The 144,179-nt window shown below is 43.6% G+C and overlaps 2 protein-coding genes across 3 annotated transcripts; both read left to right on the forward strand.

Annotated features, from left to right (window-relative positions):
* Positions 1-39,924: 39,924 nt before the first annotated feature.
* LOC147614720 (calmodulin-binding receptor-like cytoplasmic kinase 2) lies at positions 39,925-109,137 on the forward strand. 2 transcript variants are annotated; one of them, XM_086780059.1, is made up of 7 exons: positions 39,925-40,883; positions 41,468-41,764; positions 87,706-87,950; positions 88,067-88,235; positions 88,336-88,425; positions 102,712-103,010; positions 108,085-109,137. In XM_086780059.1, the coding sequence occupies exons 1-7, from the start codon at positions 40,661-40,663 to the stop codon at positions 108,379-108,381; spliced, it is 1,620 nt and encodes a 539-aa protein (XP_086636185.1). In that variant the 5' UTR covers positions 39,925-40,660; the 3' UTR covers positions 108,382-109,137. The 2 variants fall into 2 exon arrangements, with proteins under 2 accessions (XP_086636185.1, XP_086636183.1); XM_086780057.1 differs by having other exon boundaries at positions 39,926-40,883; positions 87,733-87,950.
* On the forward strand, positions 53,910-54,930 carry LOC147614721 (uncharacterized). Its single transcript, XM_086779754.1, has one exon. It carries the CDS (start codon positions 53,951-53,953, stop codon positions 54,725-54,727), a length of 777 nt encoding a protein of 258 aa, XP_086635880.1. The 5' UTR covers positions 53,910-53,950; the 3' UTR covers positions 54,728-54,930.
* Positions 109,138-144,179: the final 35,042 nt, after the last annotated feature.

The raw sequence follows: 144,179 nt of genomic DNA on the forward strand, positions 1-144,179 counted from the left end.
CTCTATAGCCCTTCCACCTCGCAAACTTGGAATACACACACGAACGGGGGCACCACCAGCCACCGACTGGAACACTCTCTCACACTTCACCACCCAACCCACGCCAGAATGAAGAGCATAAAACAGGGGCACCATAGACCAAAGCAAACACCCAACAATATATTTCCAGATCAACACTTCATACAAGCTTCTCCCGACACAGAAGCCTTACTCACTGTACCAATCACACCAGAATGAACCCGGCCACTCTCACTCCAGAAGGCGCCCACACCAGCTAACCCTCGAGTCCTTTGCGACCCATCACTTCTGCATGTGTCATCAGCAGCAGCAGCTACACCATCATCTCTCTCTCTCTCTGTGTGCTGATCCTCTGCCAGCCTCGCACAAACCCAAGCAGCTTATCTGCAATGCTACCGGCCCACCACCAAGCAGCAACACTTGTCCCCTTTGCTTCACTCGGCACCCTGCTCTGCCTCGCTGTCGGCTTCACCTACGTGGCCCACACCAGCCCTCGTAGATCACCTGTCCACAGCCACAAACCCGCTTCTCTTCTTCTCTCACCACGCCTCTGCAAGGCGGCCCACTCTTTCCTTGCACCTTGACGCCAGCAGCTTGTCCACTGGCTTCCACACGGCCCACCACACTTGTCAGCACCTCTCTTCCACGAGGCGGCCACACCACATCACCTTGTTTTTAACGCAGCCACTCCAGTAGCTTCTTCACCAGGGAGGCTCCCTGTCGGCCTCTACACCAACAGCACACCAACAAACCCAAGCCCGTCAGCTCTTCCATGTAGCTCTTGTCTCCTGCACAGCTGCCGCACTGCGCTCCTCAGTTGCGTTAGAGAGCCCCCATCATACAAGGCGACCGTTTTTTCTTTTTCTGCAGCCATCTCCGACTCGCCAGCTTCTCTGCCTTTCCAGAACGTCGCGTTGGCAGCCACGCGAATAGCCATGTGGCCTCTAATGGGATTACTCTTTTAACATAAAAATAAATTACTAGAATTTCTCTTTTTGCTAATTTATTAATCATAAACATAAAAATCAATTTCTCCATGATTTCAATGAGAATCATTCAGTTAATCTAGGATGATAATTCCTAGAATATGGTAGGAAGTCCTCTTTTCATATTATGAATGAAAATGTTTTATGTGTTTATTTTATAGAAATTTTACCATAGCTCCGTTGCTATTATTGATAATTCTCAATTTAATTGAAAGAATGAAGTTTAATATTATTGATATGATTAGAATGACCACTAATTGGATCATTATCCAATCATGGATTGATTCATAATTTCTCTATGAAATAAATATCATAAAAGCATTAAAAATCTATTATTTTGGCCTCCAATTAGATAAGCATAGAAATTACTTTTGGATTAGAGAAATGCTTCATGATTAGAGAAGCTTAATTTGGATTGAGAATAGGTCATAGGAATGATCTTTCGTTGGGGGGAGTCTAGAGAGAAACACTTAAAAACCATTAAAATTAAGTATAAATAAAAATTTATGTGTTTCTTTATTACAATTCATAAAAGGACTTCAATAGTAATCAAAAGCCATTCAAATTAAAGCTTCTCAAGCTTGAGAGGGGTTGAGAAGAGAAGCATTTGGAGTTTTAATAAGAAAAGGACAATAATCTACACTTTACCTTCTAATTTACTTGATTCTTTGATCACAGTAGAGGCCCCCAACCAATCAATTGGTTTGGTATGTTGTAGGAGTCACCAAGGAAGATTGAAGAGAGAGAGAAACTCCAATCTCTTCAATTTTGTAGAGGTTTTTAGAGGATAATAGAAAATATCATGATTTCAGCATAATATTGGCATAGTATAGTTCTCATATATTTTTACAAAGGGCTAAGAATCTATTTATAGGTGAGGGAGGCCTCTAACCAAGTCCAACTAATCTATTTATAGGTGAGGGAGGCCTCTAACCAAGTCCAACTAATTTCTAGAATTTTTCAAGTTTAGTTTGGTTGAATTTGGACAAGATTTGGACCTAGTTTGATTCCCTTTTGATTTGGTTGGATCCAAGAGAGAGGAGAGATAAAAATATCACAATATTTTTGAGTTTTAAACTCATCCAAGCATGTGAAGTAGGCACCTCCTTGAAGGTCTCCCTTTTCCTTACACATGTGTCAAAAATGAATGATTACTCCAAAATATCTCATTTTTTATTAATACTTCATAATTTTAACTAATAAACCTAGTACTTGGTTAACTCTTCAGCTTATGTGGGCATTTACTCATTTTTGGGTATTTTCTTTTATTCTTTGGATTTATCTTTTCCCAACACTTGGATTACTCTTATTGGTCCATAAGAACCTTAATTAGACCATAATCATTTTTTTTTTGAAAATCCAGACCCTTAGGCTAAGGTCTTCAAAATCAATTTTAATTGATTCCGATTGCACCTTGGAAAATCTATTTTGATTTTTTGTTTCAGGGGAACCCATTTTAGACACTAGGAGGATTTTTACATCAAAAAATATCTCAAATTTGGACTATCTCTCTCTAGAAACTTTCTCTCTCTAGGTCAAACCAGGATAAAACAGAATCTTTCTTTTATTTCAGAGGAGGGAATAATTATAATATCAGAAGGGGAGGTTCTTACACCTATACACCTCAAAAGCTGGGGAGGAATCTTACAATGTGAAACTCAAACTCTTTACATTTTGCTACCATCATACATTTGTGGTAATGGATTTCTTGTGCCAACCAAACTCATATGACATAATATTGGGAAGACCCTTCATGAGGGAATCCAAATTGATGCACGATTGGGCATTGGATCATGTGTATGTGCATAGGGATTCACAAATTTTAAAGATAGATCCGAGAACGTGGAGAGCACACTCCATGGAAGGGAAGCTATTCGGTAATGATTCGGTCACAACTGAGCGGACCACATCCGTACAAATATACCAACCTTCAATGGAAAATTCCAAAGAGGAAGAGGAAACGAAAATGTATGCATCACTTTCTCCTCCAGATTTAAGTGAAAACTAGATGCATGTGCTAGCTACCATAGATGTGATGCAGCCTAGTGAGACCCAATATGTGGAATCTAGAACTGTTCCCATGACCTCTATTTGTATGGTTAATTGGCAAACCATTGATAAAGAATCAGAAGAGGAGGCCTCTAGCATAGAAGGGACTGTAACACAAGGCCATACCAATGCTCAATGCCTTAGAAGATGGCGAAAATAGAAATGATATATTACCCAATGAAATGCCCTATTTTACGAAGAAAACCCACGGATGCCCAGTGGCTGAGATACCTCGAAGCCACTAAGGTACACGATGAGTTTTATAAGGATTGGGGTGAGGAATTGAGTAAGATATCACTGGAGGGGAAATATAAGGAGAAAGTCATCCTTCAAGAGCCAGAAAAACACCTAAGCTTACGAAAGTCAGGCATCAAAAACGGAACAAAGCTCCGGCAGAGGTTGAGCGAGAGGCCAAAAAAGTGAGAATGAGTTAAACTAGACTTGCTCTCAGGATACCAGACCACTTCAAAACCTACATTGTTGACGAACGGAAAGTGGTCCGATTGATAGCAAAAAGGGTTAAGGAAGATGGGTTGTCCACATCATATGATGGCCTGGCACTGAAGTCAAGGAAGTTGATATTGCGAGACTAGGGGAGGAAGCCAGACCCATATATATTGCTAAGGACTTGACTGTCCAGACGGTTGGTGTCACAATGGTTACTCCATGCTACCCTGGATGTTTCCACTATTTTTAGCCTGGCAAGAGCTATTTTGCTTCGCTTTTGTGACATCAAAATATTCTTCCATAGCTTCCACCCATTTCTCCACAGCCTCTCCCAGGTTCTCCCCTTCTCCTTTGAAGGGTCCTGGCTGAGTTCTATGAAGAGCCTTGCGAAGGTCGGCGTCAAGCTCATCATCTTCAGAGAGAGGGTTTGCTGATGACAGCCGATTTCCTCGTCTCATGATTCTGTCAAAAATGATATATTATTAAATTTTTATTTTGATATCATCCACGAGATCCTAAGACTTAAGGGATTCGGAAAACAATTTCTTAAACAAGATAAATGATCTTATTGGAGATCTATGACATATGTCTGGTAACAGATTTTTCTTTATCAGTTCGTCCATAAACAATCACTTATACAATAGAGAAATTTTCTCTAGAAAACATTTCTTTATTTATATAAAAGTTGCAATATGTGCGTAGAGTAGCTCAGCTCTAGAAATCAAAATCTCCTTGGGAGACGCATAAAACGGCGGTACTGGGCCATAGCCATGCCCTGATACAAACGTTCTCTTACTGCCAAGGAATCTATTATCTTCTCCTTAGGAATAAAGCGACTAAGGAGGAGTCTGTAGATTTGGCCGCATGAAAGTTTGAAATTTCGAGGCATTGAATGATATAGAATGACACCATGTACCACTTTCAACTTCATCAGAATCATGGCCAATGGGAGGTTCTACCTCAGCATTGCACGCTGGTCGCAAGAGGCGTGGACATACTACCCTGCAAACCACTTATGCTGTCATCTCTCCGCTGGGTCAGGAAAATATAAATCCTCAAAATGGCGTGCGAGTCTGACTCGGCTTGTTCGAGTTGCAGCAGAAGAGATGAGATGCTCGAAAGGCGAACGCAATCATGTCTTGTGACTTAGGTCAGGAACACTAGATAAGTATGGAACTTCCATCTAAAAAAACAATTTCTTTGATTAAAAATTCTTTATTAATGAGACTTGCATAATGAAAATATATTATAAAAAATGCTTTTTCTGAGTTTTTATTATTATTATAAATTTTTGATAAGAATTCGTATTTCCTTATTAGCTTTCAACAAAGCTTTGATACCAGCCGACATCGACCTCCCGTGCGGGGTAGGGATCCACACTCGGGGCCTCGCCCATGGATGTCCGGGGATGAGAGGCTAGCCCGGGCGGTCCCTCTGAGACCGAGCCCGGAAGACTCCCCTCGCCTAGAAGGCACGGGCGATTCCGCCATGGGAAAAATCTTCTAACGAGGGAATTACTCTAACGAGTCAAAGTCTTAACTAGTTAAACTGATCTGACCGAACTTGAAGTCACATAGTTAGATCAAGAAGAGACTTGCACTTGGTCCATGGAATCAATGCTTTTTTCTCATTTACGAGGCATAGCCGCTAATCCCCTCCCACAGAACAAGGTCTTCTCAGGATTTAAACTAATTAATGTAACTAATCATATCTAGTTGTTTCTCAGGATTCCTCCGAGATCCAGCCTACCCCATCCAGCCCATCCGGCCCATGGGGTAGCCAACCACCCGACCACTGTATTTGTGGGATTTAAACTAATTAACGTAACTAATCGTATCTAATTGTTTCTCAGGAATCCTCCGAGATCCAGCCTACCCCATCCGGCCCATGGGTTAGCCAACCACTGACCACTGTATTTGTGGGATTCCTTTATAAAGATTTGGTTGTGTTTTTGCCCGGGTACCGAGGAAAAGAGTTCCCAGGCCCCCTAGACAGCACACCATTTTAACCGCACCGAGGCTGGTCAAGACCTCGATAGGCTCTGTCGCCGTGAGCGACGTCCCTTGATGACTCCCCACCAGCTATTCCAATGAACCTCCTCTTAGAAAAACATAAGCCAAATGCTTCCTCCAGCATTCTAGCGTAAAACAGTCCTTTGAATTAAAAAAAACAGAGGTTCCAATGCAAGTAAAATTCCAATTTGAGATTGGTTCCAAAAACCCTTTTTCCATAATTTCCAATTTCATAGATCATTGATCTCTCATCAGGGTAATCTACCCATCATTCAGTCTGACTGTCCAACTAGATTCTTGGTGAGTTCGGTCAGGAAAAACTAGTTTAGTTCCGGTAGTCTATTCTTTGTGATTAGAAACAGGAATTGGTCCACGAAGTTTTTACTTGATTCAGATCGAGAGATGGATAAATAGGTTTACTGTCCGTCCCTCTCGTAGTCTAACCGAATTCATTCAGTTTAGTTCTACAAGGATTCCCTTCACATAAACATCTAGTTTTGGGTAAATATCCATTTAGTGATTTTACCAATTAAAATATTCAAAGATATTCTTTATGCCACATAATTTCTCGACCTTAATTCATGTAGGTAGAATTATGGTGGAAATTCACCTTTTGACACTAAAATTTAATTCAAATCCATCTTTTCTTAATTATCATAAAATTCTTCTTTTTAACTAAATATTATACCTTTTTTTTGAATAAACTTGAAATCCCTCTTTTTCTCATTTTAATGAGTGCAATTCAATTATCATGGGAATTCCTCTTTTACCATAAATTAAATCTATTTAAAATTCTTCTTAAAAATTACATAAAAATATCCATTAAGCTAAAAATTTCACTTTTCTCATTTAAATATTTGAATTGCAATATGGTGGAAATTTCTCTTTCATCATTTAAACTTATCTATGGAAAAAGATAAATTTAACTAAATTTTCTCTTAAAATTTAAATAAAAATCTCCATTAATTTCTTTACACTAGGAATTACACTTCCCTCATTTAAATATCTGAAATAAAAAATATGGTGAAAATTTCTCTTTCATCATTTAAATTTATCTATGCAAAAAGATAAATTTAACTAAAATTCTTGTTTAATTTTTAAATAAAATATACATTATTTTAGCATCCCAATTTTTCTCTTACTTCATTGGAATACATGGATTTCCATTGTCAGGATTACTCTTTTAACATAAAAATGAATTACTAAAAATTTCTCTTTTTCCTAATTAACTATTTATGCATAAACATAAAAATTAAATTTTTCATGATTATAATGAGAATAATTCAATTAATCTAGAATTAATCATCCTAAAATATGGTAGGAAATCCTCTTTTCATATAATGAATAAAAATGATTTATGTGTTAATTTTTTTTAAAAATTTACCATAGCTCCGCTATTACTAATAATTTTCAATAATTTTAAAAACATAAAGTTTAGTAATATCATATGATAGAATAACCATTAATTAGATCAATATCCAATTATGGACTTGTTTCCTAATTTTTCCATGAATTTTATAGCATAAAAGCATTAAAAAGCCACTTATTTGGCCTCAATTTGACAAGCATAGAAATTACTTTTAGATTAGAGAATTGCTTCATGAGAAGCTTCATTTCAATATAGAATAGGTCATAGGAATGACCATTCTCTGGGGGAGAGAGAGAAATGATTTAAAAAAACATTATAATTTAAGCATAAATGAAAATTTATGTATTTTATCACTACAATTCATTAAAGAACTTCAATTGTATTAAAAAGCCATTCAATTGAATGCTTCTCAAGCTTGAGAGGGGTTGAGAAGAGAGAAACATTTGGAGATTTTTTTAAAAAAAGACCATAAACCACACTTTACCACCTAGATTGCTTGATTCTTTAATCAAAGTAGAGGCCCCCAACCAATCAATTGGTTTGGTATGTTGATGAAGACTCCAAGGAAGATTGAAGAGAGAGAGAGAAGCTCCAATATCTTCAATTTGTAGAGGACTTTTTGAGGATAATAGAAAATAAGCTTATCTTAGAGTAATACTGGCATAGTTTAGTTCACAGATGAGAATACAAAAGAATGAGAGTCTATTTATAGGTGAGGAAGGCCACTAACTGAGTCCAATTGAGTTCTAGAATTTTCCAGATTCAGCTTGGCTGAATTTGGACAAGATTTGGACCAGTTTGGCTCCCTTTTTTATTTGGTTTGATCTATGAGAGAGGAGAGATAGAAATATCCTATTATTTTTGAGTTTAAAACTCATCCACACATGTGAAATTGGCACCTCCTTGAAGGCCCCGCTTCTCCTTACCAATGTGTCAAAAATGAATGATTACTCTAAAATATCTCTTTTTTTATTAATACTTCATAAGTTTTAACTAATAAATCTAGTACTCAGTCAACTCTTTATCTTATGTGGGCATTTACTCATTTTTGGGTATTTTCTTTTATTCTTTGGATTTATCTTATCCCAACACTTGGATTAATCTTATTGGTCCATAGAACCTTAATCCACAGGGAAACATTTTTTTTGATATTTGTAGAATTTATTTATCCAAAAATATCCCAATATTGATTTACCACTCTCTAGAAGTTTTTATGTCACTAGGCCAAACAAGGGAAAATAATATTTTCTTGTATTCGAAAACATAGAATGATTACAAGGGATTGAAGTAGAGGCTTATTAGTTTCTCAAGCTGAGGAGGAATCTTACAGCTTATTGGCCCAGCAGGTATCGAGTGACAATGCACATGCAAATTCCACAACCACCATTGTTCCAAGAGGACATGTATCAGGTCCAAATGATTTACAAGGTGTCAATGTGATTTCAGCTTTTCACAGATTGTCAGAGAACTTGCTTTTGCAACTAGATAATTGTGCAGGTGAAAACAAGAATCGATATTTGTTTGCATATCTGTCTCTTCTAAAAAAGAGAGTCGGACAAACCTTCATTTACCACATTTGATGGACACCTTAAGGACCTACTCAAGCTCTTCACCAGTGCCTTTTTTGCTTAGGTGGAGACCCAAAAATCTAGGGCCTTATACAAGAATCAAGATACCAGTCAAGGAAGCCAAAAAAGCACAAGAAGGAATGTGCCTAGGTGGAGCAGATCAACCTCATGAGGAAGACTTTGGCAGTGCAGCCTGCCTCGAAGAGTTATGACTTTTGTGCTTTAAATTTGCATAATAGTAAAAATGCAACAATCTCACTTATTTGAAATTTTCTATTCCTCACAACCTAATTTGCAAACGAGATTTTTTTCCACCATCATAATCTACCATCATACTTGCTCAAGACTTGGTATTTAAATTTAAATATTGTTTCATTTAAGTGTTGCCATTGAAGGTAGAGTTTCATTTATTAGTTTGATCCACAATCATGAAGTCTGTGGGTATTTATGTACAAGACATATGCAGCTTCCTTATTATGGTGTTTATCAACACCACCTTCTTACATGATCACCTTCTTATATGATCTATCTATCTCCTTGCAAGTATGGAATGGCCCAACGGCCATTCTTTACATGCGTACAAATTCCCACAATAAGTGGAAAATTACCAATTTATGCAAAACATACCAATTTCAAAATTCCCAAAATGCAAGATTTTTCCCATTTTATCTAATATGGTCTTCCCTGATTGTAGCCTGAAAATCCATCCAAGAAGCTATAAGCTTCTTCACCAGCCACTCTCTCCAAAACATGTTCCGTAGGGCAATGGATAATGGTCTTTCCTAGTAGCTACATTGACCTTTTTAAGATCGACACATACCCTAAGTTTCCCATTCTTTTTCGGCACTATTATGATTGGTGACAACAACCAATTCGTATGTTCTATCTCATAGATGAAATCCACAGCAACAATGAGTTTATCTATTTCCTCCTTTACAATTGTCGCATACTTAGGATTCATTTGGTATGGTTGGTCTTGATCTTTCCATGATTGGGATCGTATGCTGCACTACCTCAAGTGGTACACCCTTCATCGCCTTGTAATTCCAAAAGAAACAAATTCCGTAAGGAGGTTAACGACTTGGAGTTACTCTTAGTACTGTATGCTCTAAAGTTGTGGAGACATTATCTTTTGGGACAAAGGTTCACTTTGATGATAGATCATCAAAGTCTGAAGTGAATCTTCACCCAAAGGGATCTCAACATGCGTCAAAGGAGATGGATGCAAACCCTACAGGAATTTGATTTTGAAATAAAGTATCGGTCGAGGAAAGAAAATGTAGTTGCAAATGCGCTCAACAGAAAAGCCTCCTTGCTTGCAATAACAGTGGTGTCAAATCCATTGATCAATGAAGCAAAGGAGAAAATCTTGTAGGACAATTTCTTTGCCCCTATTGCTACACTTTTGATACAGGAAAGCAAGACTCCTCAAGAAATGAGTCGGGTTCTTGGATACAAACTGGATGAAGGATGCATGTATTATAATAATCGGCTATGTATCCCCAATGATGAGGGAATAAAGGGAAGAATTCTGAGAGAAGCCCATGATAGCCTGATAGCTGGATATCTAGGGTTTATCAAAACCTATATGTCTGTGAAGAAAAGCTTCTTCTAGCCAGGACTCAAAAAGGATGTACTTGATCATGTGCGGAAATGCTTGTTGTGCCAAAGAGTCAAGGCAAAGAGAGTCAAGATGCCAGGGAAACTGTAGCCTCTAGACATTCCATAGATGAAGTGGGAATGCATCAGTATGGACTTTGTCACTAGATTACCTTCAGTGCAATCAGGTTACAACTCCATTTTTGTGGTAGTTGACAGGCTAACCAAAGTTGCCCATCTGATTCCAGTGAAAGAAATATACTCTGCAGTAGTGGATGTTGCCAGAGTTTTCCTTAAGGAGATCTTCAGATTACATGGTTTACCCAAGAGGATAGTAAGTGACAGAGATCCCAAATTCACATCAAAATTCTGGGCTGCGTTCTTTGAAGCAGTAAGAACTTTCTTGGATCTCAGCACAGCCTATCACCTCGAAACAGATGGCCAAACGAAAAGGATGAATCAGGTAATAGAAGATATCCTTCGGTCATGCTACAGTAGTGTCTAAAATGGTTTCCCCTGAAACAGAAATAATTAAGAAAAGTTTACATTTATGCTTAATTAGGATGCCTTTTATGTTTATCTCTCTCTCCCCAAAAGAATGATCATTCTTATGACGACCAATTCTCTATTCAAATGATGCTTCTCATTGATAAATTCTCAATTCACAAATCAAACTCTAGGCTTGTGAAGCTAGAGGTTAAAAAAGGGCTTTTTATACTTTTATGCTTCTAAAATTATGATAATCTTATGATTTAAATCCATAAATTGGATTTAGGTTTAGAAGATAGTTGTACTATCATAATTGTATTACTAAGTTTATTCTTTTTAAAAATATTAAAAATTATTAGTAATAGTAGTGGAGCTACGGTAAAATTTTTAAGAAATTGATACATAATTCATTGTTATACATAACATGAAAAGAGGACTTCCTACCATATTCTAGGATTTGTCATCCTATGCTAAAAGAATGATTTTCATCACATTCAATGGAAAACTAATTTTTAAGGTTTATGCATAATTAAATAATTGAGAAAAGAGAAAATTATGGTAATTTTATTTAAATGATAAAAGAGGAATTCCCATGACATTTGGAATTCAATCATTTAAATGGAAAAAGTGGAATTCTTAGCATATTGAATTAATGGATATTTTTATTAAAATTCAAAGAAAAATTTTAGATAAACTTATTTTATGCATGAGAAATATTTAAATGATAAAAGAGGAATTCTCATGACATTTGGAATTCAATTATTTAAATAGTAAAAGTGGAATTCTTAGCATATTGAATTAATAGATATTTTTATTGAAATTCAAAGAGAAATTTTAGATAACTTTATTTTATGCATGAGAAATATTTAAATGATAAAAGAGGAATTCTCATGACATTTGGAATTCAATCATTAAAATAGTAAAAGTGGAATTCTTAGCATATTGAATTAATGGATATTTTTATTAAAGAAAAAAGAAATTTTAGATAATTTATTTGATGATAAAAGAGAAATTCCCATGACATTTAGAATTCAATGTAAAAAGAGGAATTCCCATGATATTTTAGATCCAAGAAATTAAATGGAAAAAAGAGGAATTTTTAGCATAATTCAAATTATGAGTATTTATCAAAAGTAGAATTTTGAGCATTATTGGAAAATATGGGTAGAATTGATTTTTGTAAATCCCATGAATTCTTTTATTCAAAAGAAGAATATTGAATACAATTCATTTGAGAAATTGAGAAAGAATATGAAAATAGCCGTCGAAAAAAAAGAACCTTTATCTAGGCCAAGCAATTGGCAAAAATTTAGAAAAAGTCCCATTGTCAGTATCGAAGTAGAAAAAGCTACTAAATGGTGATAAGATGTAAATGGGATGCGATAGGATGTGGATGTGTATGTGAAAGAATGTGGATGTGAATGATGAGATGTAAAGTAAATGGATGTGGATGTGTATGTGAAAGAATGCGATGTAAATGAATGTGGATGTGAATGATGAAATGAGAATGAGATGTGAGGTTATGTGAAAGGATGAGATGTAAAGTAAATGGATGTGGATGTGTATGTGAAAGAATGTGATGTAAATGAATGTGGATGTGAATGATGAAATGAGAATGAGATGTGAGGTTATGTGAAAGGATGAGATGTAAAGTAAATGTATGTGGATGTGTATATGAAAGAATGTGATGTAAATGAATGTGGATGTGAATGATGAGATGAGAATGAGATGTGAAGTTATGTGAAAGGATGTGATGTGATGTAAATGGATGTGATGAGAATGAGATGTGATGCGATGAGAATGAGATGTGATGTCACGTAAATGGATGTGGATGTGGATGTGGATGTGATAGGATGTGATGTGATGTAAATGGATGTGGATGTGGATGTGATAAAATGTGATGTGATGTAAATGGATGTGGATGTGATAGAATGTAATGTGATGTAAATAGATGTGGACGTGGATGTGATAAGATGTGATGTGATGTAAATAGATGTGGATGTGAATGGATGTGATGTGATGTAAAGGGATGTGGATGTGAATGTGATGAGATGTGAAGTAATAGGTGTGAATGTGAATGAATGGATGGATGTGAATAGTCATGTATGTGAATGACTGGATGGATGCAGATGAATGAGATAAGATGTGTATGAATGAGATATGATGAGGATAGATGTGGATGTGGATGTGGATGTGGATGTGATATAATGTGGATAGAATGTATGTGATGAGATGGTGATGAGAATGAATATGATGGATATGAATGGATGTGATATAAATGAATGTAATGAATGTGAATGGATGTGATGTGATGGATGTGAATGGATGTGATGTGATGTGATGTGAATCGGGATAGATATGAATGGATGAGATGTGATGTGAAATGGATGTGATGTGATGTGGATCGGGGTAGATATGAATGGATGAGATGTGAATGAATGTAATGTGATGAGATGTGGACATGGGTGGATGCGAATGGATGAGATGTGATAAGGATAAATGTGCATAGATGTGATGAGATGGAATATGATGTGCTTGGATGAGAATGGAATATGATGTGCTTGGATGAGAATGGATGAAGGACGATGGGAATACATATGATTGGATGTGGATTAAGAAATGTAGATTGAGGTGAAACAATGTGGAAAGACGAGAGTTCATTATAGAAACTGTATTTATGACCTATTTTTAAATGTCTGTTTTATGTCAAGAATGCTGGGGAAGCATTTTAACGATCTTGTGAATGAGGTCGTGGTGGAGACCTAAGTGATAAAGTTGTAACATCTGACAGAGAGTCAATGGAGGACGTCTCGTGTAGCAAGGTCTCGGCCAAGGTCTTGACCAACCTCGGTTTGATTTAAATGGTGAGCTTTCGGTATGGTGGATAAGGAACCAAGGAAGCGGCCTATGAGTGAAGCACTAGGTGACCTGCGAAGGATCCTAGAGTGTGCTGACCATATGGTGCTCGGGCTCTGGGGGGTCACCGAAGATACCCACGCGTGCGTCGAGGAAGAAAATGAAATAAGGTGTTCGAGTTGTTTTCTGAAGTCGGGCATGGATCTGGTTGATTGACCTTGCTGGTCCTCAATGGATGAGTCCATGGCTCTTTTATATGGATCTGTTGGTTGATCTTGCTGATCTTCAATGGAGAGTCCATCTGGATTTTCTTATGTGATTATATTATCGAGTACTATGAGCTAGGAACTATTGAAAAGGCCCCTGCTGAGGAGTGGACAGGTGGTGAGCGTTCTGGTTGCCAATGGTACACCGATAAAGAAATGATTGGAAATTAGAATTCAACCGGATATTTTGGAGGATTATGATCAGTGATACTACGGTTTCATTAAAAGATTGCTTTTCACAACTGAATCTGTGAAAAAGGCAATTTCATATTGGGTGTGTAAGTGGTGTGACTATCTTGAAGTTTGCATGAAGCACCGGCTAGGGGGCTTGGGAACTCTTTTCCCCGGTACCCCACGACAAAACATAACCAATTTCTTAAATGGATCTTATCACTACAGTGGTTGGGTGGTTGGCTAACCCCTGGGACTAGATGGGGTAAGGCTGGATTGATGGATCCCTAAAATGAGACTCAATTTTGTTATGGTATGATAGATGAAGCAAATCTCGGATACTTCTTGTTCTATAGAAAAGAATCAACGGCTTTGCCTCTCGATGAGGAAAAATGCGTTGGTCTCTATGATCCAAGTGCAAGTCTTTTCCTTAATCTGACCGTGTGACTTACAGGTTCGGTCGGATCAGTTCGGTTAGTTTGACTACGTTAGAATAAAAATATCTTGGAGGAATCACCTGTACTTTTTGAGCAAGGGAAGTTTTTTCGGGTTCGGTTTTGGAAAAACCGAGGGATTAGTCTCTTGTTCGGATATCCATGGGCGAGGCCCTTAGTGAAAAGCTCTTCCCTGCATAAGAAGTACTACTTTCGCTGCTAGCACCCCAGAATTTGTTGCGCGGAAGGGGCAGGGATCTTTCAGCCATAGGGCCATTCTTTTCTTATACAACAGGTGCAAAAATGGCCATGGGGCATCCTAGAATGGCCCTAGGGCCAGACTTGATTCTCTTGTGCAGGAAACATTGGCCCTAGGGCCATTCTAACATAGCCTTGGTGCCACCCAACCTTCTTGCATGCTCTTGGGCAAACAAGAATGGCCATAGGGCCATTCTTTTCATGCACAATATGGGTACAAGAATGGCCTAAGGGCCATTCTTTCATGGCAAATAAGGTCATTGTTTTGCCTTAAAGGCCTCAAAGAGTATGCAAGATTGGCCTAGGGCATCAAAGCATGGCCCCAGGGCCATTCTTGCATGACCCCAAGACACATAGATCATGTTAGAAATGGCCATGGGGCATCCAAGAATGGCCCTAGGGCCATTCCTAGGGCCATTCTTGATGCTCTTCTACATGCAAGAATGGGTATGGGGCCATTCCAGCATGGCCTTGGTGGCACCCAACTTTCTTGCATGCTCTTGTGTATCCAAGAATGGCCATAGGGCCATTCTTTTCTTATACAACAGGTGCAAGAATGGCCATGGGACATCCTAGAATGCCCTAGGGCCAGACTTGATGCTCTTGTGCATGCAAAAATGGCCCTAGGGCCATTCTAGCAGAACCTTGGTGCCACCCAACCTTCTTGCATGCTCTTGGGCAAACAAGAATGGCCATAGGGCCATTCTTTTCATGCACAACAAGTGCAAGAATGGGCCATTTTTTTCATGCACAACTGGTGCAAGAATGGCCCAAGGGCCATTCTTTAATGGCAAATAAGGTCATTGTTTTGCCTTAAAGGCCTCATAGAGCATGCAAGATTGGCCCTAGAGCATTAAATCATGGCCCTAGGGCCATTCTTGCATGACCCCAAGGCACATAGATCATATTGGAAATGGCCATGGGGCATACAAGAATGGCCCTGGGGCCGCTCTTGATGCTCTTCTACATATGCAATAATGGATATGGGGCCATTCTAGCATAGCCTTGGTGGCACCCAACTTTCTTGCATGCTCTTGAGCATCTAAGAATGTCCCTAGGGCTATTCTTTTTATGCATGCTCTTGGGCATCCTAGAATGGCCCTAGGGCCACTCTTGATGCTCTTCTACATGCAATAATGGATAAAGGGCCATTCAAGTGTGGCTTTGGTGGCACCTAACTTTCTTGCATGCTCTTGGGCATCCAAGAATGGCCATAGGGCCATTCTTTTCTTCCATGCTCTTGGGCATCCTAGAGTGGCCCTAGGGCCAATCTTGATACTCTTGTGCATGAAACACTGGCCCTAGGGCCATTCTAGCATAGCCTTGGTGCCACCCAACCTTCTTGCATTCTCTTGGGCAAACAAGAATGGCCATAGGGCCATTCTTTTCATGTACAACCGCCGGTGCAAGAATGGCGCAAGGGCCATTCTTTCATGCACAACTGATGCAAGAAGTAAGAATATGGCCTCAAGGTCATTTTGGGATAGCCATGGGGCATCTAAGAATGGCCCTAGGGCTATTCTTTTCATGCACAACAGGTGTAAGGACCAATCCTACATGACCCCAAGGCTTGAAATATCCACCATTTTACGTTAAAATGCATCACAATGCATGGAATAGTGGCTATGGGGGCATCTAAGAATGGCCCAAAGGGCCATTCTTACAGGCCCAAAGGGCCATTCTTACATACCCCCATGGGTGCATCCAAGAATGGTCCTAGGGCCATTCTTTTTCATGCACAACATGAGCAAGAATGGCTGTGGGGCCATTCTTGCATGACACCAAGGCCTCAAGGTCATTTTTGGGATGGCCATGGGGCATCTTAGAATGGCCCTAAAACCATTCTTGCATGACCCCAAGGCCTCAAGATCATTTTTGGGATAGCCATGGGGCATCCAAGAATGGCCATAGGGCCATTCTTTTCATGCACAATAGGTGGAAGAGTGACCCCAAAGGCCATTCTTTTCATGCACAATAGGTGGAAGAGTGACCCCAAAGGCCATTCTTGCATGACCCCAAGGCCTCAAGGTCATTTTGGAATGGCCATGGAGCATCCCAAGGGTGGCCTCCTTTTATGCACAACAGGTGGAAGAATGGCCCTAGGGCCATTCTTGCATGACCCAAAGGCCTCAAGGTCATTTTGGGATGGATATGGGGGCATCCAAGAATGGCCATAGGGCCATTCGTTTCATGCACAACAGGTGTAAGGACCATTCCTACATGACCCCAAGGCCTCAAATATCCACCGTTTTACTTTAAAATGCATGAAAAGAATAACCCCTTGGCGCCATTCGTGCATGCCCACAAGGGGCCATGGGTGCATCCAAGAATAGTCATAGGGCCATTCTTTTTCATGAACAACATGAGGAAGAATGGCCGTGGGGCCATTCTTGCATGATCCCAAGGCCTCAAGGTCATTTTTGGGATGGCCATGGAACATCCAAGAATGGCCCTAGGGCCATTCTTTTCATGCACAACATGAGGAAGAATGGCTCCCCTAGGGCCATTCTCGCACGATCCCAAGGCCTCAAGATCATTTTTGGGATGGCCATGGGCCATCCCGCCATCCAAGAATGGCCATAGGGCCATTCTTTTCATGCACAATAGGTGGAATAGTGACCCCAAAGGCCATTCTTGCATGACCCCAAGGCCTCAAGGTCATTTTGGAATGGCCATGGAGCATCCAAGGATGGCCTCTTCTTATGCACAACAGGTGGAAGAATGGCCATAGGGCCATTCTTGCATGACCCCAAGGCCTTAAGGTCATTTTGGGATGGATATGGGGGCATCCAATAATGGCCATAGGGCCATTATTTTGATGCACAACATATGTAAGGACCATTCCTACATGGCCACAAGGCCTCAAATATCCACCGTTTTACTTTAAAATGCATCACACTGCATGGAATAGTGGCCATGGGGGCATCCAAGAATGGTCCTAGGGCCATTCTTTTTCATGCACAATATGAGGAAGAATGGCCATGGGGCCATTCTTGCATGACCCCAAGGCCTCAAGGTCATTTTTGGGATGGCCATGGTGCATCCAACAATAGCCCTAGGGCCATTCTTTTCATGCACAACAGGTGTAAGGACTATTCCTACATGAGCCCAAGGCCTCATATATCCACCGTTTTACTTTAAAATGCATCACTATTTGTGAATGCATCACAAGGATGGCGTCTTTTCATGCACAACAGTTGGAAGAATGGCCTAGGGCCTTTCTTACATGACCCCAAGGCATCAAAGTCATTTTGGGATGGATATGGGGATATCGAAGAATGGCCATATGGCCATTCTTTTCATGCACAACAGGTGTAAGGACCATTCCTACTTGAGCTTAAGGCCTCAAATATCCACCATTTTACTTTAAAATGCATCACAATGCATGGAGTAGTGCCCATGGGGGAATCCAAGAATGGACTAAGGGCCATTCTTGCATGCCCCTAAGGGGCTGGTGGGTGCATCCAAGAATAGTCCTAGGGCCATTCTTTTTCATGCACAACATGAGGAAGAATGGCCGTGGGACCATTCTTGCATGACCCCAAGGCCTCAAGGTCATTTTGGGATGGCCATGAGGCATCCAAGAATAGCCCTAGGGCCATTCTTTTCATGCACAATAGGTGTAAGGACCATTCCAACATGACCCCAAGGCCTCATATATCCACCGTTTTACTTTAAAATACATCACAGTGAATAAAATAGTGGCCATGGGGGTATCCAAGAATGGCCCAAGGGCCATTCTTGCTACTTAACCCCAAGGGGCCATGGGTGCATTCAAGAATGGTCCTAGAGCCAAACCTTTTCATGCATAACATGAGGAAGAATGGCCCTACGGCCCTTCTTACATGACCCCAAGGCCTTAAGGTCATTTTTGGGATGACCATGGGGCATCCAAGAATGGCCCTAGGGCCATTCATTTCATGCACAATAGGTGGAAGAGTGACCCCAAAGGCCATTCTTACATGACCCCAAGGCGTTAAGGTCATTTTGGAATGGCCATGGAGCATCCAAGGATGGCCTCTTTTCATGCATAACATGTGGAGGAAGAATGTCCCTAGGGCCATTCTTGCATGACCCCAAGGCGTCAAGGTCATTTTGGGATAGGTATGGGGGCATCCAAGAATGGCCATAGGGCCATTCTTTTCATGCACAACAGGTGGAAGAATGGCCCAAGAGCCATTCTCACATGACTACAAGGCCTGAAGGTCATTTTGGGATGGCCATGGGCAACATGAGCAAGAATGGCCATGGGGCCATTCTTGTATGACCCCAAGGCCTCAAGGTCATTTTTGGGATGGGGCATCCAAGAATGGCCCTAGGTCTATTCTTTTCATGCACAACATGAGGAAGAATGGCCCTAGGTCCATTCTTGCATGACCCCAAGGCCTGAAGATCATTTTTGGGATGGCCATGGGGCATCCACCAAGAATGGCCATAGGGCCATTCTTTTCATGCACAATAGGTGGAAGAGTGACCCCAAAGGTCATTCTTGCATGACCCCAAGGCTATTTTGGAATGGCCATGGAGCATCCAAGGATGGCCTCTTTTCATACACAACAGGTGGAAGAATGGCCTCTTTTCATACACAACAGGTGGAAGAATGGCCCTAGGGCCATTCTGGAATGACCCCAAGGCCTCAAGATCATTTTGGGATGGATATGGGGGCATCCAAGAATGGCCATAGGGCCATTATTTTCATGCACAAGAATGCATCACAGTGCATGGTATAGTTTCCATGGGGGCATCCAAGAATGGCCCAAGAGCCATTCTTGCATGCCCCAAAGGGGCCATGGGTGCATTCAAGAATGGTCCTAGGGCCATTCTTTTTCATGCACAACATGAGGAAGAATGGCCGTGGAGCCATTCTTGCATGACCCCAAGGCCTCAAGGTCATTTTTGGGATGGCCATGGGGCATCCAAGAATGGCCCTAGGGCCATTCTTCTTATGCACAATAGGTGTAAGGACCATTCCTACATGACCCCAAGGCCTCATATATCCACCGTTTTACTTTAAAATGCATCATAGTGAATGGAATAGTGGCCATGGGTAAAAGAGTGTGCACAAGGGGAAGCAAATAAACATGAGAGAGAGAAAGATTGCAAGCAAGAACAAGAGCTTCATTAGCTTGAGGTTACAGAGTACAAGAGCCAGCAAATAGGGCATTGTTGGATGATTGAATGAATAAAAGAGAGCAACTCTTATATACCTGTGCATGAACCAGGTCGGTTGTAGAAACAAGCCAACATGACCTCCATGACAGCATATGAAGATGCATTATTTTAATACCCCTTCTACGTCTTGAAGTGTGCAAAAAAGTCAGAAGAAAACTGATGATGAAGGTGCGATCATGGACACCTCAGCATGGCCAGTATTGAGTACACCTCAAAAAATGCACATGTCAGCTTGTTGTCTTCAGAAAACATAATGCCACTGTAAAAAGCAAAAGAAAATCTGCTTAGCTCCAAACTCAAAGTAGAACTGTGAACACCACATTTAATAACCTCGAACAAATAAACATGGAACACATCCTGTCCATAGCCTCTGCAAACCAATAGTTCTAGAACTCATCCGAACCACGAAGGAAATTTTGTTGATCTTGGAACTCATCCGGACCATCAAGTGAACTTGCATGTCTCTATACTTGGAACTCTGACACATGGGTCCCATACTCCAGATTTAATATAAGAGAGCTTTTGAAAGCCCCCTCTCCCGCCCACAAGCCATTTCTGGAAGACAGCACGCGAGGGGATGCCCTTAGGATCAGAGCAGGACACCACTCATGTTCTCTCCAGTCTACTGCAAGGCCTTGGGAGAGCTGAGGTTATCACTAGACAAGTCTGTGTCAGTGTCCTATGACTTGTCTTTGCCCTTCTTTGAAGACTTTCCCTTGTCCTTGGCTTTGCCTTTGTCCTTTGACTGACAATCCTTTGACAGATGGCCTTTCTTACCACACTTGTAACACCAACTCCTCCAAACTTTCTTCTGCACCGTCTCATGAGTGCCTGATCAGGTCCAATAGATGGTGAAACTTTCAACTTCCCTTGTGAAACTAGGATGGATTCCTCTTCCAAGAGGAGAGTACACATAGATCATCAAACTCAAGGGAACATCTTGTGATCTGAACCTGCAAAGCTCGGGAAACCATGTCATAATCTGTAGGAAGCCTGATGAGGAGGAGAGCAGCTAACTGAGAAGAGGTCAAGGCAGTACCCATTGCCAATAATTGGTCATGGATTACCTTAACCTTCATCACAAATGATTGCATGGAAATCCCCCTATTGTAAACTCCAGAGAAAAGAGCTGACCCAATAGGTTGACAAACCGCATTGTAGAGTCTCGTGCATATAGATCTATTAGCTTTCTCCAAATAGAAGCAGCACAATCCAATGTTTGCATGGTGGGGGAGACCTCTAGTGAGATGGCTCATACAAGTGAGACCTCTAGTGAGATGGCTCATACAAGTGCAGAGTGATCTTGTGAGTCTTGATTCTCCTAAGCTGAAAGTTCTGCAAGAAAGGCATCCTCCTGGTCTTGAGTCCACTTCCTAGAGTTGGTAGGGCGTTCGGGCTTTCATTCGTGGCCCTGAACAATCTCCCAGAGTCCCTTGTGTGTGAACCAAACCTTCATCTGTAGCTTCCAGTGATCATAGTTTGAACCACTGAGCTTGTCCTCCTTGTTCGTACAGGGGGACCCATATCTTATGAACAAGAAGTGCAAGAATGGCTCGTGGGCCATTCATTTCTTGTACCATAAGTCGAAGAATTATCCCAGAGCCATTCTTGCATAACCCAAGGGCCATTCTTGCATCCTCTTTCAATCTTAAGGTTGTGTTGGAATGGCCATGGGGCAACAAGAATGGCCCTAGGGCCATTCTTTTCATGCACAACAAGTGTAAGAATGGCCCTAGGGCCATTCTTTTCATGCACAACAAGTGTAAGAATGGCCCATTCTTGATGCTCTTGGGCATGCGTGAATGGCCCAGGGGACATTCTAGAATGGGCTTAATGGATCACCCAACTTTCTTGCATGCTCCTACACATAATAGGTCAATTCTCATCTCTTCACGTATAGATGAGCATAGAGTGGCCTCAGTGAAAATTTATGCTCCCTATATTGATGAGAAGAGAGATATTCTCTTCTTTAATGGCATAGATCTAATTTATACCTTTTTACCATTTTATATTGGCTTCAAGAAATGTTTTTTTGCTTTTTTGTGTTCTATGAAGATTGGCATCTACTCCCCTTGTACCTTGTTAGATATTAGAATGTACAACACGTGCCTATCTAGTCTCCCTTGTGTCTACTAATGGTGCAAAGTAAACTCATATCTACATACAACCATGTACAATGCACAAGCTAGTATACAATAGTTATAGCATGGGTTTCTAATTTCACTTATATTGCTTGTGCTTGGTACATACCCTTGGTACATACCCTGAAAGATCCCTGTCCCCTCCACGCAACGAATTTGGGGGTGCTAGCAGCGGAAGTAGCACTTCTTGCACAGGGCAAAGCCTCTCACTCGGGGCCTTGCCCACGGATGTCTGGACAAGAGACTAATCCCTTGGTTCTTCCGAACCCAGAAAAATTTCCCTTGCCCGAAAAGCACGGCCGATTCCTCCATGATATTTTTATTCTAACAACGTAGTCAAGGTCATCACTAACCAAACTGATTCGACCGAGCTCGTAAGTCATGTGGTCAGATCAAAGAAAGGACTTGCACTTGGATCATAGAGACCAACGCTTTTTTCCTCATCGAGAGGCACAGCCGTTGATTCTTTTCCATAGAACAAGGACTGTCCGGGATTTACTTCATCTATCATACCATAACAGAATTGAGTCTTATTTTAGGGATTTATATCATCTATCACACCACTTATACACCCAATATGAAATTGCATGTTTCATAGATTCAGCTAACTTTTTACAATCTTTTAATGAAATCATAGTATCACTGATCATAATCCTCCAAAATATCCAGTTGAATTCTAGTTTCTAATCATTCCTTCATCGGTGTACCTATGGCATCATTGGAATCCAGAACGCTCACCACCTGTCCACTCAGGGGCCTTTTCAATAGTTCCTAGCTCATAGTACTCGAAATTATATTCACTTATAAAAATCCAGATAGACTCTCAGTAAGATCAACCAACAGATCCATATAAAAGAGCCATGGACTCATCCGTTGTCAACTAGATCCATGCCCGAATTCAGAAAACAACTCTTACTCCTTGTTTCAATATCTTCCTCGACACACACGTGGGTATCTTCGGTGACAGAGAGCCCGAACACCGTATGGTCAGCACCCTCTAGGATCATTCGCAGGTCACCTAGCGCTTCACTCATAGGCCGCTTCCTTGGTCCCTCATCCACCGTACCGGAAGCTCACCATTTAAATCGAACCAAGGCTGGTCAAAGACCTCGGCCGATTGTGCTACACGAGACGTCCTTCGTTGACTCTCCGTCAGTTGTTGCAACTTTATCACTTAGGTCTCCACAACCTCATTCTCACAAGACGGTCAAAATGCTTCCCCAGCATTCTTGACATAAAACAGTCATTTAAAAACAGGTCATAAAAATACAGTTTCTATAACAAACTCTCGTCTTTCCACATTGTTCCACATTACTTAATCCAAGTCCAATCATATGTATTCCCATCATCCTTCATCCATTCTCATCCAATCACTTCATCCATTCTCATCCAATCACTTCATTTTCCATTCTCATCCAATTACTTCATCCATTCTCATCCAATCACTTCATTTTCCATCTCATTGCATCTTTCCACATTTATACTCATCACATCGCATCCGCTCACATCTACCCATATCCACATCACATTCATTCACATCTCATCCATTCATATCTACCCCGACCCACATCACATCACATCCATTTCACCTCACATCTCATTCATTCACATCTATCCCGATTCACATCCCATCACACCTCATCCATTCACATCACATTTCATTCATTCACATCTATCCAGATTCACATCACATATCATCCATTCACATCTATCCCAATTTACATCATATCACATCACATCTCACCCATTCACACTTATCCCAACTCACATCACATCACATCCATTCACATTCATCACATTCATTGTATCCCTATTCCATCACATACATTCTATTTACATTACATCACGTCTACATCTATCCACATCATATCTCATTCATTCCATCCACTTTACATCACATCCACATCATATCTCATTCATACACATCCCATCTCATTCATCCACATCCATCCAATCATTCATATGCACAACTATCCACATCTATCCATACATTCACATCTATCACTTCACATCCACATATATTCACATCACATCACATTTCATCCACATCACTTTACATCACATCACATCTCATCCACATCCACATCACATTCACATCCATATCTCTTTACATTACATCATCTACATCACATTCACATCCACATCCCCTTACATCACATCACATCTCATTCATATATCCACATCACATTCACATCCACATCTCTTTTCAGCACATCACATCTCATCCACATCCACATCACTTTCACATCCACATCCCTTTACATTACATTCTTTTACATACACATCCACATCCATTTCACATTCTTTCACATACACATCCACATCCATTTACATCACATTCTTTCACATACACATCCACATTTATTTACTTCCCATCTCACCCTTTCACATATCCTCTCATCTCATCATTCATATCCATATCCATTTACTTCACATCTCATCCACATTCATTTTCATCACACCACATCCTATCACATCCCATTCACATCTTATCACATCCCATTTATATCTTATCATATCTATTCACATCCTATCACATCCCATTTACATATCTTATCATATCTATTCACATCCTATCACATTTTATATCTTATCACATCCATTCACATCCTATCGTATCCCATTCACATCTTATTCCCATTTAGTAGCTTTTCCTACTTCGATACCGATAATGGGAATTTTCCTAAATTTCTGTCAATTGTTTGGCTTAGATAAAGGTTCTTTTTCTCGACGACTATTTCCATATTCTTTCTCAATTTCTTAAATGAATTATATTCAATATTCCTCTTTTGAATAAAAGAATTCATGGATCTACAAAAATCAATTCTACCCATATTTCCTTTTTTGATAAATATTCATAAATTGAATTATACTAAAAATTTCTCTTTTTTCCATTTAATTTCTTGGATCTGAAATATCATGGGAATTCCTCTTTTTGCATTTAACTAATTACATTCCAAATTTCATGGGAATTCCTCTTTTAAATTTAGCCAAATTTTCTCTTTTAAATCTAGATAAAATATCCAATATACCAAGAATTTCACTTTTTCCATTTAAATGATTGAATTCCAATGTCATGGGAATTCCTTTTTTATCATTTGAATAGTTCTCATACATAAAATAAATTTATCTAAAATTCATCTTTGTATTTAAATAAAATATCCATTAATTCCAATATGCTAAGAGTTCCACTTTTCCTATTTAAATGATTGAATTCTAAATGTCATGGAAATTCCTCTTTTATCATTTAAATATTTCTCATGCATAAAATAAATTTATCTAGAATTTATCTTTGAATTTAAATAAAATATCCATTAATTCCAATATGCTAGGAATTTCACTCGTCCTATTTAAATGATTGAATTCTAAATGTCATGGGAATTCCTCTTTTATCATTTAAAAAAATTACCATAATTTTCTCTTTTCTTAATTATTTGATTATACATAAGCCTTAAAAATTAATTTTTCCTTGAATGTGATGAAAATCATTCTTTTAGCCTAGCATATTCAATCCTAGAATATGGTAGGAAGTCCTCTTTTCATGTTATGCAATAAGAATGAGTTATGTATCAATTTCTTAAAAATTTTACCAAAGTTCCACTGCTATTACTGACAAATTTTAATATTTTTGAAAAGAATAAGCTTAGTAATATAATTATGATAGTATAACTATCTTTTAACCCTAAATCTAATTTATGTATTTATCTCATAATATTACCATAATTTACAAGCATATAAGTATAAAAAACCATTTTCTTAACCTCTAGCTTCACAAGCCTAGAGTTTGATTTGTGAGTTAAGAATTTCTCCATGAGAAGCATCAATTGAATAGAGAATTGGTAATCACAGGAATGACCATTCTTTGGAGGAGAGAGAGATAAACATAAAAAGCATCTTAAATTAAGCATAAATGTAACTTTTTCTTAATTATTCATTACAACTCTTAAGAAAAGCTTGATTTGCATTATAACCACTTAATTAAAAACTTTTCAAGCTTGAGAGGGGTTGAGAAGTGAGAAACATTGAGAATAGTAGAGAAAAACCATAAAATTACACTTTACCTCTTGTTTTTGCTTGCTTCTCTATCATAGAAGAAGCCCCCAACCAATCAATTGGTTTGTGTGTTGAAAGGAAAGCTCCAAGGATGGTTGAAGAGAGAGAGAGAGAGAGGCTCCACTCCCTCCAAAAGTAGAGGATTTTTAAGGGATAATAAAAAATATCATTATTTTAGTATAATACTGGCATGGTATAGTTCACAGATTTTTTTACAAAAGACTAAGGATCTATTTATAGGTGAGAGAGGCCTCTAACCAAGTCCAACTAGGTTCTAGAATTTTCCAGGTTCAGTTTGGCTGAATTTGGACAAGATTTGGACCTAGTTTGGCTCCCTTTTGATTTGGTTTGATCCAAGAGAGAGGAGAGATTTGGACCTAGTTTAGCTCCCTTTTGATTTGGTTTGATCCAGGAGAGAGGAGAGATAAAAATATCACAGTTTTATTGAATTAAAAACTCCACCACGTGTGAAATAGGCGCCTCCTTGAAGTCTCCCCTTGAAGTCCCCCCCTCTCCTTACCAAGGTGTCAAAAATGTATCATTATACCAAAATATCTCATTTTTTTAGTAATATCTCATAGTTTTTTAACTAATAAACCTTGTATTCAGTCAACTCTTCATCTTATGTGGGCATTTACTCATTTTTGGGTATTTTCTTTTATTCATTGGATTTATCTCCTCCCCACACTTGAATTGATTCTATTGGCCCATAGGAACCTTAATTGGACCATAATCAAAAAAATTTGAAAATCTAGACCCTTAGGCTAAGGTCCTTTATACACATTTTCAATTAATTCTAATTGCACATTGGAAAGTTCTTTTTTAATTTATATTTCAGGGGAAACCATTTTAGACACTAGGAGGATTTTTATATCCAAAAATACCTCAATTTTGGATTACCTCTCTCTAGACATTTTCTCTCTCCAAGCCAAAATAGGGTAAAATAGGATCTTTCTTTTATTTCAGAGAGGGGAATAATTATAAGATCAAAAGGGGAGGTTCTTACACCTATACACCTCAAAAGCTGGAGGGAGGAATCCTACAGACCCAGTAAATCAAGCATACCTCTCTATACCATGTGTTGCACGATATGTGAGAGAGCATGATCCTCTTGGAACATCCATTTTTCCTATTCCAATTGATGAAATGTTTAAAATTAATAATGTAACCTTTATGGTCCATTCTTCAACCATACGAGAAGTAGGTCTTGGACCTTTTTTATCCTCTTCTCTTCCAAGAGGTGTGACTATTCTTCATTATGGTGGAGACAAGTACTATCTCCATGATTGGAAGGAGTTGTGTAAGCTGAATCCAAGAGCTTTGAAGTACTCATTTGAAGAGGATCCCAAGGTAGATAGTCCATAGGATAGGGTGTACATCGTTGGTAATGTAGAGTATGGAAATGTAGCAGGATACATAAATAGCTGTCAAGGCATAAACATGAGACCAAATGTATGTTTTACTTTTCACCCAGAATTACCCCCTTGGTGTATATTAGATAAGAATGTCAATTCAATAGAGTATAGCTACATATGTGTGGAAATCTTATGCAATATTCATGATGCTGGTGAGGAGTTGTAGCTGATTATAGCTTCATTTGATTCTATGTACATTCTTGATGATTGATGACAGAAATATTAATCGTTTACATTGTCACGTTTAATTATTTTTCCAATTTAATCTCTTTCATAGTTTGTGTAAACGTCGTGATTGTTGTACATTGTCTGTTCATGTAATTGTCGTGCATGGAAAGAATGGCCCTAGGCCATTCTTGAATGCTCCAAGCCACTCTAACATGGCCTTAAGGCTAACTAAGAATGGTTAAGGACCATTATTTGATGCCTCATGATGACAACTCCAGCGTGGCCTTGGAGTGAAGCAAGAATGGCCTAGGGACATCATTTCAATTGTTGTGCATGAGAAGAAAGAACCTAGGGCCATTCTTAGATGCCCAAGGTCACTCCAACATGGGCTTGCATTAGAGCATGCAAGAATCTCCTAGGGCCATTCTTAGATGCCCATTAACACTTTAACATGGGCTTGCATTAGAGCATGCAAGAATCTCCCTAGTGCCTTTCCTATTCCTATTTGTGCATTAGAAGAATGGCCCTAGAGGTCTTGTTGGAATGGCCTTGGGGCATCATAGAATAGCCTCTATGCATGAGAATAATGGTCTATTCTTGGAATGGTTGTGCATGGAAAGAATGGCCCTAGGACCATTCTTTCTCTTCTTGTTTATGTGAGCACCACTCTATGGGCTGTTTCTTAGATGACCTAGGGCCATTCCAACATGACCTTGAGGCCATTAGAGCATGTAAGAATGGCCCTAGGACCATTCTTGCAATTGTTGTGTATGAGAAGAATGGCCCTAGGGCCATTTTTTAATGCCCAAGGCCACTCTAACATGGCAATCAGGCCATAAGAGCATGCAAGGATGGCCTTGGGGTAATGCAAGAATGGCCCTAGGGCCATTCCTAATAATATTGTACATGGAAAGAATGCCCCTAGAGAAAGGTTATCATAGTTTAAATTTTGTGCAAGTTAGAGAATTAAATTGGCTACCACGTCTTTTTGCTTGAGAACTATTTACTTGTAAAGTTTTGTGCATCCTTTTAGTTTGTTGATGTTTGCATGATGAACTGGATGCTACCAAGTTGTTGCAAAGTTCTAATGCAGTAGAATTGAAGCCATTCTGCTACGGCAGCAAATATATCAAAAGTTCTATCTAGGAGCTTTATTACTTTTAAGTAGATATATATTTTCTTGAGAAAATATTTGCTTAAAAAAGAACATATTTGTTTACTATTTATATGGGTGCACCATTGTCTTGGCCATATCATGCTTAAAAATGTTATCATTAGAGTTATTTTGCACATGAGCCTCTTATGATCCGTATGAAATAACTATAACATCAAAAATCGTGGATACTAGCATGAATGAAATTGCCATTGAAGTTGTGGAGGAGTCAATTCCACTTGAGAAGGAGATTTGTTCAATACAAAACACATCTAAGAGAGCAATGATGACTGTGGTATTGGATTTAAATGAATTACTTTTTACAGAATGTTTAGAAAAAGTCAATGTTGGTATCTGGTCAAGTGCAACACAGGAGAATGTTCTCCAGAGATGGTGAGAGCTTTGCAAGAGAAAGCTAGGAGAATACTTCCTTTCTTTACTATTTGGAGTCAGAATGCATGTTATAGTTTCGAGAAGAGAAAAATATTCACGCCAGATAACCCAGGTGTTGAGGCAATGTTTAAACCACTTGCAAGAATGTCAAAAGCCTTTCAATGTGATCCATGGAGGAAAGTTCTTATTGATGACTCTCCATATAAAGCTTGTGTTGCTCGCTCTAATAACTGCATCTTTCCAAACAAGTTTGATTTAGATAAGAAAGATAATGTTCTCATGGGAGAGCTACTACCATACTTAATGCTTCTTAATGATGTAGAAGATATACGTATTGTTGTTGAAAATAATCGATATGGTCAGCTTCCAGTATCAAATGGCCATGATTTATATAACCTTGTGGTGATGTTATTGACAAATGGCAAGAGTATAATGTGATTTGGTCACAAACAAGGTTCAACACTGGTAAACTTCCTCTTGCAAGTCAATTACAAGACTCTTCTAAGGTGAAGGACACAAGTGGGAAGAGAGGTGATAAAGGAGAATTGATTGGTGTGCAAGAAGCATGCAAAGTCTTAGTGGTAGCTCGTCTCACATCATGGGAGATGAGATAAAGGATATTCTAATCAAAGAAGGTCCTCAAATTTCAAGCATGAAGCCATCAAAATTGATTTCTCTAGCTAAAAGATTGGGTTGCAAAGGAGGGAGTAACTTGAGGTCTCAGTCGACAAAGGCATTTATCAATAAATTACTAAACAATCATGGTCTTCTAAATATCAGTAAAAGTAGAGAAAAGGTATTATCCTATCTAGAATTTCTCACTATATTACACATATAAGAGACGCTACACACAGAACAATGTCTTTCAGACTAAGATTAATCTTGAAACAAAGATTGTACTAGAGGAATATTTACAGAGGCGACATCATTAAAGGAAAGGTGCTTTGGACACAAAAGCATTAAATATTTCAAGACAAAAGACCCATCTTGACATACAAAAGACCCATTTTGACATACAAAATCTCAATGAGTATCCCTTCACTTGTATAACAAAAATGTAGTTCTGTTAAAGACCATTGGCATTACCTGCACGACAAGTGCATTCCCATAGTCCACTGCTGCAGGCAGGGGGAGGTAAAACCCTTTACCACCTCCAGTCTTGCCACCACAACCAGTCCCTCCTGGGGTGAACCCAATGCATCAAATGGTGGCAAAGCCCGAAAGTGGCATGGAGAACATTACCATGGAACTCAACTATGATTCTCCTATTGAAATTTCAAAAAATAAGGAATACCTAGTCACGCCTCCAGGCTATACCATGGTTAACTCTGAGGAGTATACCATAAACTCCTTGACTGGGAGAGCCCCACTCGCTTGCCATGCTTACGGAGGTCCACATTTAAAAGCCGAATGCCCTAACAGAGGATATAAGGATGCTCTTACGGTTGTTACTCCTACTCCTTTGGAGAGGTAAAAGATTGTCCCTATAAAACACAACAATCTATTGGTACTAGTAATCCTTTGGGGCAAACCAAGATTGAATATGATGTGCGTAATCCAAAATCGAGACGTTGAATAATTTATTCTAAGTCATGTCCACACCGTAACTACAAGGGATCAAGCCCAAAAGGCTAAAACTGGGGAGATGGAAGCTTCAGCCTCCAAGAGTACCAAGAGAAGAATGGCAAAGAAAAAGAAATCTATGACGATTGGCAATGGAAAGGACAAAGCAAAAATTACGAATGCAACAAGTTCATTATCGAGTGAGTCTCTTCCTTTGATTTTGGAGGATGAGTACTTGTGGTTTGTGAAAAAATCAGTAGAGAATAGCTTTGAGGCTCACCCCCCTCAAAAGCTTTCTAAGAAGATTCAGTAGTTCTCGAATCCTGTTAAGAAAAAGGAACAAATTGTTGAAGCTATTGAGTTGGTTCAAAAGACTCAACAAGAGCTGGAAAGCATTTATGGACCGATTAAAGCTCCAAAATCGATTTTGCCACCTCCACTATCGGTCATTCCTAAGTCAGGAAGTGAAATCCTGCACAAGGAGGAGGAGGACTATGCTGATAGTTCTTGACTATGAGGAGTTAAACGTCTTTGAATTGCCCGATGAAGACAAGGCCGAGGAAATGCCATTGAAAAAGACACAAGGACAAGTTGAAAACTTGATAAAACCTATTCAAGATCATCAAGATCAACAAAGTCTCATGATTTTTAGTTGAATCTTAGAAATAGATCTCCTCCAAGATTTAGGGTTCCCTCTATCATATATGCCATTAAACCTCTTGAAGGGACAGTAAAAGGATCCATTCCCATGCTTCCTAATTACCTAGAGAGTGATTTAAACTCTGAGTGATGAGTGTGGAAAAGAAAGAGGATTCCCTCCTGTAATAGCGAGATCTATGAGATTCCCAAGGTTTGCTAGAAAAGTGAGAAATGCAAGCAGCCTAGGACATCGAATATGTTGCAATCCCTCTTATCTACACCTATCACGATGACATTGGGGGAATTTTTACAGGACAATCCTACCTTGTGAGAATCTATAAAAACTAAATGCCCAATTGAGTCCTTGGACATGGAGTCTGAGAGAGAATTTGATATCAATAGGGATGATAATTCCGATAACCAAAGTATTCCTGAGGTACCGATCAACAAACTCGGGCAGCATCAATACTATAAAGGAGAGGGTACTAATGCAACCATTCCCATTTCCTATAAAGAAATTCAAGTATCTGGCATCCTGGATGGTGGAGCTGGTGTTAGTATCGCGACTAAAGCCTATTGCATGTGATGAAGTGAACCTCCTTTAGAACCTACGTGTGTATTAGTCAATATGGTTGATGGCTCTATTGACTGTCCCCTTGGTAAGATTAGTCACATGAATATGGATACCTACAGTATGCGCTTTTTTCATACATTCGTAATCGTGGATTTCTATCATCCTACTAATTACAACAAAATATTGGGAAGGCCATTTATGAGGCAATTACAAATGATACATGACTGGCGTACGAACCATATTTACCTTCGAAAGAATGAACAAATCATTAGGGTAGATTTGGTGAGTCATAAAGCCCATCCAGTGAGTTAAACTCCTTTGGAGCTCGATTTAGATACCACATCTCATACAGAAAAGTCTACCGAAAGAAGCGTCTGTATACTGTACATGAATAAGGCTGCAACCTTAGAAAGCAGGGTCTTTGCTGTGTGAGAAGAAAAAGCTCCTTGATGCGGGAATAGACATTAGTCTAAGAAAAGTTGAAGCGGAAGTTTTCGAACAACAGAAAGAGATTCTGTCTATTCTAGACCCCACTTAATGTGAGAACTAGATGCAATTGTTGGCTATGATAGACGTAGTTCCAAACTCGATAGGAACAAAATTCATGAATGCCAATAATGAGGAGATATCTCTTTACATGTTGAATGGCTTCTTTGCAAAGTGGCAACCCTACTACTTTCTACCCTGTTGGGACAAGTTCCGATGAAGAAATTTCTAAATGTATTTGCAAAGCCAAGAAGAAACCTAGAAAAATCTGAAAAAGGCCATTCACTATAAACCCTATATCCCATTCTAAGCTAGAAAATGAAAAACATTTCCTTCAATATGTTGGGGCAATGGCATCATTGGATAAGCTGACTAAAACCTTGGGTGATGACCTTAACCGGGTCATTTCAATTCATAAAATGGAGGTAGAACATCTAAGTCTGAAAGATAGCTTTGAGTCTGAGCACCAAACTTCACAAAAATTGTCAAGGTCTACTAGAAAGAAAAGGACTAAGCTTCTCAAGGAAGCCAAAAAAGAAACAAAATGAAAGGCTCGAGAAGACGAACAATTGGAAGAAGATGCTTCTGAAATTCTTGATTATTTTAGGAATTACAAATGTCGCAGGCCTTGGTGAGGATTTCAAACCAGTCTACATCGCACACTGACTTGACTGAACAAGAAGAGAAGGATCTGATTGATCTTCTAAAGGAATTCAAGGATGCTTTTGCTTGGAAATACTCAGACATGAAAGGGAAGTCTGCAAGCATACTATTCCAAGCATGGAAGACGCACGACTAGTGCGACAAAGATCCCATCCTATGAATCCTAATTATGCCAAATTGGTTACAGAGGAGATTGAAAAATTGATCAATGCAGGTTTTATTTATGAGATAGAACACATTGAGTGGGTTTCTCCTATTGTGGCTGTACCTAAAAAGAATGGAAAACTCTGAGTGTGTGTTGACATGAAAAAGGCCAATGCTACAATGGTTAAGGATCATTATCCTTTACCATTTACTCAACAAGTCTTAGAACGAGTGGTGGGAAAAGAATTCTATAGCTTTCTCGAGCTATAATCAGGTGCAAATAGATCCTGCTGATCAGCATAAGACATCATTTATCACCCAATGGGAAACTTGTGCCTATAAAGTCATGCCTTTTGGTTTGACCAATGCTCCGACAACTTTCCAAAGACTTATGTGTATGGATTTTAAGGACTACCTAGAGGAATTTCTCGAAATCTTCATGGATGACCTTGGGGTGCACTTATCTTGGAAGAAGCATTTGAATTGTTTACGTAAAGTTTTTCTCAGGTGTAGACTTTATAGAAACTCTCTCAACCCTAAAAAGTGTCAATTTATGGTCAAACATGGAGTAATCCTAAGACATATTGTGTCCAAGAGAGGGATCTCCACTGACCTCAGCAAACCAAGGTCAAAGTAATTCTAGAATTACCTCCTCCTACAAATGTTAAGGAAGTACAAAGGTTTATGGGTCATGTTGGCTATTAACGACGACTTATATACATGTATATGGATATAGCCCGACCATTGTACAAACTATTGATAATTTTTGTATGGACCGAAGAATGCCAAGAATCCTACGAGAAATTGAGAAAGGCGCTAGCTTCAGCCCCAATTCTTTGCACTCCTTGTTGGGATGTGATTTTTCATGTCCACATTGATGCCTCTGCCTATGCAATAGGATGTATAGTTGCCCAACTAGGTGAACACAACGAGTCTGAACATAACTATACGATCATAGAAAGGGAAGGCTTATGCATGGTTTATGCTATCAAGAAGTTTAGACCCTATTAGTTGGCAAACAAATTTGTGTTCTTTGTAGACCATCAAGCCCTTCCTTCTCTATTTGGTTATAACAAAACTTGTAGCACAGGAAGAATCACTAGTTAGGTGGCTATTGATCCTCATGGAATTTGACTTCTCTATCACTGTGAGGAAAGGATCATCACATGTGCTTCTAGATCATCTGTCTAGAGTAACCAATGGTGAACCTTCGATATGCATTGACAACAATGACTTGCCTGATGCTTGTCTATTTCAAATAGATATAGTTCTTGAATAGAGCTTTGATACTGTGCACTTTTTAATGAATGGACTACCTATGAACCATGTATTGTCTAAAGAGCAAGCACGATTGGGATGATAGTGGAAAAGCTCAAGCGTAAACGATGGTTTGACCAAAACCTGAAGTCGAAGGAGCTACATGAAGGAGACCTAGTGCTTATGTATGGAGTCAGTTCTTCCAAGAGGAAAAAGTTGAAATATCGAGGGTTAGGGCCATTTAGGGTTGCAGAACTCACCTCCTAGGGTGCGGCATCAAGACCATTAAGATGTAGGGCTACATAAATGGTAGAAAAATCAAAAAATATTATGGACCCTTAATCTAAGACATGTTAAAATAGTCACACAAAAAGAAACAAGAAAGACTCAAGAAGGAAGCACAAGAAGAGGCTAAGGTGAGGGTAGCCAAAGCTAAAGAAAAACAAACTTGGCTCACACTTCAAATAAACATGGCTACCTTAGGACGAGCTTTTTGCTTGTTGGACCCTATTTGTGATACAGTTTGGAAGGGTTGTGGTTGTTTTGATAAGGCTTAGAGTTTGTGAATGATCGAATTTACTAGCTTGATAGGATCCACTTGTAATAGAGTGAGCAATTTTTGGATCTTCGAGCAAACTTGTTTGGGTTCTACTTCTGTAAGAAGGATACTCATGGTTCTTTGCTTGAATTTAATGGTTGTGGTCCAACCATAAGCATTTTTGGGTATATCCAGAGAGGGAAGGTAGAGGATTTCCTCTTAGTGATAAACAATAGGGTTGGGAACATTTATCATTAAGATATAATCAAAGTATATAAAGTAAGGTTGAAAATGTCCAAGGAGGAAGTTGAACTTGGAGGTGTAGAAATTCTAACAAAGATTTGATACTCAAAGTAGTGTAGGTTACACCATGCTAGAAAGCATGAGAGCCCATTGGAATTTCATTCGATTATATGAATACTTGGTTACACCATGCTAGAGAGGCCCATTGAAATTTCATTTGATTCTATGAATACTGGGTTACACTGTGCTAGAGAGCATGAGAGGCCCATTGGAATCCCATTGGAATTGGAATTGGATTGTATGAATACTTGGTTACACCATATTGAAGAGCATGAGAGGCCCATTGAAATTCCATTAGATTGTGGTTGGTCAAAATTTTATAAATGGACATATCAATGAGCTAGATGTTAATTAGAGTCACTTAATGTTATCTTGAGAGAACACTAAAAAGTCATGCTTTCACACTTTGCAAGATTGACAGTGACATCGTATAGTGAGTCTAGCACTTGTTGATGTTGTCTACTACAGAGAATACTATGAGAAAAGGCATACTTTCATGCTTTGGAAGGTTAATAGTGACATCATATAGTGAACCCACAATCCAAAAACATTGTATCTTAAGACCAATAGTGAGAACAATATTATGATCGAGTTTTTAGATTGTGTTGTCACTGTCAAAAACAAAACAATGACTCTCTGACCACCTATGTAGCCAAATGTCTTGAGTAGTTCATTGTGCTCATACATGGTCTTGGGGCACCCTTCTACTTATCTTCAAACTCCAAGAACGATTGCACCAACCGAAGAACTAGGGATGACCACTAGAGCTTGTGCGGGAGCGGGCTCACCACCACGGAAGCCGTGGAGGTTGGGGTGGTAGGTTGTGGAGTGGTAGTCTTCTTTGGACAATCCTTAGAAGTGCATCCTTTTGTGTGACAAAAGAAACACCTACCCTCCTCCTCTTACTGAGTGATCTTTTCTATACTCAATTTCCCAATGCAAGTTTTAAGTATACAAGCAAGAAGTAGAGACATATTTTTTAACACACAATCATAACCATTGGTAAGCCATTTGAATTCTTGTTTGTGTGCTTTTGTAAATTGCCATGAGAAAAGGTAGTGGAGAGTTAGTATAACAAAGGGAAGGATGAAACAAAGAAAGGTCATCCATACCTACTTGAAGGTATGCTTGCCACAAAAGTGAAGTCTTGCCATACCTGCTTGAAGATATGCTTGCCTTCTTGCACAAAAGTGAAGCCGTTCTCTTTCAATCTATCAAGAGCAAGTTGCAATTGCCTAACACAAAAGAAGGACGCTTAATCTATTCCAAAATGAGAAAATGCTTCTTAAAGTATTTGAAATAATTAAATAACTTTTCCTCAAAGTGAGGTTGATCATGCATAATCTTTAAGGGGGCAATTTCCAAGGAAATAAATTTAAGAAAACTAATCTTAGCAAAACAAAGAGTTAGTAAAGCTTACATGAATGCATGTGTCAATGGAAGCTGCTAGATGTTATACTTTCCCGTAGAATCCAAGAATTAGTAAAGCTTATAGGAATGCAAGTGTCAATCTAAGAGAAGGGGAACACGTTCTTTTGCCTAGGTATGCTTGAAGTAGTAGAGCTTGGGAGTGAGATGCAATAGTGGGTGTAGAGACTTTCTTGCTTGACTTTTTGAAGAGACATGGCAGTACGTTCAATACATATGTGAGCCTTGAGTGGGTCTTGCATAGAGCACTTCTTACCATAACCGAATCAAGGCAGCAACAGGTGGGTGCATGCAGAGCCTTCAATTGTTTGGGCTAGAATATGTAAGCTCCATGCAACAAATAAAGGATCGCTAAAAATAACGATTTTTTGTTGGTTAATGCTCAACATAGGGTATTATTTAGAAAGAAATCATAAAGGAAAACACCATTGTTTAGGCTAATGTTATAAGAGAGCTTTCACATGTAGCTAAAAAGCCCATATACAATCGAAAATATAATATGGAAAGACAAGATTATATATGCATGCATGCATGGATGTGTGTGTGTGTGTGTGTGTGTGTGTGAGAGAGAGAGAGAGAGAGAGAGAGAGAGAGAGAGAGAGAGAGAGAGATTTAATTTCAACTTTTTGTGGAAGTGGGAGGAGAGCTCCATGGACCACACAAAGAGGATAATGTAGAAGCTTTCATGGAATCCATGTTGTCAACATATTGCTACCATTCTGATTCATTATTTTTATACAGAGGAATTCAAGACGAAGAGGATCATAATAGTATACATTCTCTTAGTACTAGTGGCATGACATGTCTCAGACAGGCAAGAGATATAAACATACTCGTCCTCAAGACAAGAGAGGAGAGATAGGACTTATATTTAAAGCCCATTTTGGGTCTCACGGTCCTCAACTTGGCTACCTATATATGAACACACAATGTTGCCATATATATCCACCTAGGAGCTCCTAAAGCACTTACTTTTCTTTGAAGAAAGCACCAAACTTGGCATACATATACATCTGGCATTCCAACCCAATGTAGTGGTGACAATCTTAACATACGTGGTATTGAGAAAACTAATCCACAACATGAACAAAAAAATGAAGGTTACAATATATTGCCATATTGGGTGCCTTCTCACTTTCATTATGACTACATGATAGGAAAACATAGAAGGTAGAGTCTAGCCCAGAAACCAATACAAAGCCAATACATCTTGTACCATCCACACACAAAAATGACAGGTCAGAAAGAGTGACACAAAAAAGTAGATCAATACCCCATGCAAAACCATCATCATTGATCTGCACATAAACTGGCTCATAAGTTAATAGGAACCACACAATTTACTTCTCTTTACACCACTAACTAAATTAATGTGGCAAACCACTAATACTATACATTCTCTTAGTAAATAGAAGATACATAAGTCAATGGCTTGCTACCATGCTGATTCATTATTTTTAGAAAAAAGAAATGGCTCTACAATTTGTAATATTAGTTTTCATATAGTCTTGTCTTTAAGACTCATTACCACATAATTATTTGGAAAACACGGGTTGTCAATCATGACATAGAATCGAAAACGTTGCTTAGAAAAGTAGGCATGCATTTGCTAATATAGAAAAGTAGACATGCATTTGCTTATATAGAAAAGTAGGCATGTTTTGTTTATCAGCATGTCATAGTACCATGAACAATGTCTAAGTGACCAGATGAAGGGTGTAACTCTTTGGATAATTTAAAACAAAAAACAATGAAGGAAAATATAGCACTTATTGTACAAATGCTATGTCCTCTTTCAAAGAGTAGCTACATAAAAATCTAACCTTAATGTTTTCAAAATGACAAGAGGACAGGATGGCACATTCACATTTATTTCTTATGCCCCAAGGTTTATGTTTGTAAAAAAAATGATGCATTCTTGTTTTACCTACATAACATCTTAGTCTTAACATTTTGGCTTTAACTCAAGCATGGAGTTTACAACACAACATGATAAAAAATGTGAAAAGTTGATTTGGCACTCCCACGATGCAAAAGCTATAAATATAAATATATATATATATCAAGGCATAGCAACTTGTTGACGAAAATGGAAGAAGCCACACATATATGACGTTTACTTGCATGATTGGATTGGATTGTGAATTTGTTAATCAATCTATAGATCATTGGGGTCTATCCACATGTATAGAATAAGATTTCAAAAGTATGGACATATTACATAAACCTTTTGTTGCAATTGTGCAATCATTAGAACTCATTGCCCGAGGTAATACCAACATGCTAGCTTTTGATAGATGTATTGCTCATTTGTAGTATTACGTCAAGGAATGCTCAATCACACTCTATAAATGCAAGGCAAATATAGCCACTTGGTTGTCCCCCTCTTTCCTAGGAAGGGAGGATGGGGTACTAATACCAAAGTGTGTGTGGTGCAAACAATGAAAGATTACATTGCTAGTGCACACCATGGGGGTAATGTTTAAGAAATTATTTTTCTAGAATGTTGCATCGATCCTCATTCTCACTATGGGGTGAAGAGGAGATGATCATTTTTGAATCCCAAACATGGCTTTATCTTCTTTTTTTAAATTTTTTTTTTTGGGGGGTTGAAAAATCGAGCAAGCTTTGGGCTAAAGCAAGTCCTTCTTTTTAATAAATCATGGGGTAGGGCCAATCTGTGGAATGGATCAATGCTTGTAAATAACAACATTATAATATACTTTAATTGACTCAAATTATAAAATTTACCATGTTTTTTGCTATTGCTTATTTTCACGAATGAGTTTTATATATTTTAATTATAAAATTAGCATTTAGCATTTTCATTATAAAGTTAGCATTTAGCATACATTCTTGTAATAAAAACCAGTTGATTCAATAAGTTATCCTTAGATTGGTTGGAAAAGGGTTTTTATGTGAGATTAATCATATTATATATACTAGGGTTCAAACCATGGGCTTGCATGCATGCCAAGGCGGTGTTACGGTTGACTATATTATATACGAGTAACCTCACCTATCTTTGAGACGGGTAGGAGCCAACCCCTCCTCGAACCTCCAAATTGCGTGACGTAGCAGCCCCGTGAAACTCGCCCTGTATTAAATATATAGAGCAATAGAGAAGAGATACTAGGGTTCAAAGCAGGGGCGATTGGGCATGCAGTCGGAAGGCCAGTGCATTAAGTCGGAATGCCAGAAGGGCCAGTGCATTAAGTCGGAAGGCCAGTGCATGAACGCCCACATTTGGTGAGTAGTGTATTTTCAAATTTTCAGCCAAGCCAAAAAAGAGAGAGGGGCTCTTATCATTAATGGGATGGATTGGCCTGCCAGGAGGCCTTGGCCCTTGGGCCCTTCTGAGCTTGTGGTCAGAAATATTTATGAGGGTGGGCTCAAGGGACGAATGCCCTTTGACTCGGAAGTGACAAAAGCCTAGGCTTAAGGATGACAAGAGTTTAAGGCTCAAGCAACAACCCCACATGCCATGTGCCTCCTCTAAACACCTCTAATGAAGCGGACCTGTCACAAGAACCCTCAGGCTTCTTCCCCCCCACGCGAGTCCCAGCGCAGTCCAGCACCCTTTCAATAACCCACATACAGACTCCCTCTTCCAAGCAATTCAGATGACATTCTGATACAGTTGGGAGGAGCGCATGCAGCTTTGCTCTTGCACAGGCGGGAGAGAGGGAGAAGCCAGTAGAACATGCTTTTTTACAGGTTGGAGAGGCACCCTTTTTGTTGACTTTGAAGCTGTCTCCACCATTTTCTGTGCAAAAGTGGGTGGAATGTGGAGCTAGGGGTGCAGAAAGCAGTGCAAAAAGTGGGTTATGAGTGGGGAGCCCCCTCACGTTCACCACAAAAAACTGTGCAACTTCAAGCTTTTGTCCAGGCGCTCGCTGTGTTTCTTGCACAATTCTGGCTCGCCCAACATGGTTTTTGCCCAATTCTGAATCGCCCATCTTGTTTTTCTGCGGAATTCTGAATGACTTTGTTTTGAACAGTCCTGAATTGCCCATCATGTTTTTCGAGCGTTTCTTACCTGCCCACCATGCTTTTGTGCATTTCTAATCTGCCTACCATCATGATTTTGGGCATCCCCGGGGCAGGTCTTACGCCCATGATTGCCAAGCTGCTATTGCACCTATCATTCTTGGTGCTTTCTGTAATCGCGGGGACCATTGGGAGCTCTCTTGATCACCCAGAAAGCAAGTTTGTGGGTCAACCAGACTTCAACCCACAGTGCAAAACACTTCAATCTTCCTTTGACTCGGGTTAGTTGTAACCATTACAAAACTCAACTCAAAAGTACATTCACATAGTTGTCATCAGCTTATTGTTTTGGTTTTAATTAGCCTAAAAGATATTTATGTTTATTGAGGATAAGAGAAGGCTAAAGTAGAATGAGATGTCAAGTGGGCTGTGAAAGGGTAGCTAACTGGGTGTTGGGGTTGGAACCCACGACCTCGTGGGTAGAGTGGGGCAAGAGCCAACCACTTGGGTATGCTTGCAGACAAAACATGAGTAATTCAGAGTAGAATGAGATGATAAACACTTGTGTTGACTTGCAACACTACTTCTGCAAGGCAGAATATGGTGGCATCATGCTCAATTTATGAGCAATTTTCTATGGCATGCACTACTACTTAGTTATTTATTTCCCATGAATGCATGAATGGGATGATGACTCGAGTATACTCTTTCATTATCTCTACTATGACTGGACAGGGACTTCAGAGTATCAATGGAGGTGTTCTCGTGTGGTGTTACACAGCCCTACATGTTTTAGTGAGGGCAGGCATGTCGGCATGCTACCTTTTGGTATAATTGCTTTATTGCTCTATTGGCTCTTTTGCAGGTACCAACAGGTCAGGGATCATTGCAAGTGAAGGATTGGTTTCGCTACCTTGCAAGAGTTCTGAGAGTGCCAGAGAAGACAAAATCTCCTTGTTAAGGAAGGGAGCGACAGTGTCAATGGCAGCTAGTTTCGTCTTATCAAACAGGTCCAGTGCTGAATTCTCCGAAAACTCATCACCGTCAAATGTTGTAGTTGCTTTTGGAGGTTGTTTCCTTGCAACATGTGCCCTATTGTGCCCATGTTTGCAACGTCAAAGGAAAAATGAAAGCAAGGATTTCCTTTCAAAAGGGACAACAAGTAAGTATCCAGTCCATAGAGTTATGCCTTACACTTCAAGATCTTATGGTGCCCTGTATGTGGATGTTTGCATGCAGCATGACTTGGCAAGTACAGTTAAACAGGAAGCTTTGTTTTGACTTTGCTTTACACAAGAATACCATACAGGCTTGTATCCTGCCAGGCTATAATGCTAATGATCAGCTCCTATAGTGTGTTTTGAGTAGTAATGGAAGTAAAGAGCTTGAAGCTGCTATTAAGATATGAGTAAGATCATCATTTGCATTCATTTTGAAAGCTTCCATCCCCTCTAGGATCCATGTAGAAAAGATGTTCCAAGCGTTACATACATTGCATTGAATCCTAAATCACTAGAATTTACTTTTGCCACCATGAGCAAGGCAACCCTTTGTAAAAGCATGTAGCGCCCTCTTTATAGCTCCAGATGCAGCATTGAGCTGTCTCTACCTTTGTTTGACATCGTGAGCACCAGTGGCCAGGCTCTTGTGACTGATCAGAACCAGCTGAAAAAGATTAGAGCACTTGCTGTGGAAATGCTCTATGCTGGATGCCTAGGCCCAGCCATCAATGATAGAGGTGAACCACCAAGGACAACCTTGTGGGCTCTTCAGAATAACAGCCAATTTTAAACGATAATGGCATTGGAAGAAAATACAACTTGTAATACATCATTCAATAGAATCATCATTGAGTGCGGTGGAGCGTGAGCAGCGAGCTGGAGCTCCCCCTGTCTGCGTACCTGCCCTCCCTCACCATTGCCCTTCTCCCCTCTGCCTCCTTTCTCCCCCACGCTGCCCTCCGCCTCCCTCTTCCTGTGCACAACCTGTGTGAAACTATACCCAAAAGGTATTTTATCCAGCCCGAAAGGGCTATTTTGACAATTTACTTTGTCCTTCTCTGCTAGCTGACAGCTAGCACTGACCGACCAGCACCTTTTCAACATATATATATCATGCGCATCGTTTATCAGTCGTGCAACCTGAACACACACAATCAGAAGAAGATCATCAAAACGCTGCTGTTGCTGCTCTGTCTGCTGCTGCCGTCACGTCACCATCAGCACTCTCTTCATCGACTTCTAGCTTCTGTTGCTGCTGGCACTGCCCCTTCAACAGATTACTCGGCATTATATGCTCCTGCTGCCGTTGGCTTCTGCAAACGCAGCACTCCTGTGAGCAGGTCCCTGCGTTTTTCAGGTAGGCCCCCTTTGCATCATCATCGACTGCTTCTCAGTGCTCCAGGTCTGCCTCCATCGCCCCTGCAGCCCCACTAGAGATCTGACCCCTGCCCTGCAGCATGATGTTCATGCCTTCGTCAGCCCTCTCTTGGCCCTGATCTGCAGGCTTATTTCAGACCGTATCTGCAGCCTTTTCTCAGTGCCTACAGATCTGCGTTTTATAGCTTGACATCGACATATGAGCAGCCCACTCTGCTACACAGTTGGGACAGCAGCCCTCTGCTTATTCCTCACCAACCGTGCTTCACCTCACTTCAGTGGGCTTTTGTACTGGATTTCATTCATTAGTATACATACACTCTCATCCATCCCATGCTGTATTGATTTGCTCTGATCTCTCATATATCTGGTTTTTTTTGTCCTTTTGCCCTCACACAACCCCCTTCCATCACCATCACCATCACCTGCCTCCCTCCTTGCTGCCCTCTGCCTCCCTCTTCCTGTGTGCGCCCCCCACCTTCAAGCTCCCCTACACCTTCATCCTCCTTCGTGCTGCCTTGCTCCTCGGCTGTGCTCCTTTCCGCCTCCTTGCTCTCCCCTGCTCCTCCCTCTCCCGGACGTGAGCTGTCCCTGCTCCCGCCCCTTTTTCTTCCAGCACACCCCCCCCCCCTTCTCTTCCCCCCACCTTCCAGCCCTCTGCGCCCTCCTGCTTGCTCCTTTCCATCCTGCTGGTCCTTCCTTCCACCTGCCTTGCATCTTCCCATCCAGCCCCGCATTCTGCTCGCCCTTGGTTTCTTTGCCAGTTTGCTCCCGTCGTTCAGCCGCCTCCTGATCCTCTTCATCTCCCCGAGGCCTATCCTCTTCAGCCTCTCCTTCGTTAGGTGTTTTCAGCTTTCGGGCAGTTTTTTCTTCGGCGAGTGTCAGCGTCTTCTTCAAGCCTTCACACCTCTAGGAGGACTCCATGGCAACCGCTCTGTCATCCCTGACCGAGACCGTCGTCCCTTGCCTTTCCTTTTCTGAAGTGGACCTCCAGCTCCTCGCATCGACAGAGGCATCCACCTTGGTTTGCAAGATTGTGGGTAGCTGCCCGGCACGCGGACAGCTCAAGGATCTTTTGCAGGCTAGCCTCATCGACGAGCCTGGAAAGATCACTGTCATTCATCCTTTGGGGCATGGATACTACTAGGCCGAGTTTGATTCGCTTGTAGCATCGGATAGGGTCATGCAACTGCACCTCGCTTTATGTACGGCCTAGGCCTTCTTTGCGAGGTAGCAGCACAGCTTCGACCCATTGTCTGACCCTCTGGCTGGCGTCTCAAGCTTTCCCGTTATAGTTTGCTTTCCTGGCTTCAAGAAGGAATATGTTTCCCTCCTCCCGGTGATAGGTAGTGTTATTGGGAGAGTGATGATGGACCCCCCCCAATCGCCACTTCGGTTTTGGCTCAGACAATAGGGATTCCCTCTCTTTGCATCTAAATAGTCTCTCTAATGACTGTTCCTCACTTCATATTGCTTCCATGCCTCCGTGGATCTCCTATTTTGCAAAGAGTTGAGTTCTTTGGCCTCCCGGGACAATACTTCATTTGCCGTGGGCGGACGGGACACCTTGCTAGAGCTTGTCCCTGCCGTCTCTCTAGGAGAGTGCCACGAGTGGTTCCTTTGAGTGCCCCCTCCCCTGTGGGTTCCTAGCTCATCTCCTCATTAAGAGGGAGGGGGGAAACCGCCCCCCAAGATTCATAGCACCAAGTCTTGGCCCTTGAGGATCCCGTAGTAGGAGAGTGGCAGGGCGCCGGTTCGAGGTGGAACCGCAAGTGGACTTTCGGAGCAAAGCGGTGCTGTCAGAAGGTTATGGTTTTGTGAGAGTCGTTATGAGGACTTATCATTACAACCCCCCGATGGTGATCCCCCCCCGCCCCCCTCCCCTCTCCCTCCCATCTAGTCCCATCAAGGAAACCGGCGCTGATCCCCCCTTTTTTGGAAAGCGTTGGCTCGCCGTGATCCTCTCTAGGCTTCAAGGTTCTCGTGAGGCCCTTTGACCCATTAGAGTCGTGGACAACCCCCCCCCCCCCCCCCCCCCTCCCTTGTAGGTGGACCCTTCTTCCTCCGATCTCCCTCCACATCCCTCGTCCCCCTTGTCATCCCCCCCTCCCCCCTCCGCCTCTCCCATCGTCTGCTCCGGCTTTCCCCTCTTTGGCTCCTTCATGTTGGAACACCTGTGGATTGGGGTTAGCATTTGCAACAGCAAAGCATACACACAGTGATGGACGCGATAGAGAAAGTGAGGCACACAACTCAATGTTGATTGAATGGGCACAACTACAAAGATAAAGTACATTTTATAAGTGGATAAGAGGGTGTACACATGCACGGGGGAAAAACCCTCCTAGTGAGGGGAAACGTGACCCGACCAACTAAGTGTGTTCACACACATAAGTGTCTGAGACATAAATGTCCACAAACACCCCTGAACATGTAAAGGGGTATGGCTGATCAATCCCCAAAACGCAACAAGCCGAAAGCTTTTGCGAAAAGCTTCGAACTTCTCACGAAGAAGAGCCTTTGTGAACAAATCTGCCATGTTGTCATGTGTAGACACATAGACCAAACTGATAACTCTTGCAGAGAGCCTCTCCCTAACATAATCATAGTGCACCTCAATGTGCTTAGTGTGAGCATGAAACTCTGGGTTCCTTGCAACTGCCAATGTGTTCTGATTGTTAGTAAAGATAGAAGTTTCTCGTTGACCTCAATAGATAAGAAAGTGGGGATTTAGCACAGGCATGACAACAAGCATCAAGTTTGAAGCTCGCCGTGCTAAATTAGTCATCCATGGCACAACATTTGTGCGCGATTTCATGGTTCCCCCCTTGTAGGTGTAGACATCATCTTAGGGATCTAGTGGTTTCACAAGTTTACCCCATACGTTGACTGGGAGTAGCACACGTTCCGGATTACCCAAAATGTGTCCAAGGCTCCCATGATCCTGAAGTGTGAACCAAGGATACCTAACTTTTCGGTCATTAGGCATATCCAAGCTAAACGAGAGATTCAGAAAGGTGCATAGTGTGCGGGGATCTATGCTTAGACCACCCAGACAGTTACGAGTGCTTTGGAGAAGTACAGGGCCTTGCATAACCGGTTCTAGAAGATCTTTCTTTAAGATAACCCGCCTTTTAAGCTTCCCCCATCTAGATTGGAGGACCACAAAATTGAACTCCTCCCAGGTTTCGAATCCCTGAGGAAGTTTCCATATCGCTTGAGCAAGGCCATAGAGACAGAGTTGGATCGTCTCCACGAATCGTTGTAGTCTCGTTTCAAACGCACTAGTGTGTCTCCATTTGCAACCTCAATCCTCTTTGTGAAAAAGAAGGATGGATCCTCACGGCTTTGCATAGATTATCGGGCACTCAACAAGCTGACAATCAAGAGCAAGTTCCCTATGCCTTGGATTGATTACATCTTAGAGAGGCTGAATGGAACTAAGCCTTAAGGTGTTTTCGAAGATTGACCTCAAAAGTGGGTACCATTAGGTACGGATTGTGGGCGGAAACATCCTCAAAACTGCATTCCAAACTGAGCGGGCTGACTTTGAGTTTGTGGTCATGTCCTTCAGTTTAACAAACGCTTGAGCTACATTTAACCGCATGATGATGCAGGTTTTCAGGGACATGATAGTCAAGTGTGTCGTCATCTTTTTGGGATCACACCGATGCTAGTAACATGGCTATTGGAGCAGTCTTGCAACAAAATGGGCATCAAGTCCCTTACATGTCCCGTAAGCTCAACAAAATGGGCATCAAGTCCCTTACATGTCCCGTAAGCTCAACAAAATGGGCATCAAGTCCCTTACATGTTCCGTAAGCTGATCCCTATAGAAAAGAACTACTCGGTCTATGACCGAGAACACCTTGCATAATACAAGCCCTAAAGCATTGGAAGCATTTTCTCTATGGGCACGACTTTGAGTTTCACACAGATCACCAGGCCTTGCGTTGGCTTCAAATGATGCCAAGAGCGAATTGGACTGACCGTCATGAGTGAATGGTTGAAGGCAGCAAGCGGACGCAGAGGAGAGACTTAGAGCAGCTAGTTGTCATGTGCACAGTGTGTATCTACCGTGTGCTACACGCACACAAGACTAGCTTTGAGGCTTGGGGAAGCTTGGAGCTAGGCAGGTTGATTGGCGAGCTGGGCTAGGGATAGACTAACACGCGAGCACCCAAGTATGGACGGGCAGGCGCCCAAGTGTGCACGCTCGGTGGCCGGCCAAGAGCCAAGAGCCTATAAAAGGGTGGCCAAGGTTAGTCAATAGTTCATAGAGTCTCGCGTGTCTTTGTGAGAGCTCTATGGTCAGGAGCTTGGATCTAGTGCAAACGTGCACTTGCTTTATGCAGCTGAGGCCGGCAGCAGTCCCGAGGCCCGAGAGGGTAGCTCCGTGGCGACCGCCACGGAGCTACCCTCTCGGGCCTCGGGACTGCTGCCGGCTTCGGCTGCATAAAGCAGGTGGTATCGCCACGGAGCTACCCTCTCGGGCACACGGCAGATACACACTGTGCACATGACACCAGCAATGATCCAACACTTGAGCAAAATGATCAAGTGTAAAATGATGAATGAATTAAATGGCAAAAAGCTTGTTCTTATATATAGCACAAATAGCCAAGTTGGCCAGTACCTACAACTGAGAAAAAGTGCCTAAAAATGTGAAAAAAAACCCACAACTAAGTAAAACACATAAGATAAATATGCTGCATATAAATGGGATAAATGTAGGAGATGAACACAGTCCAACACCTCCTCGGAGCTCCAGCACGGTGTACCTATTGGAATTTATGGCCCCTCTACATGGCTTTAGTAGTGGACCTTAGTAGATTATTTCTCTAAGGTTTAGTAGCTTGGCTTTAGATTTGGACCTTAGCAGATTATTTCTCTAAGGGTTAGTAGCTCCTTTTTGGATGGTCCTATTTTTAGCTTTTTTATATGCCTTAGTGGAGAATATCTACTTCTTGCTCTCTACTCTAGGCTTTGGGTGCTCACTTCTAGGCAAGTGATAAGCATCTTGATTAGGATTAGATCCTAATCTCCTCCTTAATCCTTTTGTACTTCAGCCTATTTAAAGGCTCCTCATCTAATGAAGAAGACACTTTAGTTTTTGCCTTATTCACATTGTCACTATGCTCATATGATTTGTCTTTAGCTAATCTAGCCATGCTTAAGCATAGTCTTGCTTCCTAGTTCTTAATCCTTGCTCTTTTTTTTTTCCCCCCGGAAAAACGATCCTTCTATTAGTTAATGAGAAAACGCCATAAGGCTACAAAGCTCACCTCACAAGGAGGGATAAAAAAACACAGTGAACACCTGAGCTCCACCCCCGTGGCTGGCCGCTCTCTGGCCGGGGGGGGGGGGGTACCTCGTAGTACATGTGGGAGGTGAGAAAAGCCAAACTGGAGGCCTATAGTGCCAAGTGACATCCTCGCCCCTCGCGATGAGGAAAGGGCCAGGCTGCCAAGTGCGGAGGAAAGCCTTGCGGCTGGATGTTCCATGAGAGGATCCTCATGGATGAGCTATGGCAAGTGAAGCAGCCGCCACTGGCTCACCCCTCTCAGCCGGCCCGGATGATCTGCCCTCCACTCTATGAGTCTTGGGCGCCGGCTTGGAGGGAGAATAGTCACTGTCTGTCCGGGTGCGGAGTCTCTCCAAAAAGAGGGTGACCTGTCTCTGTGTCCAGCCCCACTCCGCCTTCGCCCTGTCCAGGGCATAGGCGTGAGACCAATCCTCTGCATATATGTATCTAAAGGTAGGCTGCACCCTCGGGGCGGCATGGAGGAGAATCAGTAGCACCGCCTCAACTGAGGTGTGGACCGGATCCGCCCGCCAATCTCCTATACCAAACAAGCTCATGCGGGCTGAGTGTAATCGGGTCTGCAATAGGTCCGTGAGCCCCAAGTCACTGAAGTGGTGAGAAAACTCCAGTATCTGATCACGCAAAACTTCCTCTACAGAGTTGCAATCCCATGCTGTGTCTGGGGCAACACTGAGAGGAAAGGAGAAGGCCACCATGCTGCTCACCACTGAAGGAGAACGAGAGGGATGGCACACCATGCAAACTCGCAAGGGCGCGACCAGTGTCTCGAACGGGCCAGCATCCAGCTGGAGGCACCTGAAAAAACCGTAATCCACTGGGAGCCCCATCACTCGCGGGGGTCCCCTAGGGGAGGCTGGAGAGAACTTTGTGGCGGGCGAAGCTAGGATCGCCATCTCCACCGACCCGGAGTGGCGGTGGAACAGCCGTTGGACTGAACTCTGGCCTACCCAGCTGCGCTGCCCCGGGGCAGTGGGTGGTCTGGCGAAGTATCCTGGAGAGGCCGAGGGAGGGATGGGGGCTCGCGGAGAGGAGGGGGGAGAGCGAGGAGAGGATGGAGAGGCATCTGCCAGAGGATAGGTGTCAGGGGGGGCCGCCGGGGGAGGCGAGAGGGGGGGGTGGCTGGGGGGGGGAGAGGGGGGGTGGAAGGAGTGCTCTCCGGGTGAGGGGAAGAGGAGCCGGGGGTCGCAGAGTGCGGCCCGGGATCCTCAGGAATCTGCTCCATGGAGGGGGCGGGGCCCCCCACGGGGGGAGGCGGGAGCGGGGTCTCCACGTGGGAGGCTCCACCGGCGGCCTCAACGGGCACTGAGTCTGAATCTTCGTCCATCGGGGTGGGACTTGCTGGCCGCCTATCCTTGACTGGAGCATAAGTGCGGGTAGGTGCTTGGACGCCAGCCGGAGTCGCCTGTCCGCCAGCCTGTGCTGCCTGCTGGCGTCTGTGACGGTCCCTACGGGCCGGGCGTTTCTGCCGGCGAACCTCCTGCCATCCGCCAGCCTCCTGGGTCTGCGTGGCATCCTCCGCCAGGGCCTGCTCGTCAGATGATGGCGCCTGCTGAGGCGAGCCAGGGATGTCCGGTCTCTGAGGTGGATGGCCACCCCTCGGGTCTCCTGCAGGGGGTCCAGAGGCGGCATAGCGTGAAGGATGAACCCCCTTGCGGGGACAGGCGCGTGCGAGATGGCCCATCTCCCGACAGGTGTAGCACTCCACGCGCTGTATCAGATGTCCTCCAGAAAGACAAGGGAGGAGGATCGTCTTCGGGAGGGACTCCGGTGACGGAACCACAACACGAATGGCCGGGAGTCCTACTGCCCGAGCTATCACTGAAGCCGCTATCTGAGGCGTCTCCACCACCTGCCCGAACGCCTTGCCAATGGATGACAAGAGGGGCAAGTACTCCCTACGGAGTCCAGGAAAGCAGATAGTGACGGGAAAACCCTGTCGCGCCTGCTAGCGGGTCAGAAGCGGGGTCGAAACCGTGAGTCCACCGCGCCAGGAACGCCCGAGATGAGCGGAGGGCAATGGGGCTCCGAGCCAGCACCATCTGAGCTGCCTGGGGGGACTCGAAATCCACCTGGTAGTAGCCACGTCCCAAAAAATCTACACTGACGATCTTGGCAGGCACGCCAACAAGGCTGCCTTGCAGAAGGTCGCGAAGCTCTCTCCGCATCGGACGGCTACCCACTATCTTGCAGACCAAGGAGGAGGCCTCAAGAGCGGATACTGTGGAAACAAACAACTGATGATCTTCAGCTCTGAACTCCAGACGGAGACCGGAATCGGCAGGGGTAGTCGGAGCGGCTTCCATGGAGTCCTCCAGAGGGAAAAGGCCAGAAACCGGGGTCACCAACGGGAGGGACACAGCCCTGCGAGGGAAAGGAGAGGCGGAAGGTTACAGGATAGCGGGGGCGGGGCGGGGCGGGGGGAAGGGGGGAGCTGAGGAGGGGGAGCTAGTGGTGGGGGGAGGGGCGAGACGGAAGGGGAGGAGAGGGAGAAGGCGGGGGGGAAGAGCCGCACAGCGGAGGAGAAGGCGGAGGGGGTAGAGATGGCGGGGGAGAGAAGCGAGGCGGAGGAGGAGGCGTGGGGGGTAGAGAGGCGGGGGAAGAGATGGCGGGGGAAGGAAGCGAGGAAGAAGGCGGGGGGGGGAAATGGCGGGGGAGGAAACGTGGAAGGAGGCGGAGGAGGAGAAGGCGGGGGAGGGGAAGAAGGCGGGGGAGGATGCGAGGAAGAAGGCGGGGGAGCGATGGCGGGGGAGGATGCGAGGCAGAAGGCGGGGGAAGATGGCGAGGAAGGGTGCGAGGAAGGAGGCGGGGGAGAGGACAGAGGAGAAGGCGGGGGACAGGCGGGGGGGAGAGGGGGGCGCGACGGCGAGAAGCAACGGGAGGGGGAGAGGCGGAGCTCGCAGGCGCAGATCACAGTCGTCTAGCTTCCTATGAGTCCTAACTTTTCCTTGGCCATTCTTAATCCTTGCTCTAATCATGTGGTCAATCCATCCTTGAGCTCCTATGTTTTCTAACAGTACCGACTCCCATACGGGTGAGGAATTGATCAATAGAATCTCAAGGAAGAGGCTTAGTGAAAAGGTCAGCTAGGTTGTCCTAAGAGGGACAATACTCCGGAGAAACGATGGCGTCAGTGACCAGCTCATGAACAAAGCGAAAATGGACCTCAATGTGTTTGGTCGGTCCATTGAAAATGGACCTCAATTTGTAAGACTGTGAAGAGAGGAGTTAGAAAGAACATCAAGATTACTGCAGCAACCATAACAGCTCACAGTAAGCAAGTATCCAAATAAGCCAGTACTCAGCCTCATAGAAGAAATTGAGGTTGTATCCTGCTTCTTGGATCGCCAGGAAATGAGGTCGGAACCTAAAGTGAAGCAATAACCAGAAGTGGACTGCCCGATATCGTGGTCACCTGCCCAATCAACAGCAAAGTATCCAACAAGCTCAGTGCCTCCTGTGAAAGAGAGACCATAGTCCACGAAGTTTCAAGACCGAGGGAGACATGAAGCGGTGTGGCTTGACAAGAATTTCTTCGAAGATTATCCGGCATTATTGACGAACTACTTGGAGGCTTTGCAGCTTCCGTTAGGTTAAGAAGAAGGGGATGTCACATGCATCCCGCACTTGGATGCCACATGGACATATCTGTTGTCATCTGCATGCACATGTACATGCTAATCTCAGGACTAATCCTAGAGTGCAGCCAGATTAAAGAACTAGATAGAAATAGGATTTTGGAGTATGGATGTGCAAGTTATGGCGAGGGATGGACTGGAGTGGACAAGCAGACTTGTCGGCTGAGTGGAATACATGAAGAGGCTGTCAGCTGCAGTAAAACAGGTTGGTTACTTCCATGATGAAAAAGATGTCCAGGCGGCTGGCCGACCAGCAGTCAGCCAATTGCTCTAGTTGGTCCAAGGCCTATAAAAGGCTCTTTTGCTCATCGTTTTTGATCATTCAGCCCCTTGTTGGCTTGGGTCATAGAACTAGGAGTTTGTTTAGGTATTTTACTACCTTTTCAACAGCCCATGGCTGCAAGGATTTATGTACCTTTTTGTACCATATGATATACTGAATTTCCAGCTCTCTCTCTCTCTCTCTCTCTCTCCCCCTTTTGTTTGCGTTTTTTGCATCAGCATGTTCTAGATGGTGTTTAGGGCTGAAAGAAGGCTCTCAGAGCTTCTGCATGTAACATTGGTATCAGAGGATCAGGCTCAGCAAGGCTAAACCCTGATTCAGTCCCGTATGAAGGTGTACAAGTCCAAGGTACATGAAAGTGCACAAGTACGAGGACCAAGGCAAGGAACACAAGGCTAGGAAGAACTCCTAGGAGGTTGGTTGGTGGTGTTCCTCAAAGCCCAAAGGGAATGGCAGTCCTGTGAGTCGGGAAAGGCTTTTGGGCAACGGTTCCAAGGGAAGATGATCCTCCAAGGGGTGGAGTGAGAGTGCCATACTCATTTCTCAGGAACAGAGTGCCATACTCATTTCTCAGGAACGAACATTGAAGACCAAGACGGTGTTTAGAGACAAGGCAGGAACGGAATGGGGACTGGATGGAACAGATGCATAGATCTTCTTCAGAGTTAGAGTGGATTTGGAGACCGGGCTGGGTATTCAGTGAAAAGGTTGCTAGGGTAGGAAGGACAACAGAGGGACTCTGAGAATAGAATGGGATGATGACAATCATCCAAGAAGCAGATTGGAATCCCATCATCAAGCTTAGTAGAGGGGGATGTCATGTGCATGCACATGTACATGCTAATCTCAGGACTAATCCTAGAGTGCAGCCAGATAAAGAAGGATTAAAGAACGAGATAGAACCAGGATTTTGGAGCATTGATGTGCAGGTTATGGCAAGGGATGGACTGGAGTGGACAAGTAGACCTGTCGGCTGAGTGGAATACATGAAGAGGCTGTTGGCTGCAGTAAAACAGGTCGGGTACTTCCATGATGAAAAAGATGTCCTGGCGGCTGGCCGACCAGCAGTCGGCCAGTTACTCTAGTTGGTCCAAGGCCTATAAAAGGCTCTTTTGCTCATCGTTTTTGATCATTCAGCCCCTTGTTGGCTGGGTCATAGAACTAGGAGTTTGTTTAGGTATTTTACTACCTTTTCAAGACAGCCCATGGCTGCAAGGATTTATGTACCTTTTTGTACCATATGATATACTGAATTTCCAGCTCTCTCTCTCTCTCTCTCTCCCGTCGCCTCTCTCTCTAAGCATCAGGAAGCCATCATCATCATCTCTCTCTCTCTCTCCCGTCGCCGCTGCAGCAGGGCCTGCTCCTCCCGTCGCCGCTGCAGCAGGGCCTGCCCCTCCCGTCGCCGCTTCTCTCCCCGTCACTTCCTCTCTCTCTCTCTCTCTCTCTCCCCGTCACTTCCTCTCTCTCTCTCTCTCTCTCCCGTCGCCGCTGCAGCAGGGCCTGCCCCTCCCGTCGCCGCTTCCTCCCCGTCACTTCCTCTCTCTCTCTCTCTCTCCCGTCGCCGCTGCAGCAGGGCCTGCCCCTCCCGCTGTAGTAGCAGCCCCCTCCTTTGCTCCTCTGCTCGCCCTTACCCTCTCTTGAGTAGGGTTTAAATTCAGTACCCCCCTGAGGGGGAGGGGGGGGGGCTCCCTGTGGGCTATTTTCAGCACCCCCGTGATACAACATGGCCCCTAAACTGAAGTCATTTGCAACCATGGCCTCGAACCCACCCCCCCTTCCACCCCTTATCAAACCTCAATCCCCATGGGAGATCTTCATCATGGGAGAACTGAAGAAATTGCAGCAGGAGGTCTCCACCCTCAAAACTGAGCTGACACACAAGGAAACAAAGATTGCCAGTCAAGAAACAAGGATTGCTGGCCTCGAAGCTCAATTGCAGGACATCAAGAACAAGCAGGAGATTCAGGAAGCAGCCCAAGAAGCAACCCAAAAAATACAGGAAACACAACAAGAAAGCACAAAACCTCAGGTAAAATCAGAGAACTTTGTCAGTGAAGTACTGTCAGTCCTGAAAGAAAATGAAAGGGTCAAAAGCCTGGAAACTTTTGTTCGAATTGGGGGCTTGCCAGAAGATTGGTCAGTAGGTACCAACACAGATGAACAGCTAGAGGGATACATCTTGGATGTAGATATCATAAAGGAACGACTCACTAAAGTGGTACCTTTTATAGACCTTGGTGACCCAACTGACATTCAAATTAAAGGGAAACAGGCTAGGGTTCGATACTATGATATGATTGATAAGATCAAGGTAATGAAGCAGACTAAATCATTGCAAGGTACCTCGGTGTGGATTTCTGATGAGTTGACCCCACTACAACTAAAGAATAGAGCGGGGGAACTGGCCAAAGTCAGAGAAGCAAGGAAACAAGGGAAGTGGGCGGTCTATAGAGGAGGAAAAGCTATCATCAAAGATTTTAAAGGTCCACCCTCCTTTTGAAGGACATGAACTTGATACTTATACATATCTAATCACATTAAGCACATGGTGATTTTACCATTGTAACATGTAACTCTCATGAGTCATGAGAGCTTTGAAGTTAGTTTCTTTTTGATCCCACATGCACTTTTCTTTAACCGATACCCCGAAGTGGATTGTAACCAAAGATGTATTCTGATCTGTCCTATAGGTCAGCTTTGGCCTCGACAGGACGTTAATATATCTTTCTTTCTTTCTTCTTTCTCTCTCTCTCTCTCTCTCTACTCTCCCTTCTGTTTGCGTGTTTTGCACATCAGCATGTTCTAGATGGTGTTTAGGGTTGAAAGAAGACTCTCAGAGTTTCCACATGTAACATCTGTACAGCAGGTGTAGGACCTAGAGTGGTAATTGGTCCCTTGTGAGCCCCAATCCGGGACGAGTTATCTAGGTTTCCACTCTAAGCGTTCAGGGTCAGGTGTACAAGTCCCGTACATGGTCTTGGTCAAGTGTGCAAGTCCCTCACATGGAGTAGTGCCAGTCCGTACTGTAAGTCACCCTCTGGAATGATGAAAGGTGTTTCAGGCATTGATAGGCTTGTAGTCGAATGTTGTTGGAGTTGGATTTCGTCGCCTTGCTCTCCTACGTTGCCACATGGAAGCCAATGACAAATGCCCCACATGGTGGGTTTCGGTCTTCACAGCCCTTCTATAAGGGGAATTCCGTCCTGTGGTCTCCCTCATCCCCCACTTTTAGTGGTTGCCAGGATTTGGGGGTGGGAAGACCTTCAGCCAGGCTAGACCCCTTCCGTCCTCTTCCGCACTACTATGGTGGTCCTAGGCGACACTTCCGTGTTTATGATATGGTATGAGAGCCTATTCAGTTCTTGGGCTCCTGCTTGGCATCGTTCGGGCGCTGTTGCTCTGCTTCTTTGTTCGGGTGTCTCATTTTGGGGGGGTGTTGGCGTTGTATTTCTTCGCCTTCCTCTCCTACGTTGCCACGTGGCAGCCAATATCCGACATGATGGGTTCCGGTCTTCACGGCCCTTCTATAAGGAGCATTCTGCCCCGTGGTCTCCGTCATCCCCCACTTTTAGTGGTTATCGGGATTTGGGGGTGGGGAGAACCTTCGGCCAGGCTAGGCCACTTCCGTCCTCTTCTGCACTGCTGCTGTGGTTTTGCTTGGTGGCTCTTTCCTTTGTTTGGGTGTCTCATTCTGGGGGGGTGTTGGCGTTGGATTTCGTTGCCTTCCTCTCCTATGCTACCACGTGGCAGGCAATATTCCACATGGTGGGTTCCAGTTTTCACGGCTCTTCTATAAAGGGCATTCCGCCCCATGGTCTCCCTCATTCCCCACTTTTAGTGGTTACCGGGATTTGGGGGTGGGGAGGCCCTTCAGCCAGGCTAGGCCACTTCCGTCCTCTTCCGCACTGCTGTGGTGGTGATGGGCAGCACTTCCGCGTTTCTGATAGATGCAAGGGCACCTAGGGAGCATGTAGAATTGCATCAGTGTAGGGGCAAGGGTTTATGCATGCTGCCCCACACTTGGGGCACCGGGGGCAGTGCATGGGCTATAGTATTGGCCCACAAGAGCCCCAAAGCTTTATTGGCCAGCCCTTTTAGGAGGCAAGAGCGCAGTTGGCCAGCCTCTAGGAGGCATGGGCAGGCTGTCAGCCAGTTGGCCAGCCCATGAAGGGCCTGCTCAGCAGTCAGCTATCATCTGAATCATCAGATGCCAGGTGGCCAGCAAGCGTCGGGTTGGGCAGCAGCCGGTTATGGCACATGTGAAATAGGCACCAATTTTGCTATATGAAACAGGTCGTGCCATATTTTTACAGGCCGATTGCCTCTTCAGCCCACCGACCAGCATATAAGCATGGGCCAGCCAAGGGTTTTCACCATCTCCTAATTCACAAAGTGCTAAAAGTAACCAAGGGCTAGGACAGCCATGTGAGAACCCAAGCAAGGTGAACTTTGTATAAAAATTGCGTCCTCTTAGTTGGGACAATTTTTTATATATGTAAACGTGCACCTACTCTTGGGCATTGATGACGTGAGTAGGGATGTTGTAGCACCTAGTCCATGCTATGCATGCTGGAGTTAATGATCTTATACTTCATGATTGGACAATCTTTGAGGTAAAGTTCGCACTTTTTGTATTCTTGTCTTTGCTTGTTTTGTTTTAGTGAATTAGTCATTTAAAGTTTGTCTTGTCGTTGCTAATTAGTTCATTCAAAATTTGTTTAGCTTGTTTGTTAGAAATTCTTTCGTTGTGGTTCAATAAAGAATTTGTGTGTGTGTGTGTGTGTGTGTGTGTGTGATTTAGTTATGTATTTGTCTAGTTTTGCAAGTTATTATTATTATTTCTTCTTGGGTGTTCTATATTAAGCTTCCTATTTTTGAGTTGATTGTTTTTAGCGATTCTCTTCTTTCTTTTAAAATTATTCGTAAGTTTAGATTCATCTCGCCTTATGATGGTATATGTCCAGAGTCAAGTACTATAAGCTGCAGATTTACGGCCAAGGTGGACCTACTCTCATCATTCAATAAAGCAAATACACCAGTGAAAGAAAGTGAAGCAAATAGAAAACATAGATGTAGGCCCAGGTACAAGACTTGTAAATGTTGGAAACTGATGTTTATTGCTGAAAACTGAGCACGAGGGAAGCCCGTAGGTGTTGTACAATGGTAAGAAGCAAAAGCAGCTGCTAATGACCTCAACAAGATGCAAAAGAATGAGATGAAATGGGGGAAAGGGAGGTCAGCCCTTATATACTCCTGCATAGTGCTGGTCGGCCAGCTGTAAACAGGGTCTCATAAAATGACCGATACAAGCATGAAAAGGTGATGTAGACCCTCTGGAGATGATATAATCCAACACCTCCTCTTCAGCGCCAGAGGGGCAGTCCAATACCAGCACGCTGAAGTAACACCTCCAAAGTAGCTCTCGGAAGTGGTTTGGTGAAGAGATCAGCCACATTGTTCTTGGTAGAACAGTAGGCCAGTCGAAGAAGTCCAACTCGATCCAGTCGCATACAAAATGATAATGCACTTCAATATGCTTGGATCGTCCCCGTATCACAGGATTTTGTGCTAGAGCAATAGCACTCTGAGAATCTGAGAAGATAGTAACCGTGGAAGTGTCAGCACATCACAAATGCTCCAGAATCTGATGAATCAAAGCGCCTTAGTGGAGGAGAGAAGGTAGGATTTAAACTCAGCCTCGATGAGAGAAGCAGAAACAGTCTTCTGCTTTTGAGACTTCCAAGAAACCAATCCAGAACCAAGCATGAAGCAATATCCAAATGTAGACCTCCGAGTATCAATACAACCTACCCAATCAGAATCTGTGTAGCCAACCGAATCAGCACCACTGGAGTAGGTGATGCCACAATTTGAAGTACCTCGAAGATAACGAAGAACTCTCAAAGCTGCCTACCAATGAGACCTTCGAGCGGTTGATGAGAACTGGCTGAGGACACTCATAGCATAGGAGTTGTCTGGACGGGTGTTGGCAACGTAAAGCAATGAGCCAACAATCTGTCGGTACTCTGTGGAATCCACCAAGGGTGTATCATCCTTAGGATCCATGGGACAAGAGAGAGGTGTACAATCCGACAACCCATAAAGTGAGAGCAGCTTCTTCACATACTTCTGTTGAGAAATGAAGATACAGTCATCTTTCTCCCAAACCTCCAGCCCAAGAAAATAATGTAGAAGGCCAATATCAGTCATCTCAAATGTCTCTGAAAGCTTGGACTGAACCTGTGTGACCAACCCAGTATCTAAGCCAAAAAGAATGAAGTCCTCAACATACAAAACAATGACACAAATATCTCCATTAGAAGAAGCACATAGAGATTGCTGTCAACATATGCCCTCTCAAAGCCAAGAGATAACTAGAAGGCACCAATCTTCTGATACCAAGCACGGGGTGCTTGATTGAGACCATAAAGAGCCTCTTATGCGGAAGATACACATGGGTGTCCTGTCCCTGAATCACAAAACCAGGAGGCTGCTCAACATAAACTTCCTCCTCTAAATCTCCATTCAAAAAGCGGATTTGACATCCATGTGGAACACGGGCCATCTGAAGTGCGTAGCCAGAGCCAAAACAATCCTGATGGCGGTATATCTGGCTGTAGGAGCAAATGTCTCATCAAAGTCTTTAGCTGCCTTTTGAGCATATCCTTGAGCAACAAGGCGGGCCTTGTACTTGTCCAAAGTACCATCTGCATGAAACTTGACTTTGAAAATCCATTTCACACCAATAACACGACTATGTAAAGGCTGTGGCACCAAAGACCAAGTGTTATTCCTCTCAATAGAGGCCAACTTTGCTACCATGGCTTGCTGCTGTTAGACATCGTCTCCTTGTTGTTAGCTTCGTGTTTGGTGTCCTATTTTAGCCTCTAGGGTTGACCATGTTAGCTAGAGGGGCTGGTCACCCCTCATATTTTTCCCATATTTTATCCCCACTTTATGGAGTCTTGGGCACTTTTTCCCTACTCGTGAGCTGGTCGGCTGCCTACATCTGGGCATATATATAGCCGGGCGTACCCTCACTCTTTTTCATTGCTTAGCATTGTTTGTTGCAGTCCCTCACGTACAAGGTCTTCTCCCCTCTTGCTCGGGACATGTATTCTTGGTTGATGATATTGAGAGCAGGTCTATACCTGTGTTTCCTCTCCATCTCTCTCCATCCCCTGCACACCCAGATTCAGCTTTTTTATTCAGTACTTTTTCATTTTGTTGGGATGACAGAGGATACCCTATACAGGTACTCCGATTTGTCTCATAGGCCGAGTTCGGTCTTTTGGAAGACGTTAATAAAATCTCTCTCTCTCTCTCTCTCTCTCTCTCTCTCTCTCTCTCTCTCTCTCTCTCTCTCTCTCTCTCTCCCCCCGCTTCGCTTCGCCTCCTTCACTCTCTCGTGTAGCCGCCGCTTCGCTTCGCCTGACCCTTCCGCCTCCTGTGTAGCCGTTGCTGCCCACCGTGAGACTGCTACACGATTGCTGTGCGCCCCCCAGCTGGTCGACTCCACCCTCCGCCAACTCCCCCTCTCTCTTCGCTTCTCTCTGTTCGCCCGCTTCTCTCTTTTCGCTTCGCTTCTCTCACTCGGCCCCCACATGCTCTTCGCTTCTCTCTGCCTCGCCCCCATCTCTCTCTCTCTCTCTCTCTCTCTCTCTCTCTCTCTCTCTCTCTCTCTCTCTCTCTCCTCTCTCTCTCTCTCTTCCGCCGCCCCTCCTCTCTCTCTCTCTCCCGCTGCTTGCCTGCGCCCCCCCCTCCCGCTGCCCGCTGCGCCCCCCCCTCCCGCTGCGCCCCCCCCTCCCGCTGACCCCTTCGCTCTTCGCTCTCCCCTCCTGCTGCCTGCTTGTGCCCCCCATCTCTCTCTCTCTCTCTCTCTCTCTCTCTCGCTTCCGCCGCCCTGTTAGCGCCGCCTGCTTCACTTCCCCCTCCCGCCTGCTGTTCGAACTTTCTGTCACCCTCTCTCGCCTGCTCGCTTCCGCCGCCTTCCCTCCCCGCTCGCCGCCGCCGCCCTGTTAGCACCGCCTGCTTCGCTCCCCCCTGCTGCCCTGTACGCCGCACAGTGCCCTGTTAGCGCCGCCTGCTTCGCTCCCCCCTGTTGCCCTGTACGCCACACAGTTCTGCTGGCAATGGCCAGTCTATCTATCCGTTAGGCTGTCCGGGCCCCTTTTCCCACCCACCCTTGCTCAGGCCCCCAAGGCAGCAGCATAACTCTCTCTCTCTCTCTCTCTCTCCCTCGCTTCTTCCATGGCTTCCCCCTTGCGCAACCCGATGAAGGCGACCTTTATGGTCACAAACAAGAGGATAACAAATGTGGAAAAGGAAATGAAGGAATGGAAGGCAGAGATGGAGGGATGGTGGAAGGAGAAAGCCAACTTTCTCCAAATGGTATTCAATGAAGGTAAGCGGTGGAAAGAGGAGAAGGAGGACCTCTTAGCGGAAGTCAAAGACCTTCACGGGGAAGTCAACACGCTCAAAGGCGTAATTTCAGCTCTTCAGAGGGAGCTTGCAGAGGCCAAGGCAAATGGTGGACTTGAAGAAGGTGAAATTCAGCCATCAATGATAGAAGAGCTCAAGGTTATCAAAGAACAAGTACGGGCAATTAAGGAAGAAGAGAAGCAACATGAAGCAAAGACTTCCTCATGGGTGGAAGTCATCACCAAGACGCAAAAGAAGATGGATGAAGCGGAGAAGTGGATAGAGGTCGCCAAGAAGGGTAAAGGTAAGGAGATAACAACCCCTACACCTACAATCATTAACATGACTTTGGAAGAGGAACAACGAAGACGTACACGTGCTTTGCATGTGAGGATTACCGGCCTTAAAGACAGGGATAAAGTTGAAGAGGAGGTGAAAGAGCTTATGGTGTTGATGGGGATTGACAGTCTGGCACACGCAAAAGCTTGGAGAGTGGGCAAAAAAAGCGGAGGCAACGGGGAAACATCAAAGGAAAGAGCTCTCATACTTCGCTTCCCCTCTATTGAGGCGAAGAAGGAGTTCTTGAAGAGACGACCCACTTTAAAGAATACAGGCATATTTCTTGGTGATGATCTTACTCTTTCACAGCTTGCACATATGAAGGAAGTTATGCCAGAGATTAGAGCGGCAAGAGAAAAGGGAAAGATAGCATTTTATAGAGAAGGGAGGGTGGTCATCGTGGAGCGACGCTCTACATGATGGTGCGAGACCTATGGGACCAAATTAAAGCTGGCAGCCTGGAACTGCAATGGATCCCTCAGACTTGATGTAGGTGCCTTTGAGGACAGCTTTAGAGATAGAGATATAGTCTTCTACTCGGAGACTCACCAGGCTCCTGGTCAGATGATGCCACAGGTGACAGGATACAGATGGGAGACAGCTTGCAGAGTAGGGACGAGATCGGTACACAGTAGTAGAGGATCAGGAGGGGTGGCAGTTCTTTTCAGGGAGGAGCTGCAACCGCTTCTACACATCGTTCGGAGAGATGATCAGGCCAGATATATGTGGGTGAGACTGAGGGCCGACACAGGCAGATTCCTGTATATTGCCATATGCTATTTTGCTCCTAGTACATCGACATATGCAGCACCTAGAGGGCAGTCTCCTTTCTCTGTGCTAGATGATGACATATGGGAGTTCTCTAGGGATGGAGACATCATCCTGTTAGGGGACTTTAATGCCCGGACGGGCAACCGCCAGATAGCCTTTTATGATACCTCGGAGGAGATGCTGAGAGAGCTGGACACTCTGGATATGGGATTAGACAGACGCTCACAGGATGTGGAGTGCACAGAGTATGGGAGATATTTGGTAGATATGGGGACTGCACATGGGTTGGCCATACTTAATGGCTTGCAGAGGTTTCCGTCAGCAGCTGGATTTACTTGCTTTCCACATAGACATGGTGCTAGCACAGTGGATTATGTTTTTCATGCATTGAGGACTTCACAGTTGGATCTCGGCCCATTGGGGTAGTAGTGGATCATGCATTGTTGACATTGACTATCTCTTTTCACTTTACCACAGCTCAGAGGACACGAGGGGCAGATCACACTCGATATACTTTTACCTCAGAGACTGATGCTGTCTACAGAGATGGGATTTACAAACGTCTGTACACAGAGGAGCCAGGGAGACCTTTGGAGGAGTTGACCCATATACTGACAGAGACTTTACATGATGCAGCGAGAGAGGCATATCCACATACTCAGCCTGGACAGAGACAGCGTTCTAGATGTATGCCCCAGAACAGCTGGTATGATGAGGAGTGCAGAGAGACCAGAGCCCGACTGCAGCGGGAGGTTGCTTTGGGAGTCACTACTCACCGACAGTCACATATTTCCTTCCGACGTCTTGTGCGAAGGAAGAAGCGGGCCGGCCTTGCTCAGCTAGAGCAGGAATTATACCAGCTGTTCTTGAGCCAGGATTCGAGGGAGGCTTGGCGTCTGTTTCATGAGTCCTCCCCTGCTTTGGCCATCACTTCTACAGAGGTCTGGGGTAGTTATGCAGCATCTCTATATACAGTTCCTGGACAGACACCTTTTCTTGACCCGCCAGCACAATGCCCACAGACATGTACTTTCTTTACCGCAGAGATGGTAAGGAAGGCCATTGATAGGATGAAGACTGGGAGAGCATATGATCATGATGGATTGGTCGCTGAGCACTTTATTCATGCGAGAGACATGCTGGCAGAGCTTCTAGCAGTGATGTTCAATCGTGCTATGTGCGAAGGCTTACCCGAGACTTGGAGTAGGTCCACCATCGTGCCTATCTTCAAGTCAGGGGACCCTATGGAGCCAGGGAATTATCGCACTATTATGATTGGTCACACACTAGCACGATTGTATGCATCCATTCTTGAGCAGCAGTTGAGTAGATGGGCAGAGAGAGTTGGCATTCGAGCAGAGGGACAGGCAGGGTTCAGGAGAGGTTTCTCTACTCTTGACCACATCTTGACTCTCCGGGCCATTATTGAGGAGGGCAGGTCGCATGGGCGACGGATTTATTGTAGCTTTGTGGACTTCCGCAAAGCATTTGATATAGTGCCCAGAGCCAGATTGATGAGGCGATTACAGGAGATGGGGGTACCCACAGAGCTCATATGGGGGATTATGGCTTTATATAGATCAGTTGCAGGACAGGTACGCACCCCAGAGGGGGTCTCTACTTTGGTTCACTCCAGTATAGGAGTGAAGCAAGGTTGCCCGTTATCTCCTTCACTGTTTGGTATGTATGTGGATGAGGCTTCTGACTACATTGAGAGATTGGGGGACAGAGGAGCTTGGGGTAGTATTCAGTGGGCCAGTGTTTTCGATGAGGAGAGCAGCAGAGACTAGATTGACTAGAGCACATGCAGCCCTGGGTGGTTTGGAGAGGATGTGTTCGTAGGTTCAGTTTCAGGAACCTCGAACAAAACCTTGGCTTTTTGACACTCTAGTGACATCAGCTATGCTTTATGGAGTGCAGATATGGGGACCTTCAGTGGGCCATCACAGCGCAGGCGGGTGGAGAGGTATGGAGAGGCCTTTGGTATCTATGATTGCTAGGATTATTAGAGCCAAGGCCGTGGTACCTCATGAGATTATTCGAGCAGAGCTGGCGGCTGCCCCTCTGGTGATTGAGGCTCTTACGAGATCAATCTCCTACATACATGGCTTGTGGGATCTCCCCCGAGACAGATATGCACGCCTCGCCCTGGAGTCCTCCCGACAGTTAGCTTTACAGGGAGACACGGCTTGTTGGTATGGACAGATGACATCTTGGTTCCAGGCACATGGTTTTAGCATGGACAGATTGCCTCCCTTCCAGTATTCTCTGGAGGCACCCTCTCTCACTCTCACACGGACAGAGATTACCAGACTCATCCGTCAGGATTTAGTTCAGCTGGACATTAGGAGGACATGGATACAGCCGACTGAGGAGCTGGGCACGAAGATGGCTTTCTACAGAGAGCATTTTCTTCAGCTCACAGCAGATGGTTTTGTGATCAGACCCAGTTACATGGATGTACACTTGTCTCATGCAGTACGATGTGCTATTGGTCAGATTCGCACATCCTCACACCAGCTTGAGATTGAGATTGGCCGATATAGAGGTATACCAGCTGAGGCCAGGATATGCCGAGTATGCCATGGGGAGCCAGAGACAGAGCTGCATTATATATGCCATTGTACTGCATACTATGAGATACGTGGTCGTTTCCACTGTTTATTCAGAGAGGGTTTTGGACCACTTTCCAGAGTCATGGGGTACCAGGACCAGAGGTGTTTGGGATTGTTCTTGCTTGAGCTGCGGAGACATAGAGATAGCCTGCTTAGGCGCACAGAGAGCCAGACTCAGAGGCACATTACAGATTTCTTTAGTCCAGCCATCACTGCGCCAGATGGACCACAACAACAGCAGGGCATGGATACCGCCCACACCAGGGGTACACTGATTGATCGTGCGATTGAGCTTGGGTGGTCCAGACGCCCATGACTACGGAGGGGGGCATCCCAGCATAGACGGAGGTTGCAGCGGCAGATTCGGATTATTCTTGCGAGGCATGCGGGACACCCAGTCAGGGTGCTGACCACAGAGGATATTGAGGAGATCCGCCAGTGTCCGATGCGGCACATATTATGAGATGGAGGCACCTCCATAGTGTACCCCTCCGTCCCACATGATATTGTATCCTCTCACTATATTCCACTCACCTCCATAGCGTACCCCCCCCTCGCTATATTCCAGTTCCAGTTTCATTTTCTAGGTGCCAGTAGTATCATCTTTATTTTTCATTTTCTGGGTTTTTTATCCAGACATTGTATCAGATCCACCATGATGTAACTTTTGGTCTCATAGGTCATTATGGCCTTTTGAAGACGTTAATATAACATTTCATTTCATTTCATTTCTCTCTCTCTCTCTTCGCTTCTGCCGCCCTGCCCTGCTCTGCTCTGTTTGCCTCTCTCCTCCACCCGCTGCGCTTCACTGTTCGCTAGCGGCCCCCCTTTCGCCGCCCTGCCCCCCTTCCCTTCTGCGCCGCCCTGCCCTGCTCTGCTCTGCTCTATTCGCCTCTCTCCTCCGCCCGTTGCGCTTCACTCTGCGCCGCCCTGCCCCCCTTTCGCCTCTGCGCCGCCCTGCCCTGCCCTGCCCTGCCCTGCCCTGCCCTGCCTCTCTCCTCCGCCCACTACACTTCACTGTTCGGTGGCGGGCCCCCTTTCCCCACCCACCCTTGCTCAGGCCCCCAAGGCAGCAACATAACACTCTCTCTCTCCTCCTTGCCTGTGGGAAGGACTGCAGAGTGATTTGGAGGAATGGCCTCGAGTCTCCAAGAGAAACTCGAGGCCCTCAAGACAGCAATGAAGGCACTAATCAAGGAGAACAAGAAGACATCCGATTCCAACCTCAATGAGGTGGAGAACAAACTACACCGGCACATCATGGCTCTCGAAGCACGGGTCACGAACCTCGAACAAGAGAACACGGCACTCAAGGAGCAGGTGAGTGCATTGAAAGTGGAAATGGTAGCCATCAAGAATACTGAGAAGGAAGAAGGGGAGATCAATGACAACACTCTCACGGCCATCAAAGAAGAGATCTCCAAGGAGATCACAAAGGACATGGAGGGAAAACTCGAAGCCAAGCAGTCAGGATGGGTTGAGGTGGTGAAGAAGAACATTCGTGAAGAAGTGGGGGAGGAGACTCAAAGGGAAGAACACCAAATCATTCACACCATCATTGAGGAGGAGAAGATGAGGCATGCCCGCCGCCTCAACATTCGAGTCACAGGTATAGCCGAGACACCCGACTCCACTCCCGAAAAAGATGGACAGCTTCTATGCATGAAGCTCGGCTACAAGGAAGAGCACCCTCTCCCCTTCACCAAAGCATGGAGAGCCGGGAAAGACTCAACAAGCAAGCGAGCCCTCATCCTACAGTTTGCAGGAGAGACGGAGAGACTCACCTTCATGAGGAAAAGGGTCAAACTACGAGGTTTAGAGGGAGCTCCTATTTTCTTGGATGATGATCTCACGAGGATGCAGCTTAAGCATAGGAGAGCTTGCATGCCACGAATCTTACACGCGAGGAGAGAAGGCAAGAAGGCCTTCTACCGAGATGGTCGGGTCATCATTGATGGCTGGCCCATGGATTAGCGGTTTGGGGCCTATGGGACACAGACCAGGCCACTGATAGAGATACACATGGCAGTATGGAACTGTAATGGTTCACTATGGGTGCAGCCTGGACGACTGGAGCATGTTATGGTGGGGAGAGACATCATACTTCTGACAGAGACACATCAGAGCCCAGAGAGAGGGCTACCTCGAGTAGAGGGATTCCAGTGGGAGTCAGCATACAGGAGGACCACACGCCAGGGTACCTCCAGAGGGTCCGGGGGGGGTAGCAGTTCTATTCAGACGGGAGTTACAGGGGAGACTGAGAGTGGTAGCATAGGATCCAGAGGCCAGATACATGTGGATCAGCTTACAGCTCTCACAGGACAGGGTTATATACATAGCTCTATGTTACTTTTCCCCATCAGGATCCTTCTATGTCATTACAGAGGACATGCCACAGGAGGAGAAGACAGGAGCCTCGCCATATACTAGTATGTCAGAGGAGATTATGCATTATTCTACACTAGGGAAAGTATTTCTTACGGGCGACTTCAATGCCCACACACAGAGCAGACAGTGTGAGGTGTATGACTATGATGACATGGAGATCCTCCACCCTGTGGATCCAGAGGAGATAGGGGCTAGTCGGGCATCAGAGGACACTGGACCAGACAGAGGACATTATGGGGACCACTTACTAGAGTTGGGAGCTAGGCATCGTCTCGTTATTTATAACGGGATGCTACAGTGGCCAGGACCAGGAGGGCTGACATGCTTCCCACATGGGGGTCATACACGGACTGGAGGCACGGTGGTAGACTACATTATGGGGTCTTTGGAGGCATCACAGCTTGTTACCTCATTCTCCATTCCACCTCGTCCTATTGGGGCAGATCATACATACTTGGCATTTTCACTAGCCGGATCACCAGTATCACCAGCCTCCCACATACCAACGCCACACACTACCATCTACTTCACACATGACATGGCAGACATATACACTGGCAGAGTAGAGGATGGGCTCCTACTCATGGATCCCCTGGCACCTATGGATACCATTACAGCCCAGCTGGCATCACTCCTACACACGACTGCATTACAGAGCTTCCCACATCGTGTCCACTCAGGAGAGCCTGCGAGATCTGGGACTATGCCCCAGAACATATGGTATGACGAGTGCAGAGCCCTATACTCACGGCTCCGCATACAGAGAGCCTTGGGAGCCATCACAGAGCAGGAGTCGAGGAGAGAGATGAGGAGACTTGCTTGCCGCAAAAGGCGGGCCTTTGCAGAGATACAGGAGCTAGAGATCTTTCATTTCTTCATGAGTAGAGATAGCCCTGTCTCATGGCGGCACTTCAGAGAGCCCCGGACACCGACACCTATTGCAGACCCACAGACATGGCACACATATGCAGAGGGCCTATACCACGCCCCACAGCAGCCACCTATACCTCAGCCACAGGAGCCTCGACCTACCACAGCTAGCTTCTTTACCCACTCGATGGTACACGAAGCTATCCGCCGCCTACAGCATGGACGGGCCGCCGACCATATGGGCCTGCAGGGTGAGCATCTCATATATGCAGTAGATTCTTTGGCTCCTTTTCTTGCACACTTGTTTAACAGGGCACTAGCAGAGGGTTTGTCTGCGGAGTTGACGATGCACACCATTGTGCCGATTCACAAAACAGGGGATACGCTCGATCCGAGCAACTACAGGACGGTTATGGTTGGCCACGTGCTGGCCAAACTCTATGGTGCAGTGTTGGAGTAAGAGCTTAGCTTATATGCTGAGCGAGCAGGTTTACGCTCATCAGGGCAGGCAGGCTTCATGAGATCTTTCTCTACCACTGACCATGTATTCACTCTGAGATGTATGATTGATCAGGCCAGATTGAGGAAGAGAAAGCTCGATTGCTGCTTTGTGGATTTCCGCAAGGCATTTGACACAGTACCACGAGAGAGGCTCTTTCAGCGCCTGCAGTCTCTTGGCATACCAACAGATATGACATGGGGCATCTATGCATTATATGATCAGGGTTTTGGGCGAGTCAGATGTCCAGGGGGTATGTCCGAGACTATTGCTAGCACCATTGGTGTGAAGCAAGGATGCCCACTTTCCCCCAGGTGGTTGACTTCATTACACGGGGAGGCGGAGATGGAGTTGATTTAGCAGGTATCTCAGTACATATTATGCTTTATGCTGATGATAATGTATTAGTGTCTGAGTCTCCAGGTGGTCTACAGCAGCATCTACATGCACTCGATGATAGAGGGGTCTTACTGTGAACCTTGGGAAAAGCAAGGTTATGGTCTTTCATACATCGAGACAGGGCAGGAGTTAGCTGACATTCACTCTCGTAGGACGCCAGGTGGAGGTGGGGACATCATACGTGTACCTAGGGGTTACCTTCTCTGCAGAGCAGCCACACGCTTCACCATGGGTTCAGCAGCCAGAGCTAGATTGACACGGGGATATGCAGCGTTGGCTATGCTAAAAAGACAGTGCCACTAGGTGCATTTTCAGGAGCCCCGGACGAAGGGGTGGCTATTTGACACATTAGTCACACCGGCATTGATGTATGGAGCAGCGGTATGGGCGCAAGCCTTGCTACCCATTGGTGGACACAGATAGAGAGACCACAGGCCCTCATGATGGCATGCATGATACGCAGCAAACCGTCAGTACCTCATGACATTACCCGAGCAGAGTTTGCTGCGCCTCCTATGATGGTAGAGGCGATATTTCAGACTATATGCTTGCTAGACAGATTCAGAGAGATGCCACAGGACAGATTGTCATACAGTGCTTTTGAGGCATCGAGACAGCTGGCTGAGGTAGGAGACAGAGGATTATGGTTTGCACAGGTCACACATTGGTTCTCACAGCATGGCCTAGACATGGATCATCTACCAACATTCCAGTATGACAGGGATGCACCACATATCCGTCTCTCTCATAGTGAGAGGAACAGAGTATTGAGACAGGACCTATGGCAGCTCTATACACGAGAGACATGGATATCGCCTACACAGCCTCTTCCACCGAAGATGCTATACTACAGAGATCACTTCATGAGTATCAGATGATGGATTTATAGAGAGGCCTATGAAGACCTAAACAGGGTTAGGGTTAGGGTTTACAGAAAGAAAACAAGCATAGAAAACCAGCAGGGAGTGAACACGACTGATGTAGATTTTTCAATGATTAAAAAATGTGAAGTACAAGCCACATGATAGTGACCCCTAAAGGATAAGTGTTCACATGACCGGCCATAAATGTGCCGGGTGGACCAAAACACTTATAAACTGCATATAAGTGAAAATGAACTAGACTGGGGGAAAAAACCTCTACTAACTGAAGTAAAAAGTGCCCCAGTAACCTACTGATGATTACTAGCACTCCTCTGGGTGCATACACAGCATAAAACCCAACAAACCCCCCTGGAGTGATATGTGATCACTGTACATCATCCACCAAAAGGAAACAAATTCAAAGCATTGCGGAATGCTTCAAATTTCGGACGTGGTAATGCCTTGGTGAAGATGTCTGCCACATTCTGATCTGTAGGACAGTAGATCAGACTGATATCTCCTGCCTGGAGTCTCTCCCGAACAAAATGATAGTGAATCTCAATGTGTTTCGTGCGAGCATGAAACACAGGATTCCTGGCCACAGCAATGGCACTCTGACTATCAGTATAGATAGGTGTAGGCTCCTCCACTGAAATATCCATATCAGTCATAAGACGACGCAGCCAAACACACTCAACAGTAGTAGTGTAGGCTGCTCTGTACTCTGCCTCACAAGATGAAGTGGCCACTGTGGTCTGTTTCTTGCTTAGCCAAGAAATGCATGAAGCGCCAAGGAAGAAACAATTCCCACTAGTGGAATGTCTGGTATCAAAATCACCAGCCCAATCTGAATCACTGTAAGCATGTAACTGCATGTCACCCCCCTCAGGATAAAGCAACCCAAGAGACAAGGTACCCTGCAAATAACGGAATACACGCTTCACAGCTTGCCAATGTGACAACCGTGGGCTGTGCATGAATCTGCTCAACTGAGAGACTGCATACTGAATATCTGGCCTTGTATTACACAAGTATATGAGGCACCCAACAGCCTGAGCATATGTAGTGGCATCAAAGGAAACACTCTCATCTTGTAGTGACAGTTTCATCCCAGGCTCCATAGGAGTACTAATAGGCTTGCAATCCTGAAATTTAAACTTCTCCAGAAGTTTAGCAACATAACGTGATTGCAACAACCCAATGCCTCTGTTATCCTGCACAAACTGTATGCCCAAATAGTAATGTACAAGGCCCAAGTCAGACATGTCAAATGTCTGTTGCAGTATCTCTTTAAATGCTGCAATTTTGTCATCATTTGATCCCATGAGCAAGAGATCATCCACATAAAGACTGATGACCAGCAGATCTGTCTCTTCTTTCTTCACATACAAAGTGGTCTCTGATGGACTGTTCACAAATCCCTGAGTGAGTAGAAAAGCATCTATTTTTGCATACCAAGCTCGTGGAGCTTGTTTCAAACCATACAAGGCCTTTTTCAGCCTGCATACTTTCCCCTCATGACCATGTTCTGCAAATCCCATGGGCTGAAATACATAAACTTCCTCCTCGAGGTCCCCATGTAGGAATGCAGTCTTTATGTCCAACTGGTGAACAACCCAACCACGATGTGCAGCCAATGCAATGACACACCTAAGTGTCGACATACGGGATGTAGGAGCAAATGTCTCCTCATAATCAATGCCCTTCTTCTGTGCATAGCCCTTTGCAACTAGACGGGCTTTGTACCTGTCAATGGATCCATCTGCGTGTCTTTTCAATTTGTAGACCCATTTAGTACCAATGGCTTTCTTGCCTTTGGGCAGATCAACCAAATCCCATGTTTGATTCTTTTTAATAGAATCAATCTCATCCTGCATGGCTTTGTTCCAATGCACATTATCTCGTGCATCCACAAATGAATCAGGCTCATCATCATCCTGTAAACTGGCTGCCATAACCAGATTCAAATCCATGATGTGTGCATGCTCATTGGTCCTTGTCTCCCTACGAGTACGACCAGCAAGAGGACCCTCTAAATGGCTGTCCTGTAGTGTCCTCAAATACCATCTAGGTATATGTCTGACCTGTGGTGCCTGCTGTCCCATATTTGGTTCAGCTTCTGGCTCATTTGGCTGCTGAATTTCTGCACCACCTACATCATTTGCTGGCTGTCCAGTACCCTCATGAGTTGCACCACCTACATCATTTGCTGGCTGTCCAGTACCCTCATGAGTTGGATCACCAACTGTGGAATGAAACTCCATGGGTAGAAGACCTTCAAATACATCATTTTCAGCCTGATTTTTCTCATAACCAGCCATGGATAATTCTGATTTTTCATCAAAAATCACATCCCGACTGATAAATATCTTCCTGGATAGTGGGTCATATAACCTGTAGCCCTTGCTCTCACGGCTATACCCAACAAAAATGCATTTTGTGGCTTTATCATCAAGCTTCCTCCTCAACTCTTTGGGTATGTGTGCATATGCAAGGCACCCAAAGATACGAAAATGCGATACAGAAGGCTTGCGGCCATGCCAAGCCTCAAAAGGAGTAATAGAAACCAATGCCTTTGTGGGACATCGATTCAAAATATGACAAGCACACATTACTGCTTCCACCCAAAAGATATGTGGTAGTCTTTTTGCCTTTAGCATACATCTGGCCATCTCCATGAGTGACCGATTTTTCCTTTCTGCAACCCCATTCTGCTGTGGAGTGTAAGGAGTAGTATACTGATGTTTTATACCTCTACTCCCAAGAAAAGAATTCAGCACATGTGACATATATTCCCCCCCTCGGTCAGAACGGAGAGTCTTCACCTTGCATCCAGACTCTGTCTCAGCAAGTGCTATAAAGGCCAAAAATGCATCATATACCTGTGATTTCTGTGTCAAAGGATAGACCCAGCATATACGAGAGAAGTCATCAATAAATGTTGCAAAATAAAAGCAACCACCTAATGACTTCGTCTGCATGGGACCACAAAGATCACTGTGTATAAGTTGCAACTTTGCAGTTGCTCTTAGAGCCTGATCACGTGGGAAGGAAAACCTGTGCATTTTTCCCAAAATACATCCTTCACAAATGTGATCTGGAGGCTTCTCCATGAGAGGTAGATCTGTAAACATATTATGTCGCTGCATAAGCATAAGACTACCAAAATTTACATGCCCCATGCGAGCATGCCATAACTCCGCATCAACCATAGCTGGAGTAAGAGTGAATGCATGATAAGCAGACTGATCCACTGGCTGAAATGCATCCAATTCATAAAGTCCATGACATAATGTACCAGTAAGCATCAAGGTCAAGGCATTTGCTTTGTCTCTGACCATGCATTTATCATCATCAAAATGGACTTGCATTCCACAATGTGCTAAAGAAGAAATGGACAACAAATTCTTCTTTATCCCTGGTACATATAAGGCATCTGTAAGGCGGAGAATGGAGCCATCAATGGCTGTAAGCTGAATCTCCCCAATGCCACACACTGGATATGAAGCATTGTTGGCACACTGAACAGTTTTGCCAACAGGGGCAGGGTTAACATGACTAAACAAATCCCTGCGAGATGTGATATGCTTTGAGGCACCACTATCAAAATACCAAGTACATGCATGCTCTGTCATACTGAGTGCCTGTGAAGACCAAGAGGCATCATAGCTGCATGTATAGAAACAGTAATCTCTGTCCTCAACAAAAGAAGCAGTCTCTGGAGGAGCTTTAGGAGCATCATTAACAGACATCCCAGCTTCCTTTGCCTTCTCTTTGGCAATCCTCTTCCTACATTCCGTGATGTAGTGACCTGGCTTCTTACAGTAATGACATTTTCCCTTCTTCTTGGGCTGTCCATCACTTTTCTTGGTATCCTGTGAAGAACCACCATCACCTGAATTTTGATTTGCACTCTTTGGCTGAGATTTCCCTTTGCCCTTTTGACCTGTAGTAAATGCTTGTTCAGCATTTGTGTTCATATTCATATTCTTCCTCATTTGCTCCTCTTGTAGTAAGAGAGCAACAAGTTCCTGATACTTGAGGGGTTCAACAGCATTCCTCATGCTGAGGTTCAAAGAGGTATGGAAAGCCAAGTATGATCTTGGCAAAGAGTGCAAAATGGTGGACACAAGCTGTGTCTCAGGAATAATCTCATCCACATTGATGAGTTGCTCTCTCAAATCCTGCAGCTTGTTTAAGTGGCTCGACATATCATCTCCTTCATTCATTTTCTGATTTTCCAGCTCTCTTTTCAAAAATGAGATCCTAGCCTCATTACGAGCAGCATACATCTGCTCCAAAGTCACCCATGCATTCTGTGAAGTGCCAGCTGAACGAATATGAGGTATAATGGACCTCTGAACTGACAATGCAATGAGTGACAATGCTTGTGCATCCCTGGCATCCCATGTCTTTTGAGCATTTGTTCTCTGAACAGGCAATGGCTGTCCTGGAGCCTGTACCTGTTGTCCTCGTCCACGAGCACCCCCTTGGGGAGGAGTCTCTGGAGCCAATGGACCTGGACGTGGTTCATCACCACTAACAAAATCCCAAAGACCTTTTGCCACAAGCACATTTTTCAGCATAAAACTCCACAAGGAGTAGTTCGTGCCATCCAATTTGTCTTCCTTAGACAAATATGTGAATACATCACTTTGCTGTTGATTTGCCATTATGCTTTACGCACAATGTTGTACCTGTTTACCAAAAAACCCAAAAGCAAAAACCCTGATAACAACTGTACTCCACTGAATACAGTTCACCCAAATCTGCCTCTGCCTGCACTCTCAATCCTCTGAATGTGCAGCTTAATGCACCAATGACTGAGTAGAGCAGAAAATGGCGTACACAATGCCAAAATGCCCCAAAAATGCCCAAATTGGCTGCACCCAAACTGTGCTAAAAACCTGTATATTTTTCTTGCTAGAAAAACTGCCTGTTGTGCCTGTATATTTTTCACAGAGAAAAATAAAAATGCCCAAAACTCAAAACCTGTAATGCTTACCAGCTGAGATAAGAGATGATGAATGTACTCGTAGATTGTTGTACTGTGCAGGTACTTTTCGAAACCAGTCTTCTGTAAGCAAGCAGGTACTGTACGGAGTCTGAGGCGACCACAGTACTGCAGGTTCAGTCAGCGCTTCAAGTGTATGGCTGCGCAAGTGACAGTAGGCACTGTCGTGTCTGAAGGCAGCGACTTGTAGTATTGTTAGCGCTGAAGGCTTAAGCGTACGGTGGCTTGTACACTTGCGCTGTACACGTGCGCTTAAGTTATAGGTGGCGTAGGCTATAACTGACGGCGCAGTACCCGACTGAAGGCGACCAGGTACGGGCAGCAGGCGCAGAGTAGATCTGACGGCGCACAAGTGTACGGGCTGAAGGCCAACAGGAGGCGACTAGACTCGGGCAAGTGGCGCTCACGTACAGCAGAAGGCGGCGCAGGCTTGGTGTACGGGCAGCATATGCTGAAGCCGGCGCTGATTCAATGTTCGTAGACTGTACGGGCAGAAGCAGCAAATGTACGGGTGTTGAGCAAAGCTTCAAAAGCTCTGATACCAATTGAAGACCTAAACAGGGTTAGGGTTAGGGTTTACAGAAAGAAAACAAGCATAGAAAACCAGCAGGGAGTGAACACGACTGATGTAGATTTTTCAATGATTAAAAAATGTGAAGTACAAGCCACATGATAGTGACCCCTAAAGGATAAGTGTTCACATGACCGGCCATAAATGTGCCGGGTGGACCAAAACACTTATAAACTGCATATAAGTGAAAATGAACTAGACTGGGGGAAAAAACCTCCACTAACTGAAGTAAAAAGTGCCCCAGTAACCTACTGATGATCACTAGCACTCCTCTGGGTGCATACACAGCATAAAACCCAACAGCCTAGATACATGGAGGGCTCTTTACCACACGGTTCCCGAGTGGCTATTGGTCAGCTTAGAGTTTCATCACACCAATTGGAGATTGAGACTGGTAGAGCAGCACGGGTCCCCCGAGAGGAGAGGGTATGCAGATTGTGCAGAGAGGAGGTGGAGAGTGAGGAGCATTATGTATGCAGATGTAGAGCATATACAGCCATGAGAGAGAGATATCCCATTTTATTCAGAGAGCCACATTCCCTACGCAAGATCTTTGAGGTAGCAGACGAGCGCATACTGGGGAGATTCATTCTAGACATATAGCGCCACAGAGAGACATTATTACAGGCTCAGACAGCTCCAGAGGGGAGACGACAGGCACAGATTACTACATTTTTTCAGAGATCCATCCCACTCCCAGCACCTACGCGGCAGGGAATTACTCTCCAGAGAGCAGAGACACTCAGAGCCCGCAGGAGACATAGGACACCTGGCTTTCGGACACAACGCCTATACCAGAGAGAGATGACAGAGATCAGAGCTCAGTTTCAGAGGGACGGTGGGGAGCGATTGGCTCGCTTCAGAGCACACCCAGGTATGTTCTTTAGGGAGCTGTGGACATCCCCTTAATTGATGTATACCATTTTATACCCCCAGTATGGTACAAGATGGAGCTAGCTAGGTTGCATATCATGATTGTATACTCCATGCATATAGCTTTGCATTCTCCTAGTAGTAGAGCTCCATCCCCTCCCCCACTCATTGTACTTATTGCACACCCAGATTCAGCTTTTTAGTTCAGTACTTTTTCATTTTGTTGGGATGACAGAGGATACCCCATACAGGTACACCGATTTGTCTCATAGGCCGAGTTCGGTATTTTGGAAGATGTTAATAAAATCTTTCTTTCTTTCTTTCTTTCTCCCGTGTTTCCACTTTCCCTTCTTTCGCTATATTGTGAGGATTATGTTGTTAATCTCTCATATTGTGTACTAATTACTACTTAGGTAGTTAACTTATAGAACAAGAGACTTCAGGAGAACACTTGAGAGAAGATTGAAATTGAATTGATTAAAATGAGTACAATAGGTCTCTTATATAGGAGATGAAGAGACACATTTGAAGAGGCATGTCCTTTGACGAAAGGACATGTCCATAGACGAAAGGATACAACTTTAGGCTAAGGGATGTGTTTATTCGATGTAGAGGCACAACCATTCATCAAGGGATACAACCATTCATCGAAGGGATGTGGCTATTCGATGAAGAGGTACATCCTTTGGCGAAGAGTCGCAACCAGTCGAGGGTAGGGGTTCCCTTGGTTGGTTACTCTTTGCATCTGCAACAGGAATCAGCAATGAAGAGAGAATCTGATAGATACATACGTCACAATCGTGACATTCCCTCCCATTTAAAATAAAACCCATGTGTCAAATGATAGACGATTAGGGTATTGCTGCATTTCTTCATTTGTTTGCCAAGTGGAATCGAATCTTCAAGAGTAGTTGTTGACACCGAAGAGGTATTGTTCAAATATTCATATGCAGATTGAAGTCATGCTGCAAGAGTCCGCAGTATCCCTTGTACCATTCAAGGTAAGGTCTTCAGTCTTCAAAGTTGACTTAAGGTTCTCATTCACCACTGCATCGAATTTTCTGGTCAGAGACAAAGACTTCAGTTTGTAAGGGCAGTGACGAGGCCATTGCTTTTTTTTAATTATTAGAGGCCCAAATGCCACGTAGCATGCCCAATTTTTTTTTTTGTTTATGGCTTAAGGGTGACGGTCATCACGTACCTGACCTGAAGAGGGGGTGCCATTTGCACGCCATAGCGGGGCCAGGCGCGGTCTTCAACGAAGAGGGGCAGCCACCAACGCAAGGAGGAAGAAGTAGCTGTTGTGTGCGAGAAGGGGGGGCCCACATGTCTTGTCCACCCGAGAGCCAGAGGGAGCTTACACATGCGCAAGACGCGAGGAGGCAATGGCCTCCGGGAAGGGTAAGTACACCTGCAGTGGCCCGGTAAGTGGAAGATCGCCTCTCTGTCTGCGTAAAGCGGGGGGGGGGGGGGGGGGGAGTTTACATCACCGTGAGGGGGGCTTTACGCCAAGTCCGCCATCGCTCTCCATAGCTTCCATACAACACACTTGTGGGTTGTCGAGGGGGGAGAACGCTGAGTGAAGAGCCTAAGTGGCCCGCATAACCCATAGGGGGAGGAAAAAAAATATTTTACATCACCATGGGCAAAGCTTTACGCCAAGTCCACCATCACTCCGCTGCTTCCATACAACATTGAGTGAGAAGAGGGGTGGAAGAGGGAGTGCCGCAAAGAGGGTGAGGGCTTCACAACCCACGGGTAGGAAAGGTTTTTCGCTCTGATACCACTGTGAGGATTATGTTGTTAATCCCTCATATTGTGTACTAATTACTACTTAAGTACTTAACTTAGAGAACAAGAGACTTCAGGAGAACACTTGAGAGAAGACTCCCCTGAGAGGAGAGGGTATGCAGATTGTGCAGAGAAGAGGTGGAGAGTGAGGAGCATTATGTATGCAGATGCAGAGCATATACAGCCATCAGAGAGAGAGATCCCATTTTATTCAGAGAGCCACATTCCCTACGCCAGATCTTTGAGGCAGCAGACCAGCGTATACTGGGGAGATTCATTCTAGACATACAGCGCCACAGAGAGACATCATTACAGGCTCAGACAGCTCCAGAGACGGGACGACAGACACCGATTACTACATTTTTTCAGAGATCTATCCCACTCCCAGCCCCTACGCGGCAGGGAATTGCTCTCCAGAGAGCAGAGACACTCAAAGCCCGCAGGAGACAAAGGACACCTGGCTTTCGGACACCACGCCTATACCAGAGAGAGATGATAGAGATTAGAGCTCAGTTTCACAGGGAGGGTGCGGAGCGACTGGCTCGCCTCAGAGCACACCCAGGCATGTTCTTCAGGAAGCTGTGGACACCCCCTTCATTGATGTATACCATTTTATACCCCCAGTATTTTATAGGATGGAGCTAGCTAGGTTGCATATCATGATTGTATACTCCATGCATATAGCTTTGCATTCTCCTAGTAGTAGAGCTCCATCCCCTCCCCCACTCCATTTTGCTGAGGAGTGTAAGGAACTGTCACAAGTGCGCAACGGAAAGCGTGAGACATGGACGCAGAGAGAAAGAAAACGAATCTGCATAATGAAGAAGAAGCAATGATACAATCAATTCTGTGCAAGGGGGTGGTCCCCGTAAGTGAGGGCATGATGAGCAACTCCCTTGAGGGAGGACCCGGGCCTAGAAGCCCCTTGTCAAGATGTCTACAAATGAGTAAGAGCTTGGCCTTATATAGCCCCTACTGGAGCTGGCCGACTTGCTGTAGAAAAAAGACCCACAACTAGACAAAATAAACATGTGAACAATGGGTGGCCAACCCTACATCCAAGGGCCCTGACCAAAGGGAAAAATATGGTGCTACCCGGGATAAATCTGGGCACCCCTGATACACAACTTGGGCACACTACCAGGAGATGAATAATGCTCACACCCCTTCTCAGATCCTGGGAGTGAAACCGGTCCAAGGAGCTGGAAAAGGAAACCTCCAAAGCAAGTCGAGAAGTCCATCTGCTCCCGCCTCTACCACTTACTCCAAGAAACTGCTCCCGATCCAAAAGTCGAGCAAAATCCAAAAAATGAACCACCAGATGTCCATATCTCCAACCCAATCTGTATCACACCAGTCCACACAATGTCTTCAACCCAAGAAAGGACGTTGTCTGACTCTTTACCTCCAAGAAAAAATCTGCTCCTTATAATCCAAAAGGCCTTCTGCATGGGGAGTAGGAGTAACCACATCCCCCTCTCAAGGTGAACACCCTGAGAACCTAAAGGAAACACCTGTACACCAGCAAAACTATGCTAAACTGGCACAAACTCATAGACCCCCTCTGCTGTCAAGAAAGGACTAACTGTCTTCCACACACACCTAGAGGATGTGAATCCAAGTGTGCACCCATGAGTCTGAAAACTCTGACAAAGCAAAGATTGGCCAAGCAAGGGCTCAAGGCCATGTGGGAAGGCACCATTCTTGGAAAAGAATACCTGTCTCCACTGCCTCCAAAAACGCAGATGAGATAATGCAAAAAATGCTGCTGTAACCAGCCGGCAGCACGTGTACCAAGAAGAAGAGAGGGAAGAGGAAAACACAGCACCTTCAGCACCTCCTCTGGGAGAAAACGCAGCCATGCTGCCCAGCACCCCCCTCTGGAGAAAAACGCTGCCATGCTACCCAGCATTTCCTCTGGAGAAAAACGCAGCCAGGCTGCCCAGCATCAGAGAAAAAAGCAGCCATGCTGGCTGCCCTTCACCTGCTCACAAGTGCAGAAAACGCAGCTAGAAGAGTACCTACTTTGGCCGCCCCAGTCCTGCAGAAAACGCAGCCAGAAGGGGCTGCCCTGTATCTCCTCCAGCCGCCCTAGACAAGACCAAAACACTCCCTCCTCCTCTGCAACCAGCAATATCGAAATCCTTCTCTCTCAGAAAAAACGCTAGAACACCTTCTGCAGAAGAGCCTCAACCCGGTGCTCTGATACCATGTCACAAGTGTGCAGCGGCAAGCGTGAGACATGGGCACAGAGAGAAAGAAAACGAATCTATATAATGAGGAAGAAGCAATGATACAATCAACCCTGTGCAAGGGGTGGTCCCCGTAAGTGAGGGCATGATGAGCAACTCCTTGAGGGAGGACCTGGGCTTGGAAGCCCCTGTCAGGATGTCTACAAATGAGTAAGAGCCTGGCCTTATATAGCCCCTACTGGAGCTGGCCGACTTGCTCTAGAAAAAAGACCCACGACTAGACAAAATAAACATGTGAAAAATGGGTGGCCAACCTTACAACCAAGGGCCAGAGGGAAAAATATGGTGCTTCCCAGGAAAAATTTGGGCACCCTTGATACACAACTTGGGCACACTACCAGGAGATGAATAATGCTAACAGAAACTGTAGTCTGTCGGTGAATGCCCTTCGAAACAAGGAAGTCATCAAATGGTACAAACTCGCCACCATTATCAGTCCAGAAGAATGAAACTCTACCCCGAGACTGATTTTCCACCATCGTGATCCAAGTCTTGAAACTGGCAAAAGCATTTGACTTACGAGCCAGAAAACATACCCAGACTTTGCAAGTGAAATCATCCACAAGAAGAAGAAAATATCGAGCCCCTCCAAGAGACTCAACCTCCATAAGTCCTACAAGATTTGCATGTATAAGCTCCAATCTTCGGGTTGCTCGATGAGTGGCCTCCTCTGGAAATGCATCTCGATGATTCTTGCCCATCATGGAGGATGAGCAGATGTGTGAGAGAGACCTGGGCTGAGATAGTCCACTGACAACTTGCTTAGAATGGAACTTCTGTAAGGTAGCAATGGGTACATGACCAAAGCGAGAATGCCACAGAGAAGTATCTGCCTCAGAAACCAAAGCCATCAAGGGGGAGAAAAGTTGATGAATATGGGAATCAGTGTAAGGGATCTGGGAAGAAAAATTGGTGATCTTTTAGAGACCCCCATCATGGACTCCATCAGCAACAACCAAGAGAGTCTTCCTAGCAATTACTTCGATGACCTCATCATCAAAATACACATCAAGTCCCTTCTGAGAAGCTTTGTATACTGAAAATAGATTTCTGGAAATCCGTGGTACATGTAGAACATCATGTAAGGTGGCAGAGGAACCCAAAGAAACATTACCAACACCGGTGACAGGAAGCGAAGAGTTGTCACCGATATGAACTGAAGAAGAGAGAGTCTGGTAGTCCTCCAAGATATGGGCCTGATTGTTGGTCATGTGAACAAAAGCACCACTATCACCAACCCATTCTACCACTTCAAGTGTGTCACTAACCTCTTTAGGAGAAGTCAAATCTATGTTCACGAGGTGTGAATCTTGTGAAGAAGTGGATGAATCTGTAACTGCCATGTATGCAACTTTGGCAAATCCCTCCTCTGAAACTTTGCCTTTATCTTTGGTGTTGTCCTTGGCAGATGCTTTCGAAGCATCCTGGGCTTTATACTTGGCTTTGGCTGCTCGAGAATCATCACAACGAGCAAAGCAGCGAGCCTCAATATGACCTGACCTGCCACAATAATCACATTCATTGCTTTTGTCCTTGGACTCCTTAGAATCATGTTTACCCTTGCCTTTGCCTTTGTTTTTGTTTTTGTTGTTGTTGTTGGAGTTCCCTTTTCCGCCTTTGCCTTTGCCCTTGTTAGAGGCAATAAAGGCAGACTCCGACGTGCCTTTTCTGCGAAGCATGCACTTGTCGCGGAGATAACTCACGACTTCCTCAAAAGGGGGGAGAGGATCACGGAAATAAATATTATCCCTCAAAGAATCAAAGGAAGCAGGCAACTTACCAAGAAGTTTATGGATGGGATTATTGATTTCTCAATCAAGCTATCTGACTCATTGATTGTAAGATTCTCCAGATCTAACTCCAATTTGGCAATCTTCACTGTCGAAACTCTCCCATACCTCCTTTGGATCTCTGTCCACATCTGACGAGGAGCACTCCGAGTAGAGACAAATTGTGCATGTATAGATGGAGTCATGCAATGGATGATGATAAGACGAGCCCGAGCATCCAATATGCTTCTCAAAGTAGGGTCCACCAAGTGAGGTGTGGAGATAGCCATCCACATACTTGCTCCTTCCAGCAACAACTGAGTGTAGAAAGACCAAGTATGATAGTTGGTTGCTGTAAGCTTCATGGAGTCACTGACTTGGGGAGGATTGTAGGATGGTATATGGGTAGGGGTAGGAGCAAGAACTGGATGAGAGAAACTCAGAGATGAAAGATTGGGAATAGGAACCACCTCTGGAGCGGGAGTAGGGGATCCAGGCTGTGATGGCGCTGGAGAATCAACAGGCAAATCCTCCTCTCAGGCTGTGCACAACAAGAAAGGGAGTGAGGGTGGGAAACTGAAAGGAGAGGAAGAAGAAAGATCTCTCCAAGCTCAGCACCTAGAAGAGGGCTTCAACAATCCAATCAACAGAAAAAAATCAGCAATCTTTGCTGAAAATTCAAAAACACAACAGTCCCAAGCGCCAGATAAAGAAAACGTAGCAATCTTGAGGAAGCCTCTGCTCCTGGAAGAAAATGCAGCACCTTCTACGCTGAAATCTGTAAAAAACGTAGCAAACTGTTGAAGCCTCTGCTCCAAAACAGAAAACGCAGCTCTCTTTTGCTTACAAGTCAGCGTTTTTCTCTGATACTATGAAAGAAAGTGAAGCAAATAGAAAACACAGATGTAGGCCTAGGTACAAGACCTGTAAATGCTGGAAACTGATGTTTATTGCTGAAAACTGAGCACGAGGGAAGCCCGTAGGTGCTGTACATTGGTAAGAAGCAGAAGCAGCTGCTAATGACCTCAACAAGATGCAAAAGAATGAGATGAAATGGGGGAAAGGGGGGTCAGCCCTTATATACTCCCCCAGAGTGCTCGTCAGCCAGCTGTAGCAGGCCGATAGTAGCAGACTAGTAGCATAAAATGCTAAAAAAGGTAGAAAAAATGCTGAATAATATCTGCTAAAATATGGCAATGCAGGGTCTCATAAAATGACCAGTACAAGCATGGAAAGGTGATGTAGGCCCTTTGGAGATGATATAATCCAACAACTAGTCCTTGGTGGGGGTCCTTCAGAGGGTATTTGGGACCCAATCGGGTGTACCTTGCCTTTGTTGTTGTTGTTCTTCTCTCTCTCTCTCTCTCAGGAGGAGGAGATAGGAGCCTCGCCATACACTTGTCTGTCAGAGGAGATTATGCATTATTCTACACTAGGGGAAGTATTTCTTACGGGCGACTTCAATGCCCACACACAGAGCAGACAGTGTGAGGTGTATGACTATGATGACATGGAGATCCTCCACCCTGTGGATCCAGAGGAGATAGGGGCTAGTCGGGCATCAGAGGACACTGGACCAGACAGAGGACATTATGGGGACCACTTACTAGAGTTGGGAGCCAGGCATCGTCTCGTTATTTATAACGGGATGCTACAGTGGCCGGGATCAGGAGGGTTGACATGCTTCCCACATGGGGGTCATACACGGACCGGAGGCACGGTGGTAGACTACATTATGGGGTCTTTGGAGGCATCACAGCTTGTCACCTCATTCTCCATTCCACCTCGTCCTATTGGGGCAGATCATACATACTTGGCATTTTCACTAGCCGGATCACCAGTATCACCAGCCCCCCACATACCGACGCCATACACTACCATCTACTTCACACATGACATGGCAGACATATACACTGGCAGAGTAGAGGATGGGCTCCTACTCATGGATCCCCTGGCATCTATGGATACCATTACAACCCAGCTCGCATCACTCCTACACACGGCTGCATTACAGAGCTTCCCACATCGTGTACATTCAGGAGAGCCTGCGAGACCTGGGACTATGCCCCAGAACATACTCACGACTCCGCATACAGAGAGCCTTGGGAGCCATCACAGAGTAGGAGGCGAGGAGAGAGATGAGGAGACTTACTCGCCGCAAAAGGCGGGCCTTCGCAGAGATACAGGAGCTAGAGATCTTTCATTTCTTCATGAGTAGAGATAGCCCTGTCTCATGGCGGCACTTCAGAGAGCCCCGGACCCCGACACCTATTGCAGACCCACAGACATGGCACACATATGCAGAGGATCTATACCATGCCCCACAGCAGCCACCTATACCTCAGCCACAGGAGCCTCGACCTACCACAGCTAGCTTCTTTACCCACTCGATGGTACAGGAAGCTATCCGCCGCCTACAGCATGGACGGGCCGCCGACCATATGGGCCTGCAAGGTGAGCATCTTATATATGCAGTAGATTCTTTAGCTCCTTTTCTTGCACACCTGTTTAACAGGGCACTAGCAGAGGGTTTGCCTGCGGAGTGGACGATGCATACCATTGTGCCGATTCACAAAACAGGGGATATGCTCGATCCGAGCAACTACAGGACGGTTATGGTTGGCCACGTGCTGGCCAAACTCTATGGTGCAGTGCTGGAGCAGGAGCTTAGCTTATATGCAGAGCGAGCAGGTTTACGCTCATCAGGGCAGGCAGGCTTCAGGAGAGCTTTCTCTACCACTGACCATGTATTCACTTTGAGATGTATGATTGATCAGGCCAGAGTGAGGAAGAGAAAGCTCTATTGCTGCTTTGTGGATTTCCGCAAGGCATTTGACACAGTACCACGAGAGAGGCTCTTTCAGCGCCTGCAGTCTCTTGGCATACCAGCAGATATGACATGGGGCATCTATGCATTATATGAGCAGGTTTTTGGGCGAGTCAGATGTCCAGGAGGTATGTCCGAGACTATTGCTAGCACCATTGGTGTGAAGCAAGGATGCCCACTTTCCCCCACGCTATTTGGGTTATACATTGATGAGGTGGCTGACTTCATTACACGGGGAGGCGGAGATGGAGTTGATTTAGCAGGTACCTCCGTACATATTATGCTCTATGCTGATGATATTGTATTAGTGTCTGAGTCCCCTGGTGGTCTACAGCAGCATCTACATGCCCTCCATGATTTCTGCACACAGAGGGGTCTTACTGTGAACCTTGGGAAAACCAAGGTTATGGTCTTTCATACATCGAGACAGGGCAGGAGTCAGCTGACATTCACTCTCGCAGGATGCCAGGTGGAGGTGGTGACATCATACGTGTACCTAGGGGTTACCTTCTCTGCAGCAGCCACACGCTTTACCATGGGTTCAGCAGCCAGAGCTAGATTGACACGGGGATATGCAGCATTGGCTAGGCTAGAGAGACAGTGCCACCAGGCGCATTTTCAGGAGCCCCGGACGAAGGGGTGGCTATTTGACACATTAGTCACACCGGCATTGATGTATGGAGCAGCAGTATGGGCGCCAGGCCTTGCTACCCATTGGTGGACACAGATAGAGAGACCACAGGCCCTCATGATGGCACGCATGATACGCAGCAAACCGTCAGTACCTCATGACATTATCCGAGCAGAGTTTGCTGCGCCTCCTATGATGGTAGAGGCCATATTTCAGACTATATGCCTGCTAGACAGATTCAGAGAGATGCCACAGGACAGATTATCATACAGAGCTTTTCAGGCATCTAGACAGTTGGCTGAGGCAGGAGACAGAGGATCATGGTATGCACAGGTCACACATTGGTTCTCACAGCATGGCCTAGACATGGATCATCTACCACCATTCCAGTATGATAGGGATGCACCACATATCCGTCTCTCTCATAGTGAGAGGAACAGAGTATTGAGACAGGATCTATGGCAGCTCTATACACGAGAGACATGGATATCGCCTACACAGCCTCTTCCACCGAAGATGCTATACTACAGAGATCACTTCATGAGTATCACTGATGATGGATTTATAGAGAGGCCGAGATACATGGAGGGCTTTTTACCACACGGCTCCCGAGTGGCTATTGGTCAGCTCAGAGTTTCATCACACCGATTGGAGATTGAGACTGGCAGAGCAGCACGGATCCCCCGACAGGAGAGGGTATGCAGATTGTGCAGAGAGGAGGTGGAGAGTGAGGAGCATTATGTATGCAGATGCAGAGCATATACAGGCATCAGAGAGAGATATCCCATTTTATTCAGAGAGCCACATTCCCTACGCCAGATCTTTGAGACAGCAGACCAGCGCATACTGGGGAGATACATTCTAGACATACAGCGCCACAGAGAGACATTATTACAGGCTCAGACAGCTCCAGAGGGGGGGCGACAGACACAGATTACTACATTTTTTCAGAGATCCATACCCCTCCCAGCCCCTACACGGCAGGGAATTACTCTCCAGAGAGCAGAGACACTTAGAGCCCGCAGGAGACAGAGGACACCTGGCTTTCGGACACCACGCCTATACCAGAGAGAGATGACAGAGATCAGAGCTCAGTTTCACAGAGAGGGTGCGGAGCGACTAGCTCGCTTCAGAGCACACCCAGGCATATTCTTCAGGGAGCTGTGGACACCCCCTTCACTTATGTATACCATTTTATACCCCGAGTATGGTACAGGATGGAGCTAGCTAGGTTGCATATCATGATTGTATACTCCATGCATATAGCTTTGCATTCTCCTAGTAATAGAGCTCCATCCCCTGTACACCTAGATTCAGCTTTTTTATTCAGTACTTTTTCATTTTGTTGGGATGACAGAGGATACCCCATACAGGTACTCCGATTTGTCTCATAGGCCGAGTTCGGTCTTTTGGAAGACGTTAATAAAATCTTTCTTTCTTTCTTTCTTTCTTTCTCTCTCTCTCTCTCTCTCTCTCTCTCTCTCTTGCACTCTTATCTCCGCTACATTGTGCAATCGTCAAGAACCAAGGTGCTGAATATTCATAATCAAAGTATAATCCTATCTGTATCTTCTGCATGTCACAAATATGGTTACCAGGACCCTATGTGTACTCATGATGACTGCAGCCCTTCTGTGCTGGACTCCTCCTGGCGCCCCACTGGTTGATTTTCATGGCTGGCTGATGCTCCTTTGTGACATCAAATAGGAGGGCTCACACACAATCACAATCTGAGCACTCCACCTATCTCATTTGCAGAAGTATACACATACTTATGCTTAACAGAAAAAGAGACTGACGTCACATAGATGAGAAACAGATAAACGGAATAACAGAAACAATTGGTTCTAAAAAAATGCCAGAACATACAGGGAGACTATATTTATCAATATCTGGGGCGCCCTTTTTAAACAGGCTCAAGGATACAAAGCAGATTCTCTTTTTGCATGTGTGCTCACATACCTACTCCTTGCATGGTTTAAAACCTCCATGCACACCAGTCATATACTGAAGTCACCCACAGTTCACTTAAACAAGAAGCATCACCCTATATCATTTATTAGATTATACCTTTATTGTTCTAGGTGCCATTCCTATGCTAAGTTTGCTCAAATTTTAACTTGGGCATGGAAATTCCAGTTAGCAAGCCATCTGGCCACCGGAATTGTAAAACATTATTCAATGTAAAGAACAAACTAACAACAGAAAAAGAGTGTGCCTTTAGTGTCTGGCTGCTCACATCATGGCCTCAGCTCCTAGCATTTTTTTCTTACAGTACTCTCACATATTGTTTCACCATTGGCCTTGTGGGTTGTTTCAGTGCCTCCCAAAGATGTTAATAAAACTCTCTTCCTTAGTGGGGTAAAAAAATTGAGACACGAGTATGTGACTTCTCCAAGTAGATATATAGAGACCACACATAACGTAGCTGTATATAGTGAGCATAGAGAAGCACAATGAAGGGTAGAGGGTCTACCACTCAGCAAAAGTGGGATTAGAACAATCCTTGCTTATAGCTCTTCTATTTGTCTAAGTTGCCCAGGTGACTTTGTTACGAAGAGCCTAGCTCAAACCACTGTGTGCAGGTGATTCCATGTCGGTTTCTCGTGCAGAAAGCTCTTTTGGCTGTTCAAGTTCGACAACATTCAGTTCATCATCGCAGCAACCTTTGCAGAAACCACAAGGAGGAAGGACTTTTACCTTGGCGGAGCTTAGCAAAGCCACAAAAAAGTTCTCTCCATCGTGTAAGATCGGGCAGGGGGGTTTCGGCATAGTCTACAAAGGAAAGCTTCAGGATGGCACATTTGTGGCCATAAAACGGGCCAAGAAGGTTTGTGGGTTCTGCACATTTCCAACATACCTCAAATCTCATGTTGAGGGTCTTTCCTTGTGTGGTAATTTGCGTGTGCAATGATCTAAAATAAAATCTATATGCATTTCTTACAGAAAGTATATGATTCACGCCTTTCCACTGAGTTTGACAATGAAGTGGAGATGCTTCTCAATATTGACCATCTTAACCTTGTCAAGATGATCGGTTATTTGGACGAAAACGATGAGCGTATCCTAGTTGTGGAGTATGTACCCAATGGCAATTTGCGGGAGCACCTTGATGGTTTGTGGAATTCCCAACTTAGCTGGTTGCATCTGCTACATTATTTTTTCCAATTTTTTGTCATGCTTTTATATGGAGGTATACATGGGTTTCATTGCAGGTATACATGGAGTTATACTGGATCTTTCCATGCGCCTAGAGATCTGTATAGATGTTGCCCATGCACTCACTTACCTCCATATGTATGCAGGTACTCTCACTTACCTCACATTTGAAGAAATTGGTACTATGTTGCTTGATTTGTTAGTCTTAGATGTATTAGTGATGCATGCATGGGAGCATGTAGCTAGCTATAGAATATGTTCCTCTTTGTAAGCGTTCTCCTTTCTATACTGTCTAGGAGGGTGGGTTGGGCAAATATGCTTTGCTGCTCCAAAGCATGAAGCTTCACAGGTGAGTTAGGCTTTTATTCTAAAGGGCCTTGTTGTGTAGAAATGCTTGATAACCAAGTGAGTTTAGGTTTGGTCTATGCGGTGCCTAGTATGTTGCCACCCTATTGGTAAGGGCTACTGGAAGTACACTAATGGGGAAGGACTCATGAGCATCTTGTTTCCTTTCTCTATTATTCCCCCTCCCTCAGCATCTCTGCAAGAGAAGATTTGCTCTTTTGAGATGAGCAAATGTAGAAAGGTTTACAAACTGCTGGCTGCTAGTCAATTCCTCACACGCTGACTCAATGTTGAATGGGAGACAGGAGCAGCTTTGCTGGCTGCATACGGAAGCTTGCATGAATTGTACCCTTTTAGAGGTGAGATTTTATTGTTAGGTCCAATGATTTGCAAGCTGGCCGGAGTCTTCTTTTCCCCATTTCTCACCCAAGAAAAGCACTCCTCCGGCTCATTTTTTGAACCATTGGTTTTGGGCCAATATACTTTTTTATGCTAAATGAAAATAGAAACGGCAATTCTAATGAAGCTTAAGCAGAGAAATGCCATGCCAGCATGGGGTTTTGGGGTGGCTTGGGGTGTCACCCTTTTTTTTGGGGGCGCGGGGGGGGGGGGGGGGGGGGGTGTTTGTGGGGAGAGGAGAGTCCAGTAGAGAGGCAACATGTGACATGCCAAACAAACAAACCTTAAAATGGAGCATTGAATGGTTTTTTCTAAAGCTCAAACTTCAAATTCACGAGTAAGTAACCTTGCAAGTTCTGTTAACATAGAAAATATGGAATCCTTATTTTGTGAGATGAGCATAAATAAATTGTTCAGCCTATAATCAACAACAATGCGCGTTGTGCATTGCTGAATCCCAAGAAACAAATCATTTAAAAAATGGCATGAATAATAGAAGAGTCAAGACCAATAGTCATAACACGAAGTTCATACGATAATAAGTAGAAACATGAAGTAGGGTACCATCTAGAATCTTGATAATAGTTCCATGCTTAAGAAATAGCCTCATCCTTCCCACCAATGCCCATCCTCAGGCTCATTCCCTAGCTCATCTTTTTGCATCTCTCCATCTTGTTTTTTAAAAATGAGATCCTTTTTTTAAATTAAAGGAATCTATTTGTGAGAATATTGATAAAAATACTCTAATGAGGTCAAAACCCTGCAAAAATCTTGAGTTGGGCATAAGCATCATAGGGCTAGTGAAGGAGGAAAAAGGTAGAGCAACCTGGGGATGCAGTGGACCTGGGGATGCAGTGGGAACACAAATGATGGTGTGCAGTTAGAGGAAGAGATTGCGGCTGCAATGACGCAAACTTCGGACTATTTTTCTGAATGTGTACAGAAACAAGAAGTTTCTGCTTGAGGAATTTGTCTACCAACGGCTGTTTCTGAAACATATTTTGTCAAAAGGGGATCCTTAAAACACCACTTCTCATGTTTTTGGAGCTGTTTCTTTCTCATCACAAGCATTTTTTAGCTTTATTGTCGGTGATTTTTCTTGCTCAATCTTGTTTTCTACCCTTTTTTCTTCGTGTAAGACTATTGGTGCAATGCAAGTGTGAACAGAGATAGAATGGACACTGGAAGTGTAACAACGGATATAACAGAATTCACTTAAACACACAGGAATCGACATGCAAATAGCAACACAAAAAGACAAGACACAACATGAGGGGCCGGAGTAATTCTTTGGGCCGATGGCACCCCCCCCCCTTCCCCCTTCCCCCTTCTTAAGTAATTTATTAACACCAAATACAATCTAGCAGGGCTCCTTCTGAGTACAAGATTCGACTCCCCCAAAGCTTTCCAAAGGTCGTCGATGCAGATGATCTCGTGGCCCGTAGGGTCTCTTGGATTTTCTGACTCACCCGAAGGCTTGCATCAGGGCCATCCACTAAGGAATTGAGTATGGTCACTTTGGTGAATAAATCTGTGTCAGAGGGGAACTTATCAGGTTCCAGTTCTCTTCCTCCTCTTGGCACTCGTCTGACACCTCTTGCTTTGATGTTTGAGTTTCTTAGGTTGTTTGCAGCTCTGCTCTTAGTCTCCAAACAATGTCAGATGGGACTCCTATCTCCTGTAAATGCTGTAGCGATGATGCTCAATCTGGATGGGAAGGGGTGGGAGGTATTGAAGACCATTTCCTTTACCAAGGTTTAACAGTGAGGTCCTGCTGAGTGCAAAAATCGTTAAGGCATCCAAATGTCTCTGAAGCACTCATACACGGCTATGTATGGTAAACCCCTCTCAAAGCTCTGATGAGTCTCTATATAGAAAATGACATCCCAGCTTGTGAGAGTCTTGCTCAAACCTCCTGGATTCGACCACAAGGTGCCATTACAATTCCATACTGCGAACCTAAGGTGTTTGTTCTCATAGACCCCGTGTTCCTATTTGGGACGGCACTCACCAATGATAATGACCTGCCATCTTTGTAGACAGCCCACTTGCCCACTCTATGGGCCTCATTAACTGCCACCATTGCCTCACGTCGGTGTGCCACCTGTGCTAGTGTCGTGATTTGTGACTAATAATATTATTATTCATTAGTGAAGAGTTGTGCCTTCTCGAGTGGTCACCAGTCAAGGGACACATCCTCTCGAAGGGTCACACCACTTCACTGGGACACGACTATTAGTCTAAGACACATCTATTCATGAAAGGGCATGATCCTGGACAGCGACACGACTCTTCGATTGTAACTCTTCAGCCCCTATTTAAAGAGGGCTCCCATGTGCAATTCAATCAACTCAAGTTCTTTGGCTCAATCTTTCAAGTCTTGTCATTCTAGTTCTTAATCACGTGATTAGAATAGTTAATAGAGAGATTAGAAGATCGAAATCTTCACAGTGGTATCAGAGCAAACAAGTTCCAACCCGTAGGATACCCACATCAAAAAAACCCTAACCCTAACCCTAAAAAGCAAAAACCCTAAATCAGCAAATTGACTTTAGAATTAGGTATAGCAAGAGTAGCAAGAGAGAGTGCTCCACCCGATTTCCCCTAATTTTCCCAATTTTGCCTAATTTATGAATTCCCCCAAAATTATGTAAAAGCCTCTACTACATAGGAAAAAAACAAAATGGTGTGCTGTAGAGATACCCGGGTACCCATGGCCACACTAGATGAGCAATTCAGCACCTTCACACCTCTCTTCTAGCTTTCGGTTGGCATCCACGGCAGCTTTTGGGCTGAATTGGCACCTTCGTGGAGAGTCACGACTCTTAATGTTATAATGTTTTAACATAGCAAAAAAAACATTAATAATGTATAACCCAAGGGTCCAAGCCTCAAGCCTATGATATAAGGCTTTAAATAAGCATTTGCCTAGCCACATAGGCCAGTTGGACCAGCCCACGCATAAAAATAAATAAAAACAAACATAATGAAGCGTACGTGTTCGTGTGACGTTCCGGCCAGCCCTCGCTCCTGCATGCTTGCGCTCTATGGGTGCCCCCTTTGCCCGGACTCTTATGCGGAACGTGTGTGGTGCCCGACCTCTCTCCCATGCACATTATGGTTGATGACCAGCCGTATCTAAGCTTCCTGGATGATTGTGATTTCCTCATCAACCTTGGATTGACTCCCGAGCACACACCCTTGGCCCCCAACTCAGTCCAGGAAGCCCCAACTCCTATTGCTACGGACAATTTCTACTGTACTGGTGGACTCTCTCCTGCGCCTTCTCTCCGAATATCCTTCTCATACCCAATTGGCGTCTGAACCAACCCATAATGATGCAGCAGATTACGCAATACAGTTTTCTTCGCCCTTTGGAGATGATGATGCTGATCCAACGGTAAACTACCATTTGTCCCTAGCCTTTCCCCTTCCCGAAGTCGATCTTTGGGGACTTTGGGACATATTTATGCAGCTACCTCGGGCTTCACATCTGTCCCTTTTACAATGTTCCATAGACCATCACTCATGAGTATAAGCCTCGCTTTGGTTTGCCATGTTGGAAAATTTTCTCCAGAGAATTTCTTGAAGGTGATGGCTAATCTAGGTAGATCCATGATGCGTGAACTTTTGCTTTAGTTGTATAACCCTGTCCTGTGAGAGCTGTAAGCTGATCCACATGTATCTGGCCTCTGGATCCTGTGCTACCACTCTCAGTCTCCCCTGTAACTCCCGTCTGAATAGAATTGCTACTCCCCCCGACCCTCTCGAGGTACCCTGGCGTGTGGTCCTCCTGTATGCTGACTCCCACTGGAATCCCTCTACTCGAGGTAGCCCTCTCTCTGGGCTCTGATGTGTCTCTGTCAGAAGTATGATGTCTCTCCCCACCATAACATGCTCCAGTCGTCCAAGCTGCACCCATAGTGAACCATTACAGTTCCATACTGCCATGTGTATCTCTGTCAGTGGGGCGTGGTCTGTGTCCCATAGGCCCCAAACCGCTAATCCATGGGCCGGCCATCAATGATGACCCGACCATCTCGGTAGAAGGCCTTCTTGCCTTCTCTCCTCGCGTGTAAGACTCAACCTTGCCTTAATGGCGGAAATGGGTGGAGACAACGGTAACAACGGCGCAAAGCAAACGAAGACTAGAGCGCTGGCGTCGGCATTGGCAAGCGCAAAGGAGACGAGCACTAGATGGCAGGCGCGAAGTTCACTGGAGATAATCACCCTGCCTCTCATACTAGTTAAAGAATTAGAGAAGCAAAGCAGAGCCTAGCTAAGGGGGATCGAACATGTCCATGGCTACAAAGAAGAGAGAGAGAGAGAGAGAGAGAGAGAGAGAGAGAGAGAGAGAGAGAGAGAGAGAGATATTTTATTAACGTCTTCCAAAAGACCGAACTCGGTCTATGAGACAAATCGGTGTACCTGTATGGGGTATCCTCTGTCATCCCAACAAAATGCAAAAGTACTGAACTAAAAAGCTGAATCTGGGTGTGCAATAAGTACAATGAGTGGGGGAGGGGATGGAGCTCTACTGCTAGGATAATGCAAAGCTATATGCATGGAGTATACAATCATGATATGCAACCTAGCTAGCTCCATCCTGTACCATACTGGGGGTATAAAATGGTATACATCAATGAAGGGGGTGTCCACAGCTCCCTGAAGAACATGCCTAGGTGTGCTCTGAAGCGAGCCAGTTGCTCCGCACCCACCTCCCTGTGAAACTGAGCTCTGATCTCTGTCATCTCTCTCTGGTATAGGCGTGGTGTCCGAAAGCCAGGTGTCCTCTGTCTCCTGCAGGCTCTGAGTGTCTCTGCTCTCTGGAGAGTAATTCCCTGCTGTGTAGGGGCTGGGAGTGGGACGGATCTCTGAAAAAATGTAGTAATTTGTGTCTGTCGTCCCCCCTCTGGAGCTGTCTGAGCCTATAATGATGTCTCTCTGTGGCGCTGTATGTCTAGAATGAATCTCCCCAGTATGCGCTGGTCTGCTGCCTCAAAGATCTGGCGTAGGGAATGTGGCACTCTGAATAAAATGGGATGGCTGTATATGTTCTGCATCTGCATACATAATGCTCCTCACTCTCCACCTCCTCTCTGCACAATCTACATACCCTCTCCTCTTGGGGGACCCATGGTGCTCTACCAGTCAATCTCCAATCGGTGTGATGAAACTCTAAGCTGACCAATAGCCACTCGGGAGCCATGTGGTAAAAAGCCCTCCATGTATCTAGGCCTCTCTATAAATCCATCATCAGTGATACTCATGAAGTGATCTCTGTGGTATAGCATCTTCGGTGGAAGAGGCTGTGTAGGCGATATCCATGTCTCTCGTGTATAGAGCTGCCATAGGTCCTGTCTCAATACTCTGTTCCTCTCACTATGAGAGAGACGGATATGTGGTGCATCCCTGTCATACTGGAATGGTGGTAGATGATCCATGTCTAGGCCATGCTGTGAGAACCAATGTGTGACCAGTGCATACCATGATCCTCTGTCTCCTGCCTTAGCCAGATGTCTCGATGCCTCAAAAGCTCTGTATGACAATTTGTACCGTGGCATCTCTCTGAATCTGTCTAGCAAGCATATAGTCTGAAATATGGCCTCTACCATCATAGGAGGCGCAGCAAACTCTGCTCGGATAATGTCATGAGGTACTGACGGTTTGCTGCGTATCATGCATGCCATCATGAGGGCCTGTGGTCTCTCTATCTGTGTCCACCAATGGGTAGCAAGGCCTGGCGCCCATACTGCTGCTCCATACATCAATGCTGGTGTGACTAATGTGTCAAATAGCCACCCCTTCGTCCGGGGCTCCTGAAAATGCGCCTGGTGGCACTGTCTCTCTAGCATAGCCAATGCTGCATATCCCCGTGTCAATCTAGCTGTGGTGGCTGCTGAACCCATGGTGAAGCGTGTGGCTGCTGCAGAGAAGGTAACCCCTAGGTACACGTATGATGTCACCACCTCCACGTGGCATCCTGCGAGAATGAATGTCAGCTGACTCCTGCCCTATCTCGATGTATGAAAGACCATAACCTTGGTTTTCCCAAGGTTCACAGTAAGACCCCTTTGTGTGCAGAAATCATCGAGTGCATGTAGATGCTGCTGTAGACCACCTTAAGACTCAGACACTAATACAATATCATCAGCATAAAGCATAATATGTACTGAGGTACCTCCTATATCAACTCCATCTCCGCCTCCCCGTGTAATGAAGTCAACCACCTCATCAATGTATAACCCAAATAGTGTGGGGGAAAGTGGGCATCCTTGCTTCACACCAATGGTGCTAGCAATAGTCTAAGACATACCTCCAGGGCATCTGACTCGCCCAAAAACCTGCTCATATAATGCATAGACGCCCCATGTTATATATGCTGGTATGCCAAGAGACTATAGGCGCTAAAAGAGCCTCTCTCGTGGTACTGTGTCAAATGCCTTGCGGAAATCCACAAAGCGGCAATAGAGCTTTCTCTTCCTCACTCTGGCCTGATCAATCATACATCTCAAAGTGAATACGGTCAGTGGTAGAGAAAGATCTCCTGAAGCCTGCCTGCCCTGATGAGCGTAAACCTGCTCGCTCAACATATAAGCTAAGCTCTTGCTCCAACACTGCACCATAGAGTTTGGCCAGCACGTGGCCAACCATAACCGTCCTGTAGTTGCTCGGATCGAGCATATCCCCTGTTTTGTGAATCGGCACAATGGTGTGCATTGTCCACTCCGCAGGCAAACCTTCTGCTAGTGCCCTGTTAAACAGGTGTGCAAGAAAAGGAGCCAAAGAATCTACTGCATATATGAGATGCTCACCCTGCAGGCCCATATGGTCGGCGGCCCATCCATGTTGTAGGCGGCGGATAGCTTCCTGTACCATCGAGTGGGTAAAGAAGCTAGTTGTGGTAGGTCGAGGCTCCTGTGGGTGAGGTATAGATGGCTGCTGGTGTGGGGCGTGGTATAGGCCCTCTGCATATGTGTGCCATGTCTGTGGGTTTGCAATAGGTGTCGGTGTCCGGGGCTCTCTGAAGTGCCGCCATGAGACAGGGCTATCTCTACTCATGAAGAAATGAAAGATCTCTAGCTCCTGTATCTCTGCGAAGGCCCGCCTTTTGCGGTGAGTAAGTCTCCTCATCTCTCTCCTCGACTCCTGCTCTGTGATGGCTCCCAAGGCTCTCTGTATGCGGAGCCGTGAGTAAATGGCTCTGCACTCGTCATCATACCATCTGTTCTGGGGCATAGTCCCAGATCTCACAGGCTCTCCTGAGTGGACACGATGTGGGAAGCTCTGTAATGCAGCCGTGTGTAGGAGTGATGCCAGCTGGGCTGTAATGGTGCCAGGGGATCCATGAGTAGGAGTGGTGCCAGGGGATCCATGAGTAGGAGCCCATCCTCTACTCTGCCAGTGTATATGTCTGCCATGTCATGTGTGAAGTAGATGGTAGTGTGTGGCGTTGGTATGTGGGGGGCTGGTGATACTGGTGATCCGGCTAGTGAAAATGCCAAGGATGTATGATCTGCCCCAATAGGACGAGGTGGAATGGAGAATGAGGTGACAAGCTGTGATGCCTCCAAAGACCCCATAATGTAGTCTACCACCGTGCCTCCGGTCCGTGTATGACCCCCATGTGGGAAGCATGTCAGCCCTCTTTCCCGGCCACTGTAGCATCCCGTTATAAATAACGAGACGATGCTTGGCTCCCAACTCTAGTAAGTGGTCCCCATAATGTCCTCTGTCTGGTCCAGTGTCCTCTAATGCCCGACTATTCCCTATCTCCTCTGGATCCACAGGGTGGAGGATCTCCATGTCATCATAGTCATAGACCTCACACTGTCTGCTCTGTGTGTGGGCATTTAAGTCGCCCGTAAGTAATACTTTCCCTAGTGTAGAATAATGCATAATCTCCTCTGACAGACAAGTGTATGGCAAGGCTCCTGTCTCCTCCTCCTGTGGCATGTCCTCTGTAATGACATAGGAGGATCCTGATGGAGAAAAGTAACATAGAGCTATGTATATAACCCTGTCCTGTGAGAGCTGTAAGCTGATCCACATGTATCTGGCCTTTGGATCCTGTGCTACCACTCTCAGTCTCCCCTGTAACTCCCGTCTGAATAGAACTGCTACCCCCCCCCGACCCTCTCGAGGTACCCTGGCGTGTGGTCCTCCTGTATGCTGACTCCCACTGGAATCCCTCTACTCGAGGTAGCCCTCTCTCTGGGCTCTGATGTGTCTCTGTCAGAAGTATGATGTCTCTCCCCACCATAACATGCTCCAGTCGTCCAAGCTGCACCCATAGTGAACCATTACAGTTCCATACTGCCATGTGTATCTCTGTCAGTGGGGCGTGGTCTGTGTCCCATAGGCCCCAAACCGCTAATCCATGGGCCGGCCATCAATGATGACCCGACCATCTCGGTAGAAGGCCTTCTTGCCTTCTCTCCTCGCGTGTAAGACTCGTGGCATGCAAGCTCTCCTATGCTCAAGCTGCATGTGAGATCATCATCCAAGAAAATAGGAGCTCCCTCTAAACCTCGTAGTATGACCCTCTTCCTCATGAAGGTGAGTCTCTCCGTCTCTCCAGCAAACAGGATGAGGGCTCGCTTGCGTGTTGAGTCTTTCCCGGCTCTCCATGCTTTGGTGAAGGGGAGAGGGTGCTCTTCCTTGTAGCCGAGCTTCATGCATATAAGCTGTCCATCATTTTCGGGAGTGGAGTCGGGTGTCTCGGCTATACCTGTGACTCGAATGTTGAGGCGGCGGGCATGCCTCATCTTCTCCTCCTCAATGGTGGTGTGAATGATTTGGTGTTCTTCCCTTCAAGGTTGGATCAAAACGTACGTACGGATCCAATCCGTAACGTACATCCGTACGGTACGGGGATCCGTACGCGGTTTTTTTTTGCTTGCCTGCGATAAACGTTTTTTTTTTTGGGTTTCGCTTGCGATAGCGTCTGGACTTTGTATGGCGCACACCTTGCGGTAAGGGCCTCTACAGTCGCACTCTCTCTCTCGCTCTCTCTCTCTCTCTTCGCTATTGTCGCCGCCGCCTTCCTTTCGGTTCCCCACCCAGTTTTGCCCACCCACCCTTGTTCAGGGCCCCAAGGCAGCAACATAACTCTCTCTCTCTCTCTCTCTCTCTCTCTCTCTCTCTCTCTTAGAGCCTTAGCCCACCCTCTGTGGACCGTGCATAGAGCTCTCAGCCTCTCTCTCCTTCAAGTCTCTCTCTCTCTCTCTCTCTCTCTCTCTCTCTCTCTCTCTCTCTCTCTCAGCTGAGCTGCCCACTAAATATTATGCATTGCATGATTGCTGAATCCTGATTGAAATTGTATGGCATTGTGCATTGAATTTGTCAGAGCAATCATGCATTGACTTGTGATTCTAATTTCTCACTGTTGAATTAGTAGGTTTTTGACCTTGTTGTGTCTCTATTTCGAAAGTTTTATATGTCAATGTGGACATGGACTGAAATTTTATGTAGGTGGCTGAAATTTCTGAGATTTTATGTATTTTTACCAATGGTACGTATTTTTACGTACCTTTAAATTTTTTTCCGTACCAAACAACGTACAGTACGTACGGATCCGTACAGTACATAACGTTTGGAACCACCTTGCTTCCCTTTGAGTCTCCTCCCTCACTTCTTTACGGATGTTCTTCTTCACCACCTCAACCCATCCTGACTGCTTGGCTTCGAGTTTTCCCTCCATGTCCCTTGTGATCTCCTTGGAGATCTCTTCTTTGATGGCTGTGAGAGTGTTGTCATTGATCTCCCCTTCTTCCTTCTCAGTATTCTTGATGGCTACCATTTCCACTTTCAATGCACTCACCTCCTCCTTGAGTGCCGTGTTCTCTTGTTCGAGGTTCGTGACCCGTGCTTCGAGAGCCATGATGTGCCGGTGTAGTTTGTTCTCTAGAGAGATGATTTGCATGACTCAATGTGTACTGAAATTTGAAAATGATATGGAGTACCTCAAGTCCATGCCTTTTCATAGGTTGCAAACCTTATTTTTTGACTCACACAAATCACACTAGGTGAGTGACACATGGCATGGCCATTGACTTCATTGCTTACTACACACATAATATCTTATCTTATCATCCTAAGGGTGGGTTCACACACATAAGTACACTTACACATAAGTGAGTGTTCATAGCCCTTTAGGGGCTGTTCTCACACACCCACACACACACACATGCACATAAACAGGGTACACGCACACAAACACGAGACTCTGAAATCCCCAGCATGTGTAAGCTTATTCATGTGTATGTGTGTGTGAACACCTACTTAGGTGTGAACACCACTTATATCTGGATAAGATCAGTGTGACATGTGTCATGTGTGTTTTGTGAGTGTGATTTGTTTGGGTTAGAAGATAAGGTTGTAAACTTGCAAAAAGGCATGTACTTGGTGTAAGAAATCAATCAAACAAGCCAACATTGAATTCTCACTCTCTCTCTCTCTCTTATTTGTTCCTCAGTGTCTGCATAGCAACCTGTAACCACCATGTAAATCAAACATTTTGTACAAAAAGAATGCTTATTCCTCATGATTAATTCGGTCTTAAAATTGTGTTTAAATTAGTTGTTAGTGTTTGTTTTGCGTTCACATAGGGAAATCTAGGCTTAGTAAGTGTCATTTGCATCATTTGTATATTATGTATTTATTTGACTATGTTTAGAGCTTTCTTTTCTGTTAAACCTGAACCATATTAGCTTATTTTAACATAAAAATCATGCTTTGTGTTGCAATTGAAAGAGTGTTCGCATGCATTTTAGATAGCTTAATCTCCTAAAAACTTCAAAAAATTATGTATATCTCTTAATTTTCACTTGAAACATTGAATGGAGTGGTTTTTGGTTTAAAGAGTGTATGCAAATGGATCAAAATCACACATCAAGGCTTCAAATCAATTCAAGAATTGTTTGAAGATTCATTGAACTACTCTAGTGTAACATGCAGCGGAAGTATTCGTATTGGAGGATCCTGTCACACAAATGCTCACACCGCCTTCTGTATCTTGAGTTTCGCGAGTTTAGCAATCCACTTTAATGACTTCAAACAACTTCGAAAAAGATGCCACCTCGTGTCACCATTTGGCCGCCCAAGTGGTCCACCATTGATTTCTCATGATGTGTATGCATTGGATTGGCGTCCATGGCTATTGGTTTATACTTATTCATGGGATCGATGCCTGTCATGTAATATTGTGGACATGATCTTCCTGATAGAATGCACAGCGGAAGAAGGGAAAGTGGAAACACAGCTAGAGAGTGAGAGAGAGAGATGGAGAAGAAACACAGGTATAGACCTGCTCTCCATATCATCAACCAAGAATACATGTCCCGAGCAAGAGGGGAGAAGACCTCGTATGTGAGGGACTGTAGCAAACAATGCTAAGCAATGAAAAAGAGTGAGGGTATGCCCGGCTATATATATGCCCAGATGTGGGCAGTCGACTAGCTCACGACTAGGGAAAAAGTGCCCAAGACTCCATAAAGTGGGAATAAAATATGGAAAAAATATGTGAGGGGTGACTAGTCCCTCTAGCTAACATGGTCAACCCTAAAGACTAAAATAGGACACCACACAGGAAGCCAGCAACAAGGAGATGATGTCTAACACTTCCGTTGGGACTTCATGTGTTCATGCCTGGAATGTCATGTTTAGGATTAGATGTTCCGCTAGGACTTGTACTTGTGTGTTCATTCCCCGAATATCTGGTGGACTTGGCTTTCCGTTGTGACTTATGCCTGTGTGTTTATGCTCGGAATATCTGGTGGACTTGGCTTTCTGCTGGGACTTGCGCCTGTATGTACATGCTTGGAAACGCCTAGAGGATTGGCTTTCTATTGGGACTTGTGCGTGTGTACATGCCCAGAAACCCCTAGAGGATTGTCTTTCCACTGGGTCTGATACCTAGTGTTCTTGCTTGAAAATGTCCCTTGGGTATAGTTTCATGAACGGGGATTGTCCATACCAATGTTGCATTGCATAGCATCTTTATGTGCTTGCCTACAAATTGAATTTGCATGCTGTTTTCATGCTTGCTTGACCAATGTGTAGTTCAAGGGGACACCCACTCGTGAATCATGCGTGTGAAACTATCTACCGAGTATAGTCTCATGAACGGGGATTGTCCATACCAATGTTGCATTGCATAGCATCTTTATGTGCTTGTCTACAAATTGAATTTGCATGCTGTTTTCATGCTTGCTTGACCAATGTGTAGTTCAAGGGAACACGCACTCGTGAACCATGCGTGTGAAACTATGTACTGACATGGTTATGTTGCACGTGGATAGGTGGTAAGTATTAGTCTAATTGCGTTAATTTATCTCTTAGGACGTAGTGTTAATTTATAAGTGAGTGTATTCGTACTTTAATAATAAGTTTTGGGTGACTAAAACTCACTCATAAATTACGACCAGCCGTGTGTGCATACTCATCATTGACGTCCTAAGGCAGGTGGTCACAACTCAGTGTCCAAGTGTCGAAGCCTTATCTCTTTGTCAAAAGTATCCAGCCATGTGTCACCTCCACCTAGCACCCCCTTTGCACTTACCTTTTGTAGGTGGACACCTCTTTTCCTCTCTCCTCCCTTCTCATAAGTGGGTGCCAACTTCAAGAGGGCTCTATGGCTGTATTTTTTGCACTTCTACTCTCCTAACTCCAATCCAAGCTTGCTGAGTGTTTCTCACACATCCAGGATTGTTTCCGGTCATTCTTCCTCCTACACACTCCCAATGGCTCAAATTCAGCAAAACCGTCTATTTATTTGCTGTAGTTTCTGGTCTTTTGGCTGAAAACCTAATTTCAGCCATCCTTTCTTAAGTAGAACCATAGGGGAAGCTTTCCGAGGGTTCTTTGCACCTACTTGAAGACTTTTGTCATGAAAGATCACGACAAATTGAAGTTTTCAGCCTTCTAGACGCTTACATTGTGAAGACTTCTGTTGTCGTGGACTCTACTTGCAATTGGTAAGCTCACATGACCAATTATGGCAGCAAGTAGCAAGAGGGAAGGGCAGGACTTTGTATTCGCATACCCTGTGTAGTGTTCTCTTGTCCTATGTGCTATCTTGAAGATTGTTTCTACCATGTTTGGGTGGAGCAATACAGGGTAGATGGAAGGGAACATGGGCACTTGAGAGGGTAGTGTGAGAAGGCAGCTCCTTGGATCTTCATCGACAACCATATTGTTTGCAATATTGTTTTCATATGCATTGGTATGGAAATCTGGTCAAAAATGCCCGTGATGATTCTCCCAAGGTCAATATACATCATTTGAGGGAGGGGCCGGCCATTCCGGTTCATTGTCCTTTCTTGTCAAATCAGCAAATTACAGTTTATATTGTGCTTGTTGTCCATTAAATCTTAGTGTATTTAAGTCTATTGATTAGCATTGTGTTCAATCAAACATTCCACACCAACCGGTGGAATTACACCTCGGACTGCCCCTCCAACTGTAAAATATCCTCCAAGATCCAGCAAAACTGCCTTCTATAGAGAACACTTCCAATCTAAAGTCCAACCACCTGTGATATTTGAGGTTTGGTTGAATGTGAGGTTTTTCTTTGAGTAAAAAGTAAAGTTAATCTCTTGTATTGTATTGAAAGTGCATGCTGTTTGCTAGCCACTAAGCATTGGAAATGAGCAACTGAATGCTCTGTTTTTGTGATTCTTTTCCAGGTAAGCCAATCATACATCGGGATGTAAAACCTTCCAACATTCTCTTGACTGAGAAATTTAGGGCTAAGGTTGCAGATTTTGGGTACTCCCGAATGGGTCCAGTAGAGATAGGAGAGACTCATGTTTCCACTGAAATCAAAGGAACCACTGGCTATTTGGATCCTGAATACTTGAAGACTTTCCAACTAACCGAAAAGAGTGATGTCTATTCTTTTGGTATCTTGTTGGTGGAGATCATAACTGGAAGGAGACCCATTGATGAGAAAAAGGATATGAAAGAGCGGGTAGCTTTAAGATGGGTAAGATCTATGTTTCAGTATTTAGTGCTTTCAAAAGAAGAACTAGTATTCGAATTTCTCTAGACATCGATTGTGTGCTCAAATTTGTTCATGAGTTCTAATACATGTGATTATATATGTGTGTGTGTTTGATTGATTGAGAGGGAGAGAGTAGCATCTACAAAGGACCTAAGGGGCTTTGAAACCAAATACATCTGTTAAGTAACTGAAAGGTAAAACCATTTAGCTAAAAAAACAAAACAAAACACCCATGAGTATGATTATGTTACAATGTATCCATGTATATGTAGTGAGAAAAACTGCCGAACTAAAAGAAACAGAGGATGTAGCATCTCAGGTACAAGTCCTCTATCTGGCCAATAAGGATCAATGTATCCATGTAGTGAGAAAAACTGCCCAACTTAAAGAGACAGGATGTAGCATCTCAGGTACAAGCCCTCTATCTGGGCAATAAGGATCAACATGTCTTCTCTGCATGTGTGACCTCAAGGCTCATACCTACTCTCTACATCCACCTCCTATGGCAGAACTTGTGTCTATGTAAGATCTTTCGGATATGGACCTGTCGCGTGTGGGGTCATCTCAGTCCAATAGACCTTGGGACATTTGGCACTTTTTAATTGGAGCTCTCCAATTTAACCCCCGGTACTTGTGGTGGTTGAGATATCTCTAGGGCTGTCATTATGGGCTGCCTATTCTATTTGGTGAGGTCATCTGATTTCGAGAATCCTCCGTCGTCGAGTGTCTCCATCTGGGACTGGCTGAAGAAACTAGTGATGAGTGGCTGTGAAGTTTCTAGGTCCTGGGTCCAGACCTCCCTATATAGGTGGTCTCCAGTTGTAGCCCCAGGCAGCACTAACAATGGACCAAAACCATCTCTGAACAGACAGTGGAACTTCCAGACAATCCATGTGAGAGGAAACATGCAATCCTGGCATACCACGCCCTGTCATGTCCTTTCTTTGCTAGTCACTTAGATGATTCCAATGCAATCCTGGAGAATCGCTGGCTTTCCAAGGTGTAGATGCGGTATAGGATGTCACCGTCTAGAAGAATGCATCAACCACCAAGGGTGCTGCTCCAAATTGTGCAAGGATGATGGGGTGTGGTGCCAAGGGCCTACTCTGAATCATGCATGAGAACATCACCAAGTGCAACCTTTCAATCCTCCTCCAATCATCTTGTTGGTCCGGTCCTTGTTACGGTACCCATACATCACAACAGGTGTCACTAGTGTATCAAAAAGCCGCCCCTTCATAGGAAGAGCCAAACCTCATTATCCCTCCAGTCCGGAGCTGCTGGATGCATGGTGAAGATTGGGCCAGTGAGATCAATAGATAGATAGGCTCAATTGACACCTGTGGAGGCCAAATATGACTTATGGGACCAAGATACAAAGCAGGCCAGTAGTGGCCTCAAAACATACAACTAAAGGAAAACTAATACGACTTGACCTCTTGAGAAAGAAAGAAAGAAAGAAAGAAGATGTTATTTACATCTATGAAAGACCCGAAGGGTCTATGAGACCGAAAAGATGTTACCATGGGTAAACTGGATGTCAAGACAACATGAAAAAGAAAAACTAGCTGCCAATAGAAAAATACAGGGCCAAAGTACTATGGAGGCCATGAAGTACAATATAGTGGGCAGCATAAGAGCCTCATGTGTCTGAACTCATGATGTGTCCTCCTCATGGACCGAGTATCTTGCCTTGATGTCCACTACCCATGGAAGTGTCTCACTCTATCGCTGAAGCAAGTATCGGATCTGGAGAGGGTCTGGGTCTCCTGGACCAGGGATGTCTGGCTCTCTGGAGGACATGTGCTCTCTCTCGAAGGATCCACCGAGTGCGTGGGGCGCCCACTCGATGGGGGCATGTAGTCTTGTCTTGGTCAATCTGTCATGACATATCTCATGTGGGCTGAGAGTCAGCTGGGGCCTCCTGGTGAGGGCCAAAAAAGTCAGATGTACCACCTGTTGGGTACTCCTCCAATTTGAAGTTGATGAAATGCGAATTCATGGTGTTTGTGCTCCACAAACTTGGATGTGATCTGGGTCTTGACCTCTTGAGGTGTCCAACCATCGTTTGCAGTAGGTGCTCGAATTTCTTGACCTTGGTCAAAATTTCCTCCATCTTAGGGAAAGCGGCCACCGTCATGCCTGGTTTGGGTTCGAGAGCTACAAGATGGTCTCCGACCCCATGGAAACTCTTTGATTGTTGCATTCTCTTGTTGTCTCTTGTTGTAACCGGGCGATTTGTTGTTGGAGAGCTGCAAAACGGTCTTCGACCTCGTGGAGACACTCGTCACGTTCTCTTGTTGTAAGAAGGCGGTTTGTTGTTGCAGGTATGTGTCCATTTGTTTTGGCGAGTGGCCAATGGTTTCGTGGGTGAGAGCACCTCCTAGAAGGTGGGTTTCTTCTTTCCTTTTTCCATTTTGGAGGAGTTGTCAGTTTCTTCGCTCCAAGATCCCCTAAACACATCATAAACATGTGGTTAATCCAAATTAATAATGACAGGCTCAAGGTCACCACTCAACCGTAGATCCGATAACGTTGGATCAAGGCTCCCGTCCATACAGACCAAACAAAGGGGCCCTGGTGTCCCACACCAACATGTCCTGTCCTGAAGGACCGATGGCAGAATGTCTGAATCACTATGGACTGGTAGGAGTAGGTTAGCACTCTCATGGCCATGCAAGCTCATGTCTGCAGGCTCAGGTATCCAGGTTCAGGCCTGTAGACCCACATCTCTAAGCTCACGTGTCACGGGCATGCCCGTGCCATGGCTAATCCTCAGCATGAACAGTAGAATCCTTGATTAAGTCAGCATTTAGAGCATCATTAGCAGTAGAAGCATTACCATCAGCAGTAGCACCAGCATTATCATCAGCGTCAGCATCAGAATCGGCAGTACCATCATCATCATCATCATCATCATCTTCAGCATCATCACCATCATCACCATCCTCTCAAGCATCATTGGAGGGCATGGGACCCCTGTTGGCAGCCCGTAGACACCTTGTCGGCAGCCAGCAGGAGCCCTAGCAGCAGACGGGGCAGCACCAAGTTGAAGACCAGCAGTGTGGGCAGCATAGAAGGCAAAGCACAGCATTTATCAGGAATAAATCCTGAATATTCATGTCCAATGCTCAATGACAGCATCTGGGGCTGGCCGACCAACATCCTCAACATATATAAAAGCATAAGTCATCATTTCAGTCATTACAAGCAGTTCATTCATCATTCATGAGTCCAAAAGCATAGAAGTCATGTTGAAGGGGCCAAAGGTCACTCCTTTGGGGCTGACCAAGGGCCTACACCATGTACAAGCATTCAGCAACCTTTTTGTACCATATGAAATACAAGAAAACCTAACACCAACTGTCTCTCTCTTTTTCTCTCTCATCTGTCTTAATCATGTTTAATCAGCATCTTGTTCTTAACTAGGCTTAGGGCTGTGGATTAGTACAGCAAGGCTTCCGCGCATGCAACATTGGTATTAGAGCATTCAAGCTCAACCACTAAGCATAGTCCCAAGGATGTGCACAGATCGAGCAGAAGAATGCAAAGCAAGGTAGCAAATGGAGTGGTTTGCAACACAGGCAAAGCTAGAGGAAGCATTCCCTGAGGGGGTATGTACTCAGAATTAGTACATCATTAAGCTCTTAGATCAGTTCCAAAGGCCTAGCAGCAGGCATGATCAGTTCCAGCAGGTGATCCGTCGCTGTGTTAAGGGAAAGGAATAGCATGCTTGGGGACAACAATGGAATAGATTCTCAGTTCTTCAGCAAGACTTGGAAGTTGAGATCAAAAGTGGACGGTGCTCAGACAAAAATATCAAAGTCAAAGTCAGAGTCAGAAGTAGCAGGTTAAAGTCAGTAGTTGAGGGAGGAAGGATGGCAGAGCCATCATTAAGTTTAGCAGGAGGGGATGTCTCTCTCTCTCTCTCTCGTAGGGCCAAAGTATCCCCGTGCTCTTTGTGCGATCCCTCTGTCCATTTGGGGCTTGAGCGGCCCCCTTTGTCGCCGGCTGAGGTAGGCTAGAGAAGTTTTTTTATGGAGGTGTGAGAAGCATCTCGCTGGCTGTGGCCCTTGGGTGCCGATGGTGATGGAGCTTCAATAGTCACATGCCCAAGCATCTCTGATCTGTATATTACATAACCCGTGAGAAGGGGCTGAATCTATCTTGGAAAAGACAGTGGAATCTCCCACGAATCTCATAATAGGGTGGGCATCTACACAAATAGTGCTCCTCTCTCCACTTCCCCGGTCGTGCATACCCTGCATATCCACGCCTCCTGATTGCTTCACTGGACTTAACCCATAGAGTGTTTGGTGAGACTCTCAGCTTGCCAATGGCTGACGAAGATATCTAGGGGTCGTAATGAATCCATCATTAGAAACTCGCAGGAAATTGGAGTTTCATTGGGAGCTATCCATGTGTGGCTTGTGTGGAGGCCTGTCAAGTTGAAGTGGATAAGGCGGTTGATCTCTTGCCAGGAGAGATGCAAGAACGGTGAGTCAACACTATACCAAAAGGGGCGAGGCAATCCATCTGAAGGCCACGTTGGTCAAACCAGCTGACTGCCTGTGCGTACCAGGACCTGCTGTGTCCCTCTCGTGTAAGCTGCATGGAGCATGCAGTGTGTACCCATGACATATGTAGGTGATGGTATGAAAAAATGCCTCTATAATCAAGGGGGAAGATCCCAAACTTAGCCAGGACTCCTGTGTCCTCATCCATCGAGAATATCTAGCACAGGGGGACTGTCAAGAGGCTGCCATGTCCACCACGAGTGGGAGACTGTACCTCTGTTGCTGGAGAAACTTCCCAATCTGGAGCTGCTGTATGAAAGGCTGCCGTGGAGTGGCACATGGAGAGAGAGAGAAAGAAAGAAAGAAAGAAATAAAGTTATATTAACGTCTATGGAAGACCCCAAGGGCCTATGAGACCAAAAGTAATACAGTGGTACCATGGATATACTGAGTCATGGAAAACTGAAAGAAAAAGTAAACTCTGAGAGAGAGAGAGAGAGAGAGAGAGAGAGAGCTTTACCAATGAATATTTTCTCCAGGCTTTTAGGAAGTTCCTTGATGGGAAGGTCATTGAGATTCTCGACCCAAGTCTAGAGAAGTCAAATGCATCTGGTAAGGTGGCAGAGAAAATCTCAGAACTTGCCTTCCAATGTACAGCTCCAACCAAACAAGATAGGCCAACTATGAAGGAGGTTGCAGAGGCTCTTTGGAACATAAGAAAGGATTTTCAAGGTCTGTCAGAGGATTTTCATGGTCAGTCAGAGAGAAGATCCATGGGCAGGTTGTCACAAGAATTGACAGCAACGAGTTCTAATTCAAGGAAATGGAAAGGTTAAGGAGCAACAAATGATAAAGGTTTGATTGCAAAAAGGTCATTGGGACGACGTGCCTGAATACTGTCAGGTCTAACCAGCTAGTGCTACATGACATTATTATGGATCCAGCTGGTGTGTCTATCTCATGAAAAAAGGGTTTCGCTGTAACAAGAGGTGCTCCATTGGGAGCTGGGGAAGTGCACAGAAAATAAGGCCGCACAATGGAGAGACAGAGGAAGATGGAGATGGTGTGCTAAATGGTCCTTCATGCAGGTCAATTATCCCAAGCCCTTGCAAGAAGTTTTAAGAAGGGAGATGATCGTTTTCACTTTCAAGATATTAAAGTTGATACCTCTTACCGCCAAAAATTGAGGCCTAGTTTTTATTGATCTTCGATGTTTCATGTTTTAGTATGCTCGATTAGTATTTTCTGTAGTACAAGTTTGCAGTCGGCTCAGTGCTGGCAGTCCGAATCAAAACGACATCCTAAATGTGCACGTCCACAAGTTCTGTCTATCTCATGGCAAGAGGCTCCATCGGGAGCAGCGAAAAGCTGCATAATTATGGAGTGTTGCATCGCAGCAAGTTCATTCATTGATGCTAAGCCCATACATGAAGTTGTAAGAAGGGAAAAGATTGTTTCCAGATTCAAGATGTGCCCAAGATAGAAAGTTTATGCCTCCAAACACCAAAAACTAAGGCTTACTTTCCCTTGTTTTGTGTTACATTGTTCTGTGATCTCCTGAATACAAGTTTAGTGATGGCATTGTGAATCAATAGGCGTCTACAGGGACATGCTACGAAGAGCATGTGCACCCGTGTTTGTGTGTACACCCGGTGGCTGTGCACTCGCATTTGCTGTAAGGTAACCATTGACCTTGCTTAGTGGTTGAAAAATATGCTCGGAGGATGTTATGTAGATGGGGTGTATTATGTTGCACAAGGATTTTTTGAAGTGGTCCCGCATATAAACAACAAATGCTAGAAAAAATCACTGATGTTTTATGGCAGGAAAATGGTCCATGCACTCCCATGGGCTCCAAATAAGGATTAACAGCCACTTATCAAGCATCATTGCCCCATGTGGGTTCATTAAATTTTAGTGAGGCATTGCCTGGCCTAGCTCACAGTTATGCACTGTTATCTATGTCCCACGTGTGATGGGAAGCAATCATTTCTCTATACTTTGAGACACTAACAAACCCACCCCTCCATCTGTTGGCTGTTGCTGTGGAAATTAATGATGTATAGATGGGAGAAAAATGCTTTGGACTCAAATGGGGAGTTTTTGTAGGAGCTTGTTTTACCTATCACAAGTTCGGGCATCTGGCCTCTGAATGCCCCACAAGTGGCCTCCGTCCAAGTGTGGGACTACAATGGTCGAGGTTTTATATTGATGATTTTTCTTGGATGTGGGGTTTGCCAATCCTATACATCCGGCATGCTTTTCTCTTTTGCAAGAGCACGTTTCTGAGGTGACTCAGAATGCATTTGTGCCTTCAATCCAGCTTCATTTCTAGTCTGACACCCATATCAACCATAGGAGGTGGATTAGTTGTCTTAAGGGAAGGGGGTTTGGTTTGAGGCATCAAATCATTCATGATCAGCGCAAGAGGGACTGAATCAGCCGGAGACATCCAAGAGCATGGCATCCACTTCTGCCCATGTTGATGCACGAATGTTCTTGGCTGATGTACATAAGGGTGGAATGCGAAAATTACAAAGCATGCAGGCTGATATTGACGTGGCTTTCCTCTGATGAACATGCATGCACCAATAAAATGCCTGACATATAATGTGCAGGGTTAAATAACCAGCGAACTTGGAGATTACTTTAGAACTATGTATAGAGGATGGAACCTGATATAGTGTGTAATCAGCATGCTCTCGCTTGACAAACTCGTTATTTCCACGACTATGATATATATTATGCAGGCTTGACTACTTTTTTTTGCTGTTTGTGTACTTATGCGACATGCTACACACACAATAGTGGCTTATAATGATCTAGATGATAGACTGATCATCGTACAATGCATTTTAAATTGGTAAACTTATGAACTTGCATCGGTTTATGCTCCTCTAGTATTTGCTCATCATGCCTTGCTTTGGCAAAAACTTATGTAACATCCATGGATGACACATGCTTTTTTATGTAGTGATTTTAATAATTCACCATCACGAGAGGACAATACTCGTGGTCGCTCTCATATGATTGTGGCTAAGAGGATCTCAAGGAGAAATGCATGTCGTCTGAAAGCAATAGATAATGTGGAAAGAAACTTGCTCGGGTTTGCATTCCATCACAATGCTCATACTAATTATCGTGCTCATTTGGATTAATGCCTTAGTTTCTAACTTATACATGTGCATATGAGCATTTCACATTATTCGTGGTTTGCTTTTGTTGTATGGAATAACGATGTCAGAGGGGATTGTTTCAAAGGGAACTTGGAATTACATCTAAAAATACACAAGGAATCCTAAACATCACTCCTTTCTCCACTTTGTGATAGAAATATCTATGTTTGAAACATGTGAAACTACCTAAGTTTGCATTTAAAAAAAAACAAGCACACGAACAAGCAAGTTGCTCACATTAGGATCACATATGTAAAGGTGGAATATGGAGGAGCTACTTAGTAATAGAAGCTATCAATATAGAGTCATAGGCTTGTATTTGAAGGATGTTTTGTTAGAAAATGGGGCAACTAAGGAAGTGGCAAGATAAGCAGAGATGAAGGTGATAGATGAGAAAGAAAGAAAGAAATAAATTAATATTAACTTTTACGAAAGACGCAAGGCTCTATTATACCAAAAGTGATACAATGGTACCCAATGGTACCATGGATATATCGAGGAGCCATGGGAAACAAAGAAAAAGTAAAAAGAAAATGCCTAACACTAATGTATATACCTATATAATCAAAAGATGATCCTATGTAGATTGAGATATGACATGATCAACTAATGACGATACCTGCCATGGCTAGAACTCGTCTGATGGTGGAGGGAATGTCATGCCTCTGTGATGGAAGCGTGTCATATTATCAAGTAATCTCTTGGATTTGCCTCTATGAGATGGAGGATTTGTAGAGAGAAAGATGGCAGAGAGAGAGAGAGAGAGAGAGAGAGAGAGAGAGAGAGAGAGAGAGAGCTAAACTACACTAAAAAAGCATTCAAAACCTAAATCTTGGACATTTTGAAAACACAAGTTTGAAAAAAAAAATTGATATATTTCATCAATTGCATTTGCCTTGCAAAGGCGAATGCATGCAAAATGAAATTCCACCAAGATGTCTTGTGTCCACATTTCCATGATAGTTTGCACACTATCATACGGTCTAAACCCATTTACAAAAAAAATATCCATGAAGAGGATTGATTGTATTTCTTGACAATCCCTCCACCCAATCATAAGCATGATTTGAGCAAATATATAAAATAACATCGCTTATTAAGTCTCACTAGCCATGCCATCAATGCAAAGAAAGAGAACAAATACTATAGATAATGTGGATTAGACTAGGCCTCATTGACTATGCCATCAATAGGGATCACGATCTCCCAATTAAAAGTTAAATGTATGGGTCTCAGTGTGGCCATTCCACAATATCGGCACCGTGCTCATACTCACCCAAATGTATCAATAGGCTCATCTAAAAGGTAGATTGAAATAGGAATATGGGGTTGCCAATGTAGTTGTCATCCTTTTTTTAGAAAAGGCCACATTTTTCAAATCCAATGTCAAAAATAAACTTTTTTTCTAACCAATGAAAAAAGGATAACCTTTCTATTAGGAAAATGCATATGTTAATCGGTTTATAACTAAAATTTTAAATTTTGAATCTTTAAATTCAAGGCTAGTCAAAATTACAACCGTTATTTCTCAATTTTAGTCGTGAAAATTACACTAAAGGACGGTTTTTCCTCACGCTAGTCAATAATTTATCTCTAGAGGGTTTATGGTTTTTCATGCCAAGGGAAAGAGTTGAGGGATGCCGGTACTTACATGTAATCGTTGTGGCATAGATCATTTGATCGCTCAATGTCCACATAATCCTAATGCACCCAAGATTACGCCATTGAATTTGGTTGAGGTCACCAACCAAGCACGAGGAACCACACCTGTTGTACCCGCGAATGTAGTTACACGGTCAATGCTTCAAAATCAAAACTACATTCTTGAAGAAAGGGATACTGCATCAATCGCTCAGGCAAAGAAAAAGAAAACACGGCGGAAGAGATCGCTTAATGCCACGAGCTCCAAGCCTAGTTCAAAGACTAACATAGGGACAGGAGACGACCCCGTGTATATGAATGATCCTGAAGATGATTCCGATTCAATAGAAACCATGGGGACCAAAGCCACTACCTTAAGGGAGGAACCCACTCGGGAGCTCAATGAAGGAGGATCAAGCGAGTACATAAATAAGGGGAAACAAAAGGAAACTTCCTCAGCCTCACAACCAAGTCAGTTAATGCCCTCTCAACCACCCAAATTGACTGAGACTCCCCAAGACAAGCCACGTGGGCCAAAAACCCTCAAGAAAAAGATTGGAACTTACCCAAACCCAGTTGAGGAGATTGAACAAGTGCAACACTTAAGGGGTTTGGTGGAAGAAACACAAAGAGAACTGGAGCCAAACCCTAGAAAAATCAACATTCCAGACACAGTGTTTCCTACGCAAGTTCAGCCTCACAGGAACCATAAACCGTTAGCTATACCTAGTATCATTCGGGAAGAAAGTGAGGACAGGACATCAGGAAGTGGGCACACCCTTCTTGCTGGAAAGAATGTTTAGTGAGGGAATGCCTGACCCCATTGAAGAGGAAGTGATTCCATCTTCACCAGTTCCTAGTCAAGGAGCAATATCTCGAAAAGTACCATTGAATGTGTCCAAGCTAATGGATTTCATGTCCTCTGAAATCAGAACCACGATCATATCCAAATTATACGGAGATCCTGAGCTATTCTTAGCTCTTCGGGCATTTCTCAATGGAGAACTAAAGGCGGGGCTACCACAATTTGCAAATATGGATAGACCCGACACGCTTCAAGATGTAGGGGAACATTGGGATCTACAACCCAACCTAGATGAAGACTCGGTCGTTGAAATACCTGTGAACAAGTTGGGACAGTACTTTGAAGGTGACGAATCTAATGCAACCCTCCCCATTACTACCAAGGGATTAACTCTAAAGGGAATCCTTGATGGTGGTGCTGGAGTGAGCATTGTGACTAAAAACTGTTGGGAATCCATGGGAAGACCTCACCTCGAAGTCACAAACATAGTGGTGAAGATGGCAAACGGAACTATTGCTAAACCTATTGGAATGTTAAGGGACCTTAAGATCAAGGTTCTGGGATACAAGGTAAAACATACCTTCATTGTAATGGATTTCTCCAAGCATCCTATGTCATATCAAATGATCTTAGGACGTCCTTTCATGAGGGAAGCACAAATGGTGCATGACTGGTCGAAAAACCATGTCTATCTACAATTCCAGGACTCTGTCATTCGAGTTGATCTTGAGAATGGTCGTGCACATCCTTTAGGAAGCAAGGTTATCGATCGGATACCACTGTTCATTCCGCCCCATTAAGGTATTGCTATACATGCAAAAAAGAGACTGATGATGGGAAAGATTCTCCTTATATGGATGTCCTACCGGGTATGACTGAGTCGGATAACGTGGATTGGGTACACCTAGCGGCAACCATAGACACATGGGGAAATAGAGGCACAAGTTGGGTAACACCTGAGGGGCAAGATATGCCACCGTTAGTGCCAATAAACATGATAGGTGTTATGCACTTGACTCCTGATGGCGAGAACGTGGCAAACTCCACTGACACTGAAAGTAGCGAAGACTCTGACCAATGCAACTCTGAGTCTGAATCTCAAGAAGAAACTGACCCTGAGCCTGATGGGGGGAAAGAATCAAATATTCACCCAAAGGTGGAAGCAATGTGCTCAAGGCCTAGGACAGTGACCTCCTGCAGTTCATCCGAAAGTGAGGTGGACACAAGTGAAGATCGACCAAGTGAGTCTGAATCTGATATAAACAAAAATCAAAAACTTGGTAAGAAGAAAACGAGACATAAGCGCCAACGCTATCGAGCTAATGTACGCACTGCAATAAACAAGGAAAGATCCACTGCAGAATGGCTCAGTTATGTAGGAGCCATTGATGCTCATCGAAAGATAGCTAATAATTGGGGACAATATCTCCAAAGTGTCATGTGGTGTATTCCGCAACCTCATGACGTCGCCCAATTAGAAATCGAAGAGAAGCCAAAACTAAGTCGTACTGCAAGAAGGCGACAAAACCAAGAGTTGGCTCAGCAACAAAAGGAAGCGGAATTGAAAGAAAAAAGCCTGGCACAACAAGAACCAGTAGACTTACACCCCGCACCCGAGCATTTCAAATCATTCACTACAGCAGGGGAACGTAAAGTGGTCTACACAAAAGCCCAACGAACACCTACCAATGGGAGTAGCGGTGTCTACGATGGCCCTGCGGTAGTTAAGGAGATAGACTTAGCAGATCCGGGTGAGGAGTCTAAACCAGTTTTTATTGCTCAAGACCTCACCAAGGTGGAAGAAGCTGCACTTACGAAGCTTCTTAAAGAATTCAAGAACATATTTGCCTGGACATATCATGATATGAAGGGTGTTCCACCCTCGGTGGTGCAACACACGATTCCAATGATTAGCACTGCTAAACCAGTCCAGCAACGTCCCTACCCAATGAATCCTAAGTACGCAAAGATTGTACAAGAGGAAATTGAAAAGCTTGTAAAATGTGGATTCATATACCCTATCGAGCACTCAGAATGGGTTTCTCCGATAGTCATCGTACCAAAGAAGAATGGGAAACTCAGAGTGTGCGTTGATCTCAAAAAGGTTAATGCAGCCACCAGAAGGGATCATTACCCCTTGCCATATTCTGAACATGTGCTTGAAAGAGTGGAAGGCAAAGAGGCATATAGCTTTTTAGATGGGTACTCAGGTTACAATCAGATCACAATTGCAGTCGAGGACCAAGCTAAAACAGCATTTATCACGGAGTTTGGAGTGTTTGCCTTTCGCGTCATGGTTTTTGGCTTGACCAATGCACCTGCAACATTCCAACGATTGATAAACACGGCCTTTAAGGAATATCTAAGGGACTTCTGTGAAGCTTTCTTAGATGTTCTTTGTGTTCATTCCTCTTGGGACGAGCACTTGATGTGTTTACGAAAAATATTTGAAAGGTCTAGATTATATCGCATCTCATTGAATCCTTTCAAATGCCAATTTTGGGTTAAACACGGAGTTATCTTAGGGCATATAGTGTCCAAAAATGGGATTTCCACGGACGAGAGTAAAATCAAGGTCATCCTGGAATTGCCCCCACCCACCAACTACAAGGGAGTCCAACGCTTTATGGGCCACGTTGGTTATTATCGAAGGTTTATTCTCTTCTTCGCCGAGATAGCTCGACCATTGTATAAGCTTCTCATCGAGTTTATTTGGACCGAAGAATGTGATCGTGCCTATGAGCTATTAAAGAAGGCCTTGGCGAGTGCTCCAATCTTGAGAATGCCTAACTGGGATTTACTCTTCCATGTGCATATTGATGCATCAAACTTTGCTATTGGATGTGTGTTAACTCAACCTGGAGAACACAAGCTAGACTACCCCATTAGCTTTGCCAGTCGTCGTCGCCAGTTGAACGATGCTGAGATGAACTACACCACTACGGAGTGAGAAGGGTTGGCAATGATATATGCAGTAAGGAAATTTCGTTATTACCTCCTTGCCACCAAGTTTGTTTTCTATGTGGATCATCAAGCATTGTTGTATCTGGTAAACAAACCATGCTCCACAGGAAGAATCACATGATGGCTATTGATTCTTCTTGAGTTTGATTTCACTGTTGTTGTGAGACCTGGTAAAAAACATGTTATGGCTGATCATTTGTCTCGTATACCTAATGGTGAGGCTCCTACCGGGGTTGATGATGACTTACCTGACACTTCCCTGTTCATGGTGGAGACAATGCCTGAATGGAGTGAGAAGATTGTTAACTTTTTGGTTAATGGCTTTCCACCCAAGGAGCTTCGTAAAGATCTAGCTCGAAAGCTAATCAAAGAATGCGAACCCTATTGCCTGATAGCCGGGACTCTTTATAAAAGAGGAAAGGATGACGTTCTTAGGCGTTGTGCCCGAGAGGATGAGTATCTATACATTTTGCAAGAGGCACATATGGGCGTAGCCGGTGGTCACTTCTCAGGAGACTTAACTGCGCGAAAGATCTTACAATCAGGGTATTGGTGGCCCACTATGATCCAAGACGCATCACTCTTTGTGAAGGGTTGCGATGAATGCCAACGATATAAGAAACCCCAGAGGAAAGATCGGATGCCCCTACATCCGATCAAAGTAAACCAACCATTTGAAAAGTGGGGTTTAGACTTTGTAGGTCCAATTAGTCCAGCGGCCCGAAACACACAATCTCGCTATATTATTGTGGCCACTGACTATATGACCAAATGGGCTGAAGCGAAAGCGACACGTAAGGCAGATGCGAGGACAACAGCCAAGTTCCTCTTTGAAAATATAATCACACGATTCGGTTGTCCTTTTGAACTTGTGAGCGACAATGGTACGCATTTTATAAATGAAGTGATTAAGGAGCTCACAACAAATTTCATGATCTCCCATCATAAATCTACTCCTTACTATCCGCAAGCGAATGACCAAGCCGAGAGTACAAACAAGACATTAATCTCTGTTTTGACAAAGACAGTTGAAGCTCATCGCACGGATTGGGATCTAAAGCTTACAACAGCTTTATGGGCCTATCGTACTGCGTACAAAGTGGCTATTAATTGCACACCATTCAAAATGGTATATGGCCAAGAAGCAGTCATGCCGTTGAAATTTGTCATTCCTAGTCTTCGTGTTGCTACTCAAGAGGGTTGGGATGGTAATCCCTTAGCAGAGCGTCTGTATATCCTTGAGCGGCTAAATGAAGAAAGACAATTGGCTGTATACAATGCCCTTGTGGAGAAGGATAGAAGGAAAAAATGGTTTGATCGCCATCTAAAGGACAAGGACATCAAGGTTGGGGATAAAGTCCTGATGTATGGAGTGCGAAACGAAACGAAAAAGCTCAAATATGCTAGTAAGGGACCGTATAGAGTATGTGAAATTACCCCACAAGGTACCATCAGAGTGGAGACTCTCGACGGAGTTGAAACCATTAGATTCCTTAATGGGAGTAAATTCAAAAGATACTATGACCCCCTGAGCCAAGAGGAGTTACATGCAATCCATCAAAAGAAGGCAGCTAAAGAACAAGCTGAGCTTAAAAAGATACAAGCGAGAGTCGAAGCCAAAGAACGTCAACAGCGTGCTAGGCGACAACGAGAAACCAACTTGGGAATTACGCAAGTATTTTTCGAGGAAGCAGAGGAGGATGCACTGGAATCTGACCCACCTCTAAGATACCCAATTGAGTTACAGAGTCCTTACGAGGAGGTGCTGTATAATGCATTATTGGATACAGGAGCTCAACACAATTTGCTATCATATGGCGTGTGGTGTCAACTGGGAAAACCACCTTTATCCAAGAGTCCTATCCAAGTTCAAGGAATCAACAAGAAGAAAACTCCTGTCTCAGGAATTCTGCACACTCCGGTTGCTTATGACAAGGGAACCATAATTCAAAGCTTTTTGGTTATGCTTGCTGGTACCATGGAAGGGACTGTAATCTTAGGGCGCAAATGGATGATGGCCACCAAGTGCAATATCGATTGGGCAACCAGACAAGTCACAACGCAAGAACCAACACTAGGTCGGACCGCTCAAAATCCCGCTCCTAAGCCATCGACTCTGGACAAAATGCTGGATAACAAAAAATCACAAAGTCCAGTGGTGGCAAAACCATCTTCGATTGTTGGCCACCCCTCTAACGCTTCAACGCTAAGAGTGGAAACAGGCAAGGTGGTCCCTAAAGCTTCGCTTACTATGCCAAAGAGTACATACAAATGGGTCCCCAAAGCTTCGTTAACAGCTACTTCCCCTGCTCAATCTCGTTTAGCCACCAAGAAGCCTCGTAAAAGGAAAGCAGCTACCCACCCGAGAAAGGGCAATGTAACATCACGATGGATCCCTAAAAAATTATTAGTAGCCCAAGGGTACTACGAGGGGAATGACCAGATTTGGGTCCCTAAACATAAGTTGAATCCCTCTACATCACCTATAAAACCTTGCAAACCAATTGTTGCCACCCCAATGACAATTCAAGACCGTGGTAAGGGAAAGGTAATAGAGTGCTCCACACCACTTCTTCCAGAGTTAGTTTGGATTCCCAAACAATATCGATCATTACCACCTAGCTCAGGAAGGGGGGAGCCACATGAAGCTTCTAGCTCCTCATGCCAGGCACACACTCATATAGAAGTTTCTACATGCTCTGCACCTACTCTTGTCAACACCCAACAAAAAACCGATGAGTCTACGTCTCCCCTTGTAATAGTATCGTCGGAAACCATTTCCTCCATTCGTCAATGGGAGCGTACACTACTATCTGCCCACATCACAACCTATGACCCGCTGGACAAATTGGTTCCAAGGGGCTGCAACATCATTGCAAATAATATGATCTACCCAAGGAAAGGGGGAGCATGTACTCACGCTTGACATTCTAATGCTTCCTCCTTAACCTTCTCCCCTGACCATGTAATTGCCAAATTCAAGGGGATGTATATATATAGCTTCATACATTTTTTTTAAAAAAAAAACAAAGAAAAGAAAAACAAAAAATAGTAAAAAGAGCAAGAGCACAAAAACAAGAGAAATATCCGTATACAATCAAGAACTAGATTGACCTGTCAGAAACCTACCGATGCTATATCTGTGTTGGCAGATATGGCAGATGCCCGATCATCATACACTTCATCCACTCCTACCTTTGGTGAGAGGTATCATCTGTACCTTTCTCAGATATTCCACATGTGCTATCTTGTAATTGAAACTGAATGGGATCATATAGATGTACTAGCCAGAGAGGAAAATGTTGAGAAATTAGAATGGCTAATTCGCCTATTGACCATGACTGACCCCTACTCCGTAGAGGACATATCCCCGATAGCCCAATGCTTTCCTTTTCCACAAGATGACTATCCTCGCATGGTTACATTTTTGATGAGTTTATGTGGATGGGAAAATGAAAAGGAAATATCTGACAATGATGAGTGGACGGATGAAACTCATGGCACTACTGAGGTTGACTTTATTTGTTTGGATGATGCGGATAGAGGCTTAGCCTTAGGGCTAGAGCCAGGACTCTACAACATCCTTTTACCGTATCCTCAGTAGTAGTGTGGTGACTGGTAGGTAGATTAGTGTTTTCAAGTTTTTTCTAGTTTAGATTCCTTAAACAAGTCTTGAAATTTTCACACTGATGTGCCTCTCGAGGTATAGTGCTTGTTAGTTGATTGTACAGGTTAAAAAGTTTGAGGTGGGTTCGTTTTCAAGTCCTGAGACTGCCGCAACGTTCATCAAAATATATCTACATCAATTGCAAGCTGTCTCGTCAAATCAAGGAGATCTCCAATTACAGGTGTAATTCTTCCATACCCACTCTCTTTCGTTTTTACTGTTCAATTAATTAATAAACTATGATGCATGACCACATGGAAATTGTCAATGTACTACTTAGTTTTTGAAGTTGCTTGCATGCTAGTGTAAATCATTAATGAGCTTAACTTTATTGGAAATATTCCTAGGCAGCATGACGTCTTTAGTTAACCTTGGAATACGATTGTCTTAGGTCTAGGGTCAAACCATCTTAATGTTTGACACCTGGCCATGTGTGTGTTGACCTCTAGGACATAGCTATTACCCCTTTGTCAAAAGGATGCAAGACAAATTATAGTTCAGGAGCGAAGATCAAAAGAAATTATTTATAAAAAAAAAGAGCCTATAATAAATGGCAATACAAGTCTATGATGTGCTTTAATGTTGGCCTATCGCCTTATTGATACTTGGTAGGCGAGGAGTATTCTACTCCAGACCGATGCCTTGGTTGGTAGGGGGTAGCCTTGCCTAAAGTGAGCTAATAGATTCCTGGATAATGCCTTGTGTTAAACATGGTACCAGGATCGATGTTAGTTTTGCCTTAGGAAGGTCGCCATTGTGTGTAAAAATTATCACGTGCAAAAAAAAGAAGAAGGCAAAAGGCTCCTATAACTCTGATGTTTCTTGTGTCCCTAGGCTCGTGGTATTAACTTGTTCTTAGAGTAGACACAGTGTGGTCATCTGTTTATTTATTATGCTTGGTTATTTTCCTTGACTTAGGTCAGTTTTATAAACCTTGATTAACCTTTGACACCTTGCTAACTCTTGATTTACTTTCAATAATTTTAAACTCCTGTTAATTTGCTACACTAGCTCATTCATGTGACCCTTAAACTAAGTTCTCCTAGCAGCATCCATTGTGGTCTAACATGCTTGAATTTATACACTTTATATCTTTTGAATTCCAGCATACTTTCACTCTTCTTCCCTGTTTTGCAGACGGTCCACAACAACAACCCTATCGAGCTTACCATACCATAGCTTCCGAGGACGAAATCTACATTAGGAAGGGGGGCATGTTAACCCATGACGGACATTGAGACATACTATGTTTTACGTCATTAATTTAAATATTCTGAGTCATGGGCCGGGCTTGTCGGCACCATATGTTAAGGATAAAGGGATTGGGTGATCGCCGATGAGAGGCGCACCTTGCATATCAGTAGGATAAGGGTTAGGATCGGCCGGCCATGTATGGGCACCCAAGTGTGAACGGCCAAGTCACCTATAAGAGCCAAATGTAACCCTAAAATCCTCATTCTCATGTGTTGTGAATACAAGAGTGCTCTTGCCTTATCTCTTTGGTTTCCTTCTCCTGCGTGTGAGAGAGAGAGAGAGAGAGTGAGTGAGAGAGCGATCGAGCACTGTGTAGCGGCACGGCGGTGGAGAGGCGGTAGAGCGGCGATGGCGGCTCCTCCTTCACGGCTGCGACGCGGGAATCCTTCAAGGCGGCGGTTGAGCGGTGAGTGACACACCCTTTGGCATTCTGTTTGAGCTTCCTTCCCTGGTTGTATGCTTGCAGCCATTCGTGGCTCGCATACGGTGTCCGGCAAGTCCCCAGCTACGACCTGTGCGGCAAAAGTGCACATTGGGGTAGTGTTTTAGGATGACAAGATCCTTTGGAAAGGTGATAGCAATCATGTATAGATTGTCGCAGAACGATCAATGGAAATATTGATACTTGCCGATCGAAGCTGACTGAAAAACTAATCAATAACGAGCAATCCAAATTGTCAAAGAGCCCAGAATCGTATCCATTGGGAAAAATGAAGCCATATGTGCAAATCTCTACTCATATGTGCCAAATATCCAAAAATGCTGAGAGAAATGTGCACCTGGAAATATGGCATTTAAGCATCTAGATAAATGATGCAAGAAATCCTCTGTGTCAAGGTAACACCACAACAAGTGTGAAGGTCTCATTCAAGCAAGAACATCTTAAACAATAAGTAGAAGCAATCTTTCTTTTTGCCAAAATGCTACCAACAAGAAGTACTCTTGGAATGCATCGCCAAAATAAGACTCTGTTTGAGAGCTAACTTGGTTTTCCATAGCCTCTACAAAGTTTTTTTCCACCACATTGTTGTCTGATTCATATTCCATAGCATATTTCCGTGCTATGGTGGTGGTGGTATAATCAATCAGCAGATCCTTGTTGCTGTGATATGTGAAAGGAAATTTCACAAAAACAAAAGTATTCTTTCTATATGGAATATCCAAGCTTCTAGACCATCCAGTAGAAGGGCTATAATTGTGTTTGGGTTTTCTACCATGTAAGCATGTAATGCCTACCCAAACCCCATCTTTGTTGAACATGTGGGAAAGATAGAACACGTCCCTCGGGGGATATGACATCTTGCACAATGCATATGCCTTTGATAGACTAAAAGTAAGCGGATCTAGGAGCTATAATCGCCACTCATCGCCAATGGAGCAACACAACTCCAATATATGTTTCCTTCTTGAATGAATTTCCTATCTCAGGAGATCTTCCAGACCAATCTACATATTGCAATACTCCTTTCTAATTAGCTATCAGCCAGCTTGTGTATAGGTAGCCAGGAATCTTGCCTTGGACGTGTCCAAATAATATATCCTATTGGTGTAGCTTCCATTTACCAAAGGAGCAAGTTTGATAGGTTGTCAACATTGCGACAATCATGAGAATCCAAGGTTGCTGTTGTTGAGCCAAAAAAGTTTGTAGTAGGATTACTTTACGTGCTAACATATAATAATGGGTATCAAGAACATTGAGACCACCATACATCTTGGGTGAGCAGATTCTTTCAAATCTTAGAAGGCGTAGTGCTTTCTGATGATGTTTTGTTTGCCATACAACCTCCATAGTCTTTGACATAAAGCTAGAAATTTGTTCTTCTAACCATATTAAAAGTGGGAAGAAGAATTGAATGTAAGCCATAAGAATGGGCTGCACAGAATCGCACATGAAGAGGCCAAGTAGATAAGTGCCAGTAATCCAATGTGGCTTGCAATCTCTACATGACCAAATCAGTAGTTCGATGAGACATATTCCACCTAGTGGATATCCCAAGTGTTGAACAATGTAAGTGGGTTGAAGAATCTGTCCCGGTCATAAAATGCTAAGCCAATCCATCTCCTTCAATGGTAGTAATTTTGATTTTCAAAAATTTATGAACATGCATGCCGCCTCTCCAAAGAGCTCAAGAGCTTGCATTAGTAATTTGAGATCATTTGGTTTTTTTAAAGGGAAGAAAAAAGACTCATAAACATAAGCTTGAGCAACCAAAGCACACCCATTTGGTAATTGCAACCCATATAACTGCCCAGTATTAGTGAATTTCTCCATGTAAAGCAGCAGCAAAGAATGAGTGGCATTTACTTACAATGAAGCACTTAAGGGCCATCATTGTCTCATAGATTTCCCAAATACCCATTGAGAGGACAGTCCTTTGCCTAGTATACAACATGCCATATTGTCTTCATATAGCCACTAAATAACATTCAATAGTCTTTGTCTAAACCCAAGCTTTGTCATGACTACAACAATGTAATTGCATTGAATAGTGTCAAATGCCTTTGCTACATCAACTTGCAGTAGTAAGAGATCATGCTCTGTGTATTCTATCCCCACATAGGCATTATAGATTGTAGATATTGTATCTTCTGGGAACAGAGCCATACTGTGCAAGATGGAGGCCTCTATTCGAAATCTTTTTGAGTTTGTTAATGAGCATTTTTGTGATCATTTTATAGATTACTAGCATCAAAATAATGGATCACCAATCAAATAATTTTGACAGCTTTTTTTAAACACCAGTTTGATAAGCCCCTTTTGCAAAGAGGATGGTATAATTCCTTGCAACCATGATTGATTGATCATAACAAACAGGGGCTGCTCAAGTATTTCCCAAAATTGGATAAAGAATTCAATAGCAAAAGTGTTCCAACCTAGAGATTTCCATTAACCTAAAGATTTAACACCACCATCGAGTTCTAAAGCTGATAAAGGAAGTTCAAGGTCGCTTGCTTCCTATGCATCCATAATTGACCCTACCTCAACGATGAGCTCAAGATGAGCACTAGAAACACTAGTTGTCAACGAAGTGAATCCTCTGTGTCAAGGTAACACCACAACAGGTGTGAAGGTCTCATTCAAGCAAGAACATCTTAAACAATAAGTAGAAGCAATCTTTCTTTTTGCCAAAATGCTACCAACAAGAAGTACTCTTGGAATGCATTGCCAAAATAAGACTCTGTTTGAGAGCTAACTTGGTTTTCCATAGCCTCTACAAAGTTTTTTTCCACCACATTGTTGTCTGATTCATATTCCATAGCATATTTATGTGCTATGGTGGTGGTGGTATAATCAATTCAGCAGATCCTTGTTGCTGTGATATGTGAAAGGAAATTTCACAAAAACAAAAGTATTCTTTCTATATGGTATATCCAAGCTTCTAGACCATCCTGGCCTCCAGTAGAAGGGCTATAATTGTGTTTGGGTTTTTTGCCATGTAAGCATGTAATGCCTACCCAAACCCCATCTTTGTTGAACATGTGGGAAAGATAGAACACGTCCCTTGGGGGATATGACATCTTGCACAATGCATATGCCTTTGATAAACTAAAAGTAAGCGGATCTAGGAGCTATAATCGCCACTCATCGCCAATGGAGCAACACAACTCCAATATATGTTTCCTTCTTGAATGAATTTCCTATCTCAGGAGATCTTCCTGACCAATCTACATATTGCAATACTCCTTTCTAATTAGCTATCAGCCAGCTTGTGTATAGGTAGCCAGGAATCTTGCCTTGGACGTGTCCAAATAATATATCCTATTGGTGTAGCTTCCATTTACCAAAGGAGCAAGTTTGATAGGTTGTCAACATTGCGACAATCATAAGAATCCAAGGTTGCTGTTGTTGAGCCAAAAAAGTTTGTAGTAGGATTACTTTACGTGCTAACATATAATAATGGGTATCAAGAACATTGAGACCACCATACATCTTGGGTGAGCAGATTCTTTCAAATCTTAGAAGGCGTAGTGCTTTCTGATGATGTTTTGTTTGCCATACAACCTCCATAGTCTTTGATGTAAAGCTAGAAATTTGTTGTTCTAACCATATTGAAAGTGGGAAGAAGAATTGAATGTAAGCCATAAGAATGGGCTGCACAGAGTCGCACATGAAGAGGCCAAGTAGATAAGTGTCAGTAATCCAATTTGGCTTGCAATCTCTACATGACCCAATCAGTAGTTCGATGAGACATATTCCACCTAGTGGATATCCCAAGTGTTGAACAATGTAAGTGGGTTGAAGAATCTGTCCCGGTCATAAAATGCTAAGCCAATCCATCTCCTTCAATGGTAGTAATTTTGATTTTCAAAAATTTATGAACATGCATGCCGCCTCTCCAAAGAGCTCAAGAGATTGCATAAGTAATTTGAGATCATTTGGTTTTTTTAAAGGGAAGAAAAGAGACTCATAAACAGGTAATTGCAACCAGTATAACTGCCCAGTATTAGTGAATTTCTCCAAGTACAGTAGCAAAGAATGAGTGGCATTTGCTTACAATGAAGCACTTAAGGGCCATCATTGTCTCATAGATTTCCCAAATACCCATTGAGAGGACAATCCTTTGCCTAGTATACAGCATGCCATATTGTCTTCATATAGCCAATTAATAACATTCAATAGTCTTTGTCTGAACCCAAGCTTTGTCATGACTGCAACAATGTAATTGCATTGAATAGTGTCATAAGAGATCATGCTCTGTGTATTCTATCCCCACATAGGCATTATAGATTATAGATATCGTATCTTCTGGGGACAGAGCCATAAGTGTGTAGGATGGAGGCCTCTATTCGAAATCTTTTTGAGTCTGTCAATGAGCTTTTTTGTGATCATTTTATAGATTACTAGCATCAAAATAATGGATCACCCAATCAAATAATTTTGACACAGCTTTTTTTGGACACCAGTTTGATAAGCCCCTTTTGCAAAGAGGATGGTATAATTCCTTGCAACCATGATTGATTGATCATAACAAACAGGGGCTGCTCAAGTATTTCCCAAAATTGGATAAAGAATTCAATAGCCAAACTGTTCCAACCTAGAGATTTCCATTAACCTAAAGATTTAACACCACCACCGAGTTCTAAAGCTGAGAAAGGAAGTTCAAGGTCGCTTGCTTCCTGTGCATCCATAATTGACCCTACCTCAACGATGAGCTCAAGATGAGCACTAGAAACACCAGTTGTCCAACGAAGTGAGTGAAGCAAAAGAATGCAATGCATGCTTGTTCTAATTACATAAGATTTTGTGTCCATTCACGAGTTTGCATTTGAACTCGTGAAATGCATTGCTTTTGCCATACTGCATGCAAACTTTTGAAGAAGGAATAGCCCTTGTCCAACAAGGGTTTTTGTTGTGATCAAATTTGCCATTTTTACAGCTTTTGTTGATCATTTTTATCTAGTTCATGCCGGGCATACTTCATCTACATTTTTTCATGGGACGATAGCAAACAAATATGGCTACGTTCTTCAAGAACTTGCTATTGATTTTTTAGTACAATAATTCATTGTCTTTCTTCTCCTAAGTACCATTTTCCATAATCTATTATTACCACTTGTATTTGCATTACAAATGATGCCAGGCGATGTCTATGCTCATAGATTTCAACTTTTAGGGCATCCACAATAGCACACATCATTTCCTGAAATAGGTGAGTGAGATAACTATTATTTACCATATGATGTCGTTTGGTGGACAACAATACATCACCAATGGGAGCATCCAAATAAAGACCTATCCATAAGGAGCATGATCAAAGAGTCCCACTGAGTACTCAACCCACATTAGGCATGCATGAGGATCAACATGATCAGCATTTATAATATCCCAACAATCCAAATGAGCACGATAATTAGTATGAGCATTGTGATGGAATGTAAACCCGAGCAAGTTTCTTTCCACATTATCTATTGCTTTCAGACGACATGCATTTCTCCTTGAGATCCTCTTAGCCACAATCATATGAGAGCGACCACGAGTATTGTCCTCTCGTGGTGATGGTGAATTATTAAAATCACTACATAAAAAAGCATGTGTAATCCATGGATATTACATAAGTTTTTGCCAAAGCAAGGCATGATGAGCAAATACTAGAGGAGGATAAACCGATGCAAGTTCATAAGTTTACCAATTTAAAATGCATTATACAATGATCAGTCTATCATCTGGATCATTATAAGCCACTATTGTGTGTGTAGCATGTCGCATAAGTACACAAACAGCAAAAAAAGTAGTCAAGCCTGCATAATATATATCATAGTCGTGGGAATAACGAGTTTGTCAAGCGAGAGCATGCTGATTACACACTATATCAGGTTCCATCCTCTATACATAGTTCTAAAGTAATCTCCAAGTTCACCGGTTATTTAACCCTGCACATTATATGTCAGGCATTTTATTGGTGCATGCATGTTCATCAGAGGAAAGCCACGTCAATATCAGCCTGCATGCTTTGTAATTTTCGCATTCCACCCTTATGTACATCAGCCAAGAACATTCGTGCATCAACATGGGCAGAAGTGGATGCCATGCTCTTGGATGTCTCTGGCTGATTCAGTCCCTCTTGCGCTGATCATGAATGATTTGATGCCTCAAACCAAACCCCCTTCCCTTAAGACAACTAATCCACCTCCTATGGTTGATATGGGTATAAGACTAGAAATGAAGCTGGATCGAAGGCACAAATGCATTCTGAGTCACCTCAGAAACGTGCTCTTGCAAAAGAGAAAAGCATGCCGGATGTATAGGATTGGCAAACCCCACATCCAAGAAAAATCATCAATATGAAACCTCGACCATTGTAGTCCAACACTTGGACGAAGGCCACTTGTGGGGCATTCAGAGGCCAGATGCCCGAACTTGTGATAGGTAAAACAAGCTCCTACAAAAACTCCCCATTTGAGTCCAAAGCATTTTTCTCCCATCTATACATCATTAATTTCCACAGCAACAGCCAACAGATGGAGGGGTGGGTTTGTTAGTGTCTCAAAGTATAGAGAAATGATTGCTTCCCATCACACGTGGGACATAGATAATAGTGCATAACTGTGAGCTAGGCCAAGCAATGCCTCACTAAAATTTAATGAACCCACATGGGGCAATGATGCTTGATAAGTGGCTGTTAATCCTTATTTGGAGCCCATGGGAGTGCATGGACCATTTTCCTGCCATAAAAGATCAGTGATTTTTTCCAGCATTTGTTGTTTACTATTGCTTTGGCAAGTTTCTTCTTTGATCGATGCACATGTTATCACCAGGGCGCAAGCTGACCCCTGGTTACATGCTCCTCATACAGTGGGCATGCCTCATGTAGCCTTTCAGTGTGTGCGGTTTGATGGCCTCCATGTACATGTTTGTATAGCTGGTCATGCGACCTTCACTTTGTATTACATTTTCATAATCTAATCAACCAAGCATTACAAAGAAAAAAAGTCTTGAATTTGTTGGTTTCCCACAAAGCTTCAGCCATCAACTCTCCATATTGTAGCGTGAGGGTACCCCCTCAAGGCAATTCCAAAAGATTATTGGGAGGGTTTGAGGTCACCCTCGATGGTAAGTCTTGCATATCTCCTCTGTTGGTGCAGAGGAGGAACACACACTTTTTTACCGGTTTCTAGAGTGAGGGGGAGGGGTCCCATGTCCTCAAAGAAAGATGCCACCTTAACCACCCGGCTATTGTCCCCACCCCTAGTTTAACTCTCTTGCACGTTATGGAAATGGCTAGTTTGCCCTAACATATACGACTTTCCACTCACTATATATCTAGTAAAGACATGATCCCATGAACAATTGAATAGAACTTGCATATGCGAGAGGTGGGGATCGTGATCAATGTGATTGCCCCCTTTGAAGCCATGATATGAAAAGTTTTACAAACTTTGTGGATAGTGATCAATGTGATTGCTCCCTTTGAAGCTATGATATGAAATTTTTTACAAACGTGCTCTTCATGCAAGCAAGCCATATTATAAGGATTGCAGCATAAGAATCAACCCTTATCACTCTCGTCCCTCGGGGCAGGATTGAATGAAAAATGGTATAGTTTGGGTTCAAGATCGCTAGTCACCAGTACACATGGAAGTGCCTGCTCTGACAATGAGAGTTGTAATGCGTGGAGACTAGAAATGGGTGTCAGACTAGAAATGAAGCTGGATCGAAGTCACAAATACAGTCTGAGTCACCTCAAAAACGTGCTCTTGCAAAAGAGAAAAGCATGCCAGATTTATAGGATTGGAAAACCCCACATCCAAGAAAAATCATCAATATGAAACCTCGACCATTGTAGTCCCACACTTGGACGGAGGCCACTTGTGGGGCATTCAGAGGCCAGATGCCCGAACTTGTGAGAATAGGTAAAACAAGCTCCTACAAAAACTCCCCATTTGAGTCTAAAGCATTTTTCTCCCATCTATACATCATTAATTTCCACAGCAACAATAGCCAACAGATGGAGGGGTGGGTTTGTTAGTGTCTCAAAGTATAGAGAAATGATTGCTTCCCATCACACGTGGGACATAGATAACAGTGCATAACTATGAGCTAGGCCAGGCAATGCCTCACTAAAATTTAATGAACCCACATGGGGCAATGATGCTTGATAAGTGGCTGTTAATCCTTATTTGGAGCCCATGGGAGTGCATGGACCATTTTCCTGCCATAAAACATCAGTGATTTTTTCCAGCATTTGTTGTTTACTATTGCTTTGGCAAGTTTCTTCTTTGATCGATGCACATGTTATCACCAGGGCGCAAGCTGACCCCTGGTTACATGCTCCTCGTACAGTGGGCATGCCTCATGTAGCCTTTTAGTGTGTGCGGTTTGACGGCCTCCATGTACATGTTTGTATAGTTGGTCATGCGACCTTCACTTTGTATTACATTTTCATAATCTAATCAACCAAGCATTACAAAGAAAAAAAATTCTTGAATTTGTTGGTTTCCCACAAAGCTTCAGCCATCAACTCTCCATATTGTAGCGTGAGGGTACCCCCTCAATGCAATTCCAAAAGATATTGGGAGGGTTTGAGGTCACCCTCGATGGTAAGTCTTGCATATCTCCTCTGTTGGTGTAGAGGAGGAACACACACTCTTTTACCGGTTTCTAGAGTGAGGGGGAGGGGTCCCATGTCCTCAAAGAAGGATGCCACCTTAACCACCCGGCTATTGTCCCCACCCCTAGTTTAACTCTCTTGCACGCTATGGAAATGGCTAGTTTGCTCTAACATATACGACTTTCCACTCACTATATATCTAGTAGAGACATGATCCCATGAACAATTGAATAGAACTTGCATATGCGAGAGGTGGGGATAGTGATCAATGTGATTGCCCCCTTTGAAGCCATGATATGAAAAGTTTTACAAACTTTGTGGATAGTGATCAATGTGATTGCTCCCTTTGAAGCTATGATATGAAATTTTTTACAAACGTGCTCTTCATGCAAGCAAGCCATATTATAAGGATTGTAGCATAAGAATCAACTCTTATCTCTCTCGTCCCCCAGGGCAGGATTGAATGAAAAATGGTATAGTTTGGGTTCAAGATCGCCAGTCACCAGTAAACATGGAAGTGTGTGCTCTGACAATGCGAGTTGTAATGCGTGGAGGAAGGATTTCACACTTAGGTATACTCACACAGAGTGGAGGGAGGACTTCACACTTGGGTCTGCTCCCTTGATTCTTGACGTTCAACCTTGCCCTTCAAAATCGACAGGTTTGGTGAAATATAGCGAGTTTTTTTTGTATTTTAACAGGCATTGCAGACATGGGTATGAATAAATCCTCGTGTTTGCATGTTCGTTTAGGCACGAAGTTTTTGTATTTTAACTTTAAATATTTGCAAACACGAGTATGAGTAAATCCTCGTGTCTGCATGTTCGTTGGGCATGAAGTGAATTCTAGGGTAGTAGACACCGATAGTTGGTTGAGCCCTTCCTCATCGCTAGGGGGGTTTGGGTGCACGAAGTGAATTCTAATGTAGTAGACACCGATAGTTGGTTGAGCCCCTCCTCCTTATCTCACTAGCAAGGGTTTGTCTAATAGTGCAGGCTCCCAAGTGGCTGATCTTCTTATATAGTCTTCAAAGAGGGCATGTGTGCATGAAGTCTCGGGTTCAACCCCACCCCAGCCACATATGAGTATATACACATCCACTTGTGTGTGTACCTACACTCAAGTTTTGACTACTAGCTACTTGCTCCTTTCTTTGTGTTTTAGATTGTAGCCAGCATGAGGTCGTCGTGGGAGATGAGCTACATTAGTCGCAAAAAAATATTTAGATATAAATTTTAATTAACCTTAATAATAAGGTTTTTAAGGGTGATGATCTTTTTGAAACTAAGTGGTATAGCTAATAACTCATATCGTATATGTATAAGCATTGGTTTGAGATAGAAGTAAATAAAAGGCATTTCTAATCTCCTGACACACATGTACATAGGCGGTTCCATATTTAAGAGTATACTAAAGAGGCTAAGAAGGATATCTTTAACTTGAAAAGGTTCTATGGACCATGTTTTGGTGGTAGAGGTAGGAGTCTCTTTGTCTTATGCAAATCCCATGCAGGCAACAATTTCATTGATGCCTTTTGGACTTTCACAAAGCCTTCAAGCTTGATTAATAAGAGACTTTAAGTAGCTAGAGGTAGAAGAGCTATTAATATCTATCACTAGACAATACATGAACTTGTGAGATGCCCGCATTACGATCGGATGCATAGCTCTATTTAGGTGAAGCAAGGATGTTGACTCTCACCTCCATAACTTTTGTTAGGATGAAGACCTTAGAAGGGATAGCTTAAAAGAGTTAAACATAGTAAGACCCATGAAGGGATAGTTAACCTTATAAGTTTTGTTAAGATAAAGGGATAGCTTAAAAGAGTTAACCATAATAAGACCCATGATGAAGAAAGCTCAAAAGAGTTAACCTTGGTAAAACCCAAAAACTAGCCTTGATGTTTGTTGGAGATGATTGCAGATTGTATTGGAAAGGTCATAATGCATCCTTAGAAAGTCTAGTGAATGGGATCCAATGTGTAGTTTACACATATGCCATCTTGCATAACTAATTGCATAGGGCAAGCCATATTGTCTCTTTCTACCCTCAACTCTTTCCCTTGGCATGAAAAACCATAAACCCTCTAGAGATAAATTATTGACTAGCGTGAGGAAAAACCGTCCTTTAGTGTAATTTTCACGACTAAAATTGAGAAATAACGGTTGTAATTTTGACTAGCCTTGAATTTAAAGATTCAAAATTTGAAATTTTAGTTATAAACCGGTTAACCTATGCATTTTCTTAATAGAAAGGTTATCCTTTTTTCATTGGTTAGAAAAAAAGTTTATTTTTGACACTGGATTTGAAAAATGTGGCCTTTTTTAAAAAAAGGATGACAACTACATTGGCAACCCCATATTCCTATTTCAATCTACCTTTTAGATGAGCCTATTGATACATTTGGGTGAGAGTATGAGCACGGTGCCGATATTGTGGAATGGCCACACTGAGACCCATACATTTAACTTTTAATTGGGAGATCGTGATCCCTATTGATGGCATAGTCAATGAGGCCTAGTCTAATCCACATTATCTATAGTATTTGTTCTCTTTCTTTGCATTGATGGCATGGCTAGTGAGACGGAATAATCTATGTTATTTTATATATTTGCTCAAATCATGCTTATGGTTGGGTGGAGGGATTGTTGGGAAATACAATCAATCCTCTTCATGGATATTTTTTTTGTAAATGGGTTTAGACCGTATGATAGTGTGCAAACTATCATGGAAATGTGGACACAAGACATCTTGGTGGAATTTCATTTTGCATGCATTTGCCTTTGCAAGGCAAATGCATTTGATGAAATATATCAAATTTTTTTTCTTTTCAAATGTGTTTTCAAAATCTCCAAGATTTAGGCTTTGAATGCTTTTTTAGTGTAGTTTAGCTCTCTCTCTCTCTCTCTCTCTCTCTCTCTCTCTCTCTCTCTCTCTCTCTCTCTATGCCATCTTTCTCTCTACAAATCCTCCATCTCATAGAGGCAAATCCAAGAGATTACTTGATAATATGACACACTTCCATCACAGAGGCATGACATTCCCTCCACCATCAGACGAGTTCTAGCCATGGCAGGTATCGTCATTAGTTGATCATGTCATATCTCAATCTACATAGGATCATCTTTTGATTATACATGTACATACATTAGTGTTAGGCATTTTCTTTTTACTTTTTCTTTGTTTCCCATGGCTCCTCGATATATCCATGGTACCATTGGGTACCATTGTATCACTTTTGGTATAATAGAGCCTTGCGTCTTTCGTAAAAGTTAATATTGATTTATTTCTTTCTCATCTATCACCTTCATCTCTGCTTATCTTGCCACTTCCTTAGTTTCTCCATTTTCTAACAAAACATCCTTCAAATACAAGCCTATGACTCTATATTGATAGCTTCTATTACTAAGTAGCTCCTCCATATTCCACCTTTACATATGTGATCCTAATGTGAGCAACTTGCTTGTTCGTGTGCTTGTTTTTTTTAAAATGAAAACTTAGGTAGTTTCACATGTTTCAAACATAGATATTTCTATCACAAAGTGGATAAAGGAGTGATGTTTAGGATTCCTTGTGTATTTTTAGATGTAATTCCAAGTTCCCTTTGAAACAATCCCCTCTGACACCGTTATTCCATACAACAAAAGCAAACCACGAATAATGTGAAATGCTCATATGCACATGTATAAGTTAGAAACTAAGGCTTTGTTGAAATTTTTAGGAGTTTAAAAATCCAATCCATTATCTATGTTTTATAAGTTAACAATAAGGATTCATTGGGAATTTTAAGGGGTTTAAAAATCATGGGTGAGACCGTAACAATGCCCACTTGCTTGTCTTTCAAGATGTATTGATATTAACTTGCTCTAATTTTTCTTATCTCTATTGAGTTGCTACAGCCTTCTCTAATGTTCATTAATATAATCTATGAGTCTTACATTCATATGTTGTTGGTGGCTTTTATCACCATCATTTATTATATGCTAAACGTAATTGCTTGACTAACTTATTTGGGGTAGTGTTTTAGGATGACAAGATCCTTTGGAAAGGTGATAGCAATCATGTATAGATTGTCGCAAAACGATCAATGGAAATATTGATACTTGCCAATCGAAGCCAACTGGAAAACTAATCAATAACGAGCAATCCAAATTGTCAAAGAGCCCAGAATCGCATCCATTGGGAAAAATGAAGCCATATGTGCAAATCTCTACTCATATGTGCCAAATATCCAAAAATGTTGAGAGAAATGTGCACCTGGAAATCTGGCATTTAAGCATCTAGATAAATGATGCAAGAAATCCTCTGTGTCAAGGTAACACCACAACAAGTGTGAAGGTCTCATTCAAGCAAGAACATCTTAAACAATAAGTAGAAGCAATCTTTCTTTTTGCCAAAATGCTACCAACAAGAAGTACTCTTGGAATGCATCGCCAAAATAAGACTCTGTTTGAGAGCTAACTTGGTTTTCAATAGCCTCTACAATGTTTTTTTCCACCACATTGTTGTCTGATTCATATTCCATAGCGTATTTCCGTGCTATGGTGGTGGTGGTATAATCAATCAGCAGATCCTTGTTGCTGTGATATGTGAAAGGAAATTTCACAAAAACAAAAGTATTCTTTCTATATGGAATATCCAAGCTTCTAGACCATCCTGGCCTCCAGTAGAAGGGCTATAATTGTGTTTGGGTTTTCTGCCATGTAAGCATGTAATGCCTACCCAAACCCCATCTTTGTTGAACATGTTGGAAAGATAGAACACGTCCCTCGGGGGATATGACATCTTGCACAATGCATATGCCTTTGATAGACTAAAAGTAAGCGGATCTAGGAGCTATAATCGCCACTCATCGCCAATGGAGCAACATAACTCCAATATATGTTTCCTTCTTGAATGAATTTCCTATCTCAGGAGATCTTCCAAACCAATCTACATATTGCAATACTCCTTTCTAATTAGCTATCAACCAACTTGTGTATAGGTAGCCAGGAATCTCGCCTTGGACGTGTCCAAATAATATATCCTATTGGTGTAGCTTCCATTTACCAAAGGAGCAAGTTTGATAGGTTGTCAACATTGCGACAATCATGAGAATCCAAGGTTGCTGTTGTTGAGCCAAAAAAGTTTGTAGTAGGATTACTTTACGTGCTAACATATAATAATGGGTATCAAGAACATTGAGACCACCATACATCTTGGGTGAGCAGATTCTTTCAAATCTTAGAAGGCGTGCTTTCTGATGATGTTTTGTTTGCCATACAACCTCCATAGTCTTTAATGTAAAGCTAGAAATTTGTTGTTCTAACCATATTGAAAGTGGGAAGAAGAGTTGAATGTAAGCCATAAGAATGGGCTGCACAGAGTCGCACATGAAGAGGCCAAGTAGATAAGTGTCAGTAATCCAATTTGGCTTGCAATCTCTACATGACCCAATCAGTAGTTCGATGAGACATATTCCACCTAGTGGATATCCCAAGTGTTGAACAATGTAAGTGGGTTGAAGAATCTGTCCCGGTCATAAAATGCTAAGCCAATCCATCTCCTTCAATGGTAGTAATTTTGATTTTCAAAAATTTATGAACATGCATGCCGCCTCTCCAAAGAGCTCAAGAGCTTGCATAAGTAATTTGAGATCATTTGGTTTTTTTAAAGGGAAGAAAAAAGACTCATAAACATAAGCTTGAGCAACCAAAGCACACCCATTTGGTAATTGCAACCCATATAACTGCCCAGTATTAGTGAATTTCTCCAAGTACAGTAGCAAAGAATGAGTGGCATTTGCTTACAATGAAGCACTTAAGGGCCATCATTGTCTCATAGATTTCCCAAATACCCATTGAGAGGACAGTCCTTTGCCTAGTATACAGCATGCCATATTGTCTTCATATAGCCAATTAATAACATTCAATAGTCTTTGTCTGAACCCAAGCTTTGTCATGACTGCAACATGTAATTGCATTGAATAGTGTCAAATGCCTTTGCTAGATCAACTTGGAGTAGTAAGAGATCATGCTCTGTGTATTCTATCCCCACATAGGCATTATAGATTATAGATATCGTATCTTCTGGGGACAGAGCCATACTGTGTAGGATGGAGGCCTCTATTCGAAATCTTTTTGAGTCTGTTAATGAGCTTTTTTGTGATCATTTTATAGATTACTAGCATCAAAATAATGGATCACCCAATCAAATAATTTTGACACAGCTTTTTTTGGACACCAGTTTGATAAGCCCCTTTTGCAAAGAGGATGGTATAATTCCTTGCAACCATGATTGATTGATCATAACAAACAAGGGCTGCTCAAGTATTTCCCAAAATTGGATAAAGAATTCAATAACCAAACTGTTCCAACCTAGAGATTTCCATTAACCTAAAGATTTAACACCACCACCAAGTTCTAAAGCTGAGAAAGGAAGTTCAAGGTCGCTTGCTTCCTGTGCATCCATAATTGACCCTACCTCAACGATGAGCTCAAGATGAGCACTAGAAACACCAGTTGTCCAACGAAGTGAGTGAAGCAAAAGAATGCAATGCATTCTTGTTCTAATTACATAAGATTTTGTGTCCATTCACGAGTTTGCATTTGAACTCCTGAAATGCATTGCTTTTGCCATACTGCATGCAAACTTTTGAAGAAGGAATAGCCCTTGTCCAACAAGGGTTTTTGTTGTGATCAAATTTGCCATTTTTACAGCTTTTGTTGATCATTTTTATCTAGTTCATGCCGGGCATACTTCATCTACATTTTTTCATGGGACGATAGCAAACAAATATGGCTACGTTCTTCAAGAACTTGCTATTGATTTTTTAGTACAATAATTCATTGTCTTTCTTCTCCTAAGTACCATTTTCCATAATCTATTATTACCACTTGTATTTGCATTACAAATGATGCCAGGCGATGTCTATGCTCACAGATTTCAACTTTTAGGGCATCCACAATAGCACACATCATTTCCTGAAATAGGTGAGTGAGATAACTATTATTTACCATATGATGTCGTTTGGTGGACAACAATACATCACCAATGGGAGCATCCAAATAAAGACCTATCCATAAGGAGCATGATCAAAGAGTCCCACTGAGTACTCAACCCACATTAGGCATGCATGAGGATCAACATGATCAGCATTTATAATATCCCAACAATCCAAATGAGCACGATAATTAGTATGAGCATTGTGATGGAATGTAAACCCGAGCAAGTTTCTTTCCACATTATCTATTGCTTTCAGACGACATGCATTTGTCCTTGAGATCCTCTTAGCCACAATCATATGAGAGCGACCACGAGTATTGTCCTCTCGTGGTGATGGTGAATTATTAAAATCACTACATAAAAAAGCATGTGTCATCCATGGATATTACATAAGTTTTTGCCAAAGCAAGGCATGATGAGCAAATACTAGAGGAGCATAAACCGATGCAAGTTCATAAGTTTACCAATTTAAAATGCATTGTACAATGATCAGTCTATCATCTGGATCCATTAGGACCTCAATGGAAGGCTTCTTGGGCCCTTTTATTTGGCAGTTTAAGGAGTCAAATCTTTTCTCTTAAGAAGAAACGTTTTCTAATTAGAAGCTTCAAAACGGCTACTTTATTCGAATTTGAATTTTGGGGGGAAAATAGAATTTAAAATCTAGCGGACAAAACCATATCATGTAACATATCTATGGAAAGCTCTTGATGTGTAGATCACGGATCTATAATCGCCGCTCAAATCAGAGCTTGTATGTAGAAGTTATGGAGGTCCGAAAATTGTAAAATTGCCTCCCCCCCTTTTTGGAGGGAAAAGTGCACCCTTTGACCACTCTTACACCTCTCTTACAAACCCAACATTTCAGTCCACATGGCAACCCCCCATTTGGCTATTCCTTAATCACCTTGATTAGGCTTGGGCAAATTAAAGGGCCCAAGAAGACCCCATTCACTTCCTAATGATTATTATAAGCCACTATTGTGTGTGCAGCGTGTCGCATAAGTACACAAACAGCAAAAAAAGTAGTCAAGCCTGCATAATATATATCATAGTCGTGGAAATAACGAGTTTGTCAAGCGAGAGCATGCTGATTACACACTATATCAGGTTCCATCCTCTATACATAGTTCTAAAGTAATCTCCAAGTTCGCCGGTTATTTAACCCTGCACATTATATGTCAGGCATTTTATTGGTGCATGCATGTTCATCAGAGGAAAGCCACGTCAATATCAGCCTGCATGCTTTGTAATTTTCGCATTCCACCCTTATGTACATCAGCCAAGAACATTCGTGCATCAACATGGGCAGAAGTGGATGCCATGCTCTTGGATGTCTCCGGCTGATTCAGTCCCTCTTGTGCTGATCATGAATGATTTGATGCCTCAAACCAAACCCCCTTCCCTTAAGACAACTAATCCACCTCCTATGGTTGATATGGGTGTCAGACTAGAAATGAAGCTGGATCGAAGGCACAAATGCATTCTGAGTCATCTCAGAAACGTGCTCTTGCAAAAGAGAAAAGCATGCCAGATGTATAGGATTGGCAAACCCCACATCCAAGAAAAATCATCAATATGAAACCTCGACCATTGTAGTCCCACACTTGGACGGAGGCCACTTGTGGGGCATTCAGAGGCCAGATGCCCGAACTTGTGATAGGTAAAACAAGCTCCTACAAAAACTCCCCATTTCAGTCCAAAGCATTTTTCTCCCATCTATACATCATTAATTTCCATAACAACAGCCAACAGATGGTTTACTTTAGGATAGACATGGCTGTTGCATTTCTGGAGAATGTGGGTATTGTGCATGGGAAGACCCGGATTGTTGCATCTTGGTGGGATGTTCTAAATGCTTCACAATCTGTGCATGTATCTGCTTCTCCTCTGTTGGATCATTTGGTTAAATCATGGCAGCAGGTGTTACGGTTCACTTCTTGGAGACCTCGAGATTCTCGTCGAGATGAGAACGCCCTGCTTGCAAAGGTGGTGGCCACCTCTCGTGTAATTACTTGGCCAGAGAAGAATAATTGTAGATGGCAATTCAATCGTATGGAGGTGTTATGGTTCACTTCTTGGAGACCTCCAGATTCTCGGCGAGATGAGAACTCCCTACTTGCAAAGGTGTTGGCCACCTCTCGTGTGATTACTTGGCTAGAGAAGAATAATTATAAATGGCAATTCAATCGTATGGCGAGACTGGGTGTTGTGAGGATGTCTGATAATTTGTTGCCCGGCTATCTAGTAATTATCATTCCGTCGTGCTCGTCGTAGATTTCGTGTGCCCCAAGGTTACAAGTGTATTTGTTTGTAGTTGGCAGCAACAAGTGCAGTCTCTGTGATGCCTTCCTAGGATGGATTCTTCTCATGCATGGGATGATTAGGTGTTGGGTCGCAACACCAGGCTGTTGAAGGCTTTTGCTAATGTTGTATATCATCTTTTGGTCCAAGAGAAGAGATGGCTTGTAGAAAAAGCTAATAAAGTATGGAATGTTAAGAAAACGGCCTCCTGGTGGAAGCGCATCCTATTCTGTGGTTGGCATTCCAAGCTTCCTTTTCAGGGCAAAGTGTTTATTTGGCGAGTCTTGGATGGGGACCTACCTTTGGCCAGTGGCCTTCGGCGTCGAAGACTTTCAAATGGCAACTCTTTCTTCTGCGCCAAACTTGTCCAGAATCTAGTCGGCACACAGGTTTATTTCTTGCCCAATGGCTCGCCAGATATGGGAGTTCATCTCTTTAGTGTGGCAAATGGTAACTGGACACACTTTGTCACGCAGGCAATGGGTATTTGGACATGATCAGCTAGGGGGAACAATCAGCAACATGAGGTTTTCTTTGTTTTCTTTCGATGGTTGGGTCTTTGGCATAATTGGCTCATGCGAAATGCTTTCATCTTTGATTCACAATCAAGGGTGAAAGGTCATGGTCTATTGCTTTGGCAAGTTTCTTCTTTGATCGATGTACATGTTATCACCAGGGCGCAAGCTGACCCCCCTGGTTACATGCTCCTCGTACGGTGGGCATGCCTCATGTAGCCTTTTAGTGTGTGCGGTTTGACGGTCTCCATGTACATGTTTGTATAGTTGGTCATGCGACCTTCACTTTGTATTACATTTTCATAATCTAATCAACCAACCATTACAAAGAAAAAAAAGTCTTGAATTTGTTGGTTTCCCACAAAGCTTCAGCCATCAACTCTCCATATTGTAGCGTGAGGGTACCCCCTGAATGCAATTCCAAAAGATTATTGGGAGGGTTTGAGATCACCCTCAATGGTAAGTCTTGCATATCTCTCTTTGTTGGTGTAGAGGAGGAACACACACACTTTTACCGGTTTCTAGAGTGAGGGGGAGGGGTCCCATGTCCTCAAAGAAGGATCACCCTCGATGGTAAGTCTTGCATATCTCTCTTTGTTGGTGTAGAGGAGGAACACACACACTTTTACCAGTTTCTAGAGTGAGGGGTCCCATGTCCTCAAAGAAGGATGCCACCTTAACCACCCGGCTATTTTCCCCACCCATAGTTTAACTCTCTTGCACGCTATGGAAATGGCTAGTTTGCCCTAACATATACGACTTTCCACTCACTATATATCTAGTAGAGACATGATCCCATGAACAATTGAATAGAACTTGCATATGCGAGAGGTGGGGATAGTGATCAATGTGATTGCCCCCTTGATTTTTGACGTTCAACCTTGCCCTTCAAAATTGACAGGTTTGGTGAAATATAGCAAGTTTTTTTTGTATTTTAACGGGCATTGCAGACACGGGTATGAATAAATCCTCGTGTTTGCATGTTCGTTTGGGCACGAAGTGAATATTACCTCTTTTTTGTATTTTAACGGGCACTTTAAATATTTGCAAACACGGGTATGAATAAATCCTCGTGTCTGCATGTTCATTTGGGCATGAAGAGAATTCTGGGGTAGTAGACACCGATAGTTGGTTGAGCCCTTCCTCCTTATCGCTAGGGGGGTTTGGGCGCACGAAGTGAATTCTAATGTAGTAGACACCGATAGTCGGTTGAGCCCCTCCTCCTTATCTCGCTAGCAAGGGTTTGTCTAATAGTGGAGGCTCCCAAGTGGCTGATCTTCTTATATAGTCTTCAAAGAGGGCATGTGTGCATGAAGTCTCGGGTTCAACCCCACCCTAGCCACATATGAGTATATACACATCCACTTGTGTGTGTACCTACACTCAAGTTTTGAATACTAGCTACTTGCTCCTTTCTTTGTGTTTTAGATTGTAGCCAGCATGAGGTCATCGTGGGGGATGACCTACATTAGTCGCAAAAAAATATTTAGATATAAATCTTAATTAACCTTAATAATAAGGTTTTTAAGGGTGATAATCTTTTTGAAACTAAGTGGTAGCTAGTAACTCATATCGTATATGTATAAGCATTGGTTTGAGATAGAAGTAAAAAAAAGGCATTTCTAATCTCCTGACACACATGTACATAGGCGGTTCCATATTTAAGAGTATACTAAAGAGGCTAAGAAGGATATCTTTAACTTGAAAAGGTTCTCTGGACCATTTTTTGGTGGTAGGTAGGAGTCTCTTTGTCTTATGCAAATCCCATGCAGGCAACAATTTCATTGATGCCTTTTGGACTTTCACAAAGCCTTCACGCTTGATTAATTAGAGACTTTAAGTAGCTAGAGGTAGAAGAGCTATTAATATCTATCACTGGACAATACATGAACTTGTGAGATGCCCGCATTACGATCGGATGCATAGCTCTATTTAGGTGAAGCAAGGATGTTGACTCTCACCTCCATAACTTTTGTTAGGATGAAGACCTTAGAAGGGATAGCTTAAAAGAGTTAAACATAGTAAGACCCATGAAGGAATAGTTAACCTTATAAGTTTTGTTAAGATAAAGGGATAGCTTAAAAGAGTTAACCATAATAAGACCCATGATGAAGAAAGCTCGAAAGAGTTAACCTTGGTAAAACCCGAAAACTAGCATTGACGTTTGTTGTGGAGATGATTGCAGATTGTATTGGAAAGGTCATAATGCATCCTTAGAAAGTCTAGTGAATGGGATCCAATGTGTAGTTTACACATATGCCATCTTGCATAACTAATTGCATAGGGCAAGCCATATTGTCTCTTTCTACCCTTAACTCTTTCCCTTGGCATGAAAAACCATAAACCCTCTAGAGATAAATTATTGACTAGCGTGAGGAAAAACCGTCCTTTAGTGTAATTTTCATGACTAAAATTGAGAAAAAACGGTTGTAATTTTGACTAGCCTTGAATTTAAAGATTCAAAATTTAAAATTTTAGTTATAAACCGGTTAACCTATGCATTTTCTTAATAGAAAGGTTATCCTTTTTTCATTGGTTAGGAAAAAAAGTTTATTTTTGACACTGGATTTGAAAAATGTGGCCTTTTTAAAAAAAAGGATGACAACTACATTGGCAACCCCATATTCCTATTTCAATCTACCTTTTAGATGAGCCTATTGATACATTTGGATGAGAGTATGGGCACGGTGCTGATATTGTGGAATGGCCACACTGAGACCCATACATTTAACTTTTAATTGGGAGATCGTGATCCCTATTGATGGCATAGTCAATGAGGCCTAGTCTAATCCACATTATCTATAGTATTTGTTCTCTTTCTTTGCATTGATGGCATGGCTAGTGAGACGGAATAATCTATGTTATTTTATATATTTGCTCAAATCATGCTTACGATTGGGTGGAGGGATTGTTGGGAAATACAATCAATCCTCTTCATGGATATTTTTTTTGTAAATGGGTTTAGATCGTATGATAGTGTGCAAACTATCATGGAAATGTGGACACAAGACATCTTGGTGGAATTTCATTTTGCATGCATTTGCCTTTGCAAGGCAAATGCATTTGATGAAATATATCAAATTTTTTTTCTTTTCAAACTTGTGTTTTCAAAATCTCCAAGATTTAGGCTTTGAATAATTTTTTAGTGTAGTTTAGCTCTCTCTCTCTCTCTCTCTCTCTCTCTCTCTCTCTCTCTCTCTCTCTCTCTCTCTCTCTCTCTCTCTCTCTCTCTCTCTTCTCTCTCTGTGCCATCTTTCTCTCTACAAATCCTCCATCTCATAGAGGCAAATCCAAGAGATTACTTGATAATATGACACGCTTCCATCACAGAGGCATGACATTCCCTCCACCATCAGACGATTTCTAGCTATGGCAGGTATCGTCATTAGTTGATCATGTCATATCTCAATCTACATAGGATCATCTTTTGATTATACATGTACATACATTAGTGTTAGGCATTTTCTTTTTACTTTTTCTTTGTTTCCCATGGCTCCTCGATATATCCATGGTACCATTGTATCACTTTTGGTATAATAGACCATTGCGTCTTTCGTAAAAGTTAATATTAATTTCTTTCTTTCTTTCTTTCTCATCTATCACCTTCATCTCTGCTTATCTTGCCACTTCCTTAGTTGCCCCATTTTCTAACAAAACATCCTTCAAATACAAGCCTATGACTCTATATTGATAGCTTCTATTACTAAGTAGCTCCTCCATATTCCACCTTTACATATGTGATCCGAATGTGAGCAACTTGCTTGTTCGTGTGCTTGTTTTTTTTTAAATGCAAACTTAGGTAGTTTCACATGTTTCAAACATAGATATTTCTATCACAAAGTGGAGAAATGAGTGATGTTTAGGATTCCTTGTGTATTTTTAGATGTAATTCCAAGTTCCCTTTGAAACAATCCCCTCTGACACCGTTATTCCATACAACAAAAGCAAACCACGAATAATGTGAAATGCTCATATGCACATGTATAAGTTAGAAACTAAGGCTTTGTTGAAATTTTTAGGAGTTTAAAAATCCAATCCATTATCTATGTTTTATAAGTTAACAATAAGGATTCATTGGGAATTTTAAGGGGTTTAAAAATCATGGGTGAGACCATAACAATGCCCACTTGCTTGTCTTTCAAGATGTATTGATATTAACTTGCTCTACTTTTTCTTATCTCTATTGAGTTGCTACAGCCTTCTCTAATGTTCATTAATATAATCTATGAGTCTTACATTCATATGTTGTTGGTGGCTTTTATCACCATCATTTA

This window comes from Cibotium barometz, chromosome 41, assembly GCF_041138505.1.
Source record: "Cibotium barometz isolate CiBa-2024 chromosome 41, ASM4113850v1, whole genome shotgun sequence".
Taxonomy (NCBI): Eukaryota; Viridiplantae; Streptophyta; class Polypodiopsida; order Cyatheales; family Cibotiaceae; genus Cibotium; species Cibotium barometz.

What these genes read in the sequence shown, in the direction of transcription:
- LOC147614720 (XM_086780059.1), top strand. Translation starts at nt 40,661, where the DNA reads ATGCTTTTGTGCATTTCTAATCTGCCTACCATCATGATTTTGGGCATC. An exon ending in TTACCTCCATATGTATGCAG is followed by an intron (nt 88,426 to 102,711) that starts GTACTCTCACTT and finishes ATTCTTTTCCAG; the next exon opens with GTAAGCCAATCATACATCGG. An exon ending in AGCGGGTAGCTTTAAGATGG is followed by an intron (nt 103,011 to 108,084) that starts GTAAGATCTATG and finishes TATTTTCTCCAG; the next exon opens with GCTTTTAGGAAGTTCCTTGA.
- LOC147614721 (XM_086779754.1), top strand. Translation starts at nt 53,951, where the DNA reads ATGGCCCCTAAACTGAAGTCATTTGCAACCATGGCCTCGAACCCACCC.